At 44.5% G+C, this 121,896-nt stretch overlaps 1 protein-coding gene and 2 long non-coding RNA genes across 5 annotated transcripts; 2 read left to right on the top strand and 1 right to left on the bottom strand.

Annotated features, from left to right (window-relative positions):
* Positions 1-1,679: 1,679 nt before the first annotated feature.
* On the top strand, positions 1,680-11,243 carry LOC310672192. Its single transcript, XR_014508467.1, has 3 exons — positions 1,680-1,721; positions 9,893-10,089; positions 10,963-11,243. It is a non-coding gene; the product is annotated as an uncharacterized lncRNA (long non-coding RNA).
* Positions 11,244-25,128: 13,885 nt separating this feature from the next.
* On the bottom strand, positions 25,129-68,826 carry PITX1 (paired like homeodomain 1). Of its 3 annotated transcripts, XM_083428942.1 has the most exons (5): positions 68,207-68,826; positions 65,223-65,276; positions 41,292-41,441; positions 35,916-36,121; positions 25,129-27,101 (listed from the first exon to the last, which is right to left on the bottom strand). In XM_083428942.1, exons 2-5 carry the CDS (start codon positions 65,266-65,268, stop codon positions 26,568-26,570), a joined length of 936 nt encoding a protein of 311 aa, XP_083285068.1. In that variant the 5' UTR covers positions 65,269-65,276; positions 68,207-68,826; the 3' UTR covers positions 25,129-26,567. The 3 variants fall into 3 exon arrangements, with proteins under 3 accessions (XP_083285068.1, XP_083285070.1, XP_083285069.1); XM_083428944.1 differs by lacking the exon at positions 65,223-65,276 and having other exon boundaries at positions 68,207-68,824; XM_083428943.1 differs by lacking the exons at positions 65,223-65,276; positions 68,207-68,826 and having other exon boundaries at positions 41,292-42,010.
* On the top strand, positions 68,659-70,922 carry LOC310672181. Its single transcript, XR_014508456.1, has 2 exons — positions 68,659-68,786; positions 69,277-70,922. It is a non-coding gene; the product is annotated as an uncharacterized lncRNA (long non-coding RNA).
* Positions 70,923-121,896: the final 50,974 nt, after the last annotated feature.

Below are 121,896 nucleotides of genomic sequence, written 5' to 3'. Positions count from 1 at the left end.
TTCTGTTTTGTGTACTTGCATTTTGCCAGATAGCACAGTTCCAAAACTCACAATATGTGAACATTTGCCTGATTCTCAACTGGTGTCCTGGTGAAGTGGATATACTTGTGATTGGATAGGTGCAAAATTGCATACTCTTGACAGGTTAGTATGCCTCATGTAGCAGACATCTCATGATGATAGCAGGTCTAGCCCACAGGGACAATGGGGAGAGTGGGGAGAAGCTATGGGTCAGAAATGACTTAGCCATGTCAGATATTGCTTTGCATTGGTCTATCATGGGTTGGTGGAGGGTCCACATTTGTGTGACTTGAGCCTGAGGGAGGTCCTCATCAAATTCAAAGTGCTTCAACCTCTCGGCTCATAGTCATTTCTTGTTTTTGTCCCAGTGAATTACAACACTCCAGGAAGCCTCTCTCGTTTAGCTGTTCACAGGGCGCAGACCGAGCAGGGGCCTGAGGAAACTGTTTCCCTTGTTAAAATAAAGGCATTAGTTTAATATGTACCAGGAGAGGATAGGGAGTTCTCTTGTTAAATGTTTACCAATCAAATCCTGATGAGGACTTGCTTAGAGTAATTCGGCTTTAAGCTGTGGCCTGTCATTTTTGGCAAGCATTCTCACAGGGCCATGCAGACCAATTATCAAGCTTGGAGGCAAGCACAGCATTAATACTTAGACTGTAGTATCTTTGCCTAGTAGCAAATACCACTTTAAAATGGGTGAACCATGATAAATACAGATATTTTCACTCTATCTATAGAATATCTGTAGCTCTTCACTTTTGAAGACTTATATCTGAAGATATAGACAAGATGTAAGCCACATCTACCTTCAAGAGATTAAATTAAACAGAGAAATGCATTGTCTGCTGAATGATAAGAGTTTGTGTCAATGACACATGACAGAATGTATTATCCTAATTCCTATACAGTGGTACCTCGGGTTATAGACACTTCAGGTTACAGACGCTTCAGGTTACAGACTCCACTAACCCAGAAATAGTACCTCGGGTTAAGAACTTTGCTTCAGGATGAGAACAGAAATTAACCTGAGGCCCCATTAGCTAAAGTAGTACCTCAGGTTAAGAATAGTTTCAGGTTAATAACAGACCTCCAGAACAAATTAAGTTCTTAACCTGAGGTACCACTGTAGTGCATAATGTGCTTGAAGGGAACCACAGGTAGCTATGGGGAGAATGGCTTTATATAATACTGTTTTTTAGATGGAGGAGTCCCCTAGGTGGCTAGTAGAACACACACACATGATATAGATATAGTATGGTGGTGGTTGTCAGGTTAGACAGGCATTTATCTTGTGTGGCAATGACAAACCAAAGCATGCAAAGGACTGATACTCCAAAAGTTGGAGTATGGTCTCCTAGGTTGGAGTATCAAAAAAGTAGGACACCTGACTGGATCAAAGTCCCAATGTCTTTCAATGCAGGCTTTTAAAATTCTAACTGAAAGAACCATAGACTTCCCCAAGCTGAGGTGTTCTTCCATCCAGGACCTTGAGCCTCCATTTTCTTCTCCAACCGTCCTAACCCAAAAGGTAGGATTACTAGGAAAGTCCTCACAAGGCAGCCTGATGGGAAATGGCATTCCTGACTCACAGCCCTATTAAATTCTATAAACAACAGTAACATTAAAGACACACAAATTAATGTTAAGGATGCCGTTCCCTCCATGTGGATTTGAGAGACCCCCAAGATAATAACTAAGTAAGTAGGGCTAACCCTTTAAAATAAACAGGCAGCCTGGGCCTTGCCTGATGTCTACTCCTGCAGCCTAGCCAAAAGGCCTTTCAAAGCCCTGGAAGCCTTCTTCCCTTCTTTTCTGCATTTCCTGCCCCTACCCTAAGCCAGCACACAATAACTTGAACGGGGCAGTGAGTTGGACCCCAGATTATGGTTGCCCAGTGGCACCTGGGAGCCCCAGAAGCCACATCCGAGGCTACCTCCGAGGCTCCGTGAGGCCTCAGACATGACTTCCTGTGCTGCGCAAGGACCTGGAAGTCACGTCCGAGGCCCCGTGGTGCGAGTGCCAAGCACCCACAACAAAAATTTTGTGAGTGCCTGAGCACCTAGAGCTCCCTATAGTTGGCTCCAGTGAAGTTGAAAATCTGGAATATCCTTAAGCAACAGGTCTAACAGACTTTCCAAGTGTCCCTATTTTCCTGGGTCAGTCCTAGATTTACAGATTTGTTCCCAGAATGTCCCACTTTTCCCTAGGACGTCCCTTTTTTCATCACAGAAGTGTTGGAGGGTATGGAGTTATACAACACCGCAAGTCAAGGAGATGAGTAACTATACAACCTTTGGAAGACATGTGAAGGCAGCCTTCATCAGAGAAATGTTGGGGGGTCTGAGTATAATAAAGCCATATGGTTTGTGTAGGCATAGGTTTTCCTTAAAAGAAATCCTAATCACACATTCTAGAGAAGAACATGAAAAGCATATAAACTGGGCTCAAGCAGAATTAAAAGCTTACTTGGGGGGAGGTGGAGAAATTTCCTCACATTTTATCTGTTTAACACATGCCCTATATTCTTCAATCCGTGTTTGTTGTTCACTTTTGTGGGAACAAATACACATTTTCTCCAGATCTAAGCATCTGAAAATGGTGGTGAATCTATTGCTTGCAGTACTCATTAAAGCCACTTGTTTTTGTCAAAACAAACCAGTTTGGAGAGAGTTTGGTAGCCTAGCTGGCAGTTCATCATGGCTTCTTGCACTTTCTTAGGTATGAGGGTTTACAGTTATATAAAACTTAATGAATCAGTATACTTTAGATTTCCTTCCTCATACATATGGGTTCAATTAACGTCCCTGTTTGCTTATTTAAGTGTTTTCATTAAATTGCTTTACTGTATTTTCCCCTGCAACTGAAAGGGAACATGGCGGAGCTTATGCCTTCTGTCATCATCTTTTTAAGCTGAGCTTGTCCTTTGTTCCAGTGCTTTTCCATATAAAAGCGCCTGCCCTTTATTAGGGGGCTGCAGTGTGTGCCTTGCATGCTCAGATCTGCACTGCAGATGCATAGATAAAAGCTCTGCGCATGGGTGCTCATGACCAGGGGTGCTCATAGTTTGCACGTAAGCATACAATCACCTAGTAGTTTATAAACCTTTTACAAGAACAAGTTTTGCTTCCCTTCCCTTCCCTCCCACAGCTCTGCCTCCAGCCTCACAACTGCTCCTGATGTGCCAAGCCCTCCCTATGTCTTGTTTAAGTGACATTCAAGGCTAGAGTTGTAGCTTACTAGTAAACCATCTCCCAGACATGCAGGAGGTACTTACTTGGTGCCCCACTTACCAGGGATTAATCGCCAGTGCTTCTGAACTGACTTCCAAATAGGCATGGTTAGGCTTATACTGTTAATTAACTTTACCAAACCCCACACCCTTTAGATCTAGTCTCCTAATGTAAGGGTGTGTGTTTCTCCATAGCTTTTGATAGATTTGGGACAGGGAATTTGAGGTTCAGTAGTTGTGTCTTCTTCCATCAGTCTGGTCCTTTGGAATCTGCACTTCTGATCTTGTGGCTGCCATGGATGAAGAAGGAGGAGGAGGAGGAGAAGTTGGGGCTGGGCTTAGCAACTATCTTTAGAATCCAATCTGCCTATGTAGAGAGGACTTGAAATTTTCTTCCAAATGCTCATTTAACCACCATATTTTCCGAGAAAAGCTTACAAACTTGGCTTCAGGGTCCTCTAAATGTTGTTAAAAATCATAAGGTAAATTTGAAGGGAGGGAATTAGTTTATTAGTTTTGAAAACTCTGAGTATTACTGTAACTACTCTCATGATATTTGAAAGCCTGAGTTATGATGTTTAAACATGTGGTGTTAACAATACCATTTACCTCCCCGCCACAGCAGTACCTATTTATCTATTTGCACTGGTGTGCTTTTGAATTGCTAGGTTGGCAGGAGCTGGGACAGAGCAACAGGAGCTCACCCTGTCACGCAGATTCCAACGACTGACCTTCCAATCGGCAAGCCCAAGAGGCTCAGTGGTTCCATCCAGGAGTCATTCACCTTTTACCTTAACCTTAACAATACCCCTGGGCTCACAGAACCTGCTCCAATACCCTCTCTCATTTTGGATACAAGGTTTTATTCTATGCTGTTGTTGGTGATGAATAGCGGGTGGCGCTGTGGATTAAACCACAGAGCCTAGGAGTTGCCGATCAGAAGGTTGATGGTTCAAATCCCCATGACGGGGTGAGCTCCCGTTGCTCGGTCCCTGCTCCTGCCAACCTAGCAGTTCAAAAGCACGTCAAAGTGCAAGTAGATAAATAGGTACCGCTCTGGCAGGAAGGTAAATGGCGTTTCCGTTCGCTGCTCTGGTTCACCAGAAGCGGCTTAGTCATGCTGGCCACATGACCCGGAAGCTGTACGCCGGCTCCCTCGGCTAATAAAGCGAGATGAGCGCTGCAACCCCAGAGTCGTCCACGACTGAACCTAATGGTCAGGGGTCCCTTTACCTTTAACTAACCATGTCTATTCAGAAGCAAGTCCTATTGCAGTAAGTGAGGCTTATTCCCAAGTAAATGGGGATATAATTGCAGCCTGAATTGAGTGGGGAGGAGAAGCATCCCTGCTAACAGGATCAGGTTGGTGGTAGACAAGCAGGTAGTGGTTCCAGTTCTTAGCAACAGTTTTCCTAGATTCAGAATGTCTGTTTAGATTTCTTTGTAGACTGTGCTCTTAAGCCCAAGGAGTAGTGCTGCAAACAGCAGACACTGGAAATACATTTAAAATGTAGTAGTGAATGATTTCAAGTAAGCAAATACTCTGGTTCTTTAATGTCTCCCAGGTATGATAGCTCAGATGTGCATTTGGAGCTCCTTTGACCTGATGAACAAATCAGGTAAATCAAATACTGCAGGGGGATCCAATTCGCCATTGCTTTTGATGCACAAATTATCGCTGTCCCTTGCAATGGCTGGGGATCTATGTGCAACTCTGCACACTCTGCAACTATCTCCATTATCCAAATACTTACTGCTTTTTAATCTTCCTCTGTAAAACTAAATTATGTTAATTTAGGAAGAACTACTGTAGCTGTTTTGGCAGTTGCTAAAAATGTGTGCCATGAATTGGGAACTCTGCAGTCAAACTATCCCAGTCCTTGGAGCAGCCACAGGAGTCACACCAGCTGAAGGCCTAAGTATCCTAGAATCATAGAGTTGGAAGGGACCCTGAGGGTCATCTAGTCCAACCTCCTGCAATGCAGGAATATGAAGCTGTGCCTTATGGGAAACGAACCTGCAACCCTGGTGTTATCAGTACCACACTCCAACCAACTGCGATGCTCTTTGAACACCTTGGAAAGTGCTAGAAACATACCAAGTATTAGTAATAACTTGTATCTAAATTACAAAACCTTTAAACAAGCCTTAAATGCCTTATCTGCTATCTCTTTATGAAGTCTCTACCCTTGATTCTTTGTCTCAGCTGTTGCAGCAACACAATGCTTGTCAAATAAGCGGCCCAGCCATCTACAATTTAAAAAACATGCCTGTAAGGACTAAGTTCATCGCCCTTTCCATAATCAAGGGATATTCTTTTTCTTATCTTACCTGTCCTTCAGATAAAGGCCAGTTATCCCATCCTTACTTTCATCTAACAGCACTGGTCTTTGTTCATAGATAGATCTTAATGATTTGTTTGAGACAATGGCCATGCTTAGCATAATAAAATTGTCCCCTTGAACCCTGGGCTGATAGAGGTAAGCACATGTCTTCTCTGTAGCTATTCTTCCAGTTCTGTGATTCTATTACTCTGTTGCTATTTCAGTATAATGGCAATCATAGGTTACTTTAGTGCTGTTCTAGAAAAAGAGGTGCTGGAACTCACCATTAACACCTCCCTCATTCTCTTAGAATGGCAATGGCACCCATCTGAGAGGTGCCAGAACTGAGTTCCTGTGAGTTCCAGCTGAAGAAAAGCCCTGGTTGCATCTAACATTTTCCCTTGGTGAGATTTGATCTGATGGTAGCATCTTCCCTGTTGGGGTGGAGGACCGATGACTGTGGTCAGCCCCTAGAAATTAATGGGATCACAAGGATTCCTAAGTGCTCTGGGGATTTTCTGGTTGCATGTCTGATGCTCCCATCAAGGCTCTGACCTCACTATGGAATGAAGAGATGGAAAACACCGTTGATAGGATGGCCCCTAAGTAGGGAACAAAGAATCTGTTAATTTCAGTTCTGTCAGTTTCTAATTTTCCAATCTTAAATTGAGTTCTCCGGTTTTCTGCAGCAGTTTGGCTATTCCAGGAATTAGAAAAGTCTTGGTATACAACCTACTCCCCACCCCCGCAACTCATAACACTACAAAACCCAAGAATTCTAGTTCCAAAGTGAGCAATGGTATGTTAGATAGCAAATATTGGTGATGGGGAAAATCTATTGAGGTTTTTTTAATCGTAAGTGAATACGGTTCCAAATTTCACTCCAAACACCCAACATTTTCTCCTCCAAATTGATAGAAATATATATTTTTAAACCCCAGACTTTCCCATCTAAGGTGGGGAGCAAGATTGCCAGAATCTTTGAGCTTGTCTGAAGTGATATGATAGAGTAAACATGTATTCATTCACCAGTGATGCACACTGAACTAGTAAAATGCATGCACAGCTGATGGGTCTATGTGCCTGTTTCTAGTCAAATAATTGGCAAGAGCCCTGATCAGCTGTTCTGGGGTGGGGGGACTAAATCCAGCCTTCTGTTTCCCACTCCCTAACAGCTGATCAACAGTGTCACTTATTTTATGGACAAGGCTGTGTCCTGGCAGCTGAATCAGGGCAGGAACTATACACACAGCACCCCTTTGTGCACATAGTTTTTCATCCAGCGACAGGTATTTGCATGGAAGTCCCCTAGCTGGGATGTATGAGAGTGATGTAGGCTTATCCTATGTAAGAAGTATGGTCAAAGTAAACTAATTCATGTTTAAATATGAGTTAACTCCTGTCTACCTAAGAGTGTTATTTGACATGTTTAAAATGTATAGTTAAACCACATTAATTCCTTATGGAGCCATTCAGCAGTCAAAATCTACTATCATGCTGTTATTAAACAAACAAAATGTCTAGGAAGACTTGAAAACAAGCAGTTAGAGGGAGATCCCTCCCTATTAAATCAGATATGAGTTTAACCTTAATAGGAGTTTTAGTTATTTGCCTAAATTTAAATTGGGGTTTACATCAGACCCAGAAAAGACATCCGCTGAACTTGATCAAAACCATTATACAAACTTCGTTTTTAAAAAAACTCTAACAAGGAAAACTATTGACGAGACTGCATTATCCGATTAACCATCCGTTTGAATTTGATGGTATTCGTAAGACTTACAAAAAAATGCTCTTCATAACTTTGTTCACTTTCAGCAGTGAGAACTTCTCCACGGTAATGATTGTAAAGTAAAATAAAGGTTGAGACTGCCACCTTCTGCCTCATCAAAGCCTGATTCACACAGTTGAAATTCAGCAATGCTGTTATGTCTTCATGTGCTCCATACTAGACATACGGTGCACTGTGGGATACAGTTCTTTCCTCTCAAAGGGGTAAAAGGGTTGTGGTTGTTGTGGGGAGAGGAGCTTGCTGGCTTATAATGTTTATAAAGCTCCCAAATTTCAAACATGTGAGCAACTTCAGTCTGCCACAGAGTGTGTCCACACATGCAGGCAGCCTCTCTCTTATCTTCAGAGGCAGTGCTTCTTTTGAGGGAAACCTGAATAAAGTAAACAAATGAGCACAGGACTGATTCTTCTGCCCTTAACCTAAAATGGCCAGTTGGTACACTCTAGCAGTTCTTTAGTACTCTAAGCTCAGCCACAGAAATATGAGCGATGGTCACAGTGAATCTCTGGCACTGTTCACAACTCTGAACTTTTTTCCAAATGTGCCCATCCTGCCTAGATACACAGATACTCTTTTTAGGAGCACAGGAAACTGCTTTATATCTCGTCGTATTGTTGATTTATCTACTTCAGTGTTGTCTACACTGACTGGCAGAAATGTGCCTTTCCCATCTCTTATCTGGAAATACCAGGGATTGAATGAACCTTGTACCTCTTGAATGCAACACATGTCCTCTATCAATGACTTACTGTCCTTCTCCCTTCCTAGGGCTCAGTTCATGAATTACCTGACTGACTAGCTTAAAAACATTATTTGATCTCTCTTCACTCACTTTCGCTCTTCTTCAGACAGAGAGCGCTTGTTTCCTTCATTTTGCCCTGTTAGCAGCCAGCTGTCGGTGTTAAATGTCAGGCCTGACTCATGTACAGCTCTGTCCAGGTTGATGCTCAAGCCATGGCATTTTGTAACAAGCACATTGTTGAATATGGAGGTGGTAAAGCGAGTGTATTATTTCTGAGGCTAAAGTAGAATCGGTGGGCATCGCTTGCTCCACTCATTGCCTTTACATTCAATTCATACTGGCTTCTTTTTATTTTTAAGTCACCACATAATGCCTCTGTGTTCAGATGATGTTTGAGGTGAGATTGCGGGTCAGACATTCTGCTGCTGAGGTAAACCATGGGTGTCAAACAGCTCTTTAGATCTCACTGCAATCCCTTATTAATGAAGTATTGAGTGAGGGAACACATTTGATTAACTTTCCCTTTTCCTAGAGTCTATACCAAATATGAGGACACGGTGGTTAATATAGCTAATGCAGCATACAGTGGTACCTCAGGTTACATACGCTTCAGGTTACATACGCTTCAGGTTACACACTCCGCTAACCCAGAAATAGTGCTTCAGATTAAGAACTTTGCTTCAGGATAAGAACAGAAATCGGGCTCTGGCGGCGCGACGGCAGCAGGAGGCCCCATTAGCTAAAGTGGTGCTTCAGGTTAAGAACAGTTTCAGGTTAAGAACAGACCTCCAGAACGAATTAAGTACTTAACCCAAGGTACCACTGTAGTGGCTAAAAGCCTGAACTATGGACCTGGAAGTCCCCACCAGAGGTGCAGATTGTAAGCAGTGAAAGCTTTGGGGGTGAAAAGGTTTTGGGGGGATGTTGCAAAATGCAATATGTCTTTTGGGGGTTTCTTTCCTTGTGGCTCACTGCTGCCTCCATGTTTCCACCTTTAAAATAGGACCAACCTTTAACTCGGATCCAAAGGGAGGAAATTTCCTCTGAGCTAATAGAGCTGTGCTCAGCCAGCCTAAGAGTGTGAATTTCACTTTTTCCATCTTGAAACAAGGCATGCATTTAAAAAATTAAGCCTACTATACAATGAAACACATACCTCTTTGGAAACTGTCTGTTCCTGATGCCTCCAATTGTAGAATCCAAGCTTTTTCGGGGGAGCGGGGGTGTCAGAATACACATTTTTTGTTTTTTCAGAAATGATCTCTCAAACACACTATAAATAGACCTTGAACACTTGTCTCGTTGCAAAATGAAAATCGTTTGCTTTGAATAGGTTTCAGAATGGCTCAGATACAATATCTTGTGGAGCAAAGATGTGGATCAGTTTGGAAATGTAGACACCAGCTTGGCCTAATCCCTCCCAGCTGCTTTGCTTTGTTTTTGCCCCCAGAAAGAGCCCCTAAAAGTCTTCTCTGTAATCCTGCAAGCTGAAATTCAATCTACACACACACACACACACACACGAAGCTTTGAGCCTCAGGCTTTGGATGTGGGGAACAGTGAAGGAAGAGGTTCACCTCTCCACCGCTCCCAAGGTGGTAAAACTCCTTTCAATTTAAGGGGAGAGCCCCCAGAATCCAATTCACATAAGTGCACTAAGAGCAGAGCTTTCAAAGTCCGCTAATCTAAACAGACAATCGATAGCTTTGAGATTTTTCACTAAGTAGTCATCTTTCTGTTGCTGTTGACAACAAGGACCTTGTTTCTGGTTTCTGTTTCAGCTTATAGCAGTGAAGTTTAGCTCGGGCATCAACCTGACTGGCAAGCCAAGTTTCACACACGGTTCTGATTGTGAACCCTAAACAGCCATGTATGTCGTAGGCTCTGCTACCTTTAGATGTATCCCAAGAAGAATTTATGATCCTTTCCTAAGTGTTTCCCATAGGATTTCTCTCCAGCTCCATCCTTCCAAACATGGGTAAGCGATAGGAATTCTGCAGGCTGTTCTTTGCCCTTTTATTTTTGGTGTTATAGCAACTGAATCAGCAGCTATTCATTGTGTGATGAATTACCTGAGCTGCTTGGCCTCTTGATACTTCATTGGTCCAAAAGCTTTTAGGGTTTATTTTCAGTTTTATGACACTTTTCAAATGCAGGGTTTGGGTGTTTTTTCTAATCCCCTCACCCCTGCATATGTAGGCAAAAAAAATAATAAAAATTTAGCAAACAGAATTCTTTGGCATGGAAAAGGGGGAAAACTGAAAACTGAAAAACAGAAGCAGGAAATGGAGGGTCATAGCTCATGCACACGCCTCATTTATACTGAGCAAGAATGGTTCTATGATATTTACATGAGCTTAGTGGATGCTAGATAATGGCAACAAAAAGGTGGGGTATTATTTTTCTGCTCTTGTAGCAAGGGATGGGAGGGGGAATTTGATTCAGTTCACATTTAAAGGGGAGCTTCATAATTTGCATTTTCCAATACAACTTGAGGACCGAAACACAACCTGCCATGGACTGGCTGGATGAAGGGGGGTGGTAGGCACCAGCCAGGGAATCACTTGGGGGACTCCCAGTGGGAGGAGGCTCAGAGCCAGGAGACTGGTGGTGGGATGATGATGCTGAGTGGTCAGAGGGAGAAGAAGGAGCAGACTGGGAGGAGGAGGTGTCAGAAGCTGAAGAGGGAACAGGGTTTAGTGAGCAGGAAGAGGCTGGGGCAGAGGGCAGTCTGAGGCAGAAACAGGGCTGGGGAGGAGTGGGACCAGGAAGTAAAGAGGCTGGCTGTGGAAGAAGCCAAGGGGTCTCCCCCTCCAGTTGTAACCAGCTCCCCTCTTCCCTGCTCTCCTAGAACATGCAGAGAAATGAAACGGGCAGAGAAGAACGGAGTTGAGCGCAGACTCTTTGTTCTGAGGGCACCATCATATGAGCGAAACTGCTCATGGAACTTGGCTCCAGCCCACTGACTTAGAAAGAGTTTGAGCCGTAATCATTTTTTAATACGCTAATACTAATGGCAAAAACGAAGCTCTCTGCGCAGAGCGAAGGTCAAGTTCTGCGTGAAGAATGTTGGTTACGGCACCACCTGAAATGCCAAACTGTGAGTAATGAGGGTAATTGATGGGTGCAGTGTTCTCACAACAGGCAGACTCTGGAAAACTGGAGGGCTTTCCTTGTTGTTACAATAACATCACCAATAAAGAGCCAGGGTTTTGCACACACTGTACTTGCAAGTGACGGGAAGCACTAAGGCACCGGCTCCGTTCCAAGACAACATGTGTGATATCTGTTTGGCAAGTGCTACAACATGTGTTCTCTCTTCTGTTTGACTTTTCAAAGCACTAATGGCCTTAAGAGTCAGAGGCCTGCCATTGATTTAAATGGATTCTGGACCAATGCCATAAATTCATGACTCAGCATAGACTCACCTCAGACCCTGCCATGGTCCTTTGCAATGACAGTTATTGATGCACAAGGTTAGGGCTATTCATGCAATAACACATATCTCTTTCGTAAGTTCCAACAACACTATCTCTGTTTAACATTGAAATAGTGTTGAATGGCTGCATGTTATCAGTAAAAATAAAGGGATTTTTTCTATTCTTAAGCCCTCTGTAGTACTATATCCCAGTGCTTCTTTTCTTGCTGCTGGTTGGAGGAGAGACGAAGGGCTGGAATTAATATTGCAATTAACCATTATGCAGAAAGGACATATTAAGAGTTCACCCATTGGGAACTTGGTTATGGATTAATCCCACAGATGGATCTTGAGACCAGTCTTATGACAGACAAATGAAAGACAAGATAAGGACCAACTGGCTGGAGGATGTGGCCCCATGGCCAGTGTTGAATATTCTGTACAGCAGAGGCACCAACTTGCAAGGGCGAAGGGAGGGGCAATGTCGTGTGTGTGATGTCCCGACATCCCGCACAGGACATCAGGACATTGGGAGGAGCTGGGGGCAGAGCTGAACATGCTGCCTGTATGGCTCAGTGGCCAGGGGCTCCTCCTCCTCTTGGCGCTGCCATTGGCGGAAGGCTGTTTTGGAAAAGAACAACAATAAAAAATGTTTCAAAATCAATGGTTAAAATCAGTGCAGTTTTGAAAGGCTCGGCCCACCATCTTGATTCCAAATGATGTCCAATTGCATCCAAACAATGATGGAAATCTGCTCCTTGGTCTCATGAACCAAAATTTGGTTACAATATTTTAGGAGGTGTCCAAATGCAATACAGACAAGCAGCTTTCCAAAATACATAGCAGATCCTACTCTATCTCGATAAACAGTATTTTTTAAAATATACTTTCACTCCAGCTTATTTCTCTGATCAGTGTCTGCAAGCTTTAATGCTTCCATTTCCAAACTTTCACTCTGAACATTACATAATTCAGAAAATTGAGATTTTGCATAAACTGAAAGAAACTGTTCGATTAAGGGCTAGTCCAGCCATTAAATAGAGTGGCGTTGTCTTTGGCAACTGTTTTGGGGTGTCATGAAAGGGCAGCAAATACTTGTTTCATTTATTATTGTTGTGTTTTTACTCTCAGGAAGAAATACTTATTCTATTTTCTACATCAGGTACCAAAACTATTGATTGGCACAATGCACGGTGACTGCTGAGGCTGCAGGAGGGGGGGGTGCATTTGCTTTTTGTCACAGCTCTTTGGGTATTTTCAAACTTCCCTGTTTCTTTCACTTGATGCAGAACATGAAGGAGTCTGAGAAGAACGACACTGAACAGGTATAAAGTGAGAAGGGGACCTAAAGCGGGAAAGCAATGAATGTTCTTGATTCTTTCCCTCCTTGTCTTTCTGCTTGAAACTGCCTATCCCAGCTGCTGGCTTCTGATCAAAGATAGTTGCTAATGGTAAACAACTGTAGTCAAGGACCTATGGTAATACACTGCAAATCATCAAGAGATCTTCCGGTTGACCTCAATATACCTTCTGCCCACGCTTGATGTAGAAGGCATATCAATTGAAAGAGGTACTGCTTAGCTCTTTGCTTTCCACTGTCTCTATGCAACACATTTAACCTTGCAGCATGTTCAAAACATCTTAATTGACCTTCTCAAGGTTATACTCTTTGTAGTCAATTAACATTTGCAGAAAGATTGATTGTGGGATTTCTCCTAAGAGATTTCTAGCAAGCATCTATATTATTCAGCGACTGGATTTATGTAGGATATGCTACACTACCATGTAACAGGAATGCAGAATAAAATTATACAGTTTTATAGGGCTGAATTTCATGTCTCAGGAGTCTTCCTACAAGGGGCCTTCATCAATTTAGAAATTTGACAGAATGCAATAAAAGATCAAGAATGGTATGGAAGACATGAATTAGGAACTCTTATTTTTCCTTTCTTGTAAAGCAAGAACTAGAGAGGGCAGGATGACATTAATATGTATTGGGTTTAATATAATTAGGTACCTTTCCGTGCTGTGAACACTTCGGGAACCCACTGTCAAAAGATGTTGTCAAGGCTGTATCGTTCAATTCAACACAGATTTAAACAAATTCTTCGTGATTAAATCCTTCATTGGCAGAAAGCCAAGATGACTGGGGGATGCAATTTCATAGTCAAGTATTTGGAAATGTCTGCTTTGTAAAAGAGATGAATAAATGTAAAGGGATGGATTATTCCATCATTGGACTGAACTATCAGGCACTGACGGTTGCCATAGATAGGATATTGAGCTAGATGACCCAGATGTACGTAATTTCTTAGGAGCAGTGCTTTTTTTCTGGGGGAACGCAGGGGTACACATACCCCTAAACGTTTTGTAGATCTTTGTACACTTGTCCATTTACTGTATTTATTTTTCCCGATTGGAACTATAAAATGGTGGTTTTCCTGAGTCAAAATAGGGAGAAGTGCCATCTTGTTCTTGCCTCAGGGAGCAAAAGGTCTTAGGCTGGCCTTGTGTCCATCCTAGAACCCAGAGACATCTGGAGGGCTACAAGTTCTCCACTCATGCTTTAAAGTGTCATCCTCTGCCTCTTTTTCGAATCCTTAAAATGCTGCTGGTGGTTATCCTAACATGTAAAAAAGTGGCAGATGCTCCCCTGCTTTTTAAAAATCATTGTTGGTTTTCAGAATCGAAAAAAGCAACCGCTTTGCGTAGCTGCATTAGAGTGACTCTGTTCCAGTTCCACATACTCCTAAGCAGTTCTTCTTTTTCTAAATAAACTGTTTAGAGATACTCTCATTCCATGTACAGAAGCCAACTGGCCCTGCAATGGAGTCTTGCTTCAACAATTGGGACAAGAGAGCATCCTCCACAGCACCTGAGGCAGCTGCGTACTTTGTGGGGATGACAGCAGACTGTGCAGCATCCAGAAAAGGAGAATGGAACTGTGGAGGGGGACCAGGCTCATACCAGCATCCCTGCCCTTGAGCTGTGCTGAGTATGGACAGAGCTGGTGATTGTATGTAAGCTCTCTGCACACAGAATAGGTTAATTCCTGGAATCTGGGACAGGAGCAGCAAGGCATCCTGCTCCATCTCTACACATTCTTTATGTACAGTTTCTGACCATGTGGAAAGAACTCTGTGTAACCCCCCCCCCTTTAGCCATTTTTGCAAGACTGGAAAGCAAAGAGAGGTATGCAGCTAAAGCTGTTTTATTTTACAGCTGTCTTAACTGAAGTTTTCATGTAGTTTTATGTAGTTTTTCAATTTCATTGTCCTGCATGGGACAATGACAATAAAGATATCGTATATCGTATATTGTATATCGAAAGTAGTTTTCAAATCTCTATCTATATCATCTATCTATCTATCTATCTATCTATCTATCTATCTATCTATCTATATCTATCTATCATCTATCTATCTATCTATCTATCTATCTATCTATCTATCTATCTATCTAATCTATCATCTATCTATCTATCAATCATCTATCATCTATCTATCTATCTATCATCTATCTATCTATCTATCTATCTATCTATCTATCTATCTATCTATCATCTATCTATCATCTATCTATCTATCTATCTATCTATCTATCTATCTATCTATCTATCATCTATCTATCTATCATCTATCTATATCTATCTATCTATCTATCTATCTATCATCTATCATCTATCATCTTTCTATCATCTATCTATCTATCATCTATCTATCTATCATCTCAAGGCTGTTTTCAATGCCTTCTCAGGGTGTGAAAAGAGAAATGTTTGGGAACAGCCCAAGATCAAGATGCTTCCGTTAATGCACTGATATATGAAGCATGTGTAGGAAGTGCTGGTCCTAATGTTGTTTGCTAAACACCATTTTTGTTTGCAAGATCACCATGTAATTTAATTTTCAAAAACTACATGAGTAAACCTTGATTTAGGAGTCAGGACCTCAAGTTGCTTTGAAGGTATCAAACTCATGTTTCACATGCAGCTTCCCAATCTGGAAAGAAAATCTTGTTTTAATCAGTAAAGCCATTTTGACTTATATAATTTGAAAATAGAACTGGTGCCATTGCAGTTAGCAGCGAAAGCCTAATTCGCCAGCCTAATCTTTTCCAACTTGCAGCAGCTTTTGGAGCAAGATGTTATTACTGCTTTAAAAGAACTGGATCTGGAAGTGCCCTCGTGTGAAAGGTGTCTTCCACTCACAGTAGGCAGGCATCGGGAGTTGTGTTGACATTCTCTCTTTTTTATTATTATAATTTTTATTAGATTTCTGTTTTACATTTTAGAATATTCACTTAAAAACCTTAAAATATCAATGGCTTCCCTTCCTCTCTTTCTATGGTTCATTTTGCACAACATAAATCCCTGCATATTTTATATAAATTAAACAATTCAGCATTCCATTATAACATCCATCAAAACTTATTTACACTGTTGAATTTATCTTAATGCTCCCAATGTTTTCAGTTATACACAATTTTCCTCTATATATTAAAAAAAAAAAAATCCAGTCTTCTTTAAACGTATGTTATTCTTGTTCTCTTATTATATATGTTAGGTCCGCAAGCTGCGCATATTCCATCAGTTTAGGTTGCCATTCTTCTTTAGTTGGGACTTTGCTCGTTTTCCATTTGGGGGCTAACAAAACACAAGCCGCAGCAGTGCAGACATAAATAGCCCCTTTTGACACCTGGGAATTTCTGTCTACGTTATCTCCAACATTCTCAGTTTATGCAAAACAAGAAGCCCCACCAAGTCAGATTAGTGCCCCTTTGAACAAACAGTTGAAGGTCCTGAACCATTTGTGTCCAGAGCCGTAGCTAGGTGATCTTGCGCCCCTGGCAGAACCATCCAGATTGCGCCCCCCAGCCATGGACAAATTAGCTCTTCTTTCTGCCTCTTCTCCAACCCTCCCCCCCCCCTTCCACTCATTCAATTCACCCTCTATTTAAAACCAATTCTTATGAGGCAATAATCAATATTTATATTTATGGACATATTTTTAGCCAACTTTGTGCCCCTCCATTGCCTGCGCCCCTGGCGGGGGCCCACCTCACCCCCCTAGCTACTGCCCTGTTTATGTCTGCCATTGAACCCCTGTGAACTACTGCACTGAGGATCCTCAGCATGCAAGTCAGTGGCAACAAGGTTTTCTGGAAGTAGAATGTATTAAGCCAGGAATGCTGAAACTGTGCCTATACTTGGTGCCAGTAAGTTCAAAAGACTTTTATGCCATTGTTCAATGGCAGAGCACATGCTGTGTATGCAGAAGATCCTCAAAGCATGTGCAGAGTTCCTTTTCCTCAGAACTATCCTCACCACCAAGCATCTAGGATTAGAGGACAGTGCTTTCAATTTGGCTATCTCCTTTGTCAGGAATTAACCACTGAGTCAAAGATTCTACATCTCCACATTAATATCATCAATAAAAGAACTTGGAAGGTTTGATCTCCCTTTTGTGGTGGAAAAATCCACTCTAGGATTAGACAGTTTTTATCCATGAAGATAATATTATTATTTTTTTCATTTCTATCAATTTTTCCTGCCACAGAATTCATGTTTACTTTCTTCTAGGATGTGAATTGTGCTTTGTTTTGTTTAAATTGCTGCTACATTTGCTACTTCTTATGTAACAGAGTCAATTTTTGGCAAAAGCCAACTTGCATAGCTTAATCTACCAATGCGCTCTAAACTGAAATCCATTTTATGGGCAATTCAAACCCATTTTATGGGCAATTTGTGGCAATTATTTGGGTCTACCAACCGAAAATAATGGCTTAGACAACACAAGCATCTCCCCAACAGCCTCTTTTGTGAAGACGGAAGCAAAGAATTCACTTAAGGAATACTCAGAGAGAGTATAGTTAAGTACTTCTCTCTCACCTGGGTGGTCTATAGTGATTCTTTGGCAGACTTCCTTGTTGTGATTTATTTTGACCAGAGAGAGAGAGAGAGAGAGAGAGAGAGAGGAAGAAACTTTATTGTTGCTGTTTGTGTTGCTGTCTTTAATTTAGTAGCTCCTCAAATTCCTTCTTGGCGTGTTATTTTACTTTTATGTTTAACTTGCGAAATTGTATACTTTCTTTTATTTTTGCTCATTTTTATTCCCAGGCAGTTTTTTAAAGGAGACTCTCTTGCCTTCCTCAGCCTGGTCTAATGCTTTTTTCATAGCTCTTTTTGTTCTGAGGTGACTCACAAAACCGCAAGAACCCAAAAGTTATCAAAAACACCTCCCTAAAACAGAAGTCTTCACATATTGCCTCCTTCAAATAAATTTTCACAGTCCAGAATGTGGCCTTGCTCAAGCAGAAATCAGGAACGGAGAATGCCAAAAGATGCCTGCAGATATAGCCAGCCATATCCCAAGAGTTTCTAGAAAAATCTAGGGACACAATCTGCCCAGGCTGCATGTGAGGAAATAGTAAGCATTGAAAGGGGTTCTCCTCAACTTTCTCCAGTCCCAATCTAGAAATGGCTTTTAACCACTCTCAACTCCAACCTGATAATTGCCACCTGCCCAGATTTTAACTTGTCTGAATTAATTTTAAGATTTTTTAAAATTAATTGATGTCTGTTTTTATGCATAGTGTGTTGTTTTTATGATGTTAGCCGCTCTGAGCCTGGCCTTGGCCGGGGAGGGCAGGATACAAATAAATAATAATAATAATAATAATAACAACCACTAAACCATAATGCACTCCACCAAAGAGCCCTTAGAAACTGGTGATAGCAAAGGACAGGACCTTGTAGACCTGTTGCTAGGTAGAATAGGGGCTTGACTGAGGGTGGAGGAACAAAAGTTAACTTTACCTTTTTACAGTCAGCCAGTTTCTATACATACTTGCACACTCCTCTATATCTTCTATCCAGGCAAGCAAACCCTCCAGGTGTCCCTATTTTGCAGGGACGTCCCTGATTTAGAGAAGCTGCCCGGTTTCTGATTTGATCCCAGAATGTATCACTTTTCCTTAGGATGTCCCTATTTTCACTGGAGAAATGTTGGATGGTATGGCATTATCTGACCCCCAAGCCGTCTGAAGGCAATCCTGTATAAGGAAGTTTTCTTAATGTTTAATGTTCTATTATGTTTTCAAATGTGTTGGAAGCTGCTCAAAGTGGCTGGGACAACCCAGTAAAATGTCTGGGTTATAAATAGTAAAATTATCATTATCGAATGGGACGTCCCTATTTTCATCGGAGAAATGTTAGAGGGGATGGGCAAGCAAGAGGCATTATTGGACATTGTGAATACATTCCAGCCAAGCAAAAACAGTCAAGTGTGTGGAGTGTGGCTGAGGAGGAAGTGTAGTCTGAGAGTCCTGAGGGCTGGACTGAGGGACCTGAGGTTCCCAGCCCTTGGGATAGATGGACAAATAGCCTGGCCAGGTATAATACAGGTTATTGTGTTCCCAAATTGCAGCTAGTCCAGAATGTAGCCTCCAGTGTGTTAACTGGGGCAGGCCAGAGGGAACATATGATGCTGATTTTAAGACAACTTTGTGGCTCCCAGTTGGTTTCTAGGCCCAATTCCAATTTATGGTTTTCTTTAAAGCCCTAAATGGTTCCAGGCTAGGATACCTCAAGGCCTGCCTTCTCACATATAAGCCTATTCACCAATTAAGCTCTGGGCTTCCTCACTACCTTCAGGTTACAGAGAGTGGTTATCTAGGAGCAGGCTTCAAAAATGGTCCCGAGTTGATTTAATTAATTACTTTAACTTGCTATATTACGACAATTTCTGAATTATTTGATAGTCAATCCTTCTTTGAGACCCTCTCTGCTGGCTTTCAGAGGGCAAGCAAGGATAGATCTTCTTGTGGGACTTTTAGGGCTATTTCCAGTGACCTTTTTTATCAGCCACTTGTCCCACTTTGCTTGTGCAAAGCTTACACAGAGGTTATACGATGCTTGCTCTTTATTGAGCATTCTTCCTTATTTGTTTGTGGGAGGTTATACAACAATGACACGCATCCTGATGTTCTTATGTGGAATGTATACATCTTCCCATCCATCATTTAGCCCACACTTTTAAGTATATTGCCATGTAACTTTCCTGATGACAAAAGTCTTCTTTTTTTTTAATGCGGATTTATTGTGCCAGAGCACTTTAATGCACTTTAATTTCGCACACCTCAATTTCCAGTATACAGCTGAACTGCTCCCACAGAATACTGATAGCTAGAAGGTGACATTGGAACTCTTTGGTTATTTTAAATGTTTGAGTGGAACTTTAAAAGTTGTCTATACTGATTCCGCCCCCCCCCCCCCCACTGCTCAGATTAGCTATGATGTTTCTTTTGCCTGATTAGTCTGTCTTTGGTTATGTTTTAAAAACTGCTGTATGGTTTTTACACATGTAGCTAGCCACTTCACACTTCACATATTTAATAGATAAACCAGTAACTTAAAGGGGATTGGGTGTATATGATGCTACATGCATCTCCCTGCAATTTCAGATTTACAGTGCCATCCTAACCATGTCTATTCAGAATTCAATGGAGCGCTCTCTTGTAAGTGGGGTTAGGATTGCAGTCTAAGGCACGGGAGTCTGTGTAAATGCAGAATGTAGCATTAAGTGGAGACTTCAAAGCTGTTTGACACATTATACCTCAACAAACCTCAGTTTGCCACCAAGTGTCCATTCAGTTGGGAATTCCTGGTAATTCAGGCTCCCCAATGAGTGTTGCTGTTGGATAGACAAGTTTCCAAATACCAAATGCCTCAATGACTTTGGCCGTACATGCTTGAATGAGTCATTTCCCTGTATAAACCAGCCTGGGTGTAAGGATGGGAAAATTTTGATTTATCTTAGTGCCTCATTTTACAGTTCAGTTCTCCAGTTTGTGATACTCACATGAAAATAAATACATTTTTGCAAAGTAATTTGCCCAATAGAATGCATATTTTAATGTTATTTTAACAAAGATGCATTTTCATGCACACTTTACCCTACTATGTGCATTTTTGTACACATTATTTGGCTGGAGCGCTAGATTGCAAAATCACATGAATTTTGTGCGATGGCTAAGTTTCAGTTCGTGTGCACAAATGAGGCATGTTTACCTTTCAGTGTGAACCAAGTTGAATTCTCCCCTATCCCTACATGTGTGTTAAGATCTGCCAGGGAGACTCTCTTTAATGCTTGTCAATCAGGAATAGGGCTGGGCGATGTTGGGTTTTCCTATCCACACTCCCTGAAAGCAGCAGTAGCCAAGAGCACGGAACCTGTTCAGGTGGTTGACTGCCTTTGCCTCCTCCATGTTCAGGTGTGCTGTCTCTTTCCTCTGGGGGGGTGTCCTTCACCCCAGGAGAAATGATGCAGCCCACCCTCCTGGGCGAAGTCCACAAGACACAGGGTGCAAAACCACCCTATCTGTGCCTTGCAGAGAGGGGTTGCTGGAGGCTGCTAGCAAGTGTTGGGGCTGCCAGCGTCAAAGAGCCTCTACACTGCCTGGCTCCCTGCCACTGGAGGGAGGGCTCGGTAGCAGGAGAAGGCAACCAGGTGAGGTCAGGGAACTCTCAGCTGGGAAGCCGAGGCTTCCCAGTATATTGCTGGTGAAACCGCCGCCACTTGAGTCCCTCTGCCTCCAGCGCCGAGCTAGTTTGTTTCTCCCTCAGCATGCTGGGCGCTGGAGGCAGAGGGACTCAAGTGTGGTGACGGTTTCACCAGCAATATACCACTGAATGAAGCTGTAATTGCGGTCTGTCTCCACATACCAGTCCTGGGCGATATAGCAATATGCCGCCCATGCCTAATCAGGAACTATATACTATGCAGGATTCAACCTCCATAGCGGCACATTGATTTTGTAATTCTCTCCCCTCTGAAATTTGGCTGGCACCTTACTCTCTTTTCATTCAGATGCTAGCCAAAACCCTGGTTAAACTTGACTCAGAGTCTTAGAAGCTATTAATATTAAGCTGGTGTGTTTTTAAATGTTTTTTCTCTCTTTTTAGGGTAATTGTTTTTTGTTCTGCTCTTACATTGCTATGGCTTTATATTTTTAAGGTTGTGTTTGCTGTTACTGACCCTGAGATCTTTGCCTATAGCGAAGTCAATAAATCCTATGGAGAGGTCTATAAATGTTTACATAAATAAATAATAAATATCACATCCATCACACTCACACTTTACATATTTGGGTGTATCGTTGGAAAACGTTAGAAGTGCACCTAAAAACTGTACTATGTGGCCTTTGTGCTTTGAGGATATAATCATTTAAAAAAGCAAATTAATGTAGAGATGAAACTTGGAAGGTATATGAACAGAGACATCTCAGTCCTGAGGAAGACTCAGCAGACTTTTAATTAGTTAGGCAGTTATGCCCACGTGTAGCAGAGACAAGGTAAATTACTCAAAATAATGAAAAAAATTCAAAATGTACTAAATTTGCATAATGTCAGGTCCTGCCTGCTTTTGGGCTTCCCATATGCATCAAAATACACACAGTTGTACACCGAGCTCCAGATGATTTAGGCTGCAATCCTGAGAGTAAAATCCTCTGATTTCAATGGGACTTACTTTTGAGTAGGCATAAGAATGTCATGATACAGGGACAATAAAGAGGAAGACTAAATCCTAGACTCACTCAGTGGCCAGTCTAGTGTAAGAGGAAAATAAATGGGCCAATAATAAAATAAGAATGCACATTAAAAGTACATGACTTTTCCCCAAAGAATTATGGGAACCGTAGTTCCCCACAGAGCTACAGTTCCTAGCACCATTAACAAACTACACTTCCCAGGATTCCTTGAGAGAAGTCATGGGCTTTAAATGTCCACTGAATGTCCTTTTAATGTGTAGTATGGATCTGCCTGACATCCCATCGAGTTCTATGGGTGTACTCTCACATAAATGGCTATAGGGCTGCATCTAAATTTATTGGCTTCAAGGCAGAAGTGGACAAATGTATTAATATCTTGGTTCATGCGAGCATTTATTCAAAAGTAAGTCCCTGTTGACAGGGCTGACTTCCTAATCTGATGCCTTGCTAGTATCCTATTGGAGTCAGGAAGCTTTTGCTCTCCTCTTTCTCAGGCTGCCTTTCTTTGACTTCACCATAACAACACTGCCAGATAAACGGAGCGAAAAGAGCTCTTGGAGAGATGTTTTGCAGCGATCATTTGAGCATCTTCGCACAGAAATAGTACATTGAGGCCACTTTCCTGGCTGTGGATCTGTCAACATGGCTGAAGTCTTAGGATATTGGACACAGATTTATGCAGAAAATATGGCAGTTCTCCACATATCACTTCCCATGTGATTTCTCTCTCCCTCCCCACCCCTTAACCAGCAATCAAGTTCAAAATATGAGACAGAAAATAGTTCCAATGGCTACCGCAAATGACGTAGTCACCAAAATAGCCAATTTTTTCATACAGTTGCAGTGAACTAGGTGGTGTTTTTTTTAAGAATGCAAAAAACACAGTGCGTGGGAAAAGCTAGTTTTACCGTAAGATAGTATGTCGTGAAACAAACACGCCAGGCTTACGTATGTATAATTAAATAAACCCCTTTTGTTCCAGAAAGGGGGTTTCCTGATGCTCATGTTTACCTAACCTCACAGTTACTGTATAGTCACAAATTTGACCTTCTTTGACAATTTGATTCTCTTCTACTTTTCAATTCACAATCCAACACATTTACTAGGAAAGCCTAATTGTTTTCAAAAGGGCTTCAAATTATTCTGAGACTTGGGATGTTAGTGGCTTTAAGTAACCACTTTCCTTGCAATGCCCTCAGCAACAGTCTCAGTTGTGTTATCCTTCTCTGCATGGCTTTGATATGTAAAAATAAATGAAGCTATAGAGATATATTGGGAGCACTTCAAACCCTATTGAAGAAATCAGAATTATCATTACTGTTCCTGTGAATGTGTCACTTTACTCCAATCTTGGATAGATTTGGGATCTATGCAGGAAAGCCAAAGACCTACAGCCACCTTTGCATTTCATGGCTATTTGCCGCCTCTCCTGGGACGCAGGTGGCGCTGTGGGTTAAACCACAGAGCCTAGGACTTGTCGATCAGAAGGTCGGCGGTTCGAATCCCCGCCATGGGATGAGCTCCCGTTGCTGGTCCCTGCTCCTGTCAACCTAGCAGTTTGAAAGCACGTCAAAGTGCAAGTAGATAAACAGGTATCGCTCCGGTGGGAAGGTAAACAGCATTTCCGTGGGCTGCTCTGGTTCGCCAGAAGTGGCTTAGTCCTGCTGGCCACATGACCTGGAAGCTGTATGCTGGCTCCATCGGCCAATAAAACGAGATGAGCGCCGCAACCCCAGAGTCGGCCACGACTGGACCTAATGGTCAGGGGCCCCTTTACCTTTACCTTATCCCTCCTCCAGTCCCATCACCCCTCTTTGAATTCATGCTGTGTACATCTCAAGCAACTGAAACTAACACTTAAAAGGGGATTCTAGTCCATAAAAGGTTCTGTCAGGAAAGTGTGTTCAGGATTGCAGCCTAAGAGCAAGCTGAGCTCAAGTTCTACTCAGAACTTATTTCTGACAAGATTCTTTTGTGATTGTGGCTAAATATTTGCCTGAGTATTGCAAGTTTGCTTTCAGCTGTTTATATTGGGGGTGTCAGAGACTCCAGTTCTGTTCTTGGCCTAAAGTGGAGTATTAAAAACCTACTGTTGTACTGTGCTTTTTCTCCAGTGTCCATTTTTCCCATCAAGCTGTTGGAAGTCTATGGGGTATATACCAGGAGTATTGTTTGTTAGGTTGGAAAGGGGAGTGTATCCTCTACTTCTCCCCCACAGAGAAGGTTCAAGAGAGGGATGCCTGCTGGTCCACAATCTTCTCACTTTTTTCTGGAAAACTGGCCTCGGATTGTTTCAAATATTTATTTGGCCAGAAAGGTTGACACAAAAAAATGGGATGACTTTATCAAAACTATGTTCAGCTCTTAATTAACCTGCTGACTGTCTCTACCCAAAACTGCAGGCTCCAGCCAGGAGCTCTGATGCTGGAAACATCTGTTTGGAACCTGTAGAGCTTACTTTCTATTAACAAGGGAGTGTAAAAAAAGACACAACCCCAACCCTTTCCATTTTCCAGAAATGGAGGAGCAAAAAGCCCTTCTGTTCCTTTTATTTCTCTTTCTATTTTCTCCCATGTACTTTCTCTGTACATGGGAAAGACCCTGATTTTAAGGGCAAGCCCCATCAGTTCAACCAGGAAATCTCTTATTGATTTCACTGTAGTTCACTTCAAAGTTAAGTGCACTGTATTTAATATTGTAGCACTGAGATCACAATCTTGGAAGCAATATCACTGGAATCTAAGCACTAAATATAGGGGACTAATTCAATGGCTTTGAGGCAAATCCCACGATAAAGTCCACGGGACTCAATTGCAATGTTCAGTGTCAAAGTTATAGTGATACCTGATCAATTTATGCACAGGCCACTCTTTCACTTGGTCTCATAGCATGTTTACATTTTGGGGCTCATTATATAAGAAGACAAAGGAGGAAAAGCCCACCACTACCAGACTGCAGTATTAAATGTAATATTCAAAATATCCTCTGGGATATTTTCTTTAGATTAGTGGATCTAGACATTAATATAGCTAGAAAGGAAGACCGAAAGCATTTGAAGAGGTTTTTTTTTATTATTATTCCCATGCTCTTAATTTTGAAAAAAAAATCACAAAAACATAACTTATAAAACAATATATATACTGCATCCTCCACAACAGCATTATTGAAACATCCAGCGTAACGGTTACCACAGGTGGGAATACACTGGGAAAGAAGTACCTTGTGCATTTTATATTACGTTTCTTTGTCATCTACAGGTAATAAGTATTGACAGAAAGAAGCAACAAATATGTCTGCAGGAAAACTTCATATGCGTTTTTAATGCGTATTAATAGTTAAAGATCATATTTATCATTTTCATAGTCATTTTAAGTATTATCTACATTTACATCATAACACCTTTTTAAGATTTCTTGTTTGGGCTCCTTGCTTTTTGTTCAGAGCTGGAAAAGCAAAGTCACTTTTTCAAACATTTCCCCCAACCTCGAGATTACTATACTCCTTTCCTTTTAAGATGCAGTATCGACGTTTCAGGATAGTCCTTTTCCGTATTTTAAACATTTCTGTCCCTAGATTCTCTAGGAGAATTCTTTCTTAATTAAAAAAAGAGCCATTTAAATAAGGATGAACGATAATTTGATTATCAGGGGTAAGACTTTGCAAAGGGGAAGGGCTGGGGGGGGGCGTTCTGCAAAGTTCCTTTTTAAAGGGAGGCGATTTAAAGAGGGATGTTGGGGTGGGGGGGGATACTGCCGTCTTGGGAGGGAATAAACGAGAGAGAGGTAGGAACCTTTTCCAGCCGCTTAGTGCTCGGCATGGCCGGCTCTCCACCGCTTTCAGCTAAAGAAACAAATCCCCTTCGAGAGTCACTCATGCACGTGGAAAGCAACGCCGCCCACCCGACGGCCAAGCGCAGGGAAAGGCGAAAAGATAAACAGCACCTCCCTGAAGTGGTTGACCCTTGTCAGGATGACATTTGCTCCGCTTGAGAGTTCCCATCTTGCCATTGACTCGAAGCCCCGCCCCCTCTCACCAGAGTCCCCGCCCCTTCTCCTGAAGCGGCCGGAAAAGCAAGCAAAACCCCACCCCGGAAACCACGCCTCTTCCCCCCTCCCACCCTCTACCACAAAAAGCCCCGCCCACGAGCCGCGCATTTCTTCGCTGGCGCGGTTGCTCCCCCCCCGCCCCGCCCCCTCTCCTCCCCGCCGTATTTCCTCGAATAAAGTGGACGCTTAGAAGAGGAAGTCCTGTGCAAGTTCAAGTAAACACGCATACAAAACCCGCATCATCCAGAGGAGAACGAAATACATTGCAACTCATCCCCGTGTTTCAGGGCCGGGCTGGGGCGTCGTCTGAACGCCCGCCTCTCTCTCTCTCTCTCCTTTCCCGTCGTCGTCGCCGCCGCCCCGCCGCGCCCTTCCTCCTGCGGGGCTCCCCGGGGCCCCTTGGCGCAGCCGCCGCCGCGGTCCCTGTGCGGAGGCGCCGGCCCGTCAGCTGTTGTACTGGCAGGCGTTGAGGGTGGAGCCGGGGCTCTGCAGGCCGCTGTAGCCGAAGTTCGAGTGCTGCTTGGACTTGAGCCTCAGGCTGGCCAAGCTGGAGTTGCAAGTGTCCCGGTAGACGCTGTAGGGCGAGCCCGGCGGGCCGTAGGGGCAGGCGGGCGACGACATGGCCGTGTTGAGCGACGAGCCGCTCAGGTTGTTGAGGCCGGCGTTGGGCACGCCCGGCACGGCCGAGTGGCCCATGGACGACGGCATGCTCATGGAGGGCAGCGTGCTGGGCGCCGAGAACATGGACTGCGCCGACGAGAGCGGGCTCATGGAGTTGAAGAAGGTGAAGCTCTTGGACGAGAGCGGCGCCGGCGCCAGGCTCTTGGCGTGCCAGTAGTTGGACGGGTAGCCCGCGTACACCTCCTCGTAGGGCTGCATCAGGCCGCTGAACTGCGGCACGTAGCCGCTCTTGCACAGGTCCATCTGCTGGTTGCGCTCCCGCTTCCGCCACTTGGCGCGACGGTTCTTGAACCACACCTGCAAGGGGCGGACAAAGCAGGGCTTAGCAGGGGGCGGCCGGGCTCCACCGACGGCCAAAGCCGGCACGCCTTTCCCCCACTCACTCACCCACCCACCCTCGCGAGGGCAGGAGAAGCGTCATCTCAGGGTCGTGGGGTTGGGCAAAATATTCCAGCGGGCCAGGAGTTGGACTCAGGGATGCCAACTTGAATAAAATATTGGGGGGGGGGGGGAAGGAAGGCAAGTCACACCCCGCATAACTGATAATTGAGCCTGGATAGCTCAGCTGGTCAGAGCGTGGGGCTGATAATGCCAAGGTTGCAACAGTTGCATAGTCCTGCAGTGGTCCCTGAGTTTACTATCTGCAAACGGGCGTTTAATGCTCACAACCGGTTCTATGATTCTATGATCATATGAAGTGGCGCGCACACGCCATCTGAATTGCAATACCCATCAACGGGGGGGCTCCCTCAAATATTTTATGGGGGGGCAAAGGACCCCTAGAAGTTGGCTCCTATGGTTGGACTAGATGACACTGGGACATAGCTGTCAACGTTTTCCCTTATTCCGAATAGGATTCCTCGCAAGAAAAGGGAAAAGTTGACAGCTATCCCCTGGGATCCCTTCCAGCTCTTACGATTCTGATTTCAATGGCCTTATTTCCCCTGCGCCCCCCCCCCCTTATTACATGTCACCATTAAGCGGTACAGAAAATAATTAATAATAAGAATAATAGCATAGAGGGCTTCAAAGTTGGCTGCCAGCCCTGCTGCCCTAAAGTACGTCTCCCTGTGGCACCCGCCGCTACGCGGTCGGAGCCTTTTTAATGGGAAGCGCTCAGCAGATGAAACTGAAGGACCCAAGAAGGGTAGCATCAGATTCAAAGTCCGGCTATTCCAGGGACGGCCAGCTGATGGGTGCGCTTCAAGATGCCGTTGGCGTCCACTTCCCATCATCCCTGGCCTTTGCTGATGTTGGCTGGGGCTGACCGGGGGTAGACAATATCTGGAGGATACGGCCTCGGCAACGCTGGAGCTAGTTGCGTACTGGCCAGCCCGATGCTTCCGGAAAGCGTCTCCGCTCAGCTGAAGCTCGATTAAGATGCTGTTTAGTTAACAGCTAATATACTGTCTCTCCGTTGTGGCATCTTCATGCCAGATTATGGAATCACTTGGTGGAATTTCTGGAGGTCTTGCTAAAATGTAGCAGAAAACTACCGTAGAAGTATTCTGCCAAATGCTTTGCAAGGGTGCAACATGGTTAAAAGTCATAGTTGCTTCTGAGCCATTTAGAAAGGAAAAAAGGGACAACCAAAGTAAAGGGAGAAACACTTAGAGCATGTTCAGAATAGCTTTTCTTTCTCTAAAAGAAGACCTGTCATGTTCAATAGATTTCTGCTATTTCTTTCTCCTTTAATCCCCCAAATATGAAAGAAATCTATGAGTTAATCTACTAGCTTATTGCACGCAAATGCATTGCTCACCTGATCTAGCAATATAACCCTGGCACTAAAAATAGGTTTGGGGCCACCTTGTAAGGACAGCCTATATTAATTCTTAAGTTTATTGAAGTGGATATGGAAGCATGAAGTTTATTTTTAATGGTCTTTCATATTTTAACTTTGTACGTTGCCTTGATGTTTTATGCTACGATAGTGTCGAAACACTGTTTAGAAATTTTAAAAAAGGATGGCAGAGGGTGACTGGAATGTTAAAAACATGCAGGATCAGCACATTAAACTGTTGTTGTTTTTTAAAAATTCTCCACTGTATATAGACACCTATGGGCACTGTATATAGACACCTCCATTTTATGTAGACACCTACCACTCTCTCAGCCCAACTTATGCATTTGATAAAATTAAGCTATTGCCTTTAAAATATTGCACAACAATGTCAGCCTTTAAAACAGGTGTGGGGACCTGTGGCCCTCCAGATATCACAGCTCCCATCATCCCTGACCATTGGCTATGCTGGCTGGGGCTGGTGGCATCCAGCAACATCTGGAGGGCCTTAGGAGTTTGGCTTTAAAAGGTGCCATGGTACTTTTGACCGTCTTTTTGCTGCAAGCTAGCATGATTGCTGGTCTGGATTTTTTTTAAAAGCTGAACTGTCACTTGCAATATTTCTCATATTCATGCTGCTCCACTCCACTGGGAAAGCTGTTTGTGGATAATCTATTATGCCAGAGAGGCCATTCAGCCTCCCTCCGCCTCCACCTCCACCCCCAGCCCTCCCAAAGGAACAGCTGGAGCTGAAGTCAATTGAGTAGAACCAAGAAGCCAGTAGAGTACAATTTGTTTCTGGGTCTCAGCTAGGGTCCAGTTCCTGTCTCTGGGGAGCAATTATCCTTAAAACTATGGCTGCGAGCCAGTTAAAGAACATTGGCTTTAAGAGGGCTTTTAATTGATTAATCGGCAAATGAATTAAATATAAATAAATATGCCAATTTCCGAAACCTCTGTCTAGGTGCCTTTCTTGGGGATACTGAAGAAAATACATTGTCCATCTATTTGTGCCCAGTCTGAACTCATGTCAGATTCTAGATTTCCCTTATCAAGTTTTCTTGCTCTCCTTTAAAAAGCCCTGGAGAAAGTTGTCCTAGGAAGAACACACTGAATTCCGTATCTGCCACCCCTCTCCCAAGCACGATGTCTTTGAGGTTCCATGCAATAAGACATGTAAGCTGTTTTTGTCCTTGCATAAATCCCTTCCTGCAGACTGCTGCTTTGGACGGGCATCCGATCTCTCTCCTCTTGATGATCTCCAAAATTTCAAACCCCCACTTCCTTTCTCTGCAGAGAATTACCTACCCTTGACCGTACTCTTGTTGTGATCAGGTCCTGGCTATGGCAGCTGGTCTGCTTTGTCCAATGCTAACGCTTTTAACAAAAAACACCCTCCTTACAGATCATAAAAAGTGGGACTGGGCAAGTAGGTTTAAGGTAAACACAGAGCCAACCACCCCCTACATCCTTCGCTTTTCAATGGATGCAGCATCTGCCTTTGCGTTTAATATTCAGAATTTACAGCTTTGCTGCTGGAGAGCAAAAGGAGGCTGGTTGCTCCTGGGGTTTAATGTAAAAAACGGCGAAAGAGGAGGGGGGAGGGACCTGATGCAGATTTGTGGAAAGTGCATCTTTGGGAAATGCTTTGAGTTCCCTTTCATAAAAATCCAGGGCTCAGAGAACAGGAAAAGACACCCAACTCATAACCTGAAGCAGGACACAGCCGGATCTGGTTTAGCGTCCTGTTAAGAGACGGCAGATCTAATGGGGAGGTATGTCTTCCACGTGGTTTCTGCTACAGGTTAAAATATCTTCCCCTCCCTTGGTGGAAAATATCGGCCTCCGGAACTGCCTGTGTTACTGGTGGGTTGTGTGGTCTTTGTACAGGTCCTGGCTAAGGAGAGTCAGGGAAAGAAGCAGATGTGAGACGACATCACGTCCACCTGGCCTCTTAGAAAGTGAGCTCTTCCTTCTAACAGAAACCAGTTTTCCTTAAGTAAGGTCCTTCCAAAAAGTGGAATGGTTGCTGTGTCATTCAAGGGGGCCTTTCAGACTCAGGCACCTACTTCAAAATTATGCATGTAGCTGATGCTCATCAGTGTCTGAGTTTAGGGGCAACAAACTCGAATGCTACATGGAGAACAGGAAGGCAAATTGTGAGGGGAAAAGGACCAGGGAGGAGGAAGGATCCGATGTAAATATAAAAGAGGAAACGAAGAAAGGCGACACACTCAAAACCTGTAATTCATTTTTCAGAAGGTGCTTCCAGACAGGAATTTCCTGAAAATGAGGCTAATAGTTTTAATGATGGCTTCTAGACGTTTCCAAATTAAGGGTGGATTGGCAAAACTGAGTTTTAAGGCTGCTTCTAAATATATATGTGTTATCTACAGAAGGCTGAAGGAGAAGAATTGCAATGAATGGGAATGAATTCCCCGAAATTTTTCCACACCAAATATTCAACTTGCCCACACGTCTATTTTTTGATTTATCTACCTCTTACTTGCCAAAGTGGCTTCTAAGCTGTTTACAAGAATAAGCGCAATCACAAAATTTACTTGGGAGGAAACCTGATTTTTCTGGCTGCCCCTGAAAGGTTAAAAGCGGCATCTGCAAGCGACGTTTTTATTGGTTTGTTTTGTCCAGGTCTCAGTGATTTACGAAGGCCAAAGTGGGATTTCCGAAAACGGCCTTTCTTTTAGATTTGGACAGAAGTAAGGACCGGGCGATTCCAGCCGAATGAAGTCCTAAAAACGGGGCTAGTTCCTAGAGTTTGAGGCTGCAGTCTTACATCTCGCTTAGGGGGAAATTGAACCCGTGGGGAGGGACACCCCTTGGCAAGAATATAGGAAGGTGTCCCTTGCCTTCTAGTGATCCTCAGGTGATCCACTTCGGTGGATCGCGCCAAAACTAGACTAAACGCATCCCTGGAAAAATGCAGCATATTCCCCGTTCTTGCTCATGCTTTGTTTCAGACACACGTCCCATTGACCTCAGGGATACTTCCTCTCGAGTCACTGAGCCTCAGGGTTGCTGCTTAAATTTCCTACACTGCAAAAACGACCCATAGCCCCTTTTTTTTTTGCTTGTCACAAGAAGGGCTGCCATTTCGTGCGCAGTTCCCGGGGATTAAGCCGGGATTCACTTTTGAGGAGACAGAGCTTGCCTAATTGCATTTTCTGAAATAAATATCAAACCTCTGCGGATTTCCCCGTTCTAATAGCCCGATCCCTAAGCCGGTTAAGTGCCCGTTTATTTATTTATTTGAAAATAAATTAGCGGGGCTTCCTTTGCAAGTGCCACTTGTGGACAGAATATCAGCCTAACAGGGCGATTTAAGCAGACTGAGGAGGAGGTGGCTGAGATCCCATGCAGGCGTGACTTGAGAGTCACACTGGACTTGGTGTGATTTACCCCCGAGTAAAAGTGCATCGGATCCGGCTTCACTGTGGTTTCAAAAACCCCAATACTCCAAGCTGACCTCCAGCGAAGAAAGCAGTTCCCTTAACGTTTTCCCGAGCTGAGTTTACGCATATACTCCCCGATCGCATCTCCTGCCCCTCTGCGGTATACAAGCCCCTTTGGGGTGGTCGCCAGCTGGAGCCCATGATGACGCGGTTTTAAGAGGATGCAACGCATAACCATTGAACTGAATGGGCGTCTTGACATTCGCTTCCGCCCACTGTAGTTATGTCGCAAACTATCCTCAGCGCGGATTAAAGGCACCCGCAGCTCTGGCGCTAGAAGGATTCATTCTCCCCGCAGTGTAAGGAAGTATCCTGGGCTCATAAATGGGAGGTGGGGGTGGAAGAGGAGAAACAGAGAAAGAAAAGAGGGCGGAGAGAGAACCTCCAAAAAAGTCCAATAAACTAAAAATCCAAAGTTAAAAACAAGCAAAGAGAAAGTCTAATAAAATACTAATCCTCTCCCTACGGCAAGATATTTTTTCCTACCAGTTGGGGCAGGAAAAACTTTACAAACAAACAAACAAACAAACAAACAAACAAACAAACAAACAGAAACAGCCTCTTCAGTTGTAGGCAAGAGAGGCGTAAGAGAACATCTCTGTACTGATTTAGGAACATAATGATTTGTTGACTTGGGAGCCCAATGCAACTGGCCCTGGTAGCCGAGTTTACTCGGCGGATCCTGTCCGTGCTGCGCTAGAGATTCCGACCTACGCACAGACTTGGAAGTCGCGGATCCTTTGATTTCAACGAAATCTCTTGAAGCGAAAGTGTGCTTCGGGGTGTGTTAGAGCTACAAGTTAGGAAAGATATTAATAATCAATATATCCTCTCCTGCCACCCTCAACATTCCCACACCCACAAGACCCAGTCCATATAAAGTCAGCACCAATGGGATTGTTACTCCGATCCCGAACACTGAATTTGTAGTTTCTTTAATTCCAGGGGAACTTAGCGTTTTAGGGCCACGCGCTTGAAATGAACTCTCACCGAAAGCGGGTTGGGCACAGTCAGGGAGACGGAGCCATCCGCTTAAAAAAACCAGTTTTGTGAATCAGGCTGTTGGCGTTCAAACAATATGTACACGAATATAAGGAAGGGGTGGCCAAAACAAAGCGAAACAAAACAAACCGCACAGGAAATGGGGCCTTTTATATATGGTTCCCTGCTGGTTTTAGGGATTTTGCACAGCTCTCTCTAACACACACAGAGCACCCTCAGCGCAACATATCAAATGGCATTTCATTTCGCCGGGATTTACTTTCACGCAGTGGGCACGATCCAGCAACAAACCCTAACTATGTTTAACTGAGAAGTCCGACTGAGCGCTATGTAATTCACCCTTGCGGATTATGTTTCCTGGGGAGAGTTAAGCAGGTACTTGGCTAGGCCGCTGAATTCAATGTGACCTTCCAGGCCAAAGCAGTGCATTGTTGCTTGGAATTAAGTCTCAGTGAGCTCTGGTGAACCTGAACCCACAGCAATGCACCTTTCTGAAGTGCTTGTTTTGGGCTGGATCGTGTCCAGTGTTCTCCTCCAGGGCACTCCAGGACAAGCCTCTTAATTTATTTTAAATCTCCGCTTTCTGCAATAATTTAAGTACAGCGCGCAAATGCCACGTTCTGTCCGGCAAGCGCCATTCACAATGCCCAGCACGTGCAAACGAGCGCGGCCCTTGCCTTCTCCTACATTAGCTAAAGGCGCGGTGTGGTCGCTCACCTACGCAGAATGCGTAGACGCCAGAATGTGGGCCGGCGCTCTACAGAGGGCTAAAGAAACGAGGCATTTCAGAGGGTGTCTCCTATTCTTTCCCGCCTCTGGTTTGTTTAAATATGCTTAAACTTAGAGCTGAAGTGCAGGGCTCTGTCCTGGACGTGTCTCCCGGTCTCACTGACCAAGTTAGCTGCAGTCTACCATCTAAGGAAATGCGCCAAGGAAACGCCGCGCAAGCGAAGCACCACCCAATGAAAGCGGCCGGGGCCAAGACTCCCCTGGGGGAAAAAAGAAACCCACAAGTTCCTCACTTCTAGATCAGACGGCACAATTGTTTTTGTTTTGTTTTGAAAGATCCCTTCATGGCCCCATGAAAAAGAGCGCATTCATAAAGGCTTTCTACCCGGATGCCTGGGCTCCCTCTCTCTCTCCCCCAGCAATCGCCCGAAGAGAAAATAGATTTCCTGCTTGGTATTAAATGGCTGCATTTAATTAATGCAGCAGAGAACAGTAAATTCTGAACGATGGCTCTCCTGGCCAAGACCCGCTTTTCCCATGCTACGGAAAAGGACAATGATCTGGGGCGGTCTCAATGATCTCAAGATTATTATTTGTTTACGGCCCAATCCTGGGCATGTTTACTCGGTTGAGCTTGCTCCTTAACGATCGTAGGATTGCGCCTTCAGCAGTGCAATGGACCAGTGATTTTGTTTTAAATAAAGCCTCGCCCGCGTTTCTGGAGGCCTGTCTCTCCAGCGGCTTTAAAGGGCCAACGACGCGCCTGGAAGGGCGCCTGTCCACTGCCGCCTTCTCTACCCCTGGGCCCGGGAGGCCCCAGACGCCTCGGAAGGGCTCGGGGCTGCTTGGATCCTGCACTCTGCGGATCCTGATTTTCTGTGGGAAATCACCTCTGATGCTCCTCCGGGGAACTGGCTCCAGCCCTGTGGTCGCGGCCTGAACTCGCCCCGGGATTTCCCCTCCGCCGGGAGCCCGACGCGCAAGGTTTGTTGCGCGTGGATTCTTTGGTCCTCAGGCGCCCAAGTGAGGCCCGATCCCTCACCTCATTTACTGCGCGCCATGCACGTTTTCACTGGGTTTTGCTCCCCAAATCGCAGTCTCCCCGACCCCCACAACCCTTGGCGTATAGGGTGCTTCCTCGGATTTCCTAAAGCAGGCTTGGAGCTGGAGCTTAGCCGAGTCCACTCAGAAGTAAATCCCGTTTGGTTTCTTACTCCCGAGTAAAGCTGAGGCCGCTTGCGTGCGAGCCCGTTGCTTGGGAGTAAGCAGCGAGGCGCGCGTCTAAGGAGTGAGTTGCGCGGCTCCTACACAACATTCGACGGGGACTTTCTCCTCCATGCTACCCAACTCTGTGCACGTTTATTCTGAAGCAAGTCTCGCTGTCCTCGGTGGGACTTCCTTCCGAGCAAGTGGGAATATAGGGCTGCAAAAATTACCTTGGTTAAGGAGATGGCAAGCACAGATCAGGTCAGGCCCAGCTCAGCCTTGTTTTCCTGCATGGAATTATGCATTTTGCTGCCTTCAGTACTGTAAAGCAGATTCCCCCATTCCTGAAATACTGCCTCTTTTTTCACTACGAAGGAGCTAATTCTAATTACAAGCTATAGAACTTCCCTTCTCTTTCTGTAGATCTTCCTAGCATAAGGTGATATCGACCAGAGATGGCTTAGGATCTGTAAAAACAAAGCACCCTTGGACAGTCCCACCAGCGCCAGATCCCCCGGGTCTCTTCCTCATCTTCCAACAACGGGCGCTTCCTCTTAACCGCCTCCTGCCCCAGTGGCTCCCTCTCCTCGGATTTCACCTGGGACTCCTCTATTTGGTAGACCGGTGTCTAAATAAGGCTCGAGGCTGCGCTCCTCTCGGCACAGGCGCACCTACCCGGGAGGAGAAGGCCGCGCGACCTCTGGAACAAACTTACTTGGATGTCCGTCCCCTGGGACGCGCACATCCGAGAAAAGCTCTTTCTCGACCTGGGCTCCATCCGCGCCCGGCCAAGAGGCGGGAGGGCCCAGGGGAGTTGGCGATGGGCTCTTACGGGCTGCCTCGGAGTTGTCTTCAGGCAGGCCTGGGAAGTGGCTGGGTTGGTTAACCCTGGGAGGCGGGCGCCCGAGGAGAGAGGCTCACCCTGACTCGGGGCTCCGTGAGGTTGGTCCACACCGCGATCTCCTCCCTCATGCTCATGTCCGGGTATCGGTTCCTCTGGAAAGTGGCCTCCAGCTCCTGCAGCTGCTGGCTGGTGAAGTGCGTCCTTTGCCGCCTCTGCTTCTTCTTCTTCGCCGGGTCATCCACGTTCCCGTCGTCGCTTTTCTGCACGCCGCTTCGCTCCTTTTCTGCAAAGGCAAAGGGCCGGGCATAAGGAGGCGAAAGAAAAGAATTACAATTAGAAAGGGCTGGGGGCGGGATAGAAATGTCCAAACTGCTTGCTTCTCCTAACTCCCTAGCCCAAGTCAGCGCCACCAAACTCTCCTTCGGAAAGGAATATGAATGAGGTCTGGATTTGTGGCCCAAATCTTCCTCAAATGCATCTTTGCACAGCAGCGAGAGCTCCTGGACTGGAACCATCGCGTCTGTTTTAGAAAGCCTCATCAAACACAACCCAGAACCAAGGATTTTCCATTACAAAAGCAAAGGCCAATCCAGCCCGGATCCTGACCTAGTCTTCCTTTTACGCAAATGACAACAGATTTTTTTTTGTTTTTGTTTTCATAATGTACTTTAAGAGATTCAAGGTGGGGAAAACATTTCTTTAAAAGGCGTGGGAAACCTTTACAAGCCATTTCTTTAGGCACTTTTTAAAAGTCTCTAAAAACAATGAAGAATTCACATCGATTTTGTTGTTGTTGGTTTTGGATATTTTCCTAGCAGGCACCAGGACACAAAATATACTCCCCACAAGGGGAAAGTTTGAATTTACTTAACCCGAAGCCTTTCACACAACTGGATTAAATTTCTACTTTGGGAATTTGGATTCTGACAGTCAAATGATTTTCAGTTAAGTAAAATTTAGAACCTTATTTTTCTATGGTTCCTTAAATAAAGTAAAACAACAACAGCAAAAACAAAATACATTTGATCCCACCTACGCCTTTCAAAAATGGAAATTATATGAATTATTTTCAGTTTCGAAGTGCAAGATGTGTGCACGTGCACACACAATTTAAGGCAAAACATAATACCTGCTAGTTAGTTACAGTACAGCATGTACAACTGGTAAAAGCTTCTATTGGCACATTACATCAAGACCGGGGCTTCACTCTACGACCCTCTGAAGTCAATGAAGGAAGACTTCGAGGCCAAGAGCTCAATTGACTCCATTGGCAAAATTTAATCATATTCTGAACTCTGCCTGACATCCATAGGACTTTCAAGATGTCATAGGTATGCGCCCTGGAGTGCAAGTATCCTCGCCTTCAGTTGACTCGCTTCCGAATAAATACGCACAGGATCGTGCTGCCTGGGCAGTGGTTAAATATATTGCCTTTTGCTGGTTCGATGTCTCCATATTTTTATTCCTGCTTAATAATATTAGTATATCTACTTAAATTATACAACGTTCATTTTATAGCAATGCATTCTACAATGGGGCGAGGGGCGGTGGCGGCGGCGAAATCTATGGCTTCTTACTTCTTTAAAAGCAATATAAGAGGAAATACCTAGACAGGGCAATTTGATTTCAGTGAATTTCGTGGTTCACCGGAACTACGGTGCTAACATATTAATGTAGAAGAAACATATTTCAGACCGGCAAACTTTTTCTATCATGGAGCACGATCCTCTACTTGTTTACTCAAGAGAAAATCCCAGAGTCGAATTGGGACTTGCTCCCAAGGGGTTGCCTCCTAAGGTGTTGCTTTGAGAGCACTAATCATTTCGTCTTAACTGAAGCTATTCAGCTTGCAATCCGTGGCAGCAAATATTAACCACTGAACCCAGCGGCACTTTCTTCCGAGTAGAAACGTTTAGGGTTGGGTTACCAGTGGTCTGTTTTTCTGCATCGATATATTCGTTCATTATTGCAGAGCCACTCCAATTTTACGGGCTTGCAAACCGGTTTTTAAACTCATATTTTACGAAGTATTTTATCAATAGGAATAGACACGTGTGTTAACCGATGATGATGCGTTGCGCGTGTCAATCGTAGTATGCAAACAGGAGTCCATATGCAAATCTTTTCAGGTGGGATTATGTGTACTCCACACATAATCGACTATGCAAACGAAGCAAATATTATGAAAACCACCCATTTTACTCGACAACGCTTTTTAAAAAAGTAACATCCTCAAAATAATTGCAGTAAGTTTTAAAACAAAGGGACTATGGATCTCAGCCATAGGCTGTTGTGTGCAGAATGAGAGCGATTTTGTTCTCACGTACATAAAACTTTGCTTTTTTTTTTTTAACAGGCTGATGTATAACAACATTATTTGAAGTCCCAGTGCTATGGCATTGACTTAGGATCGTCACCTTCTAATTTCTCTATGTATTGAAACGCACAAATTGTAATTGAATCCGTGCGTAAATATATGTACAACACATCAGTGTTTATGTAATTAACAAACCAAACCATAGCACGGGATCCATCAAACAGCAAGCTCTTTCCTCCCATTGATTTCAAAGGTGAAATTAAAGCATACAGTTTAATCAGTGGGATGTGGGGGGCATCAGAATCCCCCCCACTTTGTTTGGATCGGGAACTATGTGCCATTCTATAGAGCGAGAAGAATTCCGTGTGCTCCTATCAGTGTGTGTAAGGCACGCACAACACGCATACAAACAGGCGCACGCATACACCTCAAGGACTCACGCGAACAAGAGTGAATGCGCTTTAATTCGCATCTGGCATGTTTATCCTAAATCCAAGGCTTAGTACTGAATTAATTTCCTTGAAATGTATTTCTTTGAAACGTCGTTTTATGTATCGGGCAGTGAGGATCTGAAAATCCTAAATAAACGAGCTCTACTGCAAAAAACCAACACTCCTCAATTCCCTTTAAGTCGCCGATTAATGCCTATCCCCCGCTCTGGCTGTGCTTAAACTGACTCCTGCGTCCATCTGGGAGCTCTGAAAGCAAAGAGGCGAGTTCAAACGGTTACATGGTTCAAACCCCAAAGTGGTAAATGACCTTATTGCAGCCTGTGATAGCCCTCTTTCCAGTAAGCGGTTTGCAAAGCAAACAAGGCCTGGAACGCGCTCGCCTCGTTAAAAGTTTCCTTGGTGGTGTCCAAGCCAGAAACCCATCGCTACCCAGATCCCACCCACTCCAGCCCCGGCTGGGCTCCTCCAGCTCGCCATCCCTGGAAAGAGGGTCCGGCTGGCTAGCAGCACAGGGAGAAGATTTCACTTTGGGGCGCCTCCTCGAATTGGTAGAGGGAAGGAGAGCTGCCTCTGACACACACACACACACACACACACTATATATATATATATATATATACACACACACATATAAATTATATACATATAAATCTTTGGAAGCGCCATCCATCAAGGCGATTGAGATCTTGGCCTTTGATTTATCCCTCTTGCCCGTTTCATTACAGGGGAAAAAAAGGGGGGGGGGTCTGCCTTCTCCAACGGGCCTCTGATACAGTTTCAAATCATAACACACATTAGGCTTAATTGGTCTTAGCACATTTTTCCACTTAGAAGAAGTGAGAGGTACTTTGTGTCTTGGCGTGGACTAGCGCGGGCCCTGCTCGCTGAACCGCTTTGGGATTTATGAGCCACAGTTTAGGGGGACAACGACCACTGGGAAAGGTCCCCCCCCTCCTCTTTCCCACAGCTCCCTCTCCCCGCATCAAGACACATCGGCCTTTCAGCCTAGGCCCGGCGGCTTTCAAACTGCCTTTGGAAAAGAAAAAGGGGGAAGGAGGTTTCTTTCTGTATTCCGTGAGTTGGATTTAAGGCGCCTCCTTTGCGCTGGAGCTGCTAAAACCGAAGCTCCCTATTATTTTAAGACCTCGTCAAAGCGCCCAGAATCATCGATTTCCGTGGGAAAATCTAGAGGCAATAACGACCATTCCCAGCCCTGGTTTTTTTTACTGCTTTTGTTACACAAACTAGGTTTGTTTTAAGTTGTCCTGCTTCTCTTGATCCATTTTCCTTTGTCTAGGGAGTTTATGCAGTGTATATGCATTCTCGGTATCATTTATATTGTGTAGATAGCTGCGCGTGTGTTTTACAGATCCGTATGTCGAAAGTCACAACTGTCTATGCAAAGGAAAACGCACGGGGGGGGGGGCGGGAGGTTGTTCGAGAGTTATCAAAAGATACTTAAATTTAAATGAAGCCAATATATGTATTGACCTGAAAAACGAGGCTGCGATCCTGTGCACACTTACGCAGAAAGAAGTGTGGCACAATGAACCTTGATCGCAAGTAGATTTGTATAAAATTGGGCTGCAAGTCCCAAAGGTTTCAGTAGATCTCCCTTCCAAGGGTGCACGCAGTATCCCGGCCATAACCTCTTCCTGTGCTCATTTAAGCTTCCAACCCTCCCCATTCACTTCCAGGTTACAATCTGTCATCGAGGCCTCTAATCGTGGTTTAGGTTTCTCGGGATCTTAACCACAGAGCTCTGGAAATTAAATGGCAAGGCAAGGAATAGGGCCGTATGTACTGACTTGAGGGACAGGGCCTGGGTGTCTGTGACTCTGTTTTGTGTTGAAATAAAAGATAACCTTTTCAGCGGAGGGGCCTTATTATATGCGGGACATCCGCCAAAATTGAAACAGGCCGACAGTTTGGAGGGGGGAGAAAAAGAAATCCGAAAGTCTCCTTAAAATAACTTTAAGCATTAACTTTAAGGCTGCGATTATACTACGCACGTTTACCTGCGAGTAAGTTTCAGTATAAGCATCTACACACACACACACACACACAGAGAGAGAGAGAGAGAGAGAGAACACCACACACCCGTCCCCTTATTTTGGCATCTTCTAAAAATGATTTTCCCCTTTATGAAGATATATTGTAACATAATCCAAGTTTTACGTGGGCAGCCTATGGAATAATATAGATTCTGAATGTCTGGATTTTTCAGTCTTTCTCTCATGTACTCCCACCCTTCACCCCCCTCCTGATTTTTGATGGGTGCTCACCCATTTTGACAGAGAGATATTTTTACATGTTGTACGGTTTCCAGGATGGAAAATAAACCCATCAGAGCTGACATGCTTTCAGAAACATTCTACAAAAACCGCAGTCGGAATGGCAGCTCTCAAATAAATTTATAGCACATAAATTTATGTGTGTGTGCAACGCCAATATTTCGCTTGGATGTGGAGAGCAATATACGACTATATGTTAGAAAGTTTTAATCCCTCCGCGCCTCTTTCTCTTTCGGTGATTAACATAGTTCTGCATTCACCTATTTGGTTAAAAGACATAAGTCCTCCGGCGTATCTTCCCTTGGTAAGGAAAGCAGGCGTTTGCCCTGTTTTCTTACGTGACGCAAAGAACCCCAAGAACGACGACACTCGAAGGACGTCAGCTCTTACCTGGGACTTCGGTGTCGGACGATTCGCTGGCGGAATTCTCGATCGCTTCCCTGGCCTCGGACGATCTCTGCAAATGGAAGCTGGAAGCCATGTCGTGGGGCGCCTGGGGAGCTCTCAAGCCGTCGGGAACCCTTTCCAAATTCATCCCACCTTTAAAGGAATCCATAGTAAGAAGAAGACTCAGTTGTGCCCGCCTGTGCCTTCGGGGAGGCGCGCGCGCTGCTTTCCCAAGACAGGGCGAGGGTTATTCCACAGCGGTTGCAAAAGGAGAAGTCTGCTTTGGGGTTTTGCTCTGATTTTGACGGGTTAAATCCACTCGGCTCCGGGCTGGGCTTGGCTCGCTGCGGGACAGGCGGCGCCAAGCCTCGACGGGCTGTGGCTGCATATGCGGGGCAGTGGCAGCAGCCCCCCGCGCCAGCCAGCCCCTTCGATGGAGAGCAGGGGGGCCGAGCGCAGCAGCAGCAGCAGCAGAGCGCAGTGGCGCGAGGTGGCCGCTGGCGAGCGAGGGAGCTCCGAGTGCGCTGCCCGCGCCCGTAGGTCTGTAAGCTGTCTCGTAGCTCCTCCCTCGCCGAGGTTCGAGACCTCCCCGTCCCTCCTCGCGCTGAGATGCCTTCCCTTCCACGCTGGGCCGGCCTCAAGGGAGCTGCCTGCGAGCCGGCGGCCCAGGCGAGCGCTCTCGGGGGCTGGCGGCGGGGCGCATTTCTTAAAGAGACCGCGCCGGGGAAGGAGCGCTCTCGCCTCTCTCCCGGGTGGCTTGGCGCTGCTCTCGCTCTCTTGCCTCGCCTCCCCTCGCTTGGCTTTAAAAGAACCGAGGCCCCGGAGCAGCCTGGAGCCAATCAGGTGGCTCCTCTTGCCTCTCCATCAGCGCCTGCCTCCTGCCAGGATTTATGGCGCAAGCCAAGGTCCCATTCCAGCCAAAGGGGACCTTCTGGCATTGACATCACCGGAGAGGGGGGAGGAGGAGGAGGAGAGGGGCTGGGGAAAGGTAGATCGCCCCCACCCCACCCCCGCCAGTCTCCAGGAGGTTTTCCTCTAGGGAACGGCCAGAGCTTTTAACCCCATCCTATTGGAATCCACGAAGCCTCCCACTTCAGTGGCATCATACGGCGCCCACTGTTTGGTTGCCAGTGCGCATGCTCCACTTCAAAGGGGATTAGTTCCTTCCTAAGAACTCCTGTCCCAATTTACCTGTAAACGAGGCTGGTTGGAGACCGAGAGGCTGAGCCGCCAGTAAACCGGCCATAGGATCGGCTTGTGCGGCTTTTGTGGGGGGCGGCGGCGGGGATGGGATAGTCCAAATTGATCCTTAAGGCTTCCTTCCCCAAACAGGGGAGTGAGCCCTACTGAAGACTGAAGACAAAGGGGTTTGCTGCTGAGCAAACCGGCACAGGATTGCTGATAAAAAAGTGGGGGCATGGGATGAGCTCCCAACACCATTTCGATGCTCACGTGTGGATTTGCTCGGGATTATCATGTCTCACCTTCCCAATAGAACTTTCTGTGCCGATAGGATTGCTCAAGCCTAAACGACTTTTAGGCACAGGACATAAGCCGCAAAAACCAGCCGGGGGTGTGTAGTTCTTTCGGATTAAATGGCGTTGTGCAAAACGGGTGTGCTATTGCTTAGGGCTCGTGGTGTAAGGTTAAAGGGAGGGGGGGAGCACGGGAATGAATTCAGCCTAGTTGCTCTGGTTTCGGATAGGGTGGTGGCATGATGTTCTAACTTCTTTTAGGGGTTCGGAGGTCCCTCCGCGCCCCTCCATCAATTTAAGAGCGACGGAGAACATATTTCACCCCTGGATATAAATCCCCATCGAAAAATCCAAGTACAGTGATACTCAATACATTTTAAAGAAAAAGCAAATTAAAGTATTAATTAGGACCCGCACCCCTTTTGCAGGATAAAGCACCCCAGCCAAACACTCTCTCTGGGACTGCTATACAGTGGTACCTCTGGCTACGTACTTAATTCGTTCCGGAGGTCCGTTCTTAACCTGAAACTGTTATTAACCTGAAGCACCACTTTAGCTAATGGGGCCTCCCGCTGCCATCGCGCTGCCGCTCCACGATTTCTGCTCTCACCCTGAAGCAACGTTCTTAACCTGAGGTACTATTTCTGGGTTAGCGGAGTCTGTAACCTGAAGCGTCTGTAACCCGCGGTATCACTGTAATGATGGCGTGGAAAGGTTGAACATAGGAAAGTTTTCAGTTTGTTACATATTATCCTTAAATATATCAGTGAAAGAACTTGCCTAGCTGCCTGTAAACTGGCGACCGGGGAGCGGAGTCGGGAAATAATTTGTTTTCATGCGGCAAGAAAGGCAACGCCTTTCCCCCCTGGCCATTTCTGGAGCCTTTGGGCTGAAGGTATAAGAATCCATGCCCCAGCCCCCCCCCCCCCCCCAGCACGCATTGCCCTGAGGCTGAATAAGAATTTGCCCAATTGTTATTCTTGAAGGCCAGCCGGAGATTTCCTTAATGCGGATTTATTTGGGTTAAAAGAGAGGCTTTTCTGGCGGGATCCTACCATCACCTGCCTGGGTAAGTTGCGGTGCCCCCAGTGTTGCTGAACTGAGCGATGGACTCATTTCTGAGACCCTTTGATCTCTTTAAAAAGTAGAGCCTTTGGGGAGTTTTCCCTCGCGAGGCGAAAACAGTACCGCTTAAGGATGCAGCCTTTGCATTCCGTGGGAATGTCTCTCGACCTTCCCGTGGCATTTGGATCGCAGCCCACGTGCACTGAAATTCTCGTTCTTCAAGTCAACCGGGAGGCCCATTAGGGATTGCCTCAACGTGCGAGGCTCTCATTCCATGCAACTTCGGGAGGACTACTTGGGAAACTGGTTGTGGATTACAGTTTGGAATAATAATCCCTTTTGCTCCTGTGGTTTAAAATTCGCCTCTTGGTTGCCTTAAAACTGGCCTCCTAATCTCGCCCCATTTTGGAGCCCGGTGCCACTTTTGGGGCAGGTTGGATGATGATGGGAAGGTCGTAGCTGCTGCCACGTGCGCGCGCGTGTATACATTTTGGTGACTCCCTAATGAGTTGTTTACAGATCTGTCGACCACCCTGAATTCACACACACATCTCAGCCCGAGAGGCCAACTTCTGAATCCGACTGCAAGCCCATTTCAAATCGGGGAGCGGCTCTTCCTATTCCTACTCCTTGAAATCTCTTCTCCAAACGGGGCTCAAGGGCAGAATATAAAGCCTGGCTCTCCCTCCTCCCACTCAGTACTAAAAAAGAGACAACGCCACTTTCAGATCCTCTGGCAACCATTGTTGAAATGTTTCTCTCCAGAAGGCCGGCTCGGTAGATCGGTTGTGGTTTGATGCCTACCTAGTTATAATATCATTCGCACATGCACCATTACTAAAGGTATCAGCGGATAGCAATAAACCAGTTGATAAGTCTCATAGAATCCACCTTACATTTATAAGTCCTTTAGTTGGCTATATACAGTGGTACCTCGGGTTAAGAACTTAATTTGTTCCGGAGGTCCGTTCTTCACCTAAACTGTTCTTAACCTGAAGCACCACTTTAGCTAATGGGGCCTCCTGCTGCCACCGCTGCGCGATTTCTGTTCTCATCCTGAAGCAAAGTTCTTAACCCGAGGTACCATTTCTGGGTTAGCGGAGTCTGTAAACTGAAGCGTCTGTAACCCGAGGTACCACTGTATATAACTCTTAGTGTTGGTGCATATTAAATTCCACCTTCACCTAGGAAGAGCTCTTGCACAAACCTGGGATTGAGGCATGTGGGCCTGGGGATAGATTCCGCGTCTATACACTGGAGAGTGCTCAGGATCATCACCTATCAACTCTGTCTTGTCTTTCACCCACGCTAAACAATAAATGCAGGATATAATGTTATTTAGCATTCTTCCTCTTTACAACTTGTCTGTTGCGGACAGAATATGCAATTTTTTGGATAGGAATGCCGAGTGTAGATGTTAAAGAAAGAAATCGCATCACAAAGAGATCAGCTTCGAAGCCGGACCTTTCCCTGTGTCCTGTTTAAGGAAGCCTCCTCCCCGCCCCATTGTGGAGCATCCCAAATCCTTCCTGTAACCCCGGAAAAAGGAACACCGGGAGTGCTTCAGCAAGCCGAAGCACAATTCCTTGGAAACTATTCCACTTGAAAGCAATCAGGAGGCCTTGTTCCAAATAGAGGTGGTTTGGGCCGAGAAGGCCACTCCTTGCAAGATCTTGCTTGCTTCGCAGGGCTGATGAAACTGTGGTCCTCCAGATGTTGCTTGACTTAAAATTCCCATCATGCCTGACCATTGGCTGCCTGGGATGCTGATGGGAGTTGGAGTTTCGCAACATCTGTAGGGTCACAGGTTCCCTTCATCCCTGGTCTAAGCCGAGTGCCTATGCTGAAAGGATGGTCTCCCCAACAGACTGAAATCAGAGACAAACCTCTCTGTGCGTATGTGTGTGTTTTGAAGGGCTGTGTGGGTTACATAGAATCATGGACAACTATCTAAAGCAAGAGTGGGGAACAGCCCTCATCGCCCCTTGCCATTGTCATGCCGGCTAGGGTTGTTGGAAACTATAGTTCAAGGTTCCTGGGTTCCCTTCCCCCCTTGAGCTAAAGGGTGTCTTCGTTTCCCAGCTCCCAGGTTCAAAACAGGTTCGATTCGGCCCAAAATACTTTCAGAGAGAAGAAGAAATCTGTGGTTAACCTTCATGCTCCATGTTGCGGGGAAATGTCACTGGAGGGAGTTTTCTAAAAAGGGAAAAGAGCCCCAGGAGGTCAGTTTCTGTTTAGGAAACTCCTAAATTCCTATACGGGGCTCTCTTCTTCTTTAATCGCACCCTCCCCAACCAATGTGCGAAAGGAAGACTGGAGAACTGTCTTGAACAGACTTTTCCTAGACAACCCCAGAGCGCACAGCTCTAACGCTGACTCAGGGCCGCCGAACCACTCCCCGGTTAAAATGGCCCTTCAGCGTTTCACTCTCACTTCTCTTGAAACCACCGACCCACCCACTTGCTCTGAAAGCGCCGATTTCCTTAGAAGCTACTTGTAAGTAAGTGCGCCTAGGATTCCAGCCTTAATCCAACATCCCTGCGTTTTTCAGCTGCTTTAGGCTCGGATCCTAAATCCACAGCTTAGAAAGGCGCTTCAAATCACAGGGGCAAAAAACTTCCAGGGTGGCCGGGACAACCTTGCGTCGATCGCCCAGGGAAACTCCTGAGCTCTACAAGTCCCTCTGAACAAACTCTGTGGCCTACACCAGGATCACTCCGGAATCAGGTGCCAAAGGCGGTTCGAGTGTCAAGAAGAGACTTGCTCCGGGGTTGTGCCACCAGAGGCTGCTGGCAAGCCGGATCCACCAAGCTGAAGTGGCGGGTGGGGATAAATCATCCATAGAAGCATAGAACGGTAGAGTTGGAAGGAACCCTGAGGATCATCTAGTCCAACCCCCTGCAATGCAGGAATATGCAGCTGTCCCATATGGGGATCGAACTCGCAACCTTGGCGTTATCAGCACCATGCTGTAAGAACCTGAGCTATACACGGAGTGTTTTCTCTTGACACCCGTTCCTGAGGCCAACAGGACCCAGCAGTTTAACTCCAGCTGCATCATGGGCTGTGAAGGAACTCAAAATTTGAGCTCCTCCGTGGCTCCGCTTGGAAACTATTTTTCATGAACATAGGATGCTGCCGTTTACTGAGTCAGACCATGAGTCCAGCAGCGTCTCGAGGGTTTCAGGAACAGGACATTCCCAGCCCCACCTGGGATTGAACCCGGGACCTGTTGCAATGCGAGGCAGATGCTCTGCCCCTGAGCCACGGCCCTTCCCTAAGTGGTGCAATGGTGCGGGTGATCTGTTAAACAAATGCACCGCCAGTGACCCGCATTCTCTGCCATCGTTATGACGGTTTCTGTTGACAAAGCGCAACGGAGCTATGGGATGGAGCTCTCAGAAACACCCCATTGGGGTATTTATTCTTTTATTATCTGCGTCTCTTCCTCCCCCGGGGTCCAGTCCCAAAACTACGACCTCTGGACCGTGTTTTAAAGTGACAAAATATTTGCCTGTGCTGATTTCAGATACAAGGAGCCCAGTTTGTTTTGTGGGGGTGTATGTGGATTGGGAGTGGAGTTTTCCAAAAGAAAATAAAAGACAAGCGCTCCAGAAGTCAGTTTGCTTAACCGAAACTCCCAAAGTCCACGGCAATTTCGTCTCCTTGAGTTAATCCCCTCTTATCGCCCCTCCAGCAGCAACGCATGGGCGAGAAAGGTGTGAAACCAAGCCTGGAGATTTCGGCTGCACAAATGCAACCTGCCCTTTCTTTCACTAAATCCGATTTCCCTCAGAAAGGATGCACCCTAAATCAAGAACATCGATTTCCCCAAACAAACTAGGTCTCGAAACCCCCTTCCTCCCCTGATTCACGTCGGAAGCTAATAGAAAACACAGCTGGGTTTCTCCCCTATGAGGCTTATCAATCGGCAGCAGCCAACAGACCAAGAGTGCTGTGGCACCTGGAAAACGAACTCGTTTCTTCGAGGGCATGCATTGAATTCGGCACATAATCCTGTGTCATAATTAGCGCGCTGTCTTGTCTCCTGGGTGAAGCCACAACGGGGTCCCTAACCATGTTCGGTGCGTCTTTGGCTTCGCACGCATCCCCCCTACAAGTTAAGGGTCAGCGGATGTAACCTCCAAGGCAGGCTCATTTCGTTTCGGAAATGAAATCCAGCATAAAAAAACACAATACGTTCTAATCTCCCCAGCCCTCATTTATTCCCTTTTTAATTTAAATTTTATATTAGTTTTACAAAGGGATGATCGAGGCACTGCTTGGTTCCAAGGGATGCGGATCCCCTCGCTTTCTGATCTTCCATGGTTATGGCAAAGTGCCATTGAGACAACTACCCATGAGCTGGTTGGACCAGCTGGGAAACGGAAGTGACAGAGACACAGGAAGCTGCCATCACACCACTGGTCTGCCTAAATCAGTATTGGACGGCTGCAGTCTCCTGGATTTCAGGCTCTACATTGGGTTTCAGGTGGGAGTTTTACTTACTTCTTTAATATCCCGCCTTTCCTCCAAGGAACTCAATACTTCTCCCCATTTTGTCCTCACAACGACCCTGTGAGGTAGGTTAGGCTGAAAGCGAGTGACTGGCCCAAGGTCACCCAGCGAGCTTCATGGCTGAGCAAGGATTTCAACCCTGGTTTCCCAGGTCCTAGTCCAGCACTACAACCATTACACTATGCTGACTCTTTCCTCTGTCGTACCTGGAGATGCCAGGGACTGAAGGTGGGACCTCTCGCCTGCAAGACAGATTCTTGACGCCTCAGCCACAGTCTGTCCCCTGGTATTGGCAATCAAATTGTAAAGAGCATTCATCTGAAATCTAAGGGGATAATTTTCCAGTGTCTGTGTTTATCACTGCACAATGCATCAATCAGTTAAAATCCATGTTTTCTCTTAATTTGCTTGCCGGTAGAAATATGATTGAATCAACCACTCCCCCCCTTTCTTTTTTAGAAAAATGGCATGTTGTGGTGGGGAAATGACAAGTCTCCAGTCGAAATCAGAGGGTCGCAACTCATTTGCTGCAAAATAAACATCGACAGACTTCACCGAAAATGTTCAGGGCAAGCAACCTGAGACTTCGAAGTTTATTTTCTTGAGGAACGCCCTCTGCATTGTTTCACTGAAAGTTAACACAAAGGGACTGAATTGCCCTTATCTCTTCTTCAATGATCAGCTGAGTGGACTGGGAGGGAGGGAGGCTGCAGTCTGTGTTAGAAAGCCTGATGTGGGAAGCTGCTGTGGCAAAGGGAGACAGGGCCTGTGACAGTCACAGAAGATGGCATTTGGGCAGGTGCAAAGGACAAGGAAGCTTTAGCTCTCTCTCTCTCTCTTTGCAACTTTTGCAAAAAGTAACTGTGAATCCTATGTTACCTTTCAACCATGTCATCAGAAAGCAATGAGAAAGAGTTTGAGTTCAGCATAACTCTTATTTGGGCTGGATGTTAAGCAAAAAAGAATAAATGAAACAGAGGAAAAGAGAAAATAAGAAGTTGCAGGGTATTTTGCAAAAGGCCCTGTTCATAATTTGTGTTTTAAACATACAATTTAGGGCTCTCTAACCATGATATGTTCCTCAACCCCCCTTTTTTTTGCTTGACATACAGCCTGACAAAGAGTTCTGTTGAATTTGAAAGTTTGTGACCTTTTAGGGTTAGGAGATCCTAATATAGGCACTGTGGAGGGGTCAGTGGTAGAGCATATATTCCTAGGTTTAGTTGCCAGCATTTCCAACCCAAGTACAGTGGTACCTCTGGTTACATACTTAATTTGTTCCGGAGGTCCGTTCTTAACCTGAAACTGTTCTTGACCTGAAGCACCACTTTAGCTAATAGGGCCTCCTGCTGCTGCCGCTGCACGATTTCTCTTCTCATCCTGAAGCAAAGTTCTTAACCCGAGGTACTATTTCTGGGTTAGCGGAGTCTGTAACCTGAAGCATCTGTAACCCAAGGTACCACTGTATCAGGACGAAACAAGTCTGTGGCATACTGTTTTTGAGGCCATGTGGATCTGTTAGGGGACAGAGCAGGTAAGAGCAGTGGCCCATAAGCCCCAGCCAGCATGACTAATGGTTAAATATGATAGAAGTTGCAGCCCAACAACTTAGGGAGGGCACCAGGTTCCACCCCCCCCAAAGGAGCTTGATTATCCAGTGGTGTGACTCAATGAAAGACAACTTCTGCTGTGGGGTGGGGAGCCATGCCAATGGAATAGATTTCCTAGCATAGAGAGATAACAGAATCAAGAAAACATAGAGGAAAATGTAAATCTCTAGGGCATTTTAAATCTTCACAGGGAAGAACTGAGGACTTTGAAATTGCAATATGCCACAACGTGCGCAGCAGCATAGTGCAGTGGTTAGAGTGCCAGACTCTGGGCTTCAAATCCTCACTTGGCCATGAAGCTCACTGGTTGACCTTGGGCCAGTTACCATCTTGTACCTCGCAGGGTTGTTGTGGGGATTAAATGAGCAGGGGGCTCCAACATAAACCACATTGAGCTCTTTAGAGGAAAGATGGAATATAAATGCAATTAATAAATAAATAATGAAATAAGTAAACAGTGGAAGAGGCAAGTCTTCCTAGGAACATAGGAAGCCGCCTTTCATCAAGTCAGTCCATTGGTCCATCTAGCTTGGCACTGTCTATGCTGATTGGAGGTGCTCTCCAGGGTTTCAGATGGGATTCTTTTCTCAGCCATACCTGGAGATGCTGGGGACTGAAGTTCTGCATGCAAAGCACCTGCCCTGCTGCTGAGCTCCATCCCTCCCCCTTCCTACTATTATTTCACCATCATCATTTTATTAATTATACCCCACCCATCTGGCTGGGCTTCCCCAGCCACTCTGGGTGGCTTACTGAAAGGCTGACAGTCCTCATGGAATCAGAACTTTTGTCTGCCTAAGGTCACTTCTTTTTACCATATCTATTAATAGGATTGATATGCCGTCCCTTATCACATGGGAACCTCAGGGCAGGTCACAACATTTTTAAATACAACAGCCCGTGTCAGAGAGAATATAAAATACAATTAAAATCAGAATCGCCAGTGCCTGTATTAAGTGTTACAATCAGTAGTTAGAGGAACCGAGTGGACTTCTTTATTTAATAGGGCCTAGTCAGTAGCCAAAGCAGCCACCAAAGAGGAACTAACTTTCAGAAGCTAAGAGAGAATTCTTTGAAACCACGACCTCCTGTGCCAAAGATGCAACAGCTCAGGGTCTTCTGGCATGATTGCCTTTCAGTGTTGACACTCCTGCAGCCAATTTAAAACCAGCTTCAAAATCATAGCCTGTCCAAAGAGGCCTGGAGAATTGCAGTCTTGTAAAGTGGCTGGGCGCTGGTCCCACCAGAACAAGTACGGCCACCACAGTCCACTGCAGGACCATCTCTTTGAATGCAAAGTTCTGCAGGATGAATGAACGCCGAGAGGAAGATCCATCGACTTCTAACTATCCTGTTCTCTTCCTCCCTGACCCATTTTGCAGCCTGACCCTTTGATATGAAACTCTTTGCTCAGTTTCGAAATAGCATCTGCTTAACACCTCAGCCCTCCTGGGGGGGGGGGGAGACATTTATTTGGAACACTACTGATTCTATGCAGCGTTGCTTACTCTCAAGGAGCGATGCTCACGATCGAGTGTGGCTGCCTGAGTTTCCTGGCCAGGAAAACGTTCTCATGGGCTAAGGGGGGTTGTTTCCAAAAGAAGCAACCCCTCATCCCCAATTATCCCCTTCTGGAAATCAGTTTCTTTTCACTGAAGGGGATTGGATGCGTGAGCTACAAGGCCTGGTGGTGTCTGAAAACCCCAAACTGCAAGCAACTGATGGGCGCAGATGCATACTTGGGGAGGTGGGAAGAGGGCTGCCTTGATGTGGGCCCGCCCCACACAGACGTCCATAGGCGCAGATCAGCTGTAACAGGGGCAATGGTATTGAATCTCCGAGTGCGTAAAAGTGATATTTTAAACTGGGTGCGTTTAGTCCCCCCGCCCCCGTCAGCTCCTGTAGAGGGGTCTAGGAGTCTGAATTAAACCCTCGATCCCTTAAAAGAGTGGCACCCAGCGCTGGGCTCTGCCAAGTGGCTGGTGCGACTCCGCAACCCAAAGGGTCCCCGGCCGGTGCTCGGCGCTCGCTCTCCCCTCCTGGCGCCTTTCAAATAGATCCGTGTCGGCCTGTCATGTTTTCCGAGCGCGGAGGGGCATCCGGAGGCAGCCGGTTGGTGCCAGCGGAGCTCCTGCTTCCCTCCTCTTTGAGCTGTCAAAACTTACACCAGCCTTTTCCATTGCAGAGAGAGAGAGAGAGGAGAGAGACCCACCCGTGGCTTTCAACGAAATCTCCCAGCGGAGCCTCCGGGGTTTGTGGCTTGGAGAGATCTTCCCAGCCAAACAACCAAACAACCGCCGTCGGTTGGTTAGCAGCCTTAGCCGAGTGGAAAAACTACCGAGGAAGCCTGCGATTGTCACCGCGGTCGATCTCAACCCGTCTCGCCTCTCTCGCCAGCCAAGAGCAGTTTGGTGCGGCGGAGCTGGGAACCAGGAGGTGGCGGGTTCGAATCTCACCAAGCGACGCTTCTTATCTCTAGCCAATAGGGAAAGTGGAGATATTGGCCCACCTTACAGGGTTGGTGTCGTAAAAGGCGGCGCACGTTATTAAAAACATGACTGCCGATCCCAAATGTGTTTGCCTTGCTTTGGAGGCCGTCCGTAGCTTTCAATGGGGCTTGCGAGGAAGCGCGCTTAAACGTCCTGCCTTTGTTTCACACGCATTCCTAAGCATATTTGGGAAGCTATTCCCATTGGTTTCCTTGGGATTTTTCTTCCAGGTCAGCATGAATAGGATTACAGGATTTCCTCAAGTGGCAGTCTCTTTTACGAATTTGTAAACCCTCTAGAAGGAAATTTGTTGTAGCTAACCAGTGCTAGTCCTGCTAGACTATGGATGAGCACCACTAATTTGCCTCCATTGACTTTAATGTCTCTACTCTTTGTTGGATACAGCCCATAACCTGTATTCTCCCATGCCATTTCATCTGTATAAAGTAAGGGGGTCCAGTGAAGTACAGAGGTACCTCGGGTTACATACGCTTCAGGTTACAAACGCTTCAGGTTACACACTCCGCTAACCCAGAAATAGTGTTTCAGGTTAAGAACTTTGCTTCAGGATAAGAACAGAAATCGGGCTTCAGCGGCGCGGCGGCAGCAGGAGGCCCCATTAGCTAAAGTGGTGCTTCAGGTTAAGAACAGTTTCAGGTTAAGAACGGACCTACGGAACGAATTAAGTAAGCCGAGGTACCACTGTAGGGGACCTTATCTCTTGTAATATGTTTTCCCACTCATACTAGTTGGTATGACGGAAGCGCGCCGGTTCAAATGGAGGAATGGATGGAGAGGATGGCAGATGAGCAAGATTTCGTTAGTTAAACGGTTCTGATAGGTTTGCCTTTTTTCCCTTTTAAAGCAGAAGCATCAAAGGACGCACACTCACGCACGATATACGTTTCAATCTGGAATTGCGACCATATAACATGTGTGGACGTAGGATATCAGAAATAAAGGCCTTAAAGAGACCTGTCTGGTTGTTGGTGCTCTTATTTGAGTCCACGAGAAACATCTAACCCACTCGCCAGTAGAATATAGAGATTTCACGTTTGTGCTTAATTAATCTTGCCGCGCAATTCATGGTAAACTTACGGTATGTTCAAAGTGGGTTTTCTTCTTTAATCCTAGTAGGTTATTTTTTAATTCTTATTTAATTAGACGCTCTTTCTGCCCCACGTGTCTATCATTTGGAAGCTGCAGCTGAAGGGTGATGTCATCAAGCTCCTTTAATGCATGCGCATGACGTCACAGGCTGGAACTAATCCCGGTCCAGAGGGCTCTCAACTTGGCGACCTCAACTTGGCGCCCTCGATAGCGTCCACTGATCGTCCTATGTCAGGACGTCTTGAGGGGGCTGGCTCGATTTTCCACGGGGAAATTCTCCTATGAATGCGTTGGACGCCTTATGGGAAGGTGTGCCAAACCGGAGTTTTTTTTCTTATGTTATTATAGATTTATTTATTAAATTTATATTCCGCCCTCCCTCCTAAAGGTGCCCAGGGCGGCAAAGACAGAAACCATAAAACAATCAAAACACCCGAAAACATTTTTTTAAAAAAACAAACTAAGAGCCATTCCAATGCACATATTTTGGAGAGCAAAAAAAAAGATACATTTGCCGACTTCTACTCTTAACTATGGATCGCAAGGACGACTCTCATTTTACATACCCATGAAAAACAGGACATGTCCTAGAGATAGAAGACATATGGCAACCCTTAAAAGCTTCTTTGGAAGCCTTTTTGTTGTCGTTGGCTTGTTCGGGAACAACTACAGAACAGAGAGTCAATTTTAGGAGGATCTGGTGGGGCGAGGGATGCAGGGCCTGTATCCAGCGAAAGGGGTCAAAGAGGCTTGGGAAGGCCGAACAGGAGGCAAGAGGTTGGGAGTGAGCCAGCAGGAGAAAGGAGGAAGATGGGCACAGATGGGAAGGCAGGTGTCGGAGATGCGAGCCTGCACATCATTGAGGGTGTACTATAGAGGGTGAATGAAGACGGCAGGAGGGGGCCTTGGAGCAAACCAACCTGGCGGGCGGAGAGAGGCTGGGGGGAGAAGGTCCACCTGCTTGTATTTCAGTAGCACTTTCTCCGTTGAAGACTAACAAGAACACAGGATACGGTCAGACCTATCTGGTTCAGTATTATCTACACCAGTTGGCAGCTGCTCTCCAGGATGTCAGGCGGGGGCTTCCCGCAGCCCCACCTGGAGATGTTGAGAATTGAACCTGGGTTTTTCTGCACGCAAAGCAGATGCCCTGCCATTCCCCACATTAGTCCTATGCCCACTCAGTGGATTTAGGATCGCGCTGAAAGACATGGGACGCAATCCTAACTCACTTGTGTGGGCTATCTAGATACAGCAGTCAAGTCCAACATGAAGTCGTTGTCATTGAACACCGTGGATCTTTCTCGCCTTGGCTCAGCGAGGTAATTTCAGGCTCTGGATTGACAGTGAAACTCCATACATGACTTTTCAGAAGCAAACTCCACCGAACTCAATGGGAAGTGTACAGGATTGCAGCCTAAACGGCTTTAGGGTTCTTGTTTTTTTTCCAGATGGCAGTGTTTTACTTCCCTGACTTGATAGGCCAGTCAGGCTGCATTTGGGGGCCCTGCTACTGATTCCGTCGAGTGGGATCCTAGACCTCTAGAGCCCCGAGACCTCTGCCCTGACGGCAACGCGGGTTCCTTACTCTGATCGGGCGGAAGCTGATTCTGTTGGAATCGGCGCGGGTCTTCCTCCCAGAGGCAAATGGGATTTGATTCAGGGATGCAAGCGGGCTTGTGCGTTAACAGCAGCAGTGCAGTTCTCACTTATCTCTCTCGTGATTATTAAATCCAGATTTGGTGACTAGGGGAAACAGCAGCAAGGGCGGCCTGCACAGAGGAGCCGACCAGCGAAACCTTTAAGCCGGAGTACTCGGCTTGTGCAGTTCCAGCCACGGGGGGCATAAACCGAACAAACCAGTCCGAATTGAACCAGACTGTGGGCCAGAGCCGCGCTTTAAAAGGTCAGTGCAACCCAGCTCTCGCTTTCCTGAAAGGTCTGAGGTCTGTTTGCGTTCAAGGAATTCCAGCAACCTTCCTACTGAAGACCGAAATTACCCTGAACCGATTAACTCTTTGCTTCCCAGGGCGACCACACATCTGAAGGCCTTTTTCCCGGCAGGTAACTTTCATTTCACGAAAAGTGCCAAGGCATTTAAGTGGAAGTAAGTAAATCCACGACGACAAACCTGTTTTCTTTTAATGTGTTGAGGGTCCCGGTGTCAGGATGGTTGCAACGGCCCATCTGCAACAATGCTATCCAGAACCAGGATCCCGAGCCTGACATCTTATGCACGCCTCCTCAGAAGTATCCCATTGAGCTTGGTAAGCGACTTACTCCCAGGAAAAGGTGTATAGGGATTGCGGCCCAAATCTGCGGCCTTAAACGCATTTATTAGGGAGCAAGTCCCTCTGAACACAATGAGACTTGCTTTATCAGTGAAATGTAGAAAGTTGCGCAGTAAACTTCTACACGACTTGTTTTCTTTCCCGAGTCTGGGATCAGGCTAGAAGGAGTTCCTCCAATTAAAACCTGGCTATAAATCCGGATCTAAGCCTAAATTTCGAAGCTGCAAGCATGTTTGTTTTGGCTGAAAATGCAAGTGAATGTGTTGTTGGGACGCAGTTTGTCTGTCTTGCGACAACGGGACTGCGCCGTTTTTTACTACAAGCCTTGTTCCTACAGGGAGGTTTAAGCGTCGCAAGAAGCTATTCCCAAATGCCTGCATTCCCCTGGGAACAAAAATGTGCTCCGGACATAAAGTTCATCACAACACACTCACGAGAAGGCTGAAACGCGATTGTAAATCAAGCTTCCTACCTGGCCATCAATCTATTAAAAAACAGGTGCAAAGGTATTTGTATAGTTCAAATGCCAATGCTGGGACGCGGTGGCTTAAAAGTGGTACGTGTGAAACGCGGTTTGGGGTTTCCGGATGGCGCTGCTTGGAGCTGTTCTGAGCCAAAATTGTGGAAGGTTGCAAAAAGGCTTCCCCGCCTGACCCCCGCCCCCTATCTGTGTACAAGAAAAATACCTAGAGTTGTTGAGCTGGATCTGTACGTCCAGGAGCTCCTATGCGCTCTGGATCCGTATGCCTATGTATTTGTGGGTTTTTACAATAAAGTCCAACTCGATCACATGAATGTTCAGACTGGGCGATTTCTCTCCGCCGCTTGGTCGTTTTGCGACGGCTAATTTCTCAGTAGTTTTCTAATGTTCAAACTAGCAGCCCACGATGTGTGTGTGTGTTTTTAAACTTGATGATTCCTTTTTAAAGAAAGTCTCCCCGCCCACCTTGTACAGCCCGATCCATAAACCAGTTAAGTTATAATATAGAGCTGATTACTAAACAGGGTATTATGCACAGGACAGTAACCCTTAGATCTCACTTAAAAGCCACCTGGCAGCAAAATCTGGAATTCCGCCTCCCCCCCCCCGCTCGATTTTCTGCAGGTTTATTAGCGCTAAACAGACTCATGTTTCGCCGATAAATTATTGAAAATCGTTAAAGAGTAAGTGACACCGTTTCCTCTCAAATTCCAAGGAGAAGCCTATTATAATGAACTACTAGTTTATATATTAGGCAGTCTTCTGACGCACAAGCTCCACAAACGCTCCTAGGACGACATGGATATTATTTTGTGTTTTTTAAAACAATAAAAACTCCTTATTAGCAAGCAATATTTTAACTGACTGATATTCCCAGTCAGTCCATCGTGCTTTCAGTAGGGCAAAGCGTTGGATGGCTGCATGAACCTCAAGGGTGAGATTTTGGTCTGGATACAATCTAAGCGCCCGGAACAGGGCTGAGAGCAATCGCTGTCTGATACAATCGATTGACGAATTCACACGTGCAAGTTAATCAGGTGGCTTTAAATGGGACTTGAACTGGTCCTTGAGCCGGTTCACTCCGGCAAGCAATCCTGTGCCCTGGTCGGGCGTATCCCTTCCCGGCAGAAGTATTGCGTTGCGTTGCCCAAGACATTGCCAAGACCAACTGGGTTCCGTAAGAAACGCTTCCAGCCAAGAAAGGGGGGGGAGGAGAATGCGTAACTCTCGACAGAACTTGTCCAAATTGTTATGCTTTATGGACAGTTACTGGGGAGTAAATTTCATTGGATTCAGTGCGACTTAACATCCGCGCATTTTTTTTTAAAAATGCACATGCTCTGGTTGCATATGTCCCCAAATGAGGACAGTTGGTTAATGAATAACAAGGTAAGCCTATGTATGTCTACTCAGAGGTAAGTCCCCCTGAGTTTAATGGGACTTTCTCCCAGCGGGATTGTATCCTTAATACGGTATAATTCATTGCACACAAACACGTATGCGTGGATGGCAAGTTCTGACAAAAAACTCGTAGGAAGACTTTTGGACGTTGGTTGACTTGGGGCTGTGCTCTCTCCCGTGGAGGAAGCAGAGAGTTAGGAAATTAGGGAGAAACATTATTATTATTATTATTATTATTTATGCAACTTGAGTCCACTTATTTCAGACTCACCAGCTGTACTTCGATTTGCGCGCTGCTTGCCAAAGCAAAATATGCCCCAAGATTTCTAAGGAAAATATGTAACTGTTTTATCAAGAAGACAATGAGACTGTGGGTGGCGTTGAATGATGTGCCCATTCTCCTCTTCCAGACAACAAACAAGAACAATAGCCATTTCTATCTCGTCAGGAGAGATAAGTTCTATCTGCACAAGAAGGTGCAGCTCGGAAAATGGCTAGAAGGAGAGGGAGAAGGGAGATACTAAAAAATTGAAAGGCAGAATAAAGCTTCAAGCTGCGCTTGAGTTGGCCTACATCATTCTGTTCACTATTAAGGCACGCCTTTTACTTTTAAACTAAGTCTTGCTTGGCTGTTAGTTTTAATGATTTTACAAAGCGACAAACAAAATAAATACCTAAATAAAGGGTTCTTGCCCCAAGGATCTTACAATCTTCATTTTGCCAGGGGGAAGACAACTGCGCAAAAGGAAGAGAAGCCTTCTAAAATTATGGATATTTGCATGGGAGCAAGCCTTCCTAAATGTATTGAGCTACTCCTTAATTTACTCCTTAAGGACAGCAATCTTTAGTTTACCTGTGCGTTTACATAATCCATGGGTGCAGGCAAGGGTGGGGCAGGGGGGCAATTGCCCCCTAGATCAAGTAAAACAATAGAAATACTTAACTAACTGACCAATCACGTCGGTTCTGCCCCCTAACGAAAGTCCTGCCCCCCCATACCAAGTCCCGCCCCGCCAACAAAAATCCTGGCTACGCCCATGACCTAATCTGAAAAAACCTGTTGTAAATTATTCTCCGATTGCACTCATAATCTTAAAATATGGGACACGACTCGCTTTTGAGTCCTCTATTTTCCCCAAGAGAGTATTAGACCGGCCCCTAACAGACCAGCCTTGTGCATGTTGACTTCGAAGTAAGCCCGGTGGGGATACTCCCTAATACATTTTCTTAGGACCGCACTGTGCTTCTATCCTGATCTCAGGGTCATAGAACCGTAGAGTTGGAAGGAACCCAAGTGTCATCTAGTCCACCCCCCTCCAATGCAGGAAGGATATACCTTGTAAGAAAGGAATCGACGTAGCTGTGTCCTTTTCTTGGTCTTCCTCATTTTTTGTCTATTTACATATAACCGTTCTCTGATCTATAACTGGGGGCGGGGGGGGGGGCTATTCTAAGCTTCGCATCAGTGGTACTGTATTCTGTTTTGGGGTGAATACTTTCTGCTTCTGCATTATTTTTTTTAATTTAGTATAAAACAGCACACTGCTGGCTTGAGGTTAAATGGTTGTACCCTCGACTTTGAAACCTACCAATAGCGCAATCCTAGGTCTGTTTATGCAGAAGTCTCACTGAATTCAACGGCGCTCACTCCGAAGTAAATGTGCATGGGATCAATTCAGTTTGTATACAAGGAATTCGGATTAACTGGTTTGTCTGCTCAGAGCTGTGGAAGCCAAATAATGAAACCAGGAGGGAGGTGGAAAACATTCAATGGTGCGCACACTAACGGCGTAGGATGGGACGCGACTGGTACGTGTTGAACTCACAAAAAGCAGACAAAAGCTAATATCAGTCAATTATTAAAGCCTTAAATCGCCAACGAAGACCTCCGCGTGGTTTAAATGCAGTTCCTCGCACACATGCAAAGCACACAGTTCAAACCTTGCGTCCCAGGGGAGGGTGAGCGCCAGCCACGTCTCACCGAAGCCCGAAAGGCAGGAAACTAACCCCACGGATTGCCACGAGACTCTCCACTGCGCGCACTGAAACTTAATCTGTCCCGTGTGTGTGTGGGGGGGGGGAGAAGTTCGCATCCCGCGCCACCAAACCCAGGAGACAAAGACACTTATGCGAGCACCACGACAGCTCAAGACGCCCATCATCTGCGGATCATTATCTGCCTGCATTTCCCCGCCAAGGAGCGCTCCATAAGGAGATCGGCGAAGTCGGTCCAAATCTTGCGCCCTTTTAAATCTGGAAGTCCGTCCCCGTGGGAGGGTGAAGCGGGACTTCATTCCCAGCTAGCCTTGGAGAGGACTGCAGAGCCACGCCAACCAAGGGGCAGCTCTCCGATTCCCGACCCCATACGCGCTGCGAGGTGTAGCTGATCCTCGAAAACCAGTTCCACGGGGACTTACTGTATTTCCAAACCATTTGTTTCGATCGGATCAGGGCGCGAGTACCACGAAAGCCAACTGAACTAATGCTCAACGCCTTTATTGGGGGGAGATAAATGCATTTAAGGATGGGGACGTAGATATAGGTTGAAATCGAAACCTAGGGAAGGGGAACCCTTGCGGCGGAGCGGCGGCTCTTAGGATTTGCAAGCAGCCTGCTTCTTCTTAAAGCCGCGAGTCCCTGCGCGCCTCCCCGAGGCTAATGGAGTCCCAGGGGCGCGGCTCCTCCAGGCCTCTTTCTCCCACTTGCCCAAAGCGTAATAGAAGCGTGATCGCGCCGCGTTGCCGTCGGATCTGCCCGCTCAGCTGCCTCTGCCCTCCACCAACAGCATTGGGCCTGCAGCCCCGCCACCCCGTCTCTGCGGTGGTGGTGTGCTTGTGGTGACCCGGAGGATGCCACGGGGGGCGGGGGCGGCGGGAATCACGCCGGCCCCGTCCTTGGAAGCGGACCCGTGGCCTTTGGGCCCCGCAGGCGGATCCTTCGCCGGCTGGTCTGTCCTAGCCAGGGCGGAGAAGGAGCAGAAGGAGCCTGCCCCGCTCCAGGTGCCCCTAGCGTCCACCACCGTGGCAGCCATCCAGAGCGAGGCAGGTTTTATAGAGCCTTTTATTTTACACGGGACAATAAAACAGCTCCCTGAGCCGTTTGCCAACATAAAAACACCCCCGACGACGGAGGTGCCAATGCAAAGCGGAGGGCAACGCGCTTTGGGCTTGGGAAGAGATCGCAGCAAGAAGGGAAAGGGGGAGCATTCAAGAAGAAGGAGGCACTTTGTTGGGGGGTTCAGGACCCCAGAAACAGTCTCTCCCTCTCTCCGTGGTCACTTGACATGGCTAGACGACGTTTGCGCTCTTAAGCGCGAGTCTGCTTTTATTAAGGGTGTGTTGGGAAAACAAGCAGGCTGGTCGGTTTCCTCGCGCATGGCGGCCCTCAGGGCTGGAGGTCAACTTCTGGCCCTTTACACAAACCACTGCCAGGTCAACCCCGGCGCCCAAGCAGCGTCAGCGCTTGGAGAGGCGTCCCAGAGGTCCGAGGACCAACCCAGGCATGCGGGGGTCGCCCAGGAGGAGGAAATGGAAAGTTACAGGGGCTACAACAATAAGCCACAGGCCCTCCTCCCTCCAAGCGCTGAGGGACTTCCCCCTCTCTTGGGGGTGCACAAGAAGAGAAAAACTAATCTCCTCGCTGATCAAAGCGCATCCTGACACGTACAGCCCAACAAGCAACATCCACTCCGCTGTGTGGAGTTCAGCAACTCCCTCACAACTACCATCACTGCCTTATTGCAATCCATGAGAGGTGGGGGGCTGTGCACGACCCCCCACCTTCTAGCTTTGCCTTGTTATTTGATTCACAGTCATCTTTGTCTTCGGGCAAAATCCCTCCTTTAGCCCCATGACAGGATCCCACTCCCCTCCTTAAAAAAAAAATAAAAAATGCAAGGGGGACATAGTAAAGGTACCCCTGCCCGTACGGGCCAGTCTTGACAGACTCTAGGGTTGTGCGCTCATCTCACTTAAGAGGCCGGGAGCCAGCGCTGTCCATAGACACTTCCGGGTCACGTGGCCAGCGTGACATCGCTGCTCCGGCGAGCCAGAGCCGCACACGGAAAGGCCGTTTACCTTCCCGCTATAAAGCGGTACCTATTTATCTACTTGCACCCGGGGGTGCTTTCGAACTGCTAGGTGGGCAGGAGCTGGGACCGAAAGACGGGAGCTCACCCCGCTGCGGGGATTCGAACCGCCAACCATACGATGGGCAAGTCCTAGGCACTGAGGTTTTACCCACAGCGCCACCCGCGTCCCATAAGGGAGACATACAGCCACACAAAAGAATTTGCTCGGGAGCTTGGTCTTCAAAACTTGCCTCTGGGCGATCTATTTATTCAAGTGACATTCCAGCTTTAAGCTTCAGAAGTGGATAAATTCAAGCTAGAAAACCCAGATTAGTTAAATAAATGGGCGAGGACCACCTACTTTCTCTGTCTCACCCCCCACCCTCTCTCTTCAGACGTGGCAAATGCACTCTTTCGCGAGCACTGGGACCCAGTGTGGGAGCACCATATCAGCGATCTACCTGCACGGATGTGAGAGAGAGAGAGTGTGTGTGGACTCGTGTGGAGCTCTGACTGTAATAGGATGAGGCATCGCGCGCTGCGCAGATGCAACGTCTTTAATATATTACTGTCCAAACAGATGATGGGACTTTAATAATAAGGCAGCGGCCCTGAACTAAACGTTGGGAGAGCTGACAAAAACGCGGGCTAAAAAACAGAAAGCTTAATTTTCCCTGACAGATACAAATGACACCCCAAGGCTTTTTCGAAGAGCAGCAACTGGCTGCCGGAACCGCCGCTGATCTCTCCCGCTCCCCTCCACCCGCCGCCTGAACATGCTTTCCAAAGCTGGGAAGAAAGAAAAGCCCTTCCCTGCCCCCTCCCCCTCCAGCAAAGCGAGCTGGGTTTCCGCTTGGCACCGGGACAGCCGGCCTGCCTGCCTGCCTAAGGCGCGCCTGGGTGACTGCAGGGCCCCCAGGCCGCCAGAGCGCAATGGCTGAGCCTCTCTCGGGGGGCCTGCGCCTCTTGTTAGGATGCTGAGGCTCTCTTGCGTCCTGATCCTGGACGTTTCCAGGAGGAAGAGAAAAGGAGAGGATTGCAAAGCGCGTGTGGGAAGAAGTATCAGATAATAAGAGCATCTGCTTCGCATGCAGTCCCAGGTTCAAGTCCCGCCATCGCCAGGCAAGGGCTGCGAAAGGCCCCTGTCTGAGCCGCTGCCCGGCCAGCCACGGGGAACCTCTGGCCCTCCAGATGTTGATGGGTCCAGACAGCCAGGGGGAGGGTGACAGCTGTACTCCTGCGACATCTGGAGGTCCCACCGGTTTCCTCATCTTTGGAGTAGACAATAGTGGTCTGTCTTGCTATTCGTTTAAAAAGAAAGAGGTCCCACAGTTCCAGTTTCTACTAAAAGAAGCAGCCCTTGGGGCAGAAATACACCAGTGACAGCCTGGCACTTCAGTTTCGGGACAATTACATTGAATCCCATTTTGGACACCGTGAGGCTGAAGGCACGTAGCAGGGACCCCGCCCGACTCAGTGGCTTCTGAGTCGACGCGCTCCGAATCCCGACTCTAGGTCGCACTTCGAGGCGACCACTCATTCCTTGGCTGGCCTGGGACTTTATTGCTGCAAAATCGAGATGCTTGGTTGCAGTAGAACGCGCTGCATTCCGACTTCAGCTGCAGCCCGGTCCTGTGCATGTTGAAGACCCACTGCACGGAATAGGATTCGCTTTCCAGGGGGAAATAAAACACGCATCTAATTTCCCTGTTAGACTGCGCTGGGCACTTACACCAGAGCAGATCTATTGATCTTAGGCGGGCCCCGGAGTCCACGAGCTGCGGGTTGCTGTCTTCTTTAATAGCTCTGACTATCTTCAGAGCAGAAGAGAAGGGAAGTTTCGGAAGCGTCCGGAGGGGCAGGATAAGGAACTATAATATCGTTCCTTAGCTCGCCCCCTCTGGGAACATGCTTTTCAGATTAATTGATGGAGGAAAAGGGCAGGGGAGTTTGTTAACCAGGCTGCTCATATTACTCAGGGCATCTCTTCATCTGAACTTGGTGCGCTTTTTTTTTTCCTTCTTCTTTAGGGCGGAATTAAAAAATATGCCTCTGATCCAGTGTAATCAAAAGCGCAGGAACCACTAGCCTCTCTCATTCGTTAGGGAGCCTTCCCAAGCTGAAAAGAAGCTGCAATCGGAGCCACTCGGGATTGTGTTTCCAACATGTATTTCAAACCCACCCCCCTTGTCCTTGTTTCATTCGAGCAAGACTCTTAATTGCTCGCAGTATTTTGCTTGGTGAGGAAGGGAGGGAGGGAGAGAGAGAGAGAAAGAGAGAAACACTCCCCCCCCCCCCACCAAACGGGACATTTCCTGAAAGGCTGAAGTATTCTAATAACGCACGGGGCTTTTTAATGTGCTCAGAGCAAACCCAGCCAGGAATGTTTCCTGTTTCAAACGACAAAAAAATCAGACAAATAATTACCCTTTGTGGAGAACCAACAAACCCAAGATGCCTTTAAACACAGCTAAATTGACAACCCGGTGACTCTGCTGAGGAGAACGGTCAACGACCAATATTTAATAATTGTAATTATAAACGTTTCAAGAACTTCGTCCGCGCCCGATAAAACCCCCATTAAGAAAAACAGAACCCAGACAAGTGCAATCCACAAGTCAGCTAAGCGGAGCTAACCACGACATCGGCTAAAATCCTTTCTGGTTCTGAGTTTAGCTGCGGATCCGTATTCACTATAGAAAGTTTTATAGGAGTTTTTTTTTTTAAAAAATAAAATAAAAAATCATCATTATAAAACAGTTTTCACTGACTCTCCCCGAGTCGAAACTCTATGGAAAGTGAGCCTCGTAGAAGGCGATCCTGCACACAGTGGACCTGATGAAAACCCCGCTGGATTCCCCCTCCCCCTTGAGATCAAGTACTTGCAGGATCGCAGCACCCAAACAACATCCCCACCTTGACCATGTGTCTCTGGATGTCAGAAAGCCACGGGACTTTATACTTCCAAGTTCTTATCAGCGTGTGCCAGCTCCATCCATTATCTTCCCTGCAGTCATGGGGTCCAGAGAGCAAACAACACCGCAGAGAAATAGCTCAGATAAGGCTGGTGATGCCTTTGCAGTTGTATTTGGGGGAAAAAAACATCCCGCTTTATCTTAACACTAGTAGCAACTTGATGGGGGGTGAGAGTCAAATATTCCCTTAAAGTTTTTTTTTTGGGGGGGGGGGGGGAGAGCCGAGTTAATCAGCAGCACACGCAGAGTTAGAGATAGGGAGGCAAGAGTAAATAAAAGAAACGCGCCTCAATTAGTGCCTATAGAAATCCGCCCAACTAAAAAAGGGCTCAATGGACTTTACTAGAGTATTAAAAGCGACGCGGAGCCTAATGCCCAGGAAGACCCCCCTCTCCCCTCCCCCGCTTCCCTGCTATTCCGAATTTCTCTAGCGAATAGACACTGTCTTACCTAAATCCACATAGGGAGGGATACTCTTGGGCAGACCCAGTTCCATAATACAATCTGTGTAGACAACAAAACACACCGTAAATGAATGGCATGGGGATGCTTGTATGTGTGTATCTATGCATGCATGCTGGAAGGGTGAAACAGATAAGATTTATACCAAAACCACGATTATTATATTTTTAATGGAAAAATCCACACCCAATATTTCAGCTGAATGCCTTCTCTTAAGGGCCTATACCCAAGCCACCCCTTGCAAATAGGGGACACTTAGGTCCCGCTGATTTAGGCACGTGCTTAGCTCCCTTTAATGGAAATCAATGGAGGAATTAGGTTTGGCGGATCACGGCTGGGATTTATTGGGAAGTCGGCTCTACTGTCCCAAGGTATGTAGCTCCCCTCCAAAAAATAAAATAAAATGGCAGCGGCAGTGGTTTGACAGTCACTCTTGGAAAGCTGTATTTTAGCAAAAAGCTGCTTTCCCGCACACTGGAAAGGGAGAATTTATAAAGCGAGCGGATGCAGTCCTATTCCCCACTTATTCTGTGTCCCTCTGAACACGGTGCGATTTACTTCCGAGTAAACATACAGAGTCGGGTTGCATTGGCGCAATCTAGAGCCAAGAGTGGATTTCCTACTGACTTGGACAGGATGCCAACCCCAAATTCAAAACTACAGAAGCTGAATATCCCGTTTTTCCGATTCTCCCCAGGGCTCCTCGTACCTGATGGAGGTTTTCCGAATGGGGAGGGGTGGTGGGGGCAACGGGAGTACGGAAAAGATTAGGAAACTATGGGAATTTGCAGCTGGGCGCTTTCTTATCTTAGCAAGCAATTAAATGTTTAAAAAGCCAAATAAAAGAACATTTCACCCGTCCACATAGTACTGTATTATCCAGACTGGAACTATTAAACAGAAGTAGTTTGCCACTCAATATTAATATGTTTACTCATAAGTAAGCTCCATGGGATATACCTCCCAGAGAATGTTTAGGACTATATCTCAAGAGTGTGTGTGTGTAGATTAAAATGAAAACCACACAACCAACACCTATCTATTCCCGGCTCCCCTCACTGTAATAGTAACAAGAATTGCCAGGGTGGGTAACATGCAAAGAAACCAAAGATATTAGTCTAACCTCAAATTAGACAGGAACAGATTCAGAACCTTGACACAGATGTGTGCACACACATATACAGAAGTGTACATGAGGTAGCTTCTCTCTCTCTTTTGGTGCTACTGCCTTATTCACATTGTTGACAAATGCTTGGCTGATTGTTTTATTTATTTTTATTTTACTCTAATCTACAATCCATTATAAACCCCAGTGTTGTTTGGATTTAAAATGATTATGGGACTGGCACCCAGATTTTGATTTATTTTTTAAAAAAGTAATCAGCCTTGATAGAAATAGAACTTTCTTCCAAGTAAAACTCAAGTCCTGAACAAACATACTTGGATGTCAGTTCTGTTTAAATAATGTAGCCTCTTCTATGCTTTAATACCAGGGTTTACTATGGAAACTTACATAAACTCAAGTAGTCTGCCTTAAGCTGTGCAAGGAGTGCAAAGAAAGCCAAGGAACTAATTTCTAGTAAGAGGAACTAAGGATTATAGTCAGCGTTTAACTAGGGCAGCAATTACTGTACATGGACGGGAAATGAACGTACATGCTTCATTACCAATAATACAAATCTCATTTAGGATTTAAGTCAGAACAGTTTTGATCGTGTATATATTTTTATTTAAATGGATATTTCCAGTTTAATAAAATAGCTTCCATTTAGGTTTTGAATGTGGACAGTTTGATTTCCTGTTTATTTTATTAAACCGTTTGTTTGCAGTTTAATAACTAGAACCAACAGTTATTTCGGTCTATGTAAAAAAAAAAAAGACATCGTCTTTGTAAGGCATCGGGTTTCCTACTTGATTTCTCTTTGGAGTAATGCATTCTTAGTTTTATTTGTTCTTCCTAAAGTCCTCCTAGACTTTTGGCAAATTATTCGAGTTCTGGCGGATAAATCAGCGCTCTGAAAAAATCATTTGGACCTTAAGCTCTTGTCACATGACCTCTAGAAAAATACACCTGTGAAATATTAGGTTAGCCTTTTCAACTGCATATATATATTATAATAATACTTCAGGATCAAGTAGCTGCAGCTATAAAAAGAAAATCGAATTCCATAAAAATATAACATTTATTAGCGACGTTCCGACGTGTTTCTTGTCATGCTGATCCACAACGCGCAGGAGACGAAATTGTCCCCTGCAGCCTTGACACTAGACAGCCCCGAGAACTGTCTCCCCTTGGCAAGTAGTTCTGGTTTGATTTCCATCTTCGCAGTATGCAAAATGAGGTAACCCCCTTGGAATTATATTTTCGGGTATATTTGTCAGATTTGACGAAGCGCAGGAGCCCTCGAGAATTTATACAAGGTATAAAGAAGTCAAGGACTTGCAACTTCAAGGCTAAGCCCAGGCTGCAATTAGGAAAGCCGCGGGGACGGCGGCGACTTCGACGGGGGAAAAGGCCGAGGCAGCCAAGGAGAGAGAGGGCGGGGCCCGGCCGGGGTTGCCCGGCGATCGACAGGATCCCTCCAGGCTGACAAAACCCGACGGGCGATCGGTCAAGGCGACTCCGCCGGACGGAGCGTTCTGCGGGCCAGCAGATAACCTCGCTTTTTCATTCGCAAGAGAAATCCCCTTGGATGTGGGGTTAGGAACTCCAGATTCCGCCCCCCCGCCCCCTTTCCAGATTTAAGCACTGCCCTCTAGAGTGGTGGTGGAGGAGAAGCAAGGGGGTATATAAACAACGTGGGGTTTGGGGCGGGGGCAAAGGGGAAGCCTTCCCCGAGTCTCCCAAAACGATTGAGGGAAGGCTTCGAGCTCCCCTTGGACTACAACAGATTCCGAGACCAGGAGCTCTGTGGAATCCGCAAAGCGGCGACACCGGCCCGCCCCCGCGACCCGAGTAGCGAGGCGCTTACCCTTGCTCGCGCCCCGGTCTTCTGGAGCGCCTCGTATGTTATCCCAGCAGAGAACGGGCTGCTAAAATTAGGATAGCAGCGGCGGCGGGGGCGGCCTCCTCCTCCTCCTCCTCAGCGCGCTCTAAGCGTCCTGCCAGGGTCCATGTCGACTCCGCTCTCCAAGCCTTTCGCGGGAAGCCGTCGGAGGGAGGCCCTTCCTTCCTTCCCTTCAGGGCGCTCCGGCCCAGCAGCAGCAGCCCTCCGCCTCCCGCCCCTCGCCTGCTCTGGTCCCCGGGCCCAGCAGGGAGCTGTGAGCAGCCGGCGCCGGGGGGTTGGCAGGTTTTCTCCCGGCTATCACGCCGGCTCCTTCTGACGTCAGTCACCCAGGGTCCCACCACCAGCACACACGGTCGAGGAGGGGGGGGGGAGAGAGAGACCCCTCCAGACGAGAGCGGAGCCTTCCGCCGTGTATTTGTACCTTGCCCCGCGCCCTCGGTTTCTCTCTCCTACCCCGGCTCCCGCTTCCTGCAGTGCCGGCGGCCTCGAAGAACGTGATCCTTCCAATCCACCCCCCTCTTCCCGAAGGGGATCACCCTTTCCGGTGCGTGTCTGCCCTAGCAGAGGGCTGGTGCCAGTTGCCGAGGAGGCAGGAGGCGGCAACGGAGAAAGCTCCCCCTGCCTTTATATATATATATATGAAAGCTAAGAGATCCTGGAAAGAGGAGGGCAGGTTTGTTGGCCCACCTTTGGCTGGGGACCCTGCCTCGCCACGCTTTGGCAGAGAAGACCTCCTTCTTGCAAAGGCGACCTCCTTTATCGCTTGTTATTCGGCCCCCCTCCTCCAGCAAGTCTCCTTGATTCCCCCTCGCCTATTCCCCTTTCCCCAATCAGGAGCAAAACGCGGAGGCCCCGAGCGGCCCTGATGAGGCACAGGGCCTACAAATTGGCTGCCTTCGTTTCCTTCTCTCAAATTGCCCCCTTCCACCCCTTGCAGCCCCCACCCCCAGCCGCCTGCTCGTTCCTTACTCGCCACTGCCAGCGACAGACAACATTAACATTTCCTTTTTCCTTTTTCTTTCCTTGCCTTCTAGGGGATGATTATTATGGAGACCCTCACCCTGGCAGTGGATAACAAGGTCTTTGCCTGGGGATTTACAGGAGCAGGACTCCCTTCTCTTGCTAGGCCTAATCCTCCAGTTTCTCAAGTTAGCAAGGCCTTTTATTAAATCGCTGAATAACAGGATACAGCAACACACAGCCGAAGAAAGGACTAATAGGCCGGCGGGGGTCGGTGTGGTGGATTGGTGGGGGTGCGTAAGAAGTGTTGCTAGCTTGCTGTTTCCTTATTGAAGCAAGAGCAAGAAAGCTCACTCCATCATCCCATTGTGGCCAAGGCAGCAATCCTAAACTCATCGCACACATCGCTTCCTTCTGCATAGGCTTGGCTCAACCTCCCCTATTTCCTGGGTTGAAGGGGACAGTGGTGAAGAAAACTATACCTTGTTTCCCTTTTCCTTTATGGAGGCAGCTTAAGAACGATGGTAAAGTTGGCAGGGGGTTGGTGGGGAGAGCTTAGCCTGCGTTGACAAAATGGCTTTAAGCCTAAGAGTCTTCCACTCCCCTCTTTTGGAGCTGATGATACAAAGAACCACCAGATTCTAGGTTTTTGTACATAAATCATATATCTTGGCCTTGTGAGATTTAAGGCAAGGCAACTTCGGTCAAGTCAAGACTGACCCTCCTGAATTGGGGGATGCAGAGGAGCTAGGGGCCTGTTTGGAAAACAGGGTGGTGTGGGGGGCAGTGGTTTAGAAAAGTTGTTGCAGTTGAGAACCTGGATTCATCACAAATCTGATTCTTAAGAACAGGTGTGCACAATGCAGTTTTTGTGCCAAACCATTTTAAGTGCAGATGATGATGATGATGATGATTTTCCTGCCTTTCACCTTAGGCCCCAGGGCAGGTTACAATCAAAATACATAGTTCATAATACACACAGTTCATAATACGCACTACAGTCTTCAAGATACTTGCTAGGAAGTAGTGCTATTGAACTCTGCGAGATGAATTTAGGATAAGGTTACCAGATTTTTTTCAATGAATTCGGGGACACTTTTCAGCTTCAATGGATTTTGTATGGGGGCTGATTTGTAAATCCGGGAAGTGTCCTCCGGGAAACGGGGACGTCTGGTAACCTTAATTTAGGACTTGGCGTAAACGTGTTTAGGATTATGGGTGGACTAGTTTCCTTCACTAGCTACTTAATTAAAAATGGATTTAAAACAATTACACCCTTATCCCCAAATTTGTTGTGTCAACCATGATGCCTGCATTCCTCCAGAAAGCCATGGCAGCAGAAATGTTTAGAAAATGAGGTAACCAGCAAGCAACATACTCCAGTCTAATTAATGCACGAAGGGGTTAATGCCATAGAGTATGCAGTCCTACCAGGCATAGCTATGTCACTTCCCCTCACCTTGGGAGGAAATAGGTAATCATTTCTATTGCCCCTAGTCTACCTGAGAAACTCACTGTGTGAGGAGGTTTGAACTGGTTGCTGCAGCTCAACTGCTTGGCTCTCACCAGCCACTCTTGAGTTCCTATACCAATAATCTAGGAATTTTTACCACTTTGTAACTAAGCTAAGTTTTACTGCCTGTGCAAGTTTTCTGACTGATGTATGGAAAAGTACATGAACCAGATATTTGAAGAGTTTGTAAATAAACCAATTTTTAACTTACCAAACGTGTGGTCTTTTCCTATGCTGCTGGAAGAGGGAACTTACTTGAAAGGGCATAGTTTAAAGGTCTAACAGCCTATATTTCCACACTTTACTTGCTGCATATTTTGTGACTTTAAATCTCTGCTGGGGTTCTCTCACGAAGCAGTAATTTTCCCAAACTTGGATTTTGGCCTCCAGGAATTCTCTCATTCCCTGCCCCCCCCCAAACAGCATAGAATTCGTAGTGGTCTAAGTGGACTAATTGCAAACTAAAATACCTGTATTTAAGAACTCTGAATCCATTATGTGGAGACAGGCTCTTGTGACATCAACTGGATTTATTTCCACGCAAGCAAGAATAGAGTGTTACTGCTGTTACTTCTATTCTTCTTTGCCCTCTGTTCAACAGAATATGGATTTAAAATCAGACTTGTTGAAATTAGTGGGGCTGCCATGCTAGGTGAAATCTATCCACTCTTCACTGAAATTGGAAAAACTGGACTGTTCCAATCACTGGAGTGTGGGCCCATTTAAAGAAGTAGGAGTTAGTGCACATCATTGGCACAATCCAACACAGAGTTAGGTACACATAAACCCATTGAAATCAATTAGTTAAGCATGCCTAAGCTCATGCTGAATCTTTAGGATGAAGGCCTAGTTTAATTTACTTCTAAAAACGGAAGGCTGCAATCTTCTGTTCACTTACCTGTGAGTAAACATTATTGATGTCAATGGGACTTGCTTTTGAGTTGATGTGTTGATTGTACAGTAAGACTGCAATAATATGCATATTTACTTGGGAGTAAGTCCCATTGAAGACATGCACGAGTTGTTGTTGTTTAGTTGTTTAGTCGTGTCTGACTCTTCCCCATGGACCAGAGCACGCCAGGCACTCCTGTCTTCCACTGCCTCCCGCAGTTTGGTCAGACTCATGTTTGTAGCTTCGAGAACACTGTCCAACCATCTCGTCCTCTGTCGTCCCCTTCTCCTTGTGCCCTCCATCTTTCCCAACACCAGGGTCTTTTCCAGGGAGTCTTCTCTTCTCATGAGGTGGCCAAAGTACTGGAGCCTCAGCTTCACAATCTGTCCTTCCAGTGAGCACTCAGGGCTGATTTCCTTAAGAATGGATAGGTTTGATCTTCTTGCAGTCCAATGCATGAGTTACTTCCAAGTAAATATGATTGGATTAAGCTTGTATGTGTAATTGGGCTTTGATTTCTTACTTATTTTAATATAGTAAGATAAGGCTTTTATCTGAAATAAGTAATACTGTACATTAACTGAATAGCAATTCTGAGAAAGAGGTGGTAGAGAGATACTATGATACAAGAGAGGCAGACCCCATCTGTACTACACATTGAAAGCGGCATCATAACACTAAACAGTCATGGCTTCCCCCAAAGACTCCAGGGAATTGTAGTTTGTTGAGAGTGTTGAGCTTTGTTAAGAGACCCCTATTCACCCCCCACCCAAGCTACAGTTCCCAGAGTGGTGTTAACAATCCCTATTCCCAGAGAACTCTGGTCTCTGAAATAATCTATATGTATATCTTAATGACTGCATCTTTCCATCAGGTCTAGACATTTGAGCTTGCAAGAGAGCTGCTTCCAAAGAAGAGAACTGCACCTTTAGAGTGGCAGAGATTTGTAAGGAAGATTTTGAAGAGATTTATAGTACACGGTCTGGGGCATATTTAGTGTAAAGCTAAGGGTACACATTAGGGGAAAGTAGTAGAGCACAAGCTGTGCATGTAAGAAGTCCCAGAATCAATCCTTGTTGTCTCCTGATAGGGCTGAGGAAGACTCCCATCTGAAATAATAGAGAGCCACTGCCAAACAGTGTGGACAATACTAAGCTAGATGGACCAATGGTGTGACTTGATATAAGGCAACTTCCTATGTCCCTTAGTTTCATGCTGTCTTGTAATTCTGCATTTTGATTGTGGAATACAGCTCCAGTGAAACACAATCTTGGAACATAGCTGTCAAGTGTCCCTTATTTGAAGGGACAATCCGTTATTCCAGCACCATGTCCCGCTGCTGTCCCTTATTGATGGATGTCCCTTAAATGTCCCTTAAATGATGTCCCTTAAATTTCAAAGGAATCAGCTCCTCTCCCTCCCTCCCTGCCGGCCAGGGAGGAGGGAGGCTCTAACTGTGTTGCTTGGCTGTGTTGCTCACCCAATAAGAAGTCTAAGAACAACTGGGGGGTGGAGCTTGCATGCCTTGTGTGTGGCTAGTTAATGCAAGCTGAGGGGGTTTTTGAATGCTGGATGGCATTTTGTTGCACGTGCTGCTGCAAACTTTGCAGTGCAAAGCCAGGCCGGGGAGCCATCTTAAGCTGAGGCTGCATAGGCCTTGTGGTGCATGTGATTCAGATTCTATTCAGTTGAACCTCTGGTTACAAAGTTGGTTGGACAGTGTTCTCGAAGCTACGCAGCATGAGTTTGTCCATACTGCAGGACAGGAAGACTGGAGTGCCTGGAACAGGAGAGGCTGCAGGTCCCTTATTTTGGCTGCAGGTCCCTTATTTTGGCTGCTGGTCCCTTATTTTCAAATCTGTAAGTTGACAGCTATGTCTCGGAACTGGGTCTGGATCTGACAGTTACGCAAGATACATTATGGAATTCAGAGGGTAAATAAACCAAGGCCTAGCTAAGCTGGGAGTCCTGTTATGATGCAATCACTGGGCAGTGCTTTCCTATGGAGAATATGAACAGGACTTCTGGAAAATTCCTTACAGTGCAGCCGCAGCAAGGGGAAAATTGGCCAGGTTCCAATTCTGGACAGCTTTAAAATACCGTTGTATAACTAAGGAGAGCAGAATGAGTACATTCTTCATTCCAGGTGTATAGAATTGATGGGCTAGGAAAAAGATGGCTGCTCCTTGGAGCCTGTTTATCCAGAAGAAGAAGAGTATGATCCAGAAATAATAGGCGTAACAAGTTGTGCCCTTTATTTATTAATTTAATATTGATCACAGTCTCCAAGACTGTAGAAGCAGTATACAGTACTCACATTTGCTACTACTTCTTCCTTTCTTCCAGCCAGGATGTTGCTAGATACTGAAAGAATTCAGTTTGTATTCACAAATTTGCATATAGTTTGTTTATGCTGTTTCTTATATGTAGCTGCCTCTGGGAAATTAAGAAGAAGGGTGGCTAGGATTTCATCAGCCACCTAGAAGCAAATGTTTTAAACGAAGTTGGTTTTTTAAAAAAAGGAAGGGCAGGAGATTTGAAAGCAGAAAGGACACAGGGCTTGGACACCCACAACCACTTTCTAACAATGTCCCTGCTTCCTTCCTTCTCAAGCACCCATTGCTGCCTGGGCACTTAATATCCCAAGGAGGGAGTAAGTTTTTCAGTTTGCATGCAAGAAAGGGCATCTTTTGGAGTTTCTCAAGCACATCACAGAGGTCCATGAGGAAACCTCACCTGAGCTTCCCTCTTGTTCCGCATATAAAGCAAAATGAGAGTATTCAATATGGAAAGGATCATAAAGATAAATAGCATTAAATGAGGAACAGTCCAACTGCACACTCACCGTTTGTTCAACAGGGAAAGAGTAAATGGAATTCACATGCCAGGCGTTAGCCGATTCTTAGATGGTATGATCATATTAATGTTAGTATTAGTATTTATGGGTTGCTTGAGCTTTTCAAAGGGACTAGTAGGGTGGGGTTAATATGGGATGGCTGGCGCACACGCGTACACACACACACACACACACACACTGTGTGAGACATTTTGGCACAAGAGCCTACCCAATACAACAAGGTGATATGAAGGTCATAAAAACTCATTGGGGAGCTCATAAATTAATGCATTTTACTGGTTTAATGCAGGCAACTAACAATGTGTTTCCTGTTTGGCTGGGAGTCCCCATTGCACTGTGGCAGCTGTTTTAAAGGGGATGTGAAATTAAAGAGAGCAAAAGGCGATTGTCCCTAAATCAGTGCTTAATAGAGTGTTATTAGGAAGTCTTCTTTTATTCGCCCCCCTTTCTTTAAACTCCACTCAAACGGATCATACACAGACATCCTCTAAATGGAAAAGGAGAAGGGGGCACTTCCTGGTGTGGGTTGGATTCCCAGGAATGTGGTGAGAATGAAAAGCCACCAGGAGAGAAACACCCCAGAAAGTTAGACAGAAAACAATAATTACAGCCTATGTACCCACCTCTTCTCCTTCACTCTTTACTTAGATTGAGATGATTGTCTGTATAGGTGATGCGGGGTGTATGGGGTGTTAGGGGAGGGGTGATTTAGGGACTTCCCCTGAGTGCCAAGACAGGCTTTGGCGGATTGAGAAGCTGGTTTCTGCACATGCTGTAGAGGGAATTGAGGGGCAGGTGGGGCTTGTCTTCCTGGAAAGGTAGCTTATCCAGGAGAAGGAAAACTCTAATCCTAACCCTCCTCTGCTTTGTGGGACATCTTCAGGAGAAGAAAAGGCTAAGGAGTAAACCCTACGCCAGTGGTTTTCAACCAGTGTGCCATGGCACCCTGGGGTGCCTTGAATGAGGTGCTGTGGGCAACACTGGCCTTCTTTCCTTCCCTCCCGCCTCTGATGCCCTCTTATGTCTCTGATTCCCTAAGGCTTGCTGCACAGCTGTTTGTTGCAGCAGCCCTGGCTATAAGCTCTACAGGTGAATGGTGCCTCTGGGAGGTACCAAAAGACCAGGGACAGCAGCATTAGCTGCCCAGAGGACTCCCAAGGTGAGGGGAGAGAAGAGGAAGCTGAGAGAATACAGTGGTACCTCGGGTTAAGAACTTAATTCGTTCCGGAGGTCTGTTCTTAACCTGAAACTGTTCTTAACATGAAGCACCACTTTAGCTAATGGGGCCTCCTGCTGCCGCTGTGCCGCCAGCGGACAATTTCTCTTCTCTTCCTGAAGCAAAGTTCCATTGTCTCTCAAGACAGGTGGATGCTAACCAGTAGGTGATGTGGGCGGAACTGTACTGCCCTGCTGCCTGTGGGGAGAGATTTGTGTGGAAATTGAGCAAAGTCTACCATTCCAGGGACACGGGTGGCGCTGTGGGTTAAACCACAGAGCCTAGGACTTGCCGATCATAAGGTCGGTGGTTCGAATCCCCGCAACGGGGTGAGCTCCCGTTGCTCGGTCCTTGCTCCTGCCAATCTAGCAGTTCGAAAGCACACTAGTGCAAGTAGATAAATAGGTACCGCTCCGGCGGGAAGGTAATAGCATTTCTGTGCACTGCTCTGGTTCACCAGAAGCGGCTTAGTCATGCTGGCCACATGACCCAGAAGCTGTACGCTGGCTCCCTCGGCCAATAAAGCGAGATGAGCGGCGCAACCCCAGAGTCAGCCACGTCCGGACCTAATGGTCAGGGGTCCATTAGGCATGCCATCCTCTGGAAAACACCTTTATCTTACCATTCCAGAAAGAAGATTGCTCCCCGCCTCCCCATATATTGATCCTTGCCTTGAAAATAAGTTTCGGACGGAGGCATTTACTAAATCAAGCCCACATACTTTACTATGCACTTTGCCCATCCCATGGGGATCTATGCAGGTTTTTAGCCTTCTGTTATTGCATTGTTGCAATAACAGACACTAGCCATTAATTTTCAGTGAGATTGATATATGTTTGGAGACATGACAATTAGGCCAGGCAAACTGTCATGTCTCCAAAGATCCTCTTGGACATTGCAGGCTCTGTGAATAGGTTTACAGTGTTTTCCAGAGGATGGCATGCCACATTTTAGACAGGTACTGTCTTGCTGTCATGGTATTGCTGTTGAACCCTCTTTTGTAGGCAGCGACTCTAATGGCTGTTTACTAGATAATTCTGTAATGTATACATTAACTGATTAATCCCATCCATACAGCTATTAATCCCCTTAGCTCTGTTTTCCTATACTGCAAAGGGCCAGCCACCCACACTCTCCATACTAAAGCAAATACTTCTTTCAGCGCATCTGATTCAGATTTGCCACACAGTCATTGGAGCGATCCAGAAGATGAGCAGTCTAACCTGCCTGCTTAACATGTGCTTGGTTTGATGATACAATTAAGGGGAGTGTGAAAATGAAGACAATATGCCACACCAGGGTATTTCACTTCCATTTAATAACCTTTTTTTCTTGCTCTCCTCCTCTCCTTGTCTATAATGAGGGATGTAATCCTCATTCCCCCCCTGAGGACCTTTAATGGCTCATGGAAAATTTGCCTTTTCTTGTCTCAGTCGTGCTGCATGGGAAGTTCCGTAAATTAGCTCTAGGGAAGACCAGCCTAATGATTGGTTGTTAAGGTGCATTTCCAAAAGGGGAATGTGTGGTGTGCTTGGTACTACAGCTAAGGCAAGATCGCAACCGCATATCCATTTAAACAGCAGAATTCCTGCCTTACATTCTAAGGATTCCATCCTGAGATCTGCTTATTTTAAAGTTGTTTTGTGCCCAGCATATATGCGCTTGATATATACATGGGGTGGGGAAAACAACTCGGGAGACCTGTTGACCCTTAATAGGTATGTAACACAACACACTGCACTTAAACATTGTTATTATATACAGCTTTGGACTGTAGTGGACCTACATTTGGGGGGCCCTGAAGCTTGAACTATTATGGGACCCCCTTTGCAAGCAGCAGTGAGGTCCAGGAAACCACTGTTATCTTCTTCAACAGGGCTGTTCCATAACAGATTGCCACACTGAAAAAATAAATAAAAATTAACTACTACATCTCAGATTTTGATTAACATTGTACTGGATTATCTCACATGCCAAAGTCACTGGTGTGAATAAAAAAAATTCATATGCCTTATAGTTTTCTAGTTATGGGGCAGTGATAGTTAGGTAAGTACATGCATGATGCATCCTAGAATGATGAAATTGGGTCTAATTTTTTAAAGCATTGTGGACTAAAGTCACTTCTGAGGCCCCTCTAGGATTAGGGCCCCTGAAGCTTAAGCTTCATTAGTTTCATAGTAGATCCACCTCTGTCTGTGGACTTGTAATTTCTTTAAAATTTACTTATTTATATCCCCAGCAGCGTAGCACATAGATACCAAAATCTAGGGAAAGTTAGTCATATTCAAACCCCATTAAAATCAGTTATTATCTTAAGCTATCCAACAAGGTGTTCCATTGGTTTCAATGAGAGTGAAGCATGAATAAGTTTCTCTGGATTTTGGCTGGAGCACACACAGCTCTGGGTACAAGCATACCGTAATCAAATCTGCAAGCACATTCGTATATATCCATGTTTGCTCTAGTTAAAGTTTAGGACATGTGGCCTTTGCAACTACAATCTGGGTTAGTCATCATAGCCTTCACCCAAAAACCTTGGAATTTATAGCTGAGAAAACTCAAGTAATTGTAGAAGTTATATGTTCACTTTAGAAATTAAACCTTGCTTTGCGTAAACTAAGGCTTACTTGGGCTGCACACCTTTTGCCTAGGGATTCCCCCCCTTAATCCCAGATATCTGGGGGTTGGATGTGGTTAGGGGAAATAAAAGTACTGTGGCAATATTAGCAATTCCTTTTTAAAACTATTACTTTGCATATTTCAAGGCTGGGCCAAATAGACATATTTTTCTGTGTATAAGACTAGGCTTTCCCCCCTAAAAAATAATGTAAAAAATTAGGGGGCGTCTCATACACTGATACATCTCCCCCCCATTTTCTTAAATCTGAGTCCCCCAAAATAGGGGGCATCTTATACATGGGGGTATCTTATAGACGGAAAATACGGTACTATTTACAGGAGCGAGCATCAAGCTATAGCATGTACACTGGTGTGATTTTTTTTTTTAATGAGTCGGTGGCTTATAAATTGAATGAATGAATGAATGAATGAATGAATGAATAAATGAATGAAATGTTTCCTCCCCTCTCTCAGACTCATCACCATACCAAGAGATAAAGTTATTCATTCAAGAAGGTACAGTGTGGCATGGCACAGGGGAATCCTCTCATGCAGTCAGAGCAGTGGTGGCTAGTGGCCACTGGGATTGGTAGAGGGGGAGGGAGGAAGGCCAATTGGACAGGACAACAGCGCTAGTCACAGGCAGCCCCAACTAATTCCAGTTTTGCCTCCATTCGACCCACTGAGGGTTCTACATGGGCAAAACTGGAAATAAAGAGGAAGCTGGCAGTAAATGCTACCTCCTGGTTGAATTTAAGAGCACTGATTATTGTTCCTGAGTGGTTCAGTGACTCTTATGTCTTAAACCAATTATTGGGCACCGTTTGGGAATAAGGTACGTGTCACTTCTGTGGCTGTTCTAAACCACACTCATTTGGAACATCTAGAAAGAACTTCAGTTTGTTGCTCAATTAATGTCCATTTACCCAGTAAATGTAAAGTATTTGAAGCAAACTATTATTATATCATTTTCTGTTTTGTCTACCTCCCTAAATGGTTTCCTTCTTCAAAGTACTGAGCTAATGTATGTGAAAGACTTTGAACACATGAAATGCGTGATATACTAATACGTGGTTATTAGCAGCAGGAATGGAGAGTTTCCCATCACCACCAATCCCAGGGGCTGTGCTGGGAATAACTTTTCAGACCTCTGTCTGCTTCTGACTTTCTGACAAAGAATAGGATTTGAGGGATTTGGGCATTCGCTTGAAGTAGTCAAGCGTAGGCATTGATCTGTCTATATAAAATGTCATATCATAGCATTTGGATATAGAGTTCCTTTACTTTCAAATGCTGTGTGTAATAGTGGCCTGATTACATTTGATAACCATGTAAAAACAACCACCGTACATTTCAAAAAGCATTAATGTCATGAAAACAATTCACAAAAGCACAGTTGTTTTATGCTAGTATTACTTGAATGCTGTGTACTTACTAGGATGTTAGTATCCTGATCATAACCCACGTGTGATTTTCAAAAAATATTTGAAGTTACATCCACATAATAGGTTTAGGAATTGCTGGGTGCTTCTGCTGACAATTATTATTACATTGGATATCCAATAACATTAAATATTTATATAAATATTTAATATACCTTTTAAACTTGAATACTAACAATGCATTTGATTGATTTAACTTTTAATTCCTCTCCAAGGACCTCAAGGCAGCATGCATGAATCTGCCCCCTCTTCATTTTATCTTCACAACAAGCCTGTGAGGTAGGTTAGGTTAACAGTTGGTGACTGACCCAAGGACACTCACTCACCTGCATGGCTAAATAGGGATTTGAACTCTCATCTTCCAGGTCACAGTCCAACACTCTACCACTACACCAGACTGAATTAAAAGCATACCTCTTTATCTGAACTTTTCCTGACTTGTAATACCAGTTCCTGGCATTTCCATCTACTGTAATTGATACTGATGTTTCTTGCTGCTTTAATGATATGGTTTTTACTGCTATGTTTTGCTTTGTTTCTCTCTCTCTCTCTCTCTCTCTCTCTCTCTCTCTCTCTCTCACACACACACAAATAGTTTATGTGTGTATGTGTGTAATACGGTTATATTTGCTGTATAGAACACACACACACAAAATATGTATGTATGCATATAAACTGCTTTTTACAATTCTTGTTCTTTAAACTCAAACCCTTTTAAGAGGTTTCCAACAAAATAAATATGTTCCCGGCACATAAATCAGGCAGCTTCTAATTTTATATCTCCCCTAGTGAAGCCTAAGGATTGAAGGCATCTTGCATTCTTTCATTCCAATAAGATATAAATAAACTCTATTTTGCAATAAAGGAGTTATCCCTTTGTCTGCCTCCCCTAATCCTAATGATATTTGTAGGTTTCATCATTGTGCTGTATGCCAAGCCTTATTTATTCAGGTTTCCAGTTTTGGGTGGGGTGGGGGGAGGCCTCTGGATTCCTCTGCATCAGTAGCAGGCGGGAGGGTGGTACAGGCAGGGCTGCCTTGCTCACCTGCCTCCCAAACACTGAGCATCAATGCTGCTGGTTCTTGGGAGGGAGAGAAGGAGGTGTGAGGCTCAGGGAGTTCAGCATGATATGACAGTGTAGGGCAGTGGCTCCCTAAGTGGGCGATACCACCCTCTGGGGGGCAGTGGGTTATCCTAGGGGCATTAAGAGGCAAGAGGGCAGCAGGGGGATGCTGGAGGTGTAAATGACTATCAGAATTTGAGAAGCTGGTATCACTGGATAAAGTTCATCCATTTTGTTGAGTTAATTAAACCAGTGGTACCTTGGTTTTCAAGCGCCTTGGTTCTCAAACAACTTGGAACCCAAACACTGCAAACCTGGAAGTAAGTATTCCGGTTTGCGAACTTTTTTCAGAAGCTGAACATGCTCCATTTTCATTGTTATGCTTCCGATTTGAGTGGTACGCTGAGGTCTGTGTGTTTTTGCTATTTATTTTGCGTTTTTGTTTTTGCGGCTTTTTTTTGTTTTGTGACTGTGACTGTGTGGAACCCGGTTCAGCTACTGATTGATTGATTGTGTGGCTGTAGTACATTGTTTATTGCTTTCATTTTATGGATCAATGGTCTCGTAAGATAGTAAAATTCATGTTATATTGCTGTTTTAGGGGTTGTTTTTAAAAGTCTGGAATGGATTAATCCATTTTGCATTACTTTCTTTTGGAAAGCGCGCCTTGATTTTGGAACGCTTTGGTTTTGGAACAGACTGCAAGAACGGCTTAAGTTTGAGAACCAAGGTGCCACTGTAGTTTTAAATGGATTTTGAGTATATGTGCAATTAATTGTTACTGTTTCTAATGTGATTGTGTTATCATTTTCCTTAGAGGGTTGTTCAAACTGCTTTTAAAATTAAGCTTTTTAAGCGGCACTGGGGATGAGTTTATGAATCCAAGGAAGGGAGTGCCCCCTCCCACAAATTTGGGAGCCACAGGTGTAGGGAAATTCTTCCTTCCATGGACCACTTGAAAATTGCTGAGGGTCTCCCCAGACCACTTAATGCCATTTCTGCCTGTCGTAGCAACTGTGCTAGATACTTTGTTATTTTTAATTGTCTTTGTATTGCTTCTTTTATTTCATATATACAATATTGCATTTTATTGCATCATAGTTTGAATTCAATCTAACTCAAATTGTCACACAACGAAATACAATACATAATAGGAGAAATAAAATTATAATTAAAATCAGTATGAATACAGGTGGTGACCATTTTGCTCAGGGTTCCATTCCCACCCCCCACCCCACGTCGGTACAGCGGGTATAAGTTCCACCTGCCCCATTACTGCCTGCCCTGCCCCCATTCCACCCCATTCCACCCCTGTTCCCCCTTCTTCTGGGTCCAAAAGGACCCATGCGTAAGCAATTGCACATCAATTGAATGAGCCTAAAATGGTTGCCACCTGTACTTAATGTGATGACGGTGCCATCTCACCTGTCTTCAGCCACAAACCCACAGATGCACCACGGACACTCTGAATGATGCTTGTGGATCAATGGTGCTTCATGGATCAGATTGGGAATCCCTGGTGTACGGGACTTAGTTGAACCTTATTTCTTTTGAGCACTTTATGAAAACTAGGCAGTTTGGATATGAATGGTGATTCCTGACTAAACAAAAGAAGTTTATGGCATCTTTATCCCATTAGTCTGTTTTTGATTTCTCCACATTTCATTACCCTCAGGAGCATAACATCATTTTGCAGAAACGGGCCTTTACCTATTCCTCTTTAAAATAAACAGCCTTTTTGGAAAGGAGATAGATATTTAAGGGCAGACATAAGCCGACTCTGTACGCTGATGATGTGGTAATCTCAGCTGTAGATCCAGTATTGTCTTGTAGAGAAACAATGGATACAATTAAAAATTTCTGCCAAATATCTGAGCATGAACTGAATGAGATCCCCCTCCTATGATTATGTCCTTAATTTGGAAAATGAAACTTGAGTGCAAATTATGATGTCATTTGTGTGAAGTCCCATGGGGAAAAAGAACGAGACAAGTAAAATATAGGAGAATATATTTGAATCAAGCAACATTCAGGATTTTTTAAAAGCAGGGGAAGTCAGTGGCCTTTCAGATGTTGCTGGATTCAAACTCCCATCAGTCCCAGCCAGCATGAACAATGGTCAGGGATGATTGGAGGTATAACTCCAAAACCTGTGGAGGGCCACAATTTCCTCACCCTTCCCCTATAGATATTTTAAAACAGATGTATGGCAGAGGACTGATTGGATATTTGTGGATTTACCTCCCCAAAACGACATTCCATTTACTATTCCCAATTCCCAGGAGATATAATGGGGAAAAAGTTTTGCCTGGTATCTTTGCTGTTGCAGGAGTTAAGTAAATCACAAATCCTTTTCAAAAGTGATATACAGTGGTACCTCAGTTTACAAACTTAATCCGTTCCAGAAGTCTGTTCTTAAACTGAAACCATTCTTAAACTGAGGCGTGCTTTTCCTAATGAGGCCTCCCTTCCACCATTCAGATTCCGTTCTTAGATCAAGGTAAATTTTCAAACTGGGACGCTATTTCCGGTTTTGTGGAGTTCGTAAACTAAATCGTTCATAAACAGGATCATTCTTAAACCGAGGTACCACTGTACAGATGGATGCAATAGAAAATTATAGACCATGCATGTTGCGTATATATAATCTGGAAGAGATGGACTGGATATTTCAATTTTTCTTGACATTCCTTCTATATTCCTAGGGTTGTAGGCATGGCTAATTCCCATTTGTACACACTGCCTGTTCCATGGTTTCAGAATTATTTGGGTCTCCCTTCAAGATATGCACACATTTCTTTCCGTGTTGCAGTTTTTGGCAGCAAGCTGGCAAATGTCAGGCACAGAATTCCTGAAAGAAAATACCAATTTCTGGTGAAGAGTTACAATTGCCAAAAATATTCAAGGTGTGTTAGCATAATTACATATTGTATACCTCAGGATTAGGGAGTGCATTAAAATGTTTGCTTTTAAAGACTCAAGTTTACCCCACTTCATACTTACGTAAACATAGGAACATGGGATTTTTTAAAAAAACCAAAAACCGGATAAGACCGCTGGTCTATCAAGTCTAATATCCTGCCTTATCTGGCAGAGACCCAGGTCTTGATGCTTTAGAGGAAAGTCTCCTGTTCATAATGTACCAAAGAACCATAAAGGAAAAAGCACATGCCTGATTTGTATGCCTATGTATAGTTATCATTTGCATGGCTGAATGTATTTTATCAACTGATTATTCTTTTAGTTTTGCCCTTAGCAACTTGTTTAGCCTTGCTGTTTTTCCCCGCCAAATTTAGAACCCAGTTCCAATCCACAGCATCTTCAGTGAACATGGCATTTTAAGAAGAAGAAGAAGAGTTTGGATTTGATATCCCGCCTTTCACTCCCTTTAAGGAGTCTCAAAGCGGCTAACATTCTCCTTTCCCTTCCTCCCCCACAACAAACACTCTGTGAGGTGAGTGGGGCTGAGAGACTTCAAAGAAGTGTGACTGGCCCAAGGTCACCCAGCAGCTGCTTGTGGAGGAGCGGAGACGCGAACCCGGTTCCCCAGATTACGAGACCACCGCTCTTAACCACTACACCACTGCTGTGCTTATAGATGAAATGAAATGGCTAAGTCCAGTATCTCAACCATGGTAGCTGGTGGGATCTCATCCCATGATGGGATCTCCATAGAACTGGAAGGGATCTCAAAGGTAATCTAGTTTAATTACTGGGCAATGTAGGCAATGTACTATCAATACATTCCTGATAAGGAAACAATTGATCTATGCAATGCTGTTGGGTTTAAGCTGTCAAATCAGTTTAGTTTATTTGTATTTTTTACAATGTTGCATGGACTGTTTTTTTGGAATTTATTTACGTATGGATATTACAGTTATTTCCAGTTGTTTCTAATATGTTTTTTTAATTGTTGTACTTATTGTTCTTTTGTTTTCAGCCATTTTGGGCACAATTGTGTGGGAAGGTGGCATATATCTATATCATCTATATCTAGATCATCTATATCATGTATATCTATATATCTGTATAAACAGATGATGGTGAGGTGGCCATCCAGTCTCTTGAAAACCCCTAGCGAAGGAGAGTCCACCACCCTCCCAGGGTTGTGTTGCATATCTTGTTCAATCTTAATGTTTATTCTAAGTCATTTTACTTCCAACTTGAACCCAGTGCTTCAGGTCCTACCCTTTAGAGCAATGCCACCCCAAATGTTATTCATGTGATGCTCCTTCAGATATTTGAATATGGCTGCCCTCCACATAGTCATGTAATTATCTCTTCTCCAGACTAAACACAGCCAACTCATCCAACCTTTCCTCATATAGAACTAAATTATTTAATTGCATTTGTATTCTGCCTTTCTTCCGTCAGGGAACCCAAGGAGGCATACATGTTTGGGTCCCATGTGGTCACCCATCCAGATGCTGGCCAGACCCAGACTTGCTTAGCTTTAGCCAAAGGGTGGGTTAATGTGCCTTCAATATCCTGCAGCGTCAGCTCCAGTGTTCTCACCATGGAGAGGCAGTTTACACTGAGACAGTGGAGATAAACAACAGATTACGGCTGTTGCCTTCATGATAAACAAAAAGAGAGGTGAACCTGTGATTGGAGCCTGAAAGACAATTTATTGATTTAAATAATATCCTGGCGAATATCTGCCACAGAACCAAAGCCATTGACATTTAATTACAATAGATATTTACCAATAGGTATTTTGAATTGTACAATGGATATATATCAATATGTGCTATAAAAATGAATAAATACAAAATAAAATCAGTGTGAAAACACTTGGTGGTATCCAGCAAAGCCATCCCATCAATGCAGGGGCTTCCGCTTGTGGAACAGGACTTCCTTTCACTGTGTGCCTCCTGAGCCTCCCCCAAATCTGCTCTGGAAAGTAGGAGAGCTCTCAGAACAGAGAATGTGCAAGCAGAAGTCCTTGTGCTACTGCAGAGATGGGGAATCTCCAGCCTTGGGGGCCAAATGTGGCCCTCCAGCCCTCTTTATATGGCCTTTGGAACTCCTCTGAAACCACACTGCACCCGCATTCCTCAGGCAGGCCACTCCCCCCCCTCCCCCTGCTTCACATCCTGAGTGTTTTTGCCAGGCTGGAGCCTGTCCTTGAACTCCAGTGCCTCCTGGTTGTCTGGATGAAGCTTAGTGAGGGGCATGTGAGTGTCTGTAGAAGCTAGCCTTCTGTACAAAAGTAAATTTCACACTTGCTGCTTCACTCACTTTTGCCTCTGGACTTGCCCAACCATGGAAAGTTGCCCAGAAGGCTCTTTGGCTGTAAAGGCTTCCTTACATCTGTGCTAATGGGGCATCTTTGCTGGGTACAAACCACTAATGAGATTCTGCAAAATGATAACGCCTATTAAATCAGAGTACAAACTGGAACCAATATTAAACCATCTATGTAAGAGATACGTTCTTTGACCTAGATAGCTTCATCTTTTTCAGCTCACATACTGAGGTTTATGTGATGATATTACTTAGGGCATTTAAAAGTTGGTTTTGAAATCTGGGCTTTAAAGAATTAGCTGCTTTCATTTAATGCAAGGATTTGGAAATCCCGCAGGTTGCTTGGATGTTTCTTTTCCGAGTGCCGCTAACTTTTCGTAACTAGCCCATTGTTGTCTGTATTAAGAATACAGTGGACTTGATGACCCTACTTAATCCTGGAGACGGCTGTCCACAATTGCCCTATATGCTTTCCAGCAAGGCTGTTTCACAGATGCTTATTTCACAAATTTGGTATGTTTCTTGCTTAACATATTTTTCAAAAAAAAAAAAAAAAAAAAGGATTGTTCTTGTGGTATTGATAAAGCATGTCTGTTTCTTGTTTTGTCAATTTTATAAATTCTTTTTTGGTGCGCTATCCAAGTTTATCATAGAATAACATTGTTCTTAGGTTGATTTCCACTCTGCATTATTGATATGCTAACACACCACTGAAGAAGATGCGTTAAAAAGCTTTGCTAAAATTCTTTTGCAGGCCTCAGTTGGACGTTTATCTACCATTGGCTTCTTTAGGCATTTCTGATGCTGCAATTATTCTCCCTCCCCGCACTTCTCCCTGCTTGGGAGTTTCCTGAAGGTTAGCCATCGCTGGGAAACAGGTTGCCACACTAGATGGACCTTTGCTCCTGATCCACCCAGGCTTTTCTGATGTGCTTACCCAGAATGGCTTGCTTGTGTAGTACATCTTCACTATGCTCCCCCCCAAAAAAGATCCTTTTTATTGTTTTGAATGCAAAAACATCAACAAACAGTTACAAAATAAAGGGCAACTTCATTGTACAACTAGCAATGCCAGGTCTCTTACATTTCTACCGTGCAGGAGAATCATGACAAGGGAATGCAAGACTTGCAAGTTGGTAAACAAAGTAAGTCCCCTTATCGTACAGAGTCTCTCCATAAGCCCACATGAGAATCCAGTGGTTTCACTCTCTCGACTGACCTATTAATGAGTGTCATAAAAAGAAACCAGACAGTCTCAAATGCATCTGGCTTAGATTGTCCCTTGGCCAACCTGATGCTGATCTTCACTCAATTTGAACAAAAGTCGTTCCTGAGAGGTGAGTACATGGTAAAGGACACCCAGAAAACTCTGGAGGGAATGTTGCTATTTACCACTGCTTTGCCTCATAAGTCAGACTCAAGGGCATCTTGGGAGCTGCCATCATCATGTTTCTGAGTCACCATATCCCCTACCAGTGACTGCCAGGAAATCTACTGGGGGCATAGAGGCTCTTGGAGTTAAGATTATGGTTCTTATGCAGTGCCGGATTTATGTATAGGTTAAGTAGGCTGACGACAAGGGTCTCTAAATCTAGGGGGCCTTGCCAGCCCTCCCGCTCCCCACTGGGCAGTCTCCCCTCTCCTAAATTGCAAACCCAAGACTTCATGTGAGGGCAGGGCAACTCAGGCCTCTAAATCTAGGGGGCCGCACCAGCCTGCCCTCTCCCCAGTGCCACAGTCTCCCCTCTCCCAACATTGCAAACCCAATATTTCATGTAAGGGCAGAACAACTTGGGCCTCTAAATCTAGGGAGCCTCGCCAGCCTGCCCAGTGCTGCAGTCTCTCGTCTCCCAAAATTGTAAACCTAAGACTTAATGCAAGGGCAGGGCAACTCAGGCCCAGCAACTGTTAGACTCAGGGCTAGCCAGCGGGGCCCAATTTGAAGCAGTGGGGCACAACTTGAATTTTTTTTTTTTTTGTAGAATAAGAAGAAGAGTTTGGATTTGATATCCCGCTTTATCACTACACGAAGAAGTCTCAAAATGGCTAACATTCTTCTTTCCCTTCCTCCCCCACAACAAACACTCTGTGAGGTGAGTGGGGCTGAGAGACTTCAAAGAAGTGTGACTATCCCAAGGTCACCCAGCAGCTGCATGCGGAAGAGCAGAGACGCGAACCCAGTTCCCCAGATTACGAGTCCACCACTCTTAACCACTACACCACTGGTTCTCATTGTAGGGCCCCAGTCAGTGAACCCAGCCACCTTTTATTCACAGTTGCATAAGCACTACACTACAGCATGGTCATAAACTTATATGTTCTACCGCTGAAATATACACCCAATATGTAGCAATGGAGATTTATGTTACTGCTTTATGAATGAACACTGTGTTTTATGAATGGACTCTGTATTTTGTGAATTACCTAAGAGCCACCAATAGGGAGCTCTAGAATCTGACAGCTAACCAATTGGGTACTACCAAACAGCGACCCCTATTGCTGAAAGCAGGTAACCAGCAGAGAATGCTTCAGCTCAGCCTTTGCACTGTTGACTGAACACCCCCTACTGTGCAGATAATGGAGAAGGCTCATAAATTGTATCCCTTTTGGCATCCTGGCGAACTCTATTACACTGGTGTAAACCCTGGTGCACCAGAAGCACAGAATAGCAGCAAATAAAATCCGCTCATATGTCAGCAACTGATAAGGCTTGTCAACCAGTTCTTCTAAAGTCTTCCTAAATTATAAAGCTCCAAAATACAGGCCAAAAGGGAGCAGGTCTGGGAAGAGTGAGGCATACAATGGGCACCACCAGTGAAAAGGCCCTGTTCCGTGTAACTCCTGCCCTGTCATTTGATAGAGTGCCCACTTGCCCTCCTTCTTGACATGGAATGCTCTCTATTGGAGTCTCCAGGTCCAGTAGACCATACGAAGGGATAGCAGGGACCTTGAAGTTCCCAACAGCTGTTAATCAAGCAAGCAAGCACACAGGTCACCTTTGTCACAGTCAGGACACCCATGTCCTGGCCAGGCCTGCACCCAATCTTGTTTTTGTACAATCTTGTTTGTCCTCAGTAACCAAAATTATATTATCAACATATACAAGCAGAAAAGTTGTTTTCCTTCATTTGCAAGGAATTGTACAAAACAAAGTGACACTAATAAAGAAAAGTTCCAGGGTGGCAACGAAAAGCAAACTAAAAATGCTTTTGCAATGCATCAAAAATATCCAGTGATATCAAGTTATAGGAAAACTGGTGCTATTAACAGTAATCCTTCTAGTTGGTTAATTGGTTCGGCAAGGCAACTTCCATGCACATTATGTGTGATGCTAATTATTTTCCCCAAGAGTTAAATGATAACTAATCAGAGGCAGCTACAGGAGAGCTATGAGATTCAGGTGAAGGTCAGATGCCTTGTCAATCCCAGCAGGTATATAAGAGGACGACATGGCCTGCCCAGGCCGTTGCTAATAACTCAGAGAAGGTTTGGGAACCTTCAAGCTTCCAAGAGGTCCAAAGTTTAACCTCAGAGGATGCTGAGCCATAGTTAGATGCCAGGAAGGCTGAACTTGATTCCTTAGGGAGGAACAAGACATGGGGACTAGTTCCAGGCCTGCCCAGGCCACAAAAGGTTTACAAAGTTCAGTTATTGCAAAAGTTTTTCAGTGTTAATTTTATGCATTTTTTAAAATCACCATGGTATTTAACAATAATATCTTATGTCCTTTATAGGAGAAATTATGAATTGTAGAATTTTAAATACCCGTCATCATCCTTGGCTTCACTCAATTTTGTTTATAACATGCTTCCATTTTCTTCTAGTTGTGAGGGTGGGGGATGGGGAGAGGCCTCACAAGTGGAGTAGCCTAGGGTAAGGTTACCAGATGTCCCCGTTTCCCAGGGACAGTCCCCAGATTTACAAATCAATCTCCATACAAAATCCATTGAAGTTGAAAAGTGTCCCCAGATTCATTGAAAAAAATCTGGTAACCTTAGCCTAGGGCCTCTCTTCATCTAAATCCGGCCATGTTCTTATGGTAAGCATGTCTAAGTGGGTTGAAGCTCACTCACTCACCATGGGATGATTGTTTTTAGGGTGCTTACTGAGTGTGAAGGATAGATGGGTTCTTTCCTCTCTCAACTTTCGGATCAGCAAAGTAGATGAGTCACGCCATCTATTTGATGGATTCACACATGTCAATGCAGCCCACCATTGCATGAGGGCATCTGTGGAGCGGGGCCAATAATTTTAGGCTGCATTTACAAGAAACAGCATTGCATAATATGATATGGGAAGCCAGGCAGTTAGAAAGACCTTGGGAAGGAATGTTACTTTAAACAAATTGAGTGCCTGCACAGAGCAGATCTTCATAGCTGTATACTTTATCATCGAGGGACAAAGTAGATCTTCACAAATCAATGTGCTTTTTTCTACTATTACTGTTATAGGGTACATAGGACCTTCGTAAAATAATTTCATCTCATTCGCATTAATGTTAGGTATCTTTTTTCTGAGAAAAGTATCTTCGGCAAAACCCTTCCAGCTATTCAAAGGGCCAAAGGGCAGGCCTTCTATAGTTTTCACCCAGGTACATGAATTTTAAGGGGGAACACATCCAAGGAAGAGACCTAGCCTTGACTACAGACAATAATTATTAGAAAACAAAACCAAATACTGCCTGTACCCTTGTACTATTTGCTTGGGTTGTGAAGCTGGGGATGAAGGAATGGCAAACGCAGGCTTTCAGCATCAAGTAGATTCACTTTAATGCTTTCAACACTGACTACAGGCTTTCCAGTTCCATGTTTGTAAAGAGGCAGGAGATTTCTTTAAGGAAAGAGCTGTATACTTTATAGAGCCACTGGGATGGTGGAAGGAATACCACTTTGGCTATGTACTCTTCTACCACATGCTTTTATAACTTACATAAGTGTGCTTAAAAGGGGTAACATACTTATTCCAAGCAAAATCGAATAACATCTGTTTGAGCTCTAGTTCACTTTTTGAATTGTTTCTCCCCCCCTCCTCAAAATTTACACAGGCACTCTAGCAATATACTTCAGCTCTTTTGTGAGTTTGGCTTTTAGCATAAAAAGCCCAGGGACGGTAACCTACATTTTTGATGTGAAAATGCAGGCTTCTGCTGAAAGTTTTCATCAGAACTTGGAGGCATTTTTAGAATTCCAGGTAAAGACTAAACTCAATTCCCTTCACTGCTGGGGTGCCAACTGTGAGATTAATGAGCTACATGCATCCTACAAGGCTCTCCAATCTGCCCTACAACTGATGCTGTCATTTTGGTTTGGTTGTAGGGCACCAACTTTGAAATAAACTGGGAGATCACCAGGCAGCAGAGGCTAGATGGTCACCTTTCAGGGATGTTGTCGTCTTCTTTGGAGATCACTCATAGCCGAGTAAGATTGTCTTCCATAAATACGGTTTTAACAATGAGTCTCTAAGTGACTGTGGAGGCCAGTTCTGGATCCTCACGTCCTTCCACAGTGGGGACATTGGTGTTTGGGCAGGAGTTGATCATGGTGAAGGTTTGCCAAGCATGCCTTCCTCTTAGCACGTTTCCCCCTTGTGCCCTGAGTTTAAGTGTCTTCAAAGCCCACGACACCTTTGGTAAAGGCTGTTCTCCAATTGGAGCAGGCAAGTGTTTCCCAATTGTTGGTGTTTATACTACATTTTAAAAGATTTGCCTGGATGCAGTCTTGAAACCTCTTTTGTTGACCACCAGCATTATGCTTTCCATTTTTAAGTTTGGAATAGAGTCATTGTAGGGATGATGCAATAGTTGTGTGATGTACATACTAACATCAGCAGAGGTGAAATAACTTTGAACATCTCTACAGGGCTGAAGCTGAATACTGCATAGAGACAAATCTCCACTACTGCTTCAGAAGCAGTTACTTGCAGACTGAGCCTTATGCAGGAGGTGCAACTTTGTCTTCCACCTTCACTGAGAGCTGCCTCTTCATTAAAATGGCCCAGCGTCCTCCTGGAATAGTTTACTCTGACAGAGTGGAAACACTGGCTGTACTGCAACTTCTGAGATGGAGTCCTCTGTGTCAGAGGAGGGCAAGGCAACATCCCCAGACTGGAGGAGTACTGGCTCCATCAGCTCCTCTTGCAGAAGTGCTTCCAGTAGGTTTGATACAGCTGGTCCTTAGGGAAATTCTCTCTTGGAACCGCCAGCCTCATCTCCTGAAGAAGGTGACTCTGACCCCAGGGTCATGAAAAGTAGTGGGTTTCCTGTATCAGCAAGGGATAGGAGCAGATGACCCATGGGGCCCCTTCTAACTCCATGATTCTAAATAAATTAAGCTGTTTTACCACCACTAAATATGAAGAAGAATGCACAAAAGTTTGGTTAACAAACAAGCAAACAAAGTGGAATGCCTTTTGCTTGCACAACGGGACTGCCTCCCTTCTCCCCCTTTGTGCTTCCTAAATTATTCTGGGGTTTCTTCCAACCCCCCAGAGAAGATTTGGTGACAGCACAGGGAAGGGGAGGAGAGGAGGAGAAAATCCTGTCGCTCAAGTGGAAGTTGTTCCTCTCATGTATTTATTTTGTTGAATACCATCCAAACAAAACAAGCAAAGATGTTCCAAAATTAATGAATAAGACCAGAACCAGGTGAGTTTTCCACATGTTTGTACTGCAGCACACATGTTGCATGACTTGCATATATTTATCCATTCTGCTCTATTATATATATTTTGGGTTCTTCTCTGTGAAATACTGAGAATCTTTTAGCTGAGAACTGGGTTCATTGTAGAATAAATGCTCTGGGTAGCCACTTAAGCTGTCTCTGCTGAGATTCAAAGGGTCCGTTTGATTGAGTTAATTTCATTGCTGATTTACTTTGTTAAATATGTCCACTAATAGGGGGAAGAGGAGTTGGCTGAGCCAGATGCCCTTTGAAAATTTATTGCTGTTCTGAGGAATTTCTTATACATACCAGAACCAGGAATCCGAACAACAGGCTGTCATGGCAAGTAAAGGAATATATGGCGTTATCTTGATAGCCAGATAACACAGTATCTGCTCACATAAAGTCATTTGGGGAATATTGTTTGGGAAAGCCACTTTGCTTTGGATCCACTCCTTTTCCCATCTTCTGATAAAAAGACCCCTAAACACCAAGCAGTTAAAGGCTGCCGTAAAACTGAGAAGAAACACTGACAAAAAAGACACTTTATCAACCTCCATCTGGGAGACAAGCCAGCTCTTCCTACTTCAAGTTTATTCTCCTACTCTGTTTTACCTCAGATAATGTCTCATAAACAGTTAAGAGGGTCATTTATAAATGTTTCAGAATGGGTTATTGCTCTCATCATAGGTTCTGGATCCCTAGACCTTAAGCTACACAACAGGATGAAAAGTCAGAGTAGAAAGTCAAAATTTCTTGAAAATTTGACACTTCTCAGGCTGGGCCTGATCCAGAACAGCTCTTTTTATGTTCTTATTCTGTCTCTCAACGTTTTTAATGGTAAGATTTGCATTTTAAAAAAGGAAGCAGAGTTAGTGTTGCCATTCTTTTGTTGCTTTTAGTTTGGTAATACAAATTGCTGTTTTCAAACTTGGAAGTTTGGAAGTTTCAAACCTGCAAGCTGGAAATGCCCACAGCTAAACTGTAAGAGCTGATCAACGCACAGTGTTTTATTGGAATATTTCAGATTGCTTTTAAACATTTTGGTCACAATCTAGTCCAAGTTAAGCATGTTTAAATTCTGTTAATTTCAGTGGGAGAATGCAGTATTTTCTGTGTTACACACTGAAATCAATGGGACTCCGAAAGTGTTAAAACTTTCACTGAATTGTGCCCATTTTATTTTATTTAAACAGGATAAAGCTCCTGTGGTCATGCTTGAACTGGTATTTATTTACTGACTGAAGAATAAGCTACTTCTAGGAGAAGTGTGGTGTTTTAAGTTTTTAATTAATTTAATTGCACCCACAAAGGTTGAAAATCTGAATGTCTTGCTTATAAAAGACAGAGGAAAAACTTTGAAGAATTATTATTGGATAGGCACTCATGGTAGCCCAAAGGGTGATATAATTAGTGGGTGGGGAAAAGAAACACACTGTCAATTAATGGTTTGCTTCAAAATAATGAGGGCAGTCACTGGATTACGTAATTTACCGAAGGTCATTCTGGAAGACTGTCACAAAATTGAAGATAGCATCATCCGCACCCATTAGATTACTAACTAGTAGCCTTAATCTTACAACAGATATGTAGCAGAGAAATTTTAAATAAGTACTGTGAAGGTTTTGCTCTCAATTCAGCACCACGAGCAGAAAAGCTATGCCTAGCAAACAAACTCTTTAGCGAAATACAAGTATTTTGAAGGCAAAAGAACATTTTCCAAGACCAATACGTTGACAATTTTATTCTGTTAGTGCCATTCCTAACAAAGAGCACCTTTTGAATATGGAATGCCATGTATTTACTGTGTTTTTACTATTCTGCTTGGAGCTGCCCAGAGTGTCTGGGGAAACCCAGCCAGGTGGGTGGGGTATAATTAAAATTAAAATTACAATTTTTTTGCAATTTCATCTGAAGATGCAGGTTTGAGAAGCAGAAACAAAAGGGTGTGTATAGGAATTGTTACCATTTTCTGAATGAAAAGAGCCTACCTGCAAAATCATTTTGGTTAAGCTATTTTCAAGAAATACTTAACATACAAAGATGGAAATTATAAAAATGACCGAAATATAATGACACATGGACTTACTCATTTCCCACTTTCAATGCAGTATACAGTGCAGTGAAATGAGCACAATTTGCCACCAGAATGAACTGCAGTAATCAAAAGCATAGCAATGCTGGGTTATTCTGGAAGGAAATGATGCAAAAATCAAGAAGAAAAAGTTTTCTTGCATAGCCATCTGCCTCCCAAGACCTGGATCTCTTATTCAAACTTCCTTCTCTGGACACACAATTTTGTTGGCATGTTAAGGCCTGAGGAAGCTCAGTCCCCTGACTGAGAATGCCTATTCTAAGCCTATACTAGGACTGTTGTGTTCCTTAAAGACTTTTTTAAACAGTTCGTTACTTGGCCATTCCCAAGTCTCCTTTTTTTTTTTTTACTATTTCCTTTAGTGTCCCTTAGAATAAGGTGCACACTGATGATGTCATTATTAGTACATGGCACACTTTTGGACTTCCTGTTTCCATAGGGTTTAGTGCTAGAAACACTGTCCAGCTTCTGGTTTGACTTGGGAATTTCATTTTATGTTGTCTGAAAGGAAATTCAGTTTGTAAATTTAATCGTAATTTTCACATGAAATAAATCAGTCTGCACGTTAGAGAAAGCACATACCTTAAATATATGTTGGAAATGTAAAGAAAAAAGAAGGTACTTTGTATCATATGTGGTGGGAATGTAGAGAAGTTAAAAAAATTGGGAGATGATATACAATGAATTGAAAAAAATGTTCAAAATGACATTTGTAAGAAAACCAGAAGCATTTTAGTTAGGGATTTTAGGACAAGACCTGCCAAGAAAAACAAAGAATTTATTTATGTATGCTACAACAGCGGCAAGAGTCTTGTTAGCAAAAGGGTGAAAGAATGATGAAGTCCCAACGAAAGAACAATGGCAAGAAAAACTGATGAGTTATGCGGAGAAGGCAAAGTTAACATATAAACTGCGTGAGAAGGACAACCGTGACTTTAAGGAAGAATGGGAACTATTTACAAACTATTTTAAAAGACAACAAAAGGATTTGGACTCCTTGGCAGGTTTTGAATAAACACCCACAAATTTATTAGTAGAACATATGATAGATAAGGTAATGATATGTACAATCTTACAATATGCAGAGAATAATATATATGAACAAATCAGAAAGGGAAGCTGAGGGAAGTCTTTGGAGGGTGGGAGAGGGAGCGGGGAAAAAAAATTTGTTATATTTGATTTATAATTTGATTTGTTAAATTTGCTAATAAAAATTGTTTTTTCCCCTAAGTAAATAAGTAAGTAAGTAAGTAAGTAAGTAAGTGTTTATAATGGTCCATTTTCTTTTATAAATAGCAGCTGTATAGGCCCCAAATGTGGTCTGAGACTATGGTGTAGAGGGCAGGTTTGGGGGTGGTTTTTTGCCTTTTTCTCTCCTACCAAAAAGACATCGCCTGAAGCTGTTTACCTCTCAAAAATGCTATTTCAAGCACAATCATATCTTTAAGGGCAAACAGCAGCATTGGAAGCATTTTTGGGGTAGGCTAAATAGCAAAAGTAGAGACGGCTTAACTAACCCCTTTATCAATGCCACAGTCTGAGGCTGCGGACATACCACACATTTAAAGAACACTCCCCTCCGCAAGAATCCAGGGAACTTTAGTTTGTTATAGATGCTGGGAATTGTAGCTCTGTGTAGCTAAAGTTCCCAGCATTCTTTGGGGGAAAGTTATGTGCTTTAAATGCATCATGTGTACACAGCCACAACCTGGATCAGTGCTCCTGGGGTGCTGTTATGGAGTGGTCCAGGGAGCTCAAGCCTTGGGTCTTTTGTTTCAGGCCACAGAGCTCTTGATCCTTTCCCCTCTTTGATTTTTTTTAAAGAGTGTGTACACTTCAAAGTTCATACTGTCACGACTCCACTCACCCCTTTAATTTTCCAGTGCATCTATGCACATAAAATTCACATATGCAGATGTGCAACATGGGTCTGTGCCCTGCATCCATTAAATCCCTAGGAACGTCTCTTTGGGAAATCAGTTTTTGTGTCAAAAGTAGTTGCTTTTTGTTTTCCACATTTTCCCCCACTTTCCAGTTCCCACAGCACTTCAGCATCTTAACTGTAAAACCTCAATGGTGATGCTAACCAGTGTTTTTTAAATGTTAGTTCCCCCCACCCCCAGCGGAAGAAATTACCTATCAGACACCTCACACTTTAAAATGTAAAGGAAAACCCAAACAAACAGAAAGAGTGCTTTGCTGCTTGCTTACACCTTTTTTCTGTGGTGGTTTCTCCTCCACAGGAGTCACTAGTTCTTATCTATTGTACAGCAACTGTTTGTTTATGAATCTCCTTTGCAAGGATGCAACAAAGTGTTACCTGCCCAAAGCTGGAGATGAAGGAGTGAACATTCCGGAAGGTGTTTTGTTTTGGCAGTTTGCTTTAAATATGGAAACGGAGCACATTCTAATTTGTGTGCATGCTGTCCCTAACATTGCCTGTCATTTAAATGCTGAATAAGCACATATCCCTAACAAGGCTATCTCCCACCCCCCATTATTCAAATTGCAGATTATCAGATTTCCAGCTGCACACCTTTTTCCCAACTCCATATTTTGTGTTCAACTACACACTAAGAAACACCACCACCTTGGTGCTAACTGTTGTCTGCTCAGGGCTATATCAATTGAAACTAGGTGTGTTCATCCTGAGACTCATCTCCTTTCAGGCAACTTTGCTTTCTGACTTGTTTCCTTAATGAGGTACAGGCCTCTTGGTATTTGTTCCAAGGTTTTCACCTATGCTGCATTTAATGTACTCCCCCCCCCCCCTTTCATTCTGTAGAGGTAAAATTAGCACATTGAAATGGAGCACACACAAAATATGATTGTTTCTGACAGGAGGAAATGAAATTGTAGGAAGGCCTGCAACAGCCTGTTTCACATTTAGAAATGTATATTTAGAAGGATAAAAACCAAAACCGAAGTAATGTAAATATTGTAATTAAATCCAGGGATTTCCAAATCCTAACACTGATTTGCTGCTTGGCCTTGAGATAGTCACATATTCTATAGGATCTCAGATACCAATGTGGAAAATATGTACCAGATTGAAGGCTCTAGTAAACACCGTGACAGAAACAAATAAGGCTTTTCTGGTTAATAAATCAACCTGGACATATTATATAGCTGTGTCCGTTCTGTGAAACTCTCTTTCTAAGGAAACTTGCCAAGCAAGCTCCCTTCAGAATTTAAAGAGAGTCTTATTCCACACAACATTTGGGGGCACTGGTGGATTCATCTGCCTGCTTCTGATGCGGCTATTTTGACCTAGGTTACTGGGATGGGGAGCGAGGGCAGCTCAGTAGCAGAACACATGGTAAAAGTTTTAAATTCAATGCTGCTGACATTTCGAGCGACACATATCACACACAGACCCTCCAAGTGTCCCTATTTTCCAGGGACAATTCAGTTTTATAGAAGCCACCCTGGTTTCTGATTTGATCCCAGAATGTCCCACTTTTCCTTAGGATGTCCCTATTTTCATCAGAGATTTTTTGAGTTTTTGTGCAAATACAAACAAGACTCGACATTACAAACAAATCTACAGAAAACAAAGAAATAAATTAAAGAACAGAAACAACAAGGGAAAAAGAGACAGAAAAGTGTGTGTGTGTGGGGGGGGGGGGGAAATCATGAACAAAAATGAAGTGACATTAACTACACAATACTATCCCAATACATCAGTTCTCAAAAAAAGTACTTTCCATTTTGGAGTAGATCTCTTTTGTTATTCTATTTATTTTCAACTTCCATCTATCTGTTAGGGTAGACTCCCTTTGATATCATTTGTTCAATGGATAAGGCTGGTGTGCATTACCTAATGGATGGAGAGTAGGAGTGAGATGTGATACCAAACACCTTACTTTAAAAGGCGTATTCTCAGTTACCGCTTTGGCCATGCACCTTGGCCACCCCTCATTGCGTCCTCAAACTGGCAAATGTTAGCCATTCGTGTCCCTGAGAGGGATCCTATGGAAGCATATCAAAGCTCCACAGAAGAAGAGCAGAGTATAGTGAGAATATATGAAATACCTTATGAGTGCCCTTGACAAGGGATAGCACTGTGATGGAGTTGATCCAAAGGCGCCCTTCCACATGCAAGGCATCTGCTTTAGCTGAGATTCCTGCATTACAGAGGGTTGGACTAGACAACCCTTTGGGTGCCTTCCAACTCTACAATTCTAGGATTCTGCTGATGGAAGGCCTTTTAAAAAAACCAAAAGAGAAGGAAAACCTTATGCATTGTGAGAAAAGTGAAACTAAATGCAAAGATGATATTCTGCTTGTATAAGAAGTTTGTGCAAGTGGAAACATGAGAATTTCATATCTATTGTTGCAATCCTTGCCTGCTTGCACAAGCTGTCACATATGTGTTTGTGCATCAAGCCTAGGAGCTGCTTTCCTTCTCACTGCTTTTAAAAATTATCATTCACTCCCTTTGAAAGCAGGAAGCCCATGTTGTACATTGGTTTTGCCCGCTTCTGTTGCATTTTGCCTGATAGTACGGTCTTATGATGTGAATTTAACGATTGTAAGCTCCCTTGAATGAGATACACGCATTAGCAGGACGGGGCAGAAAGTCTCATATAAAATCGAAGCACCATCTGACCAGAAGACAGGACTCAGGCTGCACCGACTTTCCTGGAAGTATGCCTCATTGAATTCTCTGGGATTTACTTCTGAGCAGGCATGTACAGGATTGTGCCATCCGTTCCCTCAACAATAATTGTGTGGCTGCTTTAGAAGAACCAGCCAAGCATAATCACTTAATGAAACAACTTTGTGCAACTTAAGAAGTGGTCTCTTTAAGCCGTGGATGATCTGCAACCCACACATCTGTAGCTTTCTTAATGCCGAATGACTATCTGCAAAACAGTAGCTGATATAGTATATGTTATTACAATAAGGAATGCATGTTATTTTGATATAATGCTTGGGCAGAAACTTAAGACTCAATCTGAAACAGGTGGGACTGGAGTCAGTTTGTGGGACTTTTCTTCCCCATTAACCACATGTGAAACTTCCATCGATATCCCTCGGTGCTGCGCTTCAAGATCAAGGCTACACGATGATTGTTAGTGCGCGTACTTTAAAATTGACTTTGAAAAGAATAGTTTATGGTTTGCAGCTACCTCAGATGTGTACCCAGCAGGGAGCTCAACATCTACACCTGTTGGCACATCTTTGAGGCTGATCTGAAATGTAGGGGAAAACGCATCGTTATAGTCTGCAACAGTCAGTATAAAACTGGTGTCCACAAATGAAAGGGTGGGTTTGCTTTGATATATCAGCAAGATCAGGTATCCGAGATCCTAATTATATTGGGTTGTAATTTCTCTTGAAATAGCTTCAAGTGGAATTGGTCTAAAGAGGAAACAAATTGACACTGTCATCTTGTCCAGTTCAGTTTGGATGCTGCAATGAATATTCAGCTTTCAATGAATGTTTTCTGCGAAGGAGACCTATTACTTTATAAATGTGTTGCGAAGGCATATTTCTTTACAAGAAATAAACATTGCTACTGTTCCTACTACTTTTAAAATGTGTATATTGTTTTGGCAATTCAGTCATTCTTCCCTTTAAGGCAAGCTTTTTGAAGACTTACGTAATCCCTGTGCTGTCAAAATTAAGTTTCACATTTTCCTTTTAGCTTATATTTTTCAAACATGAGTAAAAGACTTCGATTTTTTTTAATAGAAAAGAATCAGCAATGTATTTTACTAGCAAAGGGACATTGTATTGAACTCATGGCTAGATTTAGGTTTGATGAGGCCCTAAGCTACTGAAGGTAATGGGGCCCTTTATATGTCCAGCTGTCCTTTGTCAACGACAAATTGTCACTGTTTTTTGTGTTGAATGTATGCTATATGTTAATTTATGGACCTAATAGGTATCTAAAGCCATTTGCACATAACAAATAGGAGCCTACACAACACAAAACACTGTTGTTGTATGTAGGTTTTATTTTATTTGTTTTTTATCTTATATTTTGGAAATGTACATTCAGGGTTTTTTCCCCTTTAATTTTTTGGGGGGCGCTAAGCTATAGCTTGTTTAGCTTATACATAAATCCAACACAAACTGTGATGTGAGTTTTTGGTTCCTGGGTCTGGGAATAGGGCAGTTGACCAGTTCTTGATGGGTGTTGCACATCTCTTGAAGAAAGAAGTTCATAGTCTGAGGGTACTTATGGATTCTGCTTTGTAGACACAAGTGTCCTCAGTGGCATGGAGCGCCTTTTCCATCTGGTTCATCCGCTTTGGTCATTCCTGGCCACAGGAACTCATGCACTGATCACCTCCAGATATGATTACTACAATGCACTTTACATGTAGGGCTGCTCTTGAAGGTGACTCAGACTTGCAGCTGGTGCCAAATCCTGCAACCCAGCTTTTAAGTGGAGCTGCCAGTTGGAGTGTGTGTGCTGGGTGTGCCTAGGCACACCCTAATGTTTGAAAAATTCAATGATCATGGTGAGAAGGAGAGAGTCCTGAGCGGCAGCCTGGTTACCCAAGCTGCCACAATCTGTGGGAAAGCAGTGGGGTGGAGGGGAGAGAGACAAAGATGGAGGGGAGGAGAAAGGAAGCAGACACACACAGAGAGACACAGGCAGAATAAAAAGACTGGAACGCCTCTGGAATGGATCTGCAGCTTCTGACTGCACCTGGAAGTCATGGTGGGGTGATTGGCTCCAGTGGTAGCAGTAAGGGAGAAGGAGGGAGCCATTCTCTAGGACAGGAAGATGAAGAAGCCTTTACCTGTTTTGGTCAATTTGAGTTAGCTCGTTATATGGTTAAACAGCATGAAAATGGATGGCACCTTTGTATATGTCTGGTTATCACTGCAGCAAAAAAAATTGTATTTTGTGCCACATTTCTTAAGTTAGTATTTTTTGTTGTTAATTTAAAGAATTAAGTTTAGTTTGTTTGATGACTAAAAATAACATCCTTTATGATTACGGGTATGTATTCAATAAAATTGGGACGCGGGTGGCGCTGTGGGTAAAACCTCAGTGCCTAGGACTTGCCGATCGTATGGTCGGCAGTTCAAATCCCCGCAGCGGGGTGAGCTCCTGTCGTTCGGTCCCAGCTCCTGCCCACCTAGCAGTTCGAAAGCACTCTTAAGTGCAAGTAGATAAATAGGTACCGCTTTATAGCGGGAAGGTAAACGGCGTTTCCATGTGCTGCGCTGGTGCTGGCTCGCCACGTGCAGCTTCATCATGCTGGCCACATGACCCGGAAGGGTCTTCGGACGGCGTCGGCTCACGGCGTCTAGAGCGAGATGAGCACGCAACCCTAGAGTCGGACACGACTGGCCCGTACGGGCAGGGGTACCTTTACCTTTACCTTTATTCAATAAATGTTTGCCTTAAAAAAAATTCCCTGGGTGCACACTCTTAACAAATTGTGCTTCCCACACTTACGATCACTTTATACTGATCCTTAAAAGACCGCACTGTTTTCAGGCCAAATTCAAGGTTTGGTGGTGTAAACCACCCAATGATTTGGGACCAAGATAACTGAAAGAGTGCCTTTCCCTAGATAGTGCTATCTGGGAGTGAAGTCCCTCCTTAGCACTCCACCAGTAGGTACCTGTACATTACATGAGGATGTGGAGGTGAGCTTTCCCTATGGTAGATTTCACTGGCTATGGAACTCCCTTCCCCTTAAAATAGGCTGGCACCTCTTGTGATATCATTCAGATGATCACCCAAAACATGTTGTGTTGGTTTTTTTACATTAGCCTTTGCAAACTGCTGGTATATTTATGCTTTATAATATAACAATATAAAAGTTTATTATTTATACTCTGCCCATCTGTCTGGGTTTCCCCAGCCACCCTGGGTGGCTCTCAACAGAATATTAAAAACACAATAAAACACCAGTCATTAAAAAGTTCCCTAAACAGGGCTGCCTTCAGATGTCTTCTAAAAGTCAGATAGTTGTTTATTTATTTGACATCTCTAGGAGGGCGTTCCGCAGGATGGGCACCACTATCAAGAAGGACCTCTGCCTGGTTCCCTGTAACCTCACTTCTTGCAGTGAGGGAACCGCCAGAAGGCCCTCAGAGCTGGACCTCAGTGTTTTATGTACCGTATTTTTCACCCTATAGGACGCACCGGCCCATAGGACGCACCTAGTTTTTTTGGGGGGAAATCAAGGAAAATTTTTTTATTTCCCCCCCAGGTTTGCGCAGCTCCGTCTCCCTCTTCTGCCTTCAGGGACAGCCTCTCTAGCCTCCGTAGGGCAGTGACTTGCCCCGCTGTCCCCTGAGGTTGTGGGGCTGGCTAACCCTAACCCCCCGCCAGCCTCCAGATCAGGTTGGGGAATAGCGGGGTGGCGGTGCTCCGCCTCCCTGCTGTCCCCCGAGCTTTTGGGCTGCAGGCTGCTGCCCGCAAGCCTTGGTAGCCCGCAGGACCTCCCGCCGGGTTTGCAAGACTTGCGGATAGCTTCCTGAAGCCTGGAGAGCGAGAGGGGTCGGTGCGCACCGACCCCTCTCACTCTCCAGGCTTCAGCAAAAGCCTGCATTCGCCCCATAGGACGCACACGCATTTCCCCTTCATTTTTGGAGGGGAAAAAGTGCGTCCTATAGGGCGAAAAATAAGGTATTTATTGATTTTAATTGGTTAGCGGTTTGTATTTCATTTAACTTGTAGTGCTCTCCTGCTTGAGATCCTTGGATTAAACATGGGATATAAATATTAGAATGAACAAATTAACAGACCACTTAAAGTGTGTAATTCATTCTAGAACAAATTTGATCATATTCACGTTCTGTACCTAACATTACAGATAAAATAACAACCCCCCCAATATATTTTCTGCAAAGCAGTTCACTTTCAAGTAAAAATCCAGGTTGAATTCTGAGCTCACCTTTTACGTGTAAATAAAACGTCAACAATGAGACCTTAGGTGTCAAGACAGAATACAGAGCTGTCAAGCTATTAAGTAGCTCGTCACCATTTGAAAATGAACGAGGAACAATCTATTCTGCATAAGATGCTATTGTCTCAATAGCAAACAATGAATGTGAGACAGCCAATGTAAGCAGTTTTAAAGCCTATTGATTTCAATGACAGAGATGTAAGTACATGCTTAGCTTCTCATTTGAAACCAGTGGGACTGAAATGTGGGTTGTGCCCAGTAGTCATCATTGTTTCAAGTGGAACAGTTGTTCCACATTTCACTAATTAAAGTAGAGAAGCCCTGGCACAGGACTGAGTGTGTTGGATTGTTTCAGCTTTCCACACCAGTGACTGCGTTTTTGTGATGAGAATTTATATTCTCTGAACTGAGAGCTTTCACACTCTCTTGGGGCTATACAAGGATACAAAGGCATTGATTACACAGAAGTCTCTTTTACTACAGCATCTCAGATTGATATGGTACAAAACCAACACAGCAAGATCATTTTGAAATTATGAAAATGTATATATGGAAGAAATATATGGAATTTTTTTTATGTTTTAAAACTGCAGCCATGGTTTATTTCTAATTGCATAAAAGAATTCCAGTATGTTGGAGCATTTAGGACACCTGGAGAATTTTGTAAAATTGATACAGTGCAATCCTATGGATGTTTACTCAGAAGTAAGCCCCATTGTCTTCTCACTAGGGAGCAAGTCCTGTTGAACAGAGTGGCACATTATTTTGAAGTAAACATATGTAGGGTTGCACCGTAAGACTCTTTCTTTCGGTTCCAAACCTATTGTGCTGGGCAAATTTGATGCTTAATGATAATTGACTGCTCGTCTCAGGAATGACGTTTTATGAGAGAAAACAAGGCTGGTCTATATCTGGAGGTTCAGAACATTTCACAGCTGACTGGTACAGATACAGATACAGACACAAACATGACAAGGAGGTTTGAGAGACTGTCTTTATTCTTGATTCCTTTCAAGGCGCAGGGACCAGAACTGTGTGAAGCTCACTGATTTCGCTTAGCAGAGCTTTAGGTAAGCCTGCTCTTTTGGTTTTGACCTACCTGGGCTCCAACCTTTAAACCAGTTACTCAGGCATAATCCTATTAAAGGCAAAAGGGTTAGTCTAGAGCAGATAGCTTGACAGTGAGGGACTCTCACATTCCTCATGGCTCTGGGTATTCTGAAGAGACATTCATTCAATAAAGTTGTTAGATCCTCAAATAAGTATCTTTACAAAATTTTTTAGAGGTGTTCTCTTGGATTCAGGAATTTATTACTTTTATTTTCCACAATGTCCTAAAGGGCTGAACACATATATAAACCTAACCTGATTTCCCACCCCTACCTGATCATTATGATGCATGGAGTCTCTCTCTCTCTCTCTCTCTCTCTCTGTGTGTGTGTGTGTGTAGATGATGATAGCTTTGCCCATATATTTGTTCCTTTGTGTAGAAGAGCAACTACTGTATCTGAACAGGGCAGTATCTCAGGTAGGTGTGTAGAGCACGTCCTCGGGTATCCTAACACCTTCCATTCTGTGGACATAAGCAGGCCAGTGTAAACTTCACTGAGACAGTAGTGTGAACATGTTGGGAATGTGGCATCAGGTGAGCACATCTTTGTTTGAGACTCTGTCCTGCCATGTAATGCCCTAAATCTTTCTGATGCAGCACATGTATTAAATCAGTTTAATTTCATATGCCTCCTTCGCAATCAACATTATGGTGTGAGAGGTTTTTTTTTGAGTGCTGAAGCAATGCCTTGAGAGTATTTAATGACCGATATAGGCAGCCTGTTCACCTTAGAAAACCAGATACATCCCTAATCCTGCCAGTCTTGCTCAAGTGACTAGTATTTCCTCACCTTTGACTCCATGAGGTTGACTTTCATGATAGTTAATTGTTGCAGGTTCAGCTACATGAGGATGCTTTCAAAACAAGCTTAACATTAATTAATGTTGGCTATCTTAGGAGATATCTCTGGGAGCTAATCAGTGATTAAGTTGTTAAACAAGAGGTGTCAGGGCATGTGTCTTTGTGGAAGTCCCACTGCTAAGTCTGGAAGCATGCTCGTTGGCTGGGGAAACTGGGAGTTGTAGTTCAAACATCTGGAGGGCACTGGGTTGGTGAAGGCAGATGTGGGCCAATGATTTGTGTAAGTCAATGAAGTTTAGCAAATGATGGGTGGGACAATTCCTGATTTAATTCCCTGTTGGTGGAAATGGAATGGAATGTGTTGGCATCAAGTAATTGAGATAATTCAGAATATTTTACATTGTTAATAGTCATGTGATCCTTTGGTAATTCTTTTTGGAGGATTATATTAAAAAACCAAATATGGAGTGGGCAATTAATCTACAAGGCTTTGAGGTTAGCAATGTTTGCAGGTGGAAGTCCTCAGACTTTCTAATGATTGATAACTGAATTACAAGGATTTGGAAAACTGCTAAAGTTGTCACATCAACAATTCTCAAAAGAATTTATGAAGGATGACAAAGAAATTACTTATGTTAGCTGGCCTACACATATCATATTTGGAGAAAATAATTATTCTGTGTTGTCTTGGTTTGTTTCCTGACAAATATGGACTTGTAGTTGGTTGTTACATAAAGATTAAGGGAGGAATTCAACGTCGAGCTAAGGAGAGTATTCTGTCTGCACAAGTATTTCAGCTTGTTTGATGGCACAATCTCCCCTCTCCTCCCTACCCATGCTGTTCTGGGGGTTCCCCTGGCCCCCCTAAGCCAACTGGGGGGCACATGGCGGAAAAGCGGGGGAGGGAGCCCTCTTGCGCTAGCAGAAGTCCTTGTGCTGGCTTCTACTCGCAGGACTCATTTGTTGAATCTGGCCCTATATTCTTTAAATTCTTTAAAATAATAATAAAAAAGTCAGACACCATCACATTTAAATAACTAGCTGGAAGAAAAAAGGAAAAAAAAAAATCCCAGTCAGTATGGAATATGGGAATTTCAAATTCAAGGTCAAGCCTAGGGTCAGGAAATTGGTAAATGCTTGGTATTTGACCACAGTGTATTTCTATCCCACATTTCTTTTTAGAAGCTCAATATAGTCATCACAACAATCACATTGGTGGCTGAGAGAAAGGGAGTGGTCTAAACTACCTAGTGTGCTTCATGGCTCTACACCACATAGTTAAATATGGTCAAGTGCTCCATGAAGTCAAGAATGCCTTTTTTTGTGAAGGGAAGATTGCCTCCTCTCTATTGCACTATGGAGACCATCTGATATCAATGGCAGGAGTAAAGTTCTCCTGCTCACCAGCCTTATAGGAGTCAGCCTCGTCTTAAAGGAGCAGGCACCACCCCTGCTCTGCAACTATCTACAGAGAGCTGCTTCTCTTTTCATTGGCAAGTAAGCCCCAGCCTGTCCCACTGGCCATATGCTGTAACTGCAGGCACCTCTGAACTGGAACAGAAAACAATGCGTTCCGGAGGAAGCATGAAGCAAATACGCCCAAGTAATTATCTCTATGCCCCCAGTTCAGGAGCACCACAGAGGTCACTGCATTTGCTTTGGGGAGGACAGGCTCCATGAGGTTTGGCACCATGCACCGTGAAGCTCCTGGGTGGATCTGGGATCTCTTAGAGCAGTCATCTTTGTAATTGGCACAATGATCTCTTTGCATTGTGAGTGTTCTAATAACGTTTGAAGCACTTGACAATATTTGGCAGCCTTTGCCTGATCAATGGAGCAAGTTTTCTTTGTCGCAGGCTTGGAAAAGGCCTTACAGTTTCGTGCCTAGGATGGAACTTAAGAGGGCGGCCAATGGAGAGGTTGTGCCAATGACGTGCAATTAGCGCAGAAACTGGCTAAGCCTACCAAACAAAGACCTGTTTCTGAGTTGACATACACTCCTGAAATCCTCCCTGTTCTCAACTGATGCATCCTAGAACCCCACCTTCCTAGCAGTGTTGCTTAGCCGTTTGTGCTGCTTGTCGCCAGGCAACCATCCTAAGAAGCTGTCACTCATCCTTTGCGTCAATCAGCCCCTGCCTAAAGCCAGCTATCATGAAGCATCAGAGGCAAGCACCCACTTGCTTAACTAGAAAAAAAATTCATTTGTTGAAGAAGGATGCACCTCTCGGTAGCTCTGTGAATCTGGGATACTTGGATTTAAATGAATGCAATCCACCTGACCATGTGGTTGATGGTCTGCGGCTGCAGGATTGTATTGGTCCACAGTCGTACAACTATTTAAATCTGAATAGTGGGGGGAAAGGGGTGAACATATGCTAAATAGAGGACTCCAACTCTAGTTTCTACTCAGTAATGCATGATATTTTACACTCTGAATTAAAACTTCTATTTTTCCCCTGTAATAAACTGCTATAGGCCTTTGAAGAGTGACAATGCAAAAAAGAAGATGGAAGAAGAACTTTGGTCAAATAAAACACCATAAAAATTCAGGGCCCCAAAGGAGGGATTTAGGAAAACAAAGCTCTATGCAAGAATACAAATTGTCCCATTGGAGTACATGGTCTCTGCAGATTGCAGCCTTCTTGTGATAAACTGGGTAATCAGATGGCTATACATTTTGTCCAATTATTCCATTCATTTTGGGATAATGTGTAGTAAGCAAGGCAGCCGGCAACTGGAGCCTGTGGTTGGTGTTATCCCTTGCCCTCAGGCAAGCCCTTTGCCATAAGCAAATTGCAACTGGAAAAATTCACTTTCTTTTTCTGGACCAAACAGAGCAACTTTTACTAGGTGACCTGGGGTCAAATTCCATCACACTGGCCAGGTGAGGATAAAATACATCATCTGCCCTGTGAGAAAACAACAACAACAACACTGAAAATGCAAACAAACAAACAAACAAACAAACAAACAAACAGCTAGCAATAGGCTCTTCCACAGTTTATTGAGCCTGACTCTTTACTGAGCATTCAACCTGACTTGCTTGTGCAAGGCTTACACCAAGGTTACACACAGTGTCTCAGCTTTTTTGAGCATTTGTTCTGATTTGTTTTTGGGGAAGTCATATGACAATGAACATTTACGTGGTTTCATCCAGATTTGCTTTCACAGTGGTTAAAATTCTTCCCATTTATCTGGTGTTTATTTCATACTTTTTAAGTGTTTCTTTTTCACTTTTCTAACCCAAACAATCCAACACCAGAACACTTTACTCCACTTTAATTGTGAAAACCTAAGTTTGGAATACAGTATAAGATTGAATCCCTCACACAAAATGCTGTGGGCCAGATTCAACTAAACAGTTGCACTAGCAGGAGCCAACATAAACAGTCCCACTAGTGCAGTGGAGCTACCAATCTCCTCTTCTCCCCAGTGCCTCCTGCGCCCCTCCAGATCAACTCCTGGAGGTCAGAAGAGCCCCTAGAAAAATGCACAGAGGAAGGAGGGGTTGAGATTGTTCTGTCTGGCAAGCAGAAATGTATGCCCTGGCAAAAAGATCATAACAGCGTGATATTGAATTTCTCCCTGAATTCAGCAGGTCTGGAGGCAACCTGCGTATAGAGAGATAGGAAATATGAGTGACCTGTGCTTCCTCTGCTCTCACTTCCTGTATACTGTTTAAGCCAGGAACTTGAATCTTTCCCTATATCTGGAACTTACCCATCTCACCATGTGCCTTACTTTACAGAGAACAGTATTTTTTTAAAAAAAGTTAAACTTGTCCATGTCCAGTTTAAAGATAAAGAAGGAAGGCTCCGATTTACATTGAAATTTGCATGTGCTGATTTGTAAGATGCATGATTAGAAATGATTAGTATAATTTAAATTCATCTCATAATATTCACAATAATTCAGATAGGGATGTGGTACATTTCATTATAGTGGGGAAGACTGCTGTCCAAGTGCTAACTGTAGATGGGCAACTTCAAGGCCTCTGCTCACTTACCCTTCTTTATCCTTTAAACTGGACCAGACAGCCCTCAAAATTCAGGTCTCCTGTCCTTCTCTATAAAGTAGGGGCACATGCAGCCCTTTTTTCTTAAAAAAATATGTTTAGGGGTACTCTTATTTTCCTACTCATTTTGAAATACTGGCCCTCAATGTGGCCAAACTTAGACTCACAAAATGTTTAGGGGTATGCATACCCCTGCGTACCCCCAGAAAAAAGCACTGGGCACATGGATACCTTAAAATTTATATATGGAGTCCTGAAATGGGGTATCTTAAAAGGCTCAGAAGTGTTAGCATTATGCTCTTTCTGTATGTGTTATGGGGCCAAATTTATCTATCAGCCCATGCACCCTTCATCATAACGTCCCAGGGCAAGTTCTAGCAGTTGAATATACAATTCCAGAAACAGACAAAACTATGGAAAAGTCTCCTTTTTTTGCACAAAATTCCCTTTGTTTGCTCCAAGTGTGCACCTCATGGGGCCAGAGACAGCTAAAGCCCTTCCTGGGCATCTTACCATTTTACCAATTAGAACTTCATATGCTATTCTGGATGTTTTGTGATTGGCTGCAGAATTTGTCGTATTCTTATGCTTTGTGTTGTTATTGTTGCCGGCAGACTGAAAAGAAGAAGGTGAAAGAGGCAGCATTTGTTATGGTTCTATGGGAGCGTTTTTATTTATGCCATTTAAAGGGAGCGTTTTAAGTTACACCACTTTTCCCTGGAAGAACAACAATGAGTCTTGTGGCACTTCAAAGATGAACAAATTTTGGGAATACAGCCTTAGGAATTTTTAGAGTTTAGGGGGGGAACCAGCTTTCCCCCTGACTCACTCATTTTTGGCTGTCTCCTTTTGGCGTTTCAGTAACAGTGGCGATAACGTTATACCAGCATATCTTTGAGATTACTGATGTTGTGTCCCAGTTGTGGAGCGCCTCCAAGATCTTACGCCAAATCCTAAGGGGCCCCAGATGGTGGAAATTTAGCATAAGATTACACCCGAAACCCTCAGCTTAAGCCTGAGTACTTTGGCTTAACCGTCATGTGGGTTGAGTAGCTGAAAATTCTCTGTGAACGTTTGATTCATCTCTTAACTTGCAACATCAAGTGATGCCAGCTGAGCGGGCCATTGCGGTTCAGTGCTTGCCTGCTCAAGTTTCGGTGGGTAGGCCTGAGTTTAAATGTGCTGTGGAAACGCAGCTCTCTCTCTCAGCATCAGCTCCCATGATGTTAAATGGGGCTTTCAACAAATGATCTGGCTGTTGGTTTGGCGTCAGATGTGTGTATTCTTCAAGCAGCTACGGCTTATAATGGAAGCTGTAGCTTCACACCCATTTGGAGAATCTGAATTAATAACTTCATAGCTGTGCCGCCTTGGAAATGAAGTTGCTTCTGATCTGGCGGGAGCTGGAATGATTGAACAGAACATACTAAATGCTGCACAACAATTTGGTGAAGAGAGACAAAAAGTGAAATGTAACAGTTCCACAAATTAGGTTAGCAAGTCAGAATCTAACAGACTGGTTGGAAGCAGTCCAGCACTGATGCAGCTGCTGCCAAAGTAAGGCTGGGTAAGTCCTGAAAAAAAGAAAAACACAAGCGATTTGTTAGGGGTTGGGTGTGTTTCAGTGCAGTAAGGAATTTTTATTGAATCCGGCCCTAAGTTCCTGTGGTACGAAAAAGACTGAATGGCAAAGGGAAGTCTCACATGCCAATTTGGAACTTCACAGCACAAAGAAATGAAGGTTCCTGTAGCAACTGGATGGTGAACTGCAGTTACATGAATAAAAGGTCCACTTCTTTTTAATTCACATGTACGGCAAGGTATGCTTTGAAACCAAAGCTTAATGTAAATTCCGACCCCCCGTGTCCCTGGAAGTGTATTAAAACAGAGGACACCTTGTTCATGGTTGCCTCTGAGGTGATGTTTTCCCTTGTGAAATAGGCGCTCTCAGAATTATATTTGTGGTCATTGTTGGCTTTGGAGAAGTCTTTTATGGAGCACCGTGTGTGAAAAAGAAAGCCTTGGGTTTTTCTGAAGGTGTCTAGATCTATACAGTGGTGCCTCAGGTTACAGACGCTTCAGGTTACAGATGCTTCAGGTTACAGACTCCACTAACCCAGAAATAGTACCTCGGGTTAAGAACTTTGCTTCAGGATGAGAACAGAAATCGCGCTGCGGTGGCGGCACAGCAGTGGGAGGCCCCATTAGCTAAAGTGGTACCTCAGGTTAAGGACAGTTTCAGGTTAAGAACAGATCTCTAGAACGAATTAAGTTCTTAACCCGAGATACCACTGTACAGCCTTTTGCAGGCTTCATTTCTCCTCTGAGACATGAGATTATATAGGTTGAGAGTTGACAACTGTTCCCCTAGATTTAGAACAATTGTGAAAAACCCATCCCCTCAAATTCCATCTTTATGTAACAGTAATAATGTTATCTGGTCTGGACTTTTCCTCCATTCCTTGATGCATCCCAAAGCTTGCTCATCTTGTCACTGAAGACACATTGCAAAACCCCCAAAGGCAACAACACACAGGGAGGATTCAATGCATAAAAAGAACCACAGAACTCAAGCAGATGTCAACAAGAGAGCCTTTAAAGTGGCAGTGGCCAGATTCACGAAAATCTGTGTGACATTTGCCACTGGGATGTGCATTGAATTCTATCCTCAGTGCCTCCAAGGAGCAGATCAGCCAGGTTTTACACTCAGTGTGGCATTTGCCTGTGTACCCAAAACAACTCATTTGGAAATTTAATGGTATGTCTGATAGTAGAAACAAACCCACACAGTTTGTGTATTCTAGAAGCTGCTTAGCAGTCAGTTTATCTGTACATACAAAAGTCTCGTGATAAGAAATCAGGCTGCCAGATACTGCCTGTATTCTTGTGTCTGCAGTCTGAGACTTGGCTCAATGAAGATACCTGATGTTTAAGAGAAATAAAAATTGCTCGTTGCACTCAGGCGAGGAATTGTATTTGCAACGCCATTTATTTTTTATTTCAGCTTCCATGTCTACATTCATGCAGCATCAGCAACACAATTTTTTTTTAAAGACATTTTGAAAAATCAGATGAGCGTGCAGCTCAACTTAGACCAAGAAACCTGATAAACAACAGTGACTTAGAAATGAGATCCTGCTTCACACAAATCTGCATTCTCTATATTTGGTTGTTAATCCACAACATGTGTACTCTGGTTTGGCAAAATGCACTACATGAAAGAAGACGGTTAAAAAACAACTTCAATGGAACACAGTCAATTCATATAAGTAGCCCTGGGCAAATAATTTTGGAAATATCTTATATAAATGTCTTGGAAAAAAAAGATATGGAGACTTATGCACCAAGGTATTAGGCTATTCCAAGGCTGTGCATATGGGCTAGTAGCTGCCAATAAGCAGGTAATAAGAACCAATACATGGGATTGCTCTGGGGCAATTTGGTTTTCTCCATTTTCCATAAAGTTTTGCTTTTATAACCTTTGTTCGCCACCCCTTTCTTCTCTTTCTCTCTCTCATTTTTCCCTTCAATGTTTTGGTTTTTATTTGCCCCCCAAAATTTCTTAATATTAAAAAATCCTTAAGCAGTATGTATCCTAAAAATAGCAAAGCAGCCTAATAAAAGCAGGTAAAAACAGGGATTCAGGGAAAAAAAATAGGGACCGGTCCTAAAACAGGGAAAACCTGGGCAAAAATATTATGTCTTTACAAGATATCTACAGGAACTGATGGTTAGTGCTTTAGTCAAGACAGAGGGAAGAGCGATCTACAGTGAACAGGAAATGGCAGAAAATGTCTGTTTTGGGGTCACTGCACGGTGCTATTCTGTAGGGTGTAGCACCACATGTAAAATTTCCCTAGTGATTTTACAATACAAAATTGTGTGTAGATATTTCTTTTTAACTGCGGATTAATGCAGAAACAGGGCAGAGCAGACTATGTATGAGGGAACATATGGCACATGAGAAAAATGGACACAGACTGGAAATGGACTGATCTATCCATCCCATCCATTATACCAGCAGTAATAGCAAAATATGGGGCTTGCAATTTCACCCCTGGGTTTTAGTCCATAGAAGGCAGGCTTCCATGACCATCCTGAACATAACCAATCAGTGACCATAGAATCATAGACCCCAAGGGTCATCTAGTATTGTGACCACCAGGGGATGAGCTCCCCTCTACTCCCTCTGCTTATTTTTTTACTGCCCCAGGCACTGAGCCCCAGGTGGGTTACCATAAAGAATTGGTGTGTTGTGTTCCACTTGCAGAGTCGCAGATCCTAAGGCGTAGCTCAAGGCTCTGTTCTGCTGCAGCTGATTGTGTTAATGGCACCCCCTCCCCAGCATTTCACAGATGAAAATAGGGCCCAGTTGTGCTTTCTCCTGCCCAACACTCCCTGCCCAAGACCATTACACGTTGCAGAAGGCTCTATTTCTGTCTGCCGTATCCTGAATTCATTTATTCTGCCGAAGCTGGCCCGGCAATAATTTAAAAGCAACGAGGGCTCTTGTTCTTTTAAGATACATAAGGTATGTGGGGCTTTAATCATGCAGGACCATTTTGGCACCAGAGCACTGACCTGCAAAGCTAAAAGGTGCATTTCCCGTTTGATATCTCGCCTTCTGACTTCGGCATTCACTTAAGAGGCCAAGGGCTGGCAGCAGAAGAGGACGAGGCTAGAAAAGAGCACAAGACCTGCAAATCAGCATCAAAGGGTTGGTGTGAGGTTTATGGGGACATTTACTAGTGTTGTTTTCATTATTTACACCACTGTTGATACTAGGAGATCTCATTAAAAGTGTAATAAATGTAAAAATATTTTACAGGCCAATAAAAGCTCCAAAGCAAAAACAAAACAGGGAAAAAATAACTTTGTGCTGGGCTCGGGGTTCTTCTTTTCCTCGCTGTTCTTCATGCATTTAAAAACAATTCTCTGTGGTGTCACACCGAACCTGCTGATAATTGATGGGAGGATAAAAAAAGCTTCAGTGCTTTTAGGGGGCAAAGTGGCTGTGGGACTGGGCTGATCCCACCTACTTCCAGATAGGGCTGGGGCAGAAAGTCAATTCAGTTTGCATTGAAAGGCAAACTTGCCTATTTCACACATTTCAAAGCAATACAGAAGCTGAAACACAGCTGCCCTTCAAGAGTCACATTTCTTCAGATTTTGTTATGCAATTCTCCAGACCAATAATGTGTACAAAAATGAATATACTGCAATAAAGTGTGCACGGAAATGCACATATTACTGACAATAACAAAAATGAATCATATTAGGCAAAAATGCAGACAGAAAAGTGCGTATTAGGAGAAAACTGCACTCAAACACTGATGAATTTTAATGTGTTCCTTCTTCCTTTTTTAGTTAATTGATGCGGAAATGTGGAGGACTGAACTTAAGATTTTTGAAAATGAGAAACTGAGAGAAACTGAACTTGCCAGATTTGCCCACCCCTACTCCCAGATAACTGGAATGCAGGTGGCGCTTGGGATGCGGGTGGCGCTGTGGGTTAAACCTCAGAGCCTAGGGCTTGCTGATCAGAAGGCTGGCGGTTCGAATCCCCGCGACGGGGTGAGCTCCCGTTGCTCGGTCCCTGCTCCTGCCAACTTAGCAGTTCGAAAGCACATCAAAGTGCAAGTAGATAAATAGGTACCACTCCAGCAGGATGGTAAACAGCATTTCCGTGCGCTACTCTGGTTTGCCAGAAGTGGCTTAATCATGCTGGTCACATGACCCAGAAAAACTGTCTGCAAACAAACGTCGGCTCCCTTGGCCAGTAAAGCGAGATGAGCGCCACAATCCCAGAGTCGGTCAGGACTGGACCTAATGGTCAGGGGGCCCTTTACCTTTACCTTTACTCCCAGATAGCAAACCCTCCCCTCCTCTGTTCTACAAAGGAGAGTGTCATGGAAGAGGGATCTATTTCCATAGCAAATAAACATCTTTGAAGAAGTATCTATTTCTCATGTGCTTACACTCTTTATTCAAAGGTTTATTCACTCTGGGTTAGATGAACACACACACACACATTCTGTACACACTTCCTCACTAGATAGTTGCATACTTCCCGGAGGTGATGATGTGCATATAAAGAAAACAGAGATGGCAGATGTCAGCCACCCAGATACCTGTGGGGAACAAGGTAGTTCGACTTGTCTTCCTCCTTTGAAGAGTCATGTGCTTATTGCACATAGAAATTTTCTGGAGAAAAACAAAATAGTGACAACATTTCTGGAATTTACCCAGAGTTTATTCAGCGTCACTATTGCTGCAGGTAGAAAGTCGTCTTGATGCATCAGGAAATATGTAAGGGATAGATGAAGGATGGACAGAAGAACTATATCTGCAGAGAAAGAGTACAAAGTTTACCAGGGATACAGCTTGAATAAAGATGAATTTCATTTAACAAATAAAATGCAAGGGATTGTAGGGTGGAAAAGGTTAGCCTTACACTCCTAGGTCCCACTACAATCAAAAGCCTCCCTAGGTCAGGTCCTTTCATGAGCAGAAGCAGGTGTGTGTGTGTTGTGTGCATGTGCATGTGCACATGTACATGTATATGTATATGAAAAATGTGCACATAAATTTATAATGCAGGTGTGTTTCCTTGCTTGGAAGGAGGGCCCACCTTTTCTGCTGATTGTTGTTGTTGTTTAGTTGTTTAGTCATGTCCAACTCTTCATGACCCCATGGGCCAGAGCACGCCAGGCACTCCTGTCTTCCATTGCCTCCCGCAGTTTGTTCAAATTCATGCTGGTAGCTTCGAGAACACTGCCCAACCATCTCGTCCTCTGTCGTCCCCTTCTCCTTGTGCCCTCCATCTTTCCCAACATCAGGGTCTTTTCCAGGGAGTCTTCTCTTCTCATGAGGTGACCAAAGTATTGGAGCCTCAGCTTCAGAATTTGTCCTTCCAGTGAGCACTCAGGGCTGATTTCCTTCAGAATGGATAGGTTTGATCTTCTTGCAGTCCATGGGACTCTCAAGAGTCTCCTCCAGCACCATAATTCAAAAGCATCAATTCTTTGGTGATCAGCCTTCTTTATGGTCCAGCTCTCGCTTCCATACGTCACTACTGGGAAGACCATAGCTTTGACTATACGGACCTTTGTCGGCAAGGTGATGTCTCTGCTTTTTAAGATGCTGTCTAGGTTTGTCATTGCACTAGGGCAACTCTTCTATGAGAAACTTTTGTAACACTTGGGTTTTTTGTTTAGGGAAAATGTGAGTAAGAGGGACATGATAGAAGTGTGTAAAATTGTTCATGGCATGGAGAAAGTGAATAGATAATTTTTTTTCTCCCTCTCTCTTACACTAGAGCTTGTGGGCATCCCGTGAAGCTGAATGTTGAAAGATGCAGGACAGATGAAAATACGTCTTCAAGCATCGCATAGCTCAACCATGGAACCCATCCCCACAAGATGAATTGAATGGGAAAGAAGAGTATTGGACAAATTCATGGAGGTAAAGGCTATCAGTCACTGTTAGTCACAATAGCTATGTCCCACCTCCACTCTATGGAGGCAGTAAGTCTCAAATCCCAGTTGCTGGAAACCATGGGAGGAGAGATTGCTCTTGTGTCCATGACCTGCTTGTAGGCTTCCCATGGGCATCTGGTTGGCCACTGTGAGAACAGGATGCTGGACTTGACTGGCCTTTGGCATGTTCCAGGAGGACTTTCTGATGTTTTTATGTACACCCAAGGGCTGGCTAGCATATCTTGCATACTCTCCATGGGACTCTTTTTACTAGGTTTTAGTGCATTAATGCATGTGACTTGAGTGGCTCAGAAATGTAGATGCTGAGCTTGCTGAGACAACAGCAGTTTAAGCATCTTCTCAAATGCTTATTTTAAACAGGACTTAGGGACCCACGACTAAATGCATCAGTCCAGGGACGTTAACTCTCATGTCATGAGAAATGAGATTTTGCAAGTCACCTTCCTCTGCAGCAGCCCATCTTGGAGGTGGCTTTGACAGTCTTGGCTCTGAAAAATCGAGTGTGAGCATTTCATCACAAAGGGAGACTTAGGATTTTGGAGGGAAAACACAGTAGTTGATCTGAGACATGTCTTACATGAAACTTCACAGCTGTCCCTTCTGGCCACCACCCTCCGCCCTTCCCCATATGTATATCATCACCCTCTCTCCCTTTTCACAGAACAAATGATGGTAAATTTAAATGGTAAAAGGGCTCAGAAAAAGTTGATTTGTTTAGATGTATCAATAAAACAAATTATAAGCATCTAATAAATGGGTAGTTCATCTGTTTATCCTAACACCCCCTCCCCTAAATATTTAAACAATATTACAAGAGGTCATGCATCAGTAACATTGTTTGCGATGTGTATCTTTAACACAATATTTTGTATGGATTTCAATTCTTGAGCATAGCAGCAAGCCTGTGAGTGGACGTCTGCCACCCACACTGTACAGAAAGCAACAATACTGGCTGTGTTTGTGTTATTTATATCTATTTGAAATACCCTGTCAGGAGCTGGCCTGTGTGCAGCTGTTTTGTGGGGCGAATTACCACAATTCTGGACTGGAGGATTTTCTTGAAGAATTCTCAAATTTTGGACTGGCCATGCCCACCCAGACTGGGCACTGGTTTTTCTTAGACAGGAAGGGGAGTTCTTTTTGGACGGGGACATCCTCCCTGCATAGATAGCCCTGCAGGAAGGAACTAGAAAGGTAGTCCAAGGGGTCCTAGTGACAGTAGGCTGGGTCCCTGAAGACTTCTTAAAAAGCCAACCCAAAGAGCTTGCAGCAAGCAAAATGAGCCAAATTCAAGCACCCAGTACTCTACTAGCAGCCTGAGCAACATGTCAACAGAAGAAGGAAGAGGGACTGATAAAATTAAGCTGGGCAGAAGCGCATGATACCCACTTTAGTTAGTCTAAGTCACCTCTTTGTGCTGGTATCAACTAGTGATATCTACTAACATGGCTATCACTACCAGACTGTGGTCAACTCATATTCCTGAAGCAGATTCTTTTTTCAGTCACTGAATCATTCCTGCACAAGTCAATCTACTCAGTGTAAGTCTGTTTGTGACATACTCAGATGAGCAAAAGATACTCATTGCTGACTAATCATATAGCAGGTAGATTCTTGGATCTGTGGTCTGGCCTTTAAGAGATACACACTTCCTCGTTCTTAAGGAATACAGATTGCTAAAGCTGTTTTCAAGGAAATGTTTGTTTTTATATTGTGAATATCTGCGTTACCCACCAACATCTTACAGTATAGCATTATCCTAGATTTTTTGAAAGACCACATGAGTTAAAAATTTATCCTGAATAAACCAGTAGATCCTGGACTTTCCAATCATAAACTATGAGACTTTTTAAAAAAGAAAAAGAAAACGAAAACATATGCTGTCACCTGACTCAGTAATACCCTGTGGTTTCGCAGAGGCATCCTAGGTCAGCCAACAGGGTGTTGTGTCACATTGTTGGCAATAATGGGTCAGCCACAATTGTCAGAAGCAATGCTGTGGTATGGAATAAAATGGGTGGAGTCTAGAGTGGGAATCAGAAAGGGTGAGACTAGAATGACTCATCTACATGACACCCACAAGGTATTTTAGGCTACAGTCTCATAGACACTTACCTAGGAGCCCCATTGAGTTCAGTTTACTTATTTTTGAGTAGACAGGATCACACTGTTAGCCACTGTTGAGCCAGCTACCTAAATACAACCCTACAAATACATGATGTGTTGTTGCTGTTGTTGTTGTTGTTGTTGTTGTTTTTGTTGCTGTTGCTGCTGCTGCTGCTTAGGTTTCAAATAAGTAATGGGCAGATCTTCTGTGTTTGTGTTTTGCGCATGCCGTGGGAATGGAGATCAAAGTACCATCACATTTCTGCATGTGCTGGAAAATGCCTTGTTTTATTTGTTTTCAGCCCTCATTTCACAAAACACTATTAGGAGCCAAAACCTGACATCTTGCTTGTCTTTTTAAGCCTGACCATGCCCTAGGCAACCATGGGCCCAGCATTTTGCACCCTGTGAGGTCTTCATCATTCCACCCTTCCAATCCCAGCAAAATCACCTGATGCTGCGTCAGAAGGTAATTTGCTAAAAACCAGGGGGAACCTCAGAACACTCACAGAACTTTTCAAGAGAGCAGGGAGGACTTCGAGGTCATCTTCACTTAAATCCATGGTTCCTTTGAGGAATAATACATATCCAATCAAATGGTCTTTTCAGTGCAAAGCAGCATATTTTATCTTGAATTTATTGAAGTATAACCTTTGGAACCCTATGTAAAAAGAGCCCTGTTGGATCAGACCAAACTCCCTATCTAGTCCAGTACCCTGTTCTCACAGTGGCCAAGCAGATGCCTCCACAAAGTTCACAAGCATGACATGTGGCATTAATCTTCCCACTCCTCATATTCTTTTTTCACTTGCCTTATCATCATTTTACAGTTGTTTCGTCACGAGTTCCTTTCTTTTTCTCTTCACTGCTGTGATTATCCCCAATGTACGGAATCCTCTTTGCCCTTCTTACCGGAACATAAAACGGCAACGGTTGGCCTAATACAATAAAATGGAGGAAAGTTGAAAGGTCAGTTAGGTGCAGAAACTTTCCCACAAACCCAAAAGGATTCCCTGGAATGTGGCCCGTTTCATCATTTAAAAAGGGATATGTCAATAAACGGTTTGAGCAACAGCAGAAAACTGAAAGAAAATACTCAAGAACCATTTGCACTGCCAACGACTTTTGGGGGATTTAGGTGCTATGTGTGTTTTGCACCTGCACTCTTGCTTAGGGCAGAGCGTTTTAGAATCAATTTCTATTGGCTCAAAAGGACGCCCCTTCCTTTTGCTCTCCACCCCCTCACACACTCTCAAAATTTGCTCCAGAGTGCTGATGGGAAGTCTGCAGAATTGTGCATACAACCCAGAATCACAGACTAATAAAATTATTAGATATTCCAAAGCATGGTTTTTAATTACTCTTACTATAAGGAACATTGTACAGAATCATACAATTCAATTCAATTCACTTTATTTATTTATTTCATTTCAGAAAATCTATATGCTACTTAAGAAAAAAACTTTCTAACATAAAATACTCATAAGAAAATACCGATAATAAAGACTTAAAGCAACCGTTTTAAAAGCAAATGAACATAATAAAAGTTACATGTCTGGGTAGATTTGCCTAACAATTTTAGTAGGCATCGGAAATAGTACAGTACAACAAATTTTGTTAATTAGCAATTATATTATTTTATAGATTCTCCCTCTAAACGGGAAAATCTACAGCCTTAAAATGTTCAGGGCACTTAATTCCCAAATAAGCAGTTGATAATTCTTGTGTTTCTTGTATTTTTTGTTTCTTTCTGTGACATTCTGCATATGAAGCCCCTTGTTGTTGTTGTTTAGTCGTTCAGTCGTGTCCGACTCTTCGTGACCCCATGGACCAGAGCACGCCAGGCACTTCTGTCTTCCACTTATATGCCTGTTGTCTTTGTCCATGGAGTTTTCTTGGCAGGGATACTGGAGTGGCTTGCCGGTTCCTGCTCCAGGTGGATCACGTTTGGTCCAAACTCTCCACTATGACCTGTTCATCTTGGGTGCCCTGCTCGGCATAGTTCATAGCTTCTCTGAGTTCTTCAAGCCCCTTCGCCACGGCAAGGCAGTGATCCATGAAGGGGATGAAGCCCCTACTTTTGCCTTTAAAAATGCCAGGATATGTGCCCTTTGAACTCTGTGTCTGTTGGCTAATTCCTCAAGCGTGTGCCGGTGGTGAAGAGAGCAAATAGTGGAAGTGGGGCTGAAGCTCATAGGTGGTTCTTGCATGAGACATTTTCTCAGCCATAATAGTTTCTGTGCCAATAGCAAATCTCAGGTTTGGATTTAGAGGAATATGGCAAGTCTAAACAAAAGGAACCTGTATATCCCTTCCTGTATATCCCAAGCTCTTTTGGCTCCCTTCACTTTCTGTGTGGTTAGAAAATATTTGAGCAGTCTTAATAAGGGAAGATCTTTAAAACTGGGAATAGGTGTCTGATTACTGCATCCCCCCTCTTTCTTTTTCTTTCTTTTTAACATTTCCATACTTTTAAATCCTAGAATCCTCAGCTGGTTGCATGAAAACTTTCTTTTGTGAATTGAAAACAAATCCGTCACCTTTTATGCTTTCCTTTCTAATCCTTTCTTTTGTTTTGCCATGTGCTTGTTTAAACGTTTTCCCAGAGCATGGTAAAACTGGGAATCTATCATTAAAAAATCAAACCTTTGGCACCTATCATTGATCT

This window comes from Podarcis tiliguerta, assembly GCF_965153285.1.
Source record: "Podarcis tiliguerta genome assembly, chromosome: 2".
Classification (NCBI taxonomy): domain Eukaryota; kingdom Metazoa; phylum Chordata; class Lepidosauria; order Squamata; family Lacertidae; genus Podarcis; species Podarcis tiliguerta.
Note: the sequence above shows the minus strand (reverse complement) of the source record. Positions and strands in the feature narration are given on the sequence as shown.

What these genes read in the sequence shown, in the direction of transcription:
- PITX1 (XM_083428942.1), bottom strand. Translation starts at nt 65,268, where the DNA reads ATGGAACTGGGTCTGCCCAAGAGTATCCCTCCCTATGTGGATTTAG. An exon ending in GTCCGACACCGAAGTCCCAG is followed by an intron (nt 36,122 to 41,291) that starts GTAAGAGCTGAC and finishes TTGCCTTTGCAG; the next exon opens with AAAAGGAGCGAAGCGGCGTG. An exon ending in TCACGGAGCCCCGAGTCAGG is followed by an intron (nt 27,102 to 35,915) that starts GTGAGCCTCTCT and finishes CGCCCCTTGCAG; the next exon opens with GTGTGGTTCAAGAACCGTCG.